Source organism: Pinus tabuliformis, chromosome Q (assembly GCF_031772625.1).
Source record: "Pinus tabuliformis cultivar Carrire ecotype Pingquan chromosome Q, CPIR1, whole genome shotgun sequence".
NCBI lineage: Eukaryota > Viridiplantae > Streptophyta > Pinopsida > Pinales > Pinaceae > Pinus > Pinus tabuliformis.
The window spans coordinates 592,937,281-593,081,459 of NC_142296.1; positions in this window are offsets into that span (position 1 = coordinate 592,937,281).

The window sequence follows — 144,179 nt, forward strand, 5'->3', positions numbered from 1 at the left end:
CACTACTAGGGCTCAAAACATGATTTCTAACTTGTTTTCCCTCTAACAAAGAATTGCATATTTTGTTTGACCTCAAAAATTACCTAATATGAACTCAAATGCATCACCTATTGAGGTGTGATTTTTATAAGAGATTTGTTTCCACGCAATATGTATGCACACTCACAAGTAAAGGAAAATGGTGTAGTAAATATTAACAATGGTTTAATAACCTTTTCCTTAGTTGTATAAGTGATTGCACCAAGTATTTATACTCGAAATTTAAGCGACTTTGCTTCTCTGAATGAATAATTAAAGGCCTTTGAAATAATATATGGACAGTACTTAAACTCATCACTAGCCTAGAGTTTTAGTAAATTCTTGATAGAATAAAGAGGAAACTCAACTAATGGCCATAATTGATTTACATGAGAAAATATTGACGATGGAACAATGAACTCAAAGAGACTTGTGCTAAAACTACATACCCACACTGACAATAATTATGTTCTATTTCAATTAATTAAGAATTGGATGGATTATTCCCATCCAGTTTCCATTTTTCATATGGTTTCTCACAACCTTCATGACTGCTAAACTCAGTATTGGAAAAAGAAGTTAAGTGGTAACTAGTAAACCAAGAATTTTCATCACATAGTCAAACCTAAACAAAATAGGACATGACCAGTAAATTCTCTTATGACTTGCATATATATGTAATTTTGGAAAAAAATAAATTAGAGCACTATTATTATACTAAAATGCAAGTTGTACATATATAATCATTCCTGCAATAGAAAATTATATGAGAATTTTGTGTTCATAGATGGTATCTAGGCTAGATGACTTATCGTGTCAAGTCAAATTTCACTGAGAATATGAGAAGTCTATACATTGGCTTCCCAACCATAGGAAATCATGACAATTTTCTCCATAAATTTCCATCCTTGTTCGAGGTCTAGAGAACAAGAATTTTTAATCCTCAAGAAAAGAATTCCAGGTGAGTCGTTGTAGGTGGTCTATCAACCAAGACAAGCATGATTGTTTATTAGCCTTAGTAAGCACCATGGTTTGTCATCCTTAGTAAGCACCTGTGACGTATCTTGCAAGTGGTTTTCTGCCTAAGATAAGCATGATGGTTTATCATCCTCTGCAATCACCACAGTTTGTCAACCATGACAAGAATTTGGTCATACAATAATAATCTCTGCCTTTTGGGCTTAGTGACATCTAGTGAGGAAACTGGGTAGGAGGAAATTTGTAATCCTCCTCACATATATACATTGTAGATATTTTCCTTTGTGACTGTAACAACCCCTAGTTGATTTTCCATGGAAATAAACTAAGACCAAGGTCATGAGACAGGTATTACAAGTTGAATATTGAGAAAACCATAGTGATGGATATCACTGGTGATTAATTAATGGTTATGGAAATTGGAAAAGGCATTGACAAAGGAAAAGTGGTAATAATTGGCATTTTATTTATGAAATAAAGGAAAATAGGAGAAAAGGGAGATGAAGGATCACAAATTTGCATGTGAGGAAAATTGAAGGAAAAATGAAGGAAAATGGAGAAAATAGAGGCCTCAATGATAAAAAGTATTATGAGGGTCAATTGTTAGCCTTTTAAAGTTTTAGATTAAGCTCTCTTCCATTCTCTCATACTCTTGCACACTTAGAGCATTCTTCAACATGCTTGGAGCACTCTAGTATTCACTTGGATTTGGAGAATAGGTGGATCAACGACTACAATTGGATTGTCTCGTAGGTAATAGGTTGCATGTTTGTTTTCCGTGCTAATTTATGGATACATGGTGTATGCATGTGATTATCTAGTTATGTGTTTTCATTAGCATGGAGGATTGTCTGGCTTGGTTGTGGTTGAGGATTTATACTTTCTAATGACTTCTTCCCTAAGTTCATCTTGGAAATCGGGTTTCACATAGTAACTCTCATCTTGTGTTTACCCCAGTGAGCAGGTTAAAGTGGGTAAATATGGGATGAGGTGGGTACAGGGTAGTATCAAAACTTCCATGTTCAAACACTTAGACTAGATGGGCTAGGTGTGATTGTTATGCATGCATGTTAGTTGTCAATGTGTTTGTTATGTATGCGTTGTGATGGTTATTGTTGTAGTCTCGTGTCATCATGGTGTTGATGTTGAGATGATTGAGAAGTTAATGTTATATATTTATTGTGCTAATCTATACTGATCTATGCAAATGAGATAGCCTCCCTTGAACTTTACTAAGGTATGTTTGATCATGTTTATATTTGGTTTATCTGACATGGTATTTTGTAGCAATAAGATCATAGATGACAATTTGAATGGTGCAGTATAGTCCACATGACTCTGCTTATAGATTAGATGAGAAGAAAGTATATGATTACTCTCTTGATATAGTAGATACGTTGATACGTTTAAAGGCATATATCAGAATTTTTAAGGCTGATAATGACAGGATAATTAAGCCACAGGAAAGGCTTGCCAGGGCACAGGAAAAGAAACTAGAGGTCAATGCAATGATACTTTAGAGCTTATCAAATTTACAGAGATAGAGAGAGCCACGGATCTGTTATGGACAAGAGGAAAGGAAAAATGGGACATATGGTAGCAGGTCTCATGAAGGACACAGGTCGGACGGGGATGAAACAGTCAAAGGTGGTAGATGGATGGATACACCTGACATGAGAGGCAGTGGTTATGGTTTATATTCTAGTTGCTAAACATGGTCATCACTGTTATCATCCTTACTATTAGAAAAAATTTATATATGACAGAGAAATGCAAGACACATAATATGCGGAAAAGCATAAACACATAAAACCAGAGAGACACAGATATACGTGGTTCACCCAGTTTGGGCTACATCCACCCCGAATAGCCAGTCCTTCCTTTCTATTATCTAGCAAAATGAAGAGACACAACCTACAGAAGATGCACTCTAATATCCTTTGTTTTCTCTCACAGTCTCACCTCTCTGTTTCTCACTCGAAGAATACACATCTATTACATAGCCTCAATACAATGCCATCATACAAAGAGAGGGGTCGCCTTCTAGGGAAAAAAACCCTAAACTAAACATAAGTTATACCATCAGATCATCCGCCTAAATGAACGGCCTAGATTGACTAGAAATTACTACACTTTTACAAGGCAATTTTACATCTGTTTTTAGCTTTGGGGGCGCTGCCCCCGAAACCCTCACTGGGGGACTGTTGGCCCCCAGACCCCCGAGCCGGGGGGTATCAGCCCCCCCGAACCCCCGTGGGGGCGACAAGCAACCCCCCCCACACCTCCCCACATGGAGGGGTGTGCAATTTTCCTGGGGTATACATCCAGCTGAAACAAAGACCTCTAAATTAGGATGATAATCATGCTCCACACCCAACACTTACAAGAAGAGTTAGAAGAAGTACTTGTGAGATGAGTTAAAGAAAGCCAAACCTCCTACCTTTGATGGAGAGTTCAAGGAACCGGAAGATAAAGAAGCATGGCTACTTGGGATGAAGGAGTTCTCAAATGGAAATTAAACATATAATGGTAAGACATAAAGTGTGTCAGAGATATCAGGACAGATGAGTTGGGTTGGCATGAATTCAAGATACTCTTCGAAAAGAAGTGCTTGCCAGAGAGATATTATGGTTGTAAGGCTAAGGAATTCTATGACTTGAAAATAGGATCTATGATAGATTATGTGTACATGACTAAGTTCCTAGATTTGTTGAGGTATGTGCCTTATCTCAAGGATGAGAAGAAAAAATTTCAAAGGTTCATCAGTAGACTATCAATAACATTGAAGGATCTGATTGAGTATGACGAGCATTGGTTGTTGGAAGAAGTCATTAGAAATTTGAAGCACTGTTATGAGAAATCAGAGTGTAAGTATGAGTCTAAGCAGGGTTGGAAGGAGAACTTAAAGGCTAAGGGAAAGTGGGAAAAGAAGTGAGGAAGACCTGAGGATGCAGGCAACAAGGAGAATACAACACCGTACAAAACATTCAATGCAATTGACAAAGGATAAGGATTTCAGTCTAAGGAGTAGAACAAGGGTGATGGAAGGAAGGCTTTGTGGTGTTGGAATTGTGGCAAGGATCATCAGAGGAGATATTTTCACAACATTAGGGTGATAGACCTCAAATTTACAGTGCTCGGGAGGCACATATAGTTAGGATTTTGGACATAACATTCCTTAGATTTATGCAACATTGGATAATAAGGAGGTTGATCATTAGGAATCTATTAATGAGATGGAAGGTAAGCTTTGTGATCAAGTTGTTTATATTTTTATTGATCCTAGATCCAATTATATTTATGTTAGTCCTGACTTGGCGGATAAGTGTGGCTTGAATAAAAAAGTGCATGTAGAATCTTAGTTCGTGCACCAGTTGGCTACAGGGAGTAAGAAGAGAGTTCATCCTTGGGTGAGATCTTGTATTTGATTTGAATGGTATGCCTACATCAATGCATTTGAATGTGCTTCCATTGGGATCACAAAACATGCTTTTGGGCATGGATAGGTTGTACCTTCACAAGACTAAAGTGACCTGCTATGATAAGAATATTGAGTTCTTGGATGATGATGGAGAGAGAAGAATATTATAGGGAAATAAAAAGCCTACATCAGTGAGAATGGTTACAACTATGTAGGAAAAACAAAAATGTAGGAAAGGATGTGTATTATTTGAAGTTCAAATTTCCAGTGACAAAGGGAAGGATGTTGCGGATGATGAAGTTTTGAAGAGGTGTCTAGGTTTGTAGCAGTTTCAAGATGTGCTTCCTCTATAGATTTCAGAGTTTCCTCCTCCTAGGGAAACAAATTTTTCTATTGAGTTGATGTTGATATCAACACTAGCATCAAAGGTGCCGTATAGGATGAGCACTCCAAAGTTGGTGGAATTGAAGTTGCAACTTAAGGAAATGCTTGATAAATGATACATAAGGCCAAGTGTGTCGCCTTGGTGTTCACTAGTGTTGTTTGTGAAGAAGAAGGATGGTACCCTCCAGTTGTGCATTGATTACAGGAAGTTGAACAAGGTGACGATCAAGAATGAGTAACCTTTTCCATGGATTGATGATTTTTTTGATCATCTTAAAGGAGAAATGGTGCTCTTAAATATTTACTTGAGATTAGGATGTCACCATGTATGCATCAAAGAAGAGGACATCTACAAAACCAAATTCCGGACCAGATATGGGCATTATGAGCTTGTAGTGATTCCTTTAGGTTTGACTAATGATCTAACTACTTTCATGTGTTTTAATGAATATTTTGTTGCATCCTTATCTGGAAAAGTTTCTGATAGTATTCACTGATGACATATTGATATATTGTAAGAATAAGGAAGATCATGTTGAAAATCTAGCAGTAGTGTAATATTTCTAAGAGAGCATTAGTTATATGCCAAGCTTAGTAAGTGTAGTGTCTTTCAGAAAAAAAAGTTCATTACTTGGGACATGTTATTTCCAAGGAAGGTATAGTAGTGAACTTGGAAAAAATCAAACTATCATGTAGTGGGAAACTTTTAGAAATGTGGATGAGGTTAGATCATTCATGGGATTAACAAGTTACAACATGAGGTTCATCAAGAACTTCTCACAGAATGCTTATCCTATTACATATTTGCATAGGAAAGGAAATAATTTTTACTGGACTGAGGAGTGTAAAACTAGTTTTGAGTAGTTGAATAAGTTGCTTACAAATGCTCGGGTCTTGAAGATTGAGATCCAGATAAAGATTTTGTGGTCTCTACAAATACATTCCAGATGCGACTTGGTCGATTTTTGATGCAGGAAGGATAGGTAGTATGTTATGAGTCAATGAAGTTGAATCAGCATGAGAAGAACTATGTGACACATGATATTGAGTTGGTAGCTATCATTCATGCCTTGAAGGTGTGGGGACACTATCTTCCTGGCAGCAGGTACATTTTTATGAGTGATCATAGCAATTGAGGTACATGTTTTACCAACCTAGTCTAAAGGCTAGCCAAGCTAGGTGGTTGACTACTCTCAGTGAGTTTGACTTTGATATCAAGTACATTAAGGGAAATGGGAATAGAGTTGCATATGCTCTTAGTATAAGAGTACAAGTAAATCAAATTATAGCAGTGAGTTCTTATGGGACATATTTACCTTAGTGGATCTTGCAGGCAAGAAAACAGGATTCTTGGTACTAGCAACTTAATCACAAGTTACAACAACAGGGTACATGCAATATGGATAAGGAATACCACCTCACTGTAGATGTCTTGGTTAGATTCGGGAACCAAATTTATGTTCTAGATGACAATGAGCTCAAGAAGATGGTCTTGAGGGAATTTCATGTTAATCCTTATTTAGGTCACCTAGGATATCAAAATACATTTACAGTTGTGAAGAAGTTCTACTATTGGACGAATTTGAAGAAACAGGTGGCTGAGTTCGTTGCAACGTCTTTGGACTGTCAACATGTAAAAGTAGAATGTAAGAGTCCAAGTGGTTTAGTATAATCAATTCTAATTCTAGAGTGGAAATCGAAGCTAATATCCTTGGATTACATTACAGTTTTCACAGGACATCAAGACAACATGATTCCATCATGGTTATGGTTGATAGATTAAGTAAGGTAGCTCACCTTATTGTAGTGAAGTCTACAAATTTAGTTGGTGACATAGCTCATGTTTTCATTGGGGAGATAGTGAGATTGCATGGTGTTCCTAAGTAGATTGTATTTGATAGAGATGTTAAGTTCATTTCCAGGTTTTAGAAGGAGTTGTTTGTAGGTTTGGGAATAGATTTTTCCTTCAATACAACTTATCATCTAAAAAGAGATGGACATACAGAGATGGTTAACAGGGTTCTTGAGGACATGTTGAAGATGCATATCATGCATTAGTAGTGGAATTGGGAAGAGTATCTTCCACTGGCAGAGTTTTCATATAACAATGGGTATGATGAGTCCATTTGAGGCTCTTTACATGCAGAGTTGTAATACTCCTATCAGTAGGAGTGATCGAGTGAAGATTGTATTCATTGGACTAGATATGTTGGTAGAGATGGAATAATAAATGCATGTTATAAAAAGGAATATAAAGTTAACATAGGACAAGAAGAAGATTTATGCATACTGGCATAGGGTATTTAAGGAGTTTCAGGTTGGGGAACATTTGTACTTTTAATCCCAATGGACCTCCTTAAGGATTGGGTCATGTGCCATGTTGGCACCTTGGTATTGTGGACATTTTGAGACCCTTGAGAGAATAGGATTAGCGGCCTACATACTTGCACTACCTCCAACAGTGAGATTCCATGATGTTTTCAATGTTTCATTTCTTAATAAGTATTTCTATGATGTTAATCATGTGATTGAATAGTCTGTATCATAGGTGGAATCAGAGGGAGAATTCCAGCCAGAACCACAAAGCATATTGCAGCAGGAACACTTCATGCTCTGGAACTGAGCAATGGAGAAAGTTAGTGTAGTGGAAGCACTTTGGGCCTGATGAAGCTACATGGCAGATGGATGAACAGATGTGGGATTTATATCCTTCATTATTTCTTGGCTCAAGAAAATGTGATTTTGGTATGTGTATATGTATATATATGGATGTTGTTGAAGATATCACAATGAGTTGTGTTATAAAGCTCCAATAAGTGGTATGATTGTCATGCTTTTTATGTTGTTCATGGTTTATAGCTGTTGTTCATTTTAAATAGTGAATCAAGCTATGTTATAAAGCTCCATGGGAAGCATGTTTTGTCCTCAACGATTTTCTTGTCATAGGTGTCATAGAACACTGAGGATGGTGTTCCCCCAACAAGGAGGGGTTTGTAACAACCCCTGGTTTATTTTCCATGTAAATAAAATAATACCAAGGTCATGGAACATGTATTCCAAGCTAAATGTTGGGAAAAACATAGTGATGGGTATCAACGGTGACTAATTAATAGTTATGGAAATTGGCAAAGGTATTGGAAAAGGAAAAGTGACAATAATTGGCATTTTATTTATGAAATAGAGGAAAATGTGATAAAGGGAAGATGAAGGGTCACAAATTTGCATGTGAGGAAAATTGAAGGAAAAATGAGAGAAAATAGAGAAAATAGAGGCCTCAATGATAGAAAGGCTTCTCTGTATTAGTTGATAGCCTTTTGACATTTTTGGATTGAGCTCTCTTCCATTCTCTAATTCTCTCATACTCTTGCACACTTAGAGAATTCTTGGAGCATGCATGGAGCACTCTAGTATTTACCTGGATTTGGAGAAAGAAGGGAAAGGAAAACATGAAAGTCCAATGGAATGGGTGGATCAGTGACTACAACTGGATTGTCTTGTATGTAACAGGTCGCAAGTGTACTTTTATTTTTTGTTTATGGATTCATGGTGTATGAATGTGATTATTTGGTTATGTGTTTTCATTGGCATGTAGGATTGCTTTAGATTGACAGTGGTTTTAGCTTTTCCTTTCCATTGACTTGATAACCATGGTGTTGTGGGTTTTTCCACTTGATTTTTTTATGGTTGGTGCTCATAATTCCTTATGGTTGTGCATTGAAACAAACACTCTATAAGCCTTGGAATAGATTAGTTACTAGTCCTAGAGCCTAGGTTGGGACAAATGCTCTTGAGCCCTTGGTGGGTTGAGTTACTAGTCCCTGTAGTTGGGTTGGACAAATTCGCTAAAGCCTTGGAAGGTTGCAGGTTGACTTACTAGTTCCTAGAGCCCGAGACATCTTGAGTAGAGACCGATTTGGTTGGTGTTAGTGAGGTCTAATCATCAAGTGGAATCATAGGTTGAGGGTTGATGTGATGTAGACTATGAAAGTCGTGGTTTGGTTTTCTTAATTTATTCCATGAGATCCCACATTCATGCTTGGAATATGGTACAAGGGTCATTGATCGAAAGAGAGATTTAGTTTAGCCCAATCTATGGTCAAGTGGTACGTGGAAGTTCATGACTTGGTTGGTAATTTCATATGTTAATAAGAGTTATTCTTCTATTCTAATTCATGTATATTTGTAGAGATTATGTTGATGATATTATGGCTAAGTTTCCCTGGCTTATATGCTGGTTATTTTATGGTTATATTTTGGTTATATGATGTGCACCATTTATGGGTCTTGTCATGAATTGTTTAGTTATTGTTTGGTTTATGAATGCACATACTATTAAGTGTTGTTGCAACTATTTGGATAGGGCATAGAGCCTTCTTGATGATTCTCTCATGAGCTTATTGAATTAGTGAGAAAATTGTATTTATAACCTGCAGCTACCATGTACACAAAGTGTTTGGATAAATGAGTAATTTGGGCTTCCAACTTCGTGGGGTTTGACTGTTGGCATACGATCTCCATTTGACTATCATAATACCTCATTTTGAAGATATCCATGATGATAATGAATTAAAATATATGAAACAAATTTGGGCACTTTTATAGACTCCTTGTTGTCCTTGAAAATGGCGTTTATTCTCTCAAAATGACCTCAAAAGTTTAGAACTTGAAAAACTGACAAAAATATAAAGTTATGTTAAATTTAAGGAGACCAAGATTAAAAGAAATAGTGTTGAGTCAAGTTAGGTTGGTAACAATGTAATCATGTGTCACTGGATGGTTGCAGTCAGTTCTAGACATGTGGACCCCATTTTCCCTGTGCATCTTGGAAATCAGGTTTCACATAGTAACTCTCATCTCATGTTCTCCCTGGTGAGAAAGTTAAAGTGGGTAAATATCGGGTGAGGTGGTTACAACAAGTAATAGCCTTCAGAAAATTTTCCCCTCTAGTCAACTCGAATCTCCTTTTTAAGGCAACATTGGTTTCCTCTTGGATGACTGCAAGGGTCCCCTTTCCCTAACTCTCCTCCAAGACGTTAACCTTTCTGTGTGGAGTTAGGTGGTACCTCTAGAAATTTAATTCTTCTTAGACCCTCCTTGACCCGTGTGCCTCTCTTGAAAACAATAATGAAAACATTTGACAATATGGACACATCTAAATATTGGTATTGAATGTGTATATTCAAATTCGTTGGAGGAATATATATATATATATATATATATATATATATATATATATATATATATATATATATATATATATAGATATATATATATATATATAGATATAGATATAGATATAGATATATAAGGGTGTAAGGAGATGTTTTTGCTCTAATGGACCCCACGAAAATACAATTTATATAATATAGTTAAGGTGGGGATGCATTCTCCCCATTGACCCCACTAAGCACTTTGGCTAGGCCATGTTTTCTCCACTAAAAATAATTTGGGGCGTATATGACTTTGTCTTGTATTAGTTAAACGTTATGGCTAAAATATGTCATTAATTAAATTAATGTATAACCTTTAAATTAGGTATTAACAAATGATGATTTTTGTCTTAGTGTTCATTAATCATAAATCATAAATTGCATAATAACATGAAGCACATATTTAAAAATTAATTAAGGTTGAATCCTAGCATAAATAGGGCATCATTCGAATGCTTAATAACATTTACTCTTAAGCATTGTGTAATGCTTATTGGTTCTAAATAGATCAAGAAGATGAAAAGGGCTTCATAGATAGTATCCATTCTAGTAGATTTAATCGATGTGCAAGAGAGGGATATGTGCACCAGAACCCTTATTTCCCCACATCCGCACAGGCTCTCCCTACACACTTTTTCTACACGTCGTAAAACATCAATTTTCATGATATTTGACACATATTTTCCTGTTCCGTGGAAACGTATTGGTGAAATTTCATATAAACTCAATTAACTTCATACATTATGGAGTAATGTGTATTAAAACATTAATTAAGGCTTAAATCCTACCATTAACTAAATTCATAATTTTGAAACTAGTTTCATAACTTGACATTGTAGGATGGAAATATTTTAATTTTCTAGTGTTTGGAATAAAGTATTTATAGAAGAGTCATATGTGTAGGAGAACCTTCGTCCCTCTACTTCTGCACCATTTCACACATTCCCCCTTTTTACACTTCTTTCGCACATTGAAAAATAATTGATTTTCACGTTATTTAACACATATATTTTAACATTATGTAACAACATTTTGGTGAAATGTCACATAAACGCAACCAAAATTTTGCGATGCGGATCACTACATATTCAAAAATTAATTAAGGCTGAATTGTATGATTAACAAAATCTCTCTTATTGGTAAATATAAGTCTCTTTGGCATCTTTTCAGAAAATCAATGCAAAATAGGACATCGTTGAAGTGTTTCATAACATTTACTCGTATTAGATTGAATTGATTTGTAGAATAGGGCTAGGTGTGTGAGAAACTTTATTCCCTCGTGTCCGCATTTCCACACACTTCTTCTACATAATGCGAAACATCAATTTCCACGTTATTTGATACTCATATTTTCCCATTGTGTGGTAATGTTTTGAACAAGTGCTACATAAACTCAATCAACTTCCCACACATAGAACTAGAATATATAAAAAAATTAATTAAGGCTTAATGTTCTAATTATCCAAAGCTCACGTGTCAGTAAATGTAAGCCTTTTCAGAATTTATTCGACAAATTGAATGTCCAATATTTACATGTTTATTTTGATGTTTCTTTCACACACATTCTCACTTTTACACACACATAAGAAGTTTCTTCCCTGAATACTTTTTCCATACATTTCTACTTTACACACTGCTTCTTTCTCATATGCTCTAGTCTAGATGATTGCTTTCTAGCCTTTGTCTTTTTTCACACGTTATAGTACTCAATGCTACCAACTGTTTCTACATTACCTGTTGTCATTACGATGATTTCATGGATAAAATTAATGATTTCTTAATGGCCTTTTACAATTTAAAAGTTGGTTTTGGAACTCCATTCTTTTCATCCATATGGTATGTTTCTTTTTGCATGTTTTAAATTGCATGAAGTTTTGAAAAACCTTTTTTGGCTGGCTTTTCAAATCCTATAATTGGTAAAACAAATTTAGTAATCACTTTATCTCTACACATAGTCACATGCCTTGATTCTTCTGCTGCACAAATAATAAGTTCCTCCAATTATATAATTATGTTGAATTGTGGCTCTATGTTTATGTTGCATGTATGAAACTTATAACATGCATTAATTTTTTCCAACATATAGAATGTTATGATTTTCTATGAATTTTGGTTTTTGATTTATGCAAAATGATTCAATTATTGAGAACAACTTGAGAAAATATTACTAGCCTCACTCACACCAAATTTAATCGATGTTAGGTAACTAAATTATTAGAAAAAAACATTACAATTTTTGAAAAATTGCTTCACTATCCAAAAATAGAAAGGAACATACAACTAGAAAAATTCTAGGATAAATACACATCCATGAGCCATTAACTATCAGGGGTATTTACCAAACATAATTCTTTAATCCTAAACACATAGGGTACATGTTTCTCCATGTGAGCCAATATGCCTTCAAAGCGGTCTAGGTTTTTTTTTCTTATGTAGACAACACTAACCCCTTTGCAGACTTGCTAATCTATCTTGCATCTACCATTGTTTGCATTGGATATCATTCATGAATTAGATTATCATATTCCAATGATTGTGTTTGTCTATTATGAGCTATTCCAAAAACATCATGTGATATCCAAGCTAGTTGCTAAAAAACAATTATTAAGATTGATGATTGATGCTATGTGATTCGTTCTCCACATTTCACTAGTTTCAATCCCACTTCTTCACCCCTGTGAGCATCACCCGATGCAATGAGTGCTAAGTGAACTATTCAAAAATCATGAGAAATTAGTCAGTTACGACTACCTCTCATGGAAATGGTCATACGTTTGAATGACTTACTTAACGCAGTTGAATCCCAAAAATGATATCTAATATAATGCACTGCGTAAATCCCCCATACTTAAATTCAAAAAGAGTCAAGGGATCTCTACTTGAATGGTTCATGAGGCACAATAATTGCTAAGGTTTTGCAAATGGGGTAGCAAGCTAAGTGGGCTTGATTGTGGGGAAAACTCCACAGTTAAGCGCGCTTGAGCCAGAGGAGTTCTGGGATGGGTGACCTCCTGGGAAGTCCTGGTTACCGGGTGCAAGCCCCGGAAGTGATGATTGATGCTATGTGATTCGTTCTCCACATTTCACTAGTTTCAATCCCACTTCTTCACCCCTGTGAGCATCACCCGATGCAATGAGTGCTAAGTGAACTATTCAAAAATCATGAGAAATTAGTCAGTTACGACTACCTCTCATGGAAATGGTCATACGTTTGAATGACTTACTTAACGCAGTTGAATCCCAAAAATGATATCTAACATTAATTCTATTGATAGGGCTAGGATCTATAGCCTCAACTTGACCAATGGTTTCTGGGTGACACTGGCTTGACTCCCCTTATTCACCAGCCCATTGCATTACTCTTCCTCACTGACATGGAATCATGTGATTCACCAGACCTTAACTCAAGCCAAACCTTAAAAACCCAAACAAGAACCTAAATACACAAATAATTATACCACCGATAATAACAGAGAATAGTCAAATGAACCAATTAAAAATATGAAATAAAATAACAATGATCAAATGAAATTGGGCCATAGAAGCATTCCACCTCACCTTAATATTGAATTGGGAATCCAGAAGAGGGTTGTTGCACAGTTATCGACATGTCCTTCGCTGAACAATAGATTTGCTTCTTATTAGACTCACGGAATAAATAAAATGTAATTCCCACACGTAACATGTATTTATATAACTATTTTTAATTCATTGGATATACCCTAAGCCAATGTATATCGAAACTAATTTAGATTTTCCATACTCTAGGTAAAAAAACTTATTTTCCCATATTTCTATAAACCAAAACATATTTCCCTAATTTTAAAATATTTCACTAATTTAATTTTCATATTTATCAGAGTTGCAAAATAATTTTAAAATAGGGTGAAAAGGAATTATCTGATTATTAGCTCTATAGACTCTGACTGTGGCTATGATTATTTTCATTACTAATTTGCAGATATCATCTATCTAATGAGAGAAGCTTTATTTGAAAACGTCCACAGTTCTTGTACATCGTGGCTCGCCACAATTGCAATTATGCTAGCTTCCCGAAACTCTTATCTATAATGCAAATTCTAATGTTAACCATTTTCAATTTGATTAGGACCCACGTTATTTTTCTTCAAAGTAAATGGATCAGTCTTGATGTTAGAAAATTAAACTGTGTTAAGAATTGAGAATGTGTGTCAAAAAAAGAATGTGGAGTGTATGTGCAAGAGAATGGATTTATGAAGGGAAGAAAAAATTTTAAAATAGAATAATGCACAAATAATCAGGAAATCAAAAGATTATCTAACAATTTAACTTATTTTTTCATTTTAAACTTTTACACATTCAATTATGTAGAGTAAAGGACTTGCAAAATAGGGGGTATGCGTAGGAGAAGCAGTGTGTGAGAAGATAGCATACGAGAACATAGCATGCATATCTAAGCATGTGTTCTAGATATATCTATTATCTACTAATCTTGTATAAATAGTAAACGAGCATATGAGATTTTATGGACTTTATAATGTTAGGTAAATGAGATGAAAAGCTAAATTGAATATGTAAAAGTTCTATGTCCACCCTCTGCACACTTCTTCCAAACACCTCCAACTCGCAAAATGCTTCTAAACATTAATTTCCATGTTATTTTACACAGATGTTTCCCAGTTCTATGGGAACATTTTATTGTTAGTTCCAGATCCATATTAACTGAGGATTTAAGTCAAGTATTTTTAATGATATGCAATTATATAGATAAGTTATGTTGTATTATTTAATTTCATGTTTTATTATGTGCAGGAGAAAGGTTATGTGGAAGAAAGCATGTCCGGAAGCCACAATTTTTCTTCTGCACACATGAACGATTTCTATGTTTCATGTTAGCTATGGAGGAAAGCTATTAACAGACCTAGAGGTAGAGCCAATCACGTGTTCCCCTAATCATGGGTGATTCTTATTCAATATTAAGCCCACATTGATTTGAGTTAGATGTAATGGATCATTGCACATGATTTCAACAGTAAAAAATTATCAATTGAGTTACTCATCCATTTATAACCATGAATAGTATCAGTAAACAAAAATAAAAACTATTCAATATTGACATATAGTTCAATATTAATAATTGGATTGATATATTCCTTTTCTTTATAATCCAATCAATAGATTTAGTTATTAAATGAATACGTGCAATAATATAACTATAATTTTTTTGTCAGTTATTTATTTCCAAGACCAAATATGCATGATAAATATACTCGCTTTGCCAATTGCATTTATTTCAATTGTTATTCAAACAATTTCAACAATAAAGGTACAATTAATTCATAATTATTATATTTTTATAATCATTGCAAATTTCAATATTGACATAAATTCAGATAACAAAAATAGTAAACAATAACTAGATTACATGCAATCAAAACAAAGGCCATAATTCATGAAATTTGGGAAAATTATAGTTGATGCTTTATTACTTTCAATGTCATTCTGCCTAAGTCGCTGATGTAGTAGATAGAAATATACCCACATGCATTTTATAGAAGTGTTCCTAAAGTGATCATCATGATTACCTCGATTTATAAACCTTTGTACATATGTATATAACCTACGTAAACATACATCTCAGGTTGACTCCTTTACTTTACAGATATGTATTTCTTTGAAAAAATCCTAGAGTTGTTGTCATTCCATACTCTAATTTCCTACCTTTAACGATAGTTAGTTTTGAGTATTGAATAAACTATAGTCACAATTAGTTACCTCTTTTTGTATTGTTTTACAAAGGTCTCTCAACATCTTCACCTTACTTGTTCACAACAGGATGATAACTAAGCAAATAATACAAAGAGTACCATAAATTCTCTTGCTATAAAGAGTACATATATAAGCTATGAGATTCTCAAAGATTTCAATTGAAATTGTAGCTTCATTCCTTTCCATGTACTAAACTTTGGCCTTTAATCTTGTTAATATTATGGGTTTATTTAGTAATGTATATTGTGCCATGCTGCTTTTGCAATTATGAAACAAGAATACTTAAGCTTCATCTTCCATTTCACTTCTGGATTCTAAAAAAGGTTCCATATTTCATTGCCTTGTGTTCTCTCATTCATTTTGACATGGAAAACCTTTAGATGCTAGGAACCTACTACAATTTCTTATTATTGTAAATAACATAACATTGCAAGAACTTTGTATCACAAACAAACGACAACCAGGAAACAAGAACCACAAGCAAAATTCAGTAGGCTTTCATTTGATTAAGCTATAAAATGATAATTTCACCATCACTCTCATACAAATGCTTATGATTTCGATGGTGCTCATTGTTATGCTCCTATACCAATAGGTGTCATATTTCATGATTGACTGGTTGAAATCCCTGATATATTCATCATTTCCCTGCCGCAAAGGTTTTCCATATTTTGAAAAAAGCAAAAAATAAAAAAATAAAAAGAGGGTATACCCTAAAAGAAAGATCAAAGGGAGAAAAGAATAAAATGGTCAAAAGAAAAAATGAAAGAAATTAACCCCAAATCAAAAGAACCAGGAAAGTGTGCAAGTTCAAAATGCCACTACTATTCTATTTTTGTAAATAAAGTATCATGTGCACTTTGTTGAACTTTATGCTGCAATTGAGGAATGGCCAAATAGCTCAATCTTGGCCAGTTCATGTTTGAATTTCCTGTTTTAGAGATAGAGAATAAAAATCTGTCCAAACTGTTTAAACTTGGCAGATAAGTAGATAGGTAGAGAAGCAAAGGAGCTCAACTGCTAAATCTGAGCCCTTGGAAGAAATAAGTGTAGATTTAGATAGGTTTATCATGTAAAGAAAAGAAAAATTGAAGAAGGGTTTGCTAGTCCAAGTGCACCCAAAGAAAAAGAAGAAAAAATGTTAGGTACTGTAGGCTGGGTAGGTAGTTTTGGTGTTTCAAAAGCATGCTTATGATTAATTTTGTCTCTCAAGATGTTCATCTTATTGTTATCATAAGTACCATGGCAACTGTTTGGTTACAAATCAAGTGAGGAATGACTAACTCCCTTCACACTTCTCCTAAATCACTCACTAATCTCCCCCAGGGTGTTGAGATCTGCTCAATATCCCCAAATCACTCTATCTCATTTCATAAAACCCTAAGTAAAACCCTTTTGCTTAGGACATTGTACAAAATCACATATAAACTCTTTCTTTCCTAAGCCTGAGTTATTAAACTTTATTAACTTAGCTCTTATGTTTATTTCATCAACTCATATTAACTATTGACATTATTATATAACTCCCTATACCTATTCCCCTTTCCCGTATTATGTTAATACATTAAAGGAAACCCAATATTTATTATTCCCACCCCCCGGCTAAACTATAGCCATATATCACTGTACAAAAGGAATTGAAAGGTTTATCCGAAACCTTTTAATAACCTTATCATGCCATTCAAATTAAAGAATTAGTTAACATCCTGTTAATTAATAACTTAACCACAACCCCAATAACCAATAAAATGATCGGGCCCCACACATTAACTGTCTGCCATGTCCCAATGCTGTCAACCATCAGATCTAGTCCCCATTCATCAAACGACCGACACACATATCACGACCCCTTTTTCATCTGACTGTTAACTCCCGGGGCGCCGATGGTATTACTGCCGTACCGGGGACACGCGTCGCCCTCCCGCGGTGCTCGGTGTCTCCCCACCCGAAACCGCTTGACCCGATAAGTGGTGTGGGGGGAAACCACTTACCACCCCCCCCCCCGCATCACGACAAAACGTCCCATCACCGTGACATCAGCATGTAGTAAAAGCCAAAAACCCCCGCCGAAGCCAATTTTCATTAAAATTATCGCGAAACTATTATTTTCACCCATTTTTACTTTGAAACTGTTTTCATGCAAGCTACGTCCAGACAACTGCACAAGCTTCCAATCCACCACCCTACCAAGAAAATCTCAGCTTCCTGCTCTACATCTCGTCGGTCAACCTGCGAAGTACCTGGTTTGCCTCTAAAAACAGGTATTTACCCTAATTCACTTTCCAAACCCGTAATTTTGTCTTTCCTCTATGAATTCTACCCAGGAGAGCCAAGTTCAAGAAATTTAGCTTGTTCCTCTCATATAGACACACCCAGAACTGTTTTTTTCCATTTTTTCACAAAAGCCCGACCTCCAATTTGAAAACACAACAACCAAAGATGGAAGCTCCCATGGCCCTGAACGTCATGCCCCTCAATGCACCTCATAAAGACCTGGATTGGTTACCCTTGGCTGACAGAGATTTTCAAATAAAAGAGTTATCTAGTGATATGAACCATCTCCAGGCATTTTTCCGAATTAGGAATAGTCATCTGAGCAACTCTGATATCTATGGAATATGGGAATCTAATCTCCCCAGGTATTACCTTCCCTTAGTCAATGTGTTCCCAGATATTATTCACCAATGCTATGCCAACTATGACCCTGTCAGTAAAGCAGTTATGACCCCATCCCAAACTATTCTATTTTACATAACTGTTGAATCTATCAATAAGATGTTACACTTCCATCCCACTTAGCCCCTTTCTCCTCTTTCCATGGGATTTTTGCTTGAGCAACGCTCTCAATTGCCCAATTCAGAAATAACCCGGATTTCTCAATTATTCATGAAACCAGATTTCCAGCTCCAAGGCCCACCTCCCTATGTGCATTCCTTGTTCACTGAAACAGGCAAGCTTATTCTTGACATGATATCCTTTATCTTGGGATTCAAAACCAGTGAATTTGTTGATGGGGCCATCTTAGTGATGTTGTCAATGTTTACTCCAGGACAGCCCCCTACTGTCAAATATGATTATGCCTCTTTCATTGCCAATAAAATCAATGAGCAATTCATAAATCTCGACAGAGAAGGAGTCTTCAAGTACACCTCATTCATATACCACCTTCTGTTATATTATCAGCCAGACAGCTTTTCATTTCCCATCAGGAAATTGGATTCCAAAGGAGAGCGAAGATATCTAATCTTTTGGACCTCGGCCTTCCACCATGTTTGTGAATCCCCTTATACCTACTATGAATTCATTGACTTTTTTGTACATCCAATCTCCACCCTGTTGCTAGGAGCTCCTCCTCCTAGAATTTCTGGTGATATGAGGAAAATTTTACAGTTGTCCAAATAGTACAGGATAGGTGACTGGTACCTCTACTAGAATCACACTGAAATCAGAATATATGGATGTGAATTATGCCCATTCAAGCTACCCAAATATGTGCCCATGAGACTATTTGCACTGGAGTATTTCAGGCAGCTTATCAATGCAGATTTAACCCACTTTTGCAATGTAAAGAAAAAGGCTCAGCTAAGAATAAAAAACCAGTTAGGCCCTTTTATCATCCATAAGAGGGAGGCATGGGAAGATGCTGATAAGATATTAGGGGAAGACCTTAAATTGAAGAAAAGTTTCTGGTGGGTGCCATATGACCCAAATAGCTTTATAAGTGACAGAAAAGTAAGAAACAGGTTATCGGCTTATATACATCATAGGATCCCTGAAATTGAACAGTTTTCTAGTTAGGATGAGTGGGTAGAGGGTAAATTAATAGAAGAAGTTACTAAACAAGAAAAGATGGAAAAAGCTACGAAAGATCTTGAAAAGACCCTTGACCTAGACTCTTTTGGACAGGTATCTTTCAAGCTGTCTCAGCAAACAGGAGTGGGTACATCCTCTACTGGAACTTCACAGCAGTCTGTACAAGAAACCAACATACCAGTTATAGGGTCTTCTAAGGGCAAGGAAGTGGCAGACATGGAGCAGCAAGAAATGACTTATCAGTAGGGGCAAATTCCTCAGGTCCAAACCAAAGCAAAAGAGATTACTGCATTACAGACTCCTCTAAATGAGGAAAGAGGTAAGAAAAGAGACAAGGAAGAAGCCACACCTATCAGTGGGCCTGCAGAACAACCAGGGGAAAAAAGGCAAAGACTCAATCCTTTGTCAGAAGAGGAAATCTTTGAAGAAACAACTGAGAGTCTAAGAGGTGAGAGAGTAACCAACCAGCAAACTTCCCCAGTGATAGAGACATCAACTAGCTCACATAGGCAGGAGCTAGAAAGGCATCATAGTGTGGAAGTTTCATCCACTAGGCCATCAGGTAAGCATGCCTCTGACATCAAAAGAACATTCACAGAGACAAAGGTTAGAAATGACCCACTGAGGTTGCAAATTTACAACCAGTATATTAAGATGGCCCCCACAAACCAGAAAAGGTTGATGTATGCTTATGATATTAAGGAGGGAAAAATGATAATGAGTTACTTTAAGCCCAAGGTGCAACAACCACAATCAGCAGTTGATTACATCAGGACAAATCTAGAGGTCTTGGCCAAGGATATTCATCCAATGGACCAGATTGAGCTGCATAAATAGACTGGAGAGATGGTATACTCCAACTGACTAATAAAGCTATGTTAGCTCATAAATTGCAAAACTCCTTCAATAATACCTCTGCTCAGATAGATTTGGAGAAAACTTCTTCTCTAGCAAAGGACAATAGGATCAAATCCTTGGAGGAGATTATCATTCAACTGGGACATGATCCCAAAGATTCCAAAGGCATAAAAGCACTCATGAAGAAGAAATAAGAGGACATTACTGATGAGCCACAAAAATGGATAATTATTTGGGCTCATTCAACCTCCTAATTCGACTTAATCCACCATTCTCATTAGTTTATTGCATGTTTTTTATTATATTTATGCTAATTGAGTGAATTGGGTTAGTCATTATGCCAACAAGTCTAATGGGTGCTTTATGTAGCCTTTTTGGTCAATTTGGAGACAAAATCAAGGGGTTTAATGAGCACTTGGCAGCGAAATTCGTGGGAGAACAAGAGAGAGGATTTGTAGGAAGGTGTCCCCTTCATTTATGGGCCCTTACCATGAATTCTCCACCATCAGCTAGGAGTTCAAGGGCCACCAAATCAATTATCTAAGGGCAGCCAAGCAAGTCAAGTAGGACTGCTGTTAACTGCAAGTTTTGGGCAACCGAGTCCCTAAAGTTTAGGAGGACTGTTGTGGTCCTCAATTTGTATAAATAAGAAGGCTTAGCGCCTCATTTTGGTTAGCCAGTAGTTAGTCACTTTATAGTCATTTTGTAGTCATTTTTTAGTCATCTTGTAGGCAGAAGGTAGCTAGTTTGTAGTTCGATTTTTAGGCAGTAGATTAGCCTTGCCTTCAGCACATTTTCAAGTTCTCCTTGTGGACAGTTTTTGGAATGTAACATTTCTTGCTCAATAAAGATGAATCCAGCTTTGCACCAGCTCTAAATCTCTCTTAGGAGGCTGTAGCTCTTGGGGTTGGGCCCATCTCAAGTGCCCAGTACCTCCTTTGTTTACTTTCATGTGTCTTTGTTGCGTTTTTAGAATAAAATCTGCTATTTAGATTTAAATATTGTTTTATTATTTAGGTTGTTTTTGATGAGTAAAATAAATTTTCATGCTCAAAGTTAGTTGATCGGTGGTTAACAGAAAAGCTTCAAGAAAAGGGCCAACAAACATCTGTGGTTTCACCTTTCCTTCAGTGGGATTAGGAGTTGTGACTAGGATGACTTTGTTGCCCACAAAAACACTGATTTTGCTTTGCCATGCAATCACTAGTGTTTGATCTTCATGTGTAGAAGTTGGTTACAAGTTCATACTTTCATTTGCTTAGGTTGCATGAGTTAAAATACATGGTTTCATTGCAGGTCACACTTCTGTTCATTCTCTTTACTGACAGTTAGCAAATTAGATCAACGTAACTAGGTCTTTCAATTTACAAGTCTTTCTTGGTTCAGATTGGAAAAACGACTTGCAGAGCACCTGTACCACTCCTTCATCTGCTTATTCTCCATCAGCACCATCCACTTCACCCTCTACTTAGAATCATTACCTCACATTTGCCACATTTGCTCACATAAACCTAGTTTTTGTACATCATTGTTTCAGCCTTCTTTGAGCCAACTTAGCTATCTACACCTTCTCACCACTCCATCCACCAGTCCCTGGGACACTTCAGACCCCTATCCTACCTCCATATCCATTCATGCATCTTCCCTCACTCACCCATCCTCCAAAATCCAATTTCTAAACATCCTGTAGAAATTTCTGAACATCCTGTAGAAATTCCTGAAACATCTTGTAGAACCCCTGCAGACTTCTTGTAGAAACTCACAAATGAGGTTTCTTGATAGCCAAACTTTTTGAAACTCTCCGGAAGAGTGTTAGGGACTCCTTAGACCCTCTCTGAACCTTCCCAAACTTTTCCAAGCATTTCTCCTCCTTGATCCACCCCTGCACAACAAAAAGCCAGTTAAAAACACATGCATGATAATTCTAACAACTTATTCAAAAATACAGAAAGATGTTTTCTTCAGATAGTGATAATTTAGACACATGCATTTTACCTTCCTAGAAATCAATGGCATTCCTTTTAGTAGCTTGCATCCTCTTCCTTGCATCAGTAGGACTAGCTGGTAGAATTAGGGTTTGCTAGGGTTTGCATTTCTTTTTGGCTTTCAGTTTCTTTCCACAAGTAGATTAGCTTCCTTTGAGTTAGTTTTCATCCATCAGTTAAAAAGCTTCTTCTAAGAGCTCATAGAAGTTGGCTTAAGCCCCTAGTGGACTTGTGCCAGCTGACCAAGTGAAAGCTGCAGCAAGAGCTAGTACTTGTGCATACAGCACCGTCGCTTCCAAGTTTGTTACGAACTACCGGGTTGATAAAATTAAAGAAGGGAGTTCCAGGAGTTGCATCATTATTGCTGCAATACTGGAGCCCACCATCTTTTTTGCGCCGTTGTCGCGGAAGCGTCAGAGTATTGGTGATTGTTGCTTTTCTTCTATTTTCTACTACAACCTTCTGCTAAGTAGTTTATTTCATTTCCATTATGCAATTTCATTTATGCATTTCCCGCTTTCATAGATTAGCATTTCGATTCCACAATTTCATTTCTGCAAGCATAGATTAGCATTTCAATTCCGCAAGCGTAGCCTAGCATTTCATTCCTGCAATTTCATTTGAGCAAAATAGATTAGTCCTTTCCTGCTTTCATTTTAATTCAACATTTCCATTTCAGCAAGATAGTTAGTTGCAGTTCAATCTATTTTAGTTTTGCAGGTACAAGCAGAAAAAGAAAAATCAACCAAAAATATTTCCTTTCATGCTTTGTAGGAGTAGAGATAATTCAGAAAAATGATTGCACAACACCCCCACTGCTTCACACAACCAACCTTCTCTCTTCTTCGATGGCTGTGATTAAAGAACCCTTAGATGGACCGCAAGACATATTTGAAGAACCTCAAGGGAAGAAGAATAAGAAACGATTCCTCTGGAGCAAATGGCTGCAAGCAGAAATGTTGGGAGTAGTACCTTGTCCAAAAATGAATTTGAAAATCAGATGGAAGGTTTCAAGAGTGATATGAGGCAATTTCTTGCCATGCAACTGGATACCTTACAGATCCAAAGGAAGCAAGAGGAAGCCAAGAGGGATTTGGCCATCTTTTGTCCCAGGTGCACTAGAAAGCATCCTAGGAATGAATGTCCATTGCACTCCATAGAAGTGTGTTTTGTTTGCGAAAGAAACCATCCTACGAATCAGTGCCCTTCCTTGCCTGGATTTAAAGCTGCATATCAGAGAGCCAAAGGAGCCACTGAATCACTTTATTATATGAACCAAAGGAGGCCACATGGACCTAGATCTTACCAACAGGAACTGCAAGGGGCATCTGAGACCTATTATGACCCCTATCAAGCCACTTTCATGCCTTCTTGGGGTCCCCCTGCTCATCCTTCCTGGTTCACACCTCCTCCCTGTTCCTTCACAGATCCATATTATGCCCAACCAGCTGCTCATTCGTTTCACTCTTATGCTCAGCCACAACCTCAGTGGAATGCACCTCATCAGGGGTGGAGGCCCCAATAGAACACTCCTCCCGCTTATTTTCCTCCACCACCTGCTCATCCACAACCATCGCCTCCTGCTCCACCAAGGCCACCCCAAATGCCTGCCCAACTACAACCCCATCCACATCCATCTCAAATATACACCCCCACATTGGAATAGCTCAACCCAATTGCAAAGCTGAGGCACAACATGTCCAAATGACTCCTCTTGAGCTCAATGATCTTCAGCATAGCTCAGGAAGAGTGTTGCAAAGTAGAGATTACATTGAAAACATTGAAGGACCAAAGGCAAAAGAAGATTCAAAAGAGGAGATCAAAGCACAATGGGCTGCACTTGATGAAGAGAAAACATTAGAAGCAGAGATCAAGAAAGCTCCTTCATGGGTACCATCAAATCCTCCATGTAGTCAAGAGAAAAATCAGCACAAAGAGGAAGATGTGAAGGTCATGATAGGAGAAGATATGGAGAATGACATAGATCAGCAAAAGGACCAAGGATATCAGAGCTATATTAAGATATGGTTTCAGATGGTCACTAAGTTGCAGCGGTACTCTCTTCCTCAGCTATGTTTGATCCCTTCAAAGTCAGATCATTTGGTCTCTGAAATCCGGATAGTTGTCAAAGTATGCATCTCAAGACGCCACATCATTTTGTCTCTAATCTCGATGTGCACATGGCTCCATTGGAAGTATTCTTATACTTGAAAAGAATTTTGTTTTTCAAGTATGGTAGGGTAGAAAAAAGAGAAAAAAAAAATTGAAAAAATGAAAAAAATGGAAATAAGAGGAAAAATCTAAGGTGAAAACCTCCTCGGAGGCACCTTAGATTGGCTCATTGATTGAAAACCTCCATGAGGCGGTCAATGGGTTGGAAAGAAGAGAAAATAAAAAGGGAATAAAATCCCTGCGTGAAAACCTCCCTTGGAGGTGCCCAGGGCTGGCAATTAGGGTGAAAACCTCCATGAGGCGCCCTAGTTGTTTTTCAAAAAAACAAAAAGAGAAAAAGTAAAGAAAAATAAAGCTAATTCCCATTGAATAATTGCAGGTTGCAAGAAGGACATTGCAGGTCAAGAGGATCGCTCAAAACAAAGACAAAGGAATTTTTGTGCCTTCTACAGGAAGTTCTGTATTTCTACAGGAAACATCCTGTAGAACCTTCAAGCGAGCCAGATTCGATTTTGGAAGGGAATCTAAAGCTTGGAATCTATTTTTTATGCCTACAAGCATCCATGTTTCCATTCCTCACCCTTTTCCATCATTTTTTCCACCTCATTGTGCTTCTTTTATGAAAACTGTGTTTTCTACAGGAAGTTCTGTGTCTTCTACAGGAAGCTTACAAAAAAGCCAAATTGATCTCCGAAGAGGACCCGAAGGCTGGGAATATGTCCATGAGGCCTGCAAGCATCCATGTTTCCATCCCTCACCCTTTTCCATCATTTTTTCCATGTCATTGTGCTTCTTTCCTCAAAACTGTGTTTTCTACAGGAAGTTCCTGTAGAAATTACAAGAAGTTAAAAATGGATTGAAAAAAGTAGTTTGGCGAACATGGTAGCTTCCTCAAGGGTTCAGAAGTCCTCGTGCAATTTTCAAACTCCTCCTCCATCATCTCCATGCCTGCATCACAGCCCAAGCTCATTCTTTTTCACCATGCAAAAACTTGTAGAATGCTTTGAAGAAAAAATACATAGAACAAAATTTGTTTTTGCCCTAACTTGAAAACCATGCATCCATTTGAAAAACCGTTTTACAAGGAATTGTATAGGGATGATGGCAAGATGCCCGAGCAGTTTCAGCCCATTACGATGCATGGTTTCCAAGAAATAAGCCTCCATCACCTTCAGCCATTTTTGCTTTTTCTCCAATCCGTGGATCCGTTTCAAAACTTGTTTCATGGGGAGATGCATATGGGTGATAGTAGCCTACCCAAGAAGTTTCAGCCAATTCCGATGCACGGTTTCTGAGAAATTGATCTCTAAAATCTTCAGCCATTTTCCATTTTTCTTGAAATCTATGCATCCAGTGATCGCAATTTTGCTCTGGGCGGTGCATCATGATGATAGGAACATGCTCAGCAAGTTTTAGATCGATCCGATCTATCGTTCGGGAGCAATGGCGAAAACAAGTTTCGGTCCTGTGAAAATTTAGTAGCAGCAGCTTGAGGGTGCAGATTTGAACGTGGAAACGAACTCCTACAGCATGCATCCGGCCATAGGACATCTGCACAAGGAAACCAGCCATGAATCAGCAACCAAGCCATCATGCAACCATAGAATCAAATGCATGCAGCAATGACAGGCCACAGCACCTCACGACAGCCATTCGACTTCGAGGTATGTGACTGAAACTCGTTCCTCTATTGCATAAATCTAATTTAAAAACTGCATGAATGAATGGAATGGTGGGATTAAGCCACGAATATAGCAAGGTTAACCTGACATCCAGTTCTCTAGCGCTCAGGGAAAAATCACGCAGCATACGTGTATGGTCATTCACGTGAAATTTGAAAAACACAGGTAGTGGTAGATGTGTTGAACTCCAGTGCACAGGACGTCAAATAATTAACAGATAGAGGAGAACATATAGTTTATAACATCACTGTAGTTCGAATAAAGACAGCACACGTTTTTGCCACCTCACCACAAATCACGCAGTAATTAAAGAAATGCTCGGCTGAAGACTCACGTTAACTGTTGTTCATTTACACTTGCAAACCTCTTCGGCTGAATCCTCTGCCTCTGAATTCTGTTAAACCAATGTCCTTCGCCAAGTTTTTCGGCTTGTTCAAAATTCTCCCGCATACCAAGATCGTTCAAAGGCGCAGAGACATCCTACAGAAGTCGGCCAGCGTTCTACAGGAAGACGTTCTACAGGAAAGTATAGCAAAGCCTTCCAGAGCAGAAAAGCCCGAGTTTCTTCATCAAATTTGGAGCCTGAAGAGAGATATGTAGCACAAGGGAAGAAGATTTTGCAGCCTCATCATTTGTTAGATGGACTAACAGAGGTACTGGGAGAGAATGATGAACTTCAAACGCTCAAAGATGGACTATTTGGAGATGTGTTAAGGTCCACACAGGAGGCCATCATTCTTCCACCATGGAATGTTCTTGCAGTATGGCCAAGGCCTGGTGTGGGGGATTATGTCTGTGTCAATGTTGATGAACTTGCTGTTGAACACCTTTCTGTGGCTGAATATTTGGAATTCAAGGAGCACCTTGTGGATGGAAGTGTCAAGGATAAATATGCATCGAAGCTAGACCTTGAGCCCTTCAATGAATCTTTTCCTCGCCCAACACGACCATCTTCCATTGGTAGTGGAGTTCAATTTCTCAATCAGCATTTTTCCTCAAGATTATCCATGATAGACAAAGCATGCAGCCCTTGCTGGATTTCCTTCAAGCACACAGCTACAGAGGCCAGAAGCTGATGCTGAATGAGAGAACACAAAGTTTGTCCAAGCTACGCTCAGTCTTGGTAAAGGCAGAGGAATATCTTAAAAAGTTCCCGAAGAATACACCACATACAGAGTTTGAATACAAATTACAAGAAATGGGATTGGAAAAAGGATGGCGAGACAATGAAAAACATGTCTTGGATATGATTCATTTGCTCTTGGAGACTCTGCAGGCCCCTGATCCATCAACTTTAGAAACATTTCTAGGAAGGATTCCTATGGTCTTTAATGTTGTGATTCTTCCACCTCAGGGTTATTTTGGCCAAGCAAATGTTTTAGGAATGCCAGATACTTATGGGCAGGTTGTGTATATACTTGATCAAGTTCATGCATTGGAGAATGAAATGTTGCTGAGAATAAAACATCAAGGATTGGACATCAAACCCGAAATTATTGTGGTGACTCGGTTGATTCATAAGGCCTATGGTACAACATGCAATCAACGAATTGAAAAAAGCCACAGGAAAAGCAAGAGGAAAAGCAAGAAAGAAAAAGAAGGAAGAAACAGAGAGGGAAAAAAAACAAGTTTAATCCCTGGAAATTGTTGCAGGTTGTAGGAACACCATGCGAAAAGGGGGCCTCCCAACACAAGCAAAAGGGTCCCTACCAAGTTCCCAGGCATCCTCACATCCATCCCCTCCATGAACACTCATTTTTTCAGGGTTCGGACACAATCTAGTCATGGTTCAACCTTCTACAGGAAGCTACAGGACTTTCTACAGGAAGTTCTGTATTTCCACCAGAAACATCCTGTAGAGCCTTTGGGTAGGCCAGAATCGATTATGGAGAGGGATTTGAAGCTTGAATTCTATTGAGGAGGCATGCAACCACTCTTTTCTTCCATCCTCCACTGGTTTCATCTCCTTTCACCACCATTGCCACCATCTGATTGAATATACTTGCACAATCATACCAAAGCTGAGAATTCTCTAGGAAAAGGAGCAGGCAGTGGGAAGAAGCAAAGAGAAAAGCATGGTTTCATGATCGAGAAGAGGACATCACTTCAGAAATGGCATGACAGGGAGGCCACCAGGGCCATCAAAGATGAGGAGATAGATTAGTTGCTCAGAGGATGAGCAACACTTTCAGTATGGGGGTGATGATGAGCCCCAAAAATGGATAATTATTTGGGCTCATTCAACCTCCTAATTTGACTTAATCCACCATTGTCATTAGTTTATTGCATGTTTTTTATTATATTTATGCTAATTGAGTGAATTGGGTTAGTCATTATGCCAACAAGTCTAATGGGTGCTTTATGTAGCCTTTTTGGTCAATTTGGAGACAAAATCAAGGGGTTTAATGAGCACTTGGCAGCCAAATTTGTGGGAGAACAAGAGAGAGGATTTGTAGGAAGGTGTCCCCTTCATTTATGAGCCCTTACCTCGAATTCTCCACCATCATCTCGGAGTTCAAGGGCCACCAAATCAATTATCCAAGGGTAGCCAAGCAAGTCAAGTAGGACTGTTGTTAACTGCAAGTTTTGGGCAGCAGAGTCCCTAAAGTTTAGGAGGACTGTTAGGGTCCTCAATTTGTATAAATAAGAAGGCTTAGGGCCTCATTTTGGTTAGCCATTAGTTAGTCACTTTATAGTCATTTTGTAGTCATTTTTTAGTCATGTTGTAGGCAGAAGGTAGCTAGTTTGTAGTTCGATTTTTAGGCAGTAGATTAGCCTTGCTTTCAGCACATTTTCAAGTTCTCCTTGTGGACAGTTTTTGGAATGTAACATTTCTTGCTCAATAAAGATGAATCCAGCTTTGCACCAGCTCTAAATCTCTCTTAGTAAGCTGTATCTCTTGGGGTTGGGCCCATCTCAAGTGCCCAGTACCTCCTTTGTTTACTTTCATGTGTCTTTGTTGCATTCTTAGAATAAAATCTGCTATTTAGATTTAAATCTTGTTTTGTTATTTAGGTTGTTTTTGACGAGTAAAATAAAATTTCATGCTCAGAGTTAGTTGATTGGTGGTTAACAGAAAAAGCTTCAAGAAAAGGGCCAACAAACATCTGTGGTTTCACCTCTCCCTCAGTGGGATCAGGAGCTGTGACTAGGATGACTTTGCTGCCCACAAAAACACTGATTTTGCTTTACCATGCAATCACTAGTGTTTGATCTTCATGTGTAGAAGTTGGTTACAAGTTCAGACTTCCATTTGCTTAGTTGCATGAGTTAAAATACATGGCTTCATTGCAGGTCACACTTCTGTTCATTCTCTTTACTGACAGCTAGCAAATTAGGTCAACGTAACTAGGTCTTTGAATTTACAAGTCTTTGTTGGTTCAGATTGGAAAAACGACTTGCAGAGCACTTGTACCACTCCTTCATCTACTTCTTCTCCATAAGCACCATCCACTCCACCCTCTACTTAGAATCCTTACCTCACGTTTGCAACATTTGCTCACATAACCCTAGTTTTTGTACATCATTGTTTCAGCCTTCTTTGAGCCAACTTAGCTATCTACACCTTCTCACCACTCCATCCACCAGTCCCTGGGCCACTTCAGACCCATATCCTACCTCCACATACATTCATGCATCTTCCCTCACTCACCCATCCTCCAAAATCCAATTTCTGAACATCCTGTAGAAATTTCTGAACATCCTGTAGAAATTCCTGAAACATCCTGTAGAACCCCTACAGACTTCCTGTAGAAGCTCACAAATGAGGTTTCTTGATAGCCAAACTTTGTGAAACTATCCGGAAGAGTGTTAGGGACTCCTTAGGCCCTCTCTGAACCTTCCCAACCTTTTCCTAGCATTTCTCCTCCTTGATCCACCCCTGCACAACAAAAAGCCAGTTAAAAACACATGCATGATAATTCTAACAACTTATTCAAAAATACAAAAAGATGTTTTCTTCAGATAGTGATAATTTAGACACATGCATTTTACCTTCCTAGAAGTCAATGGCATTCCTTTCAGTAGCTTGCATCCTCTTCCTTGCATCAGTAGGACTAGTTGGTAGAATTAGGGTTTGCTAGGGTTTGCATTTCTTTTTGGCTTTCAGTTTCTTTCCACAAGTAGATTAGCTTCCTTTGAGTTAGCTTTCATCCATCAGTTAAAAAGCTTCTTCTAAGAGCTCATAGAATTTGGCTTAAGCCCCTAGCAGACTTATGCCAGCTGACCAAGTGACAGCTGCGGCAAGAGCTAATACTTGGGCATACAGCACCGTCACTTCCAAGTTTGTTACGAACTATCGGGTTGATAAAATTAAAGAAGGTAGTTCCAGGAGTTGCAGAATTATTTCTGCAATACTAGAGCCCACCAATTACTGCCCTTAGAAAACAACTAAAACTGCCTCCTTCTATGCATCCACAGACTGCAGAATTTGTACAACAGAAATCTGAAGAGGACATGATGGACCTGCTCATGAGACTGAATGAAAGATTAAGTGAGACAGAGCAGGCATTGGAGAAAGCTCTACAAGAAAAGCAGGGAGAGTCGACCTCCCAGCCACCTAAGGTAGCCCCAACAAGTACTACTACCCCCTCCACACTTATAATAGCATTGCCTCCCAATGTCCTGGCATCAACAACAGAGATCATCACAGGTACCTTAGCAACAACAACAACACCATGCAGTAGTACTACTATGAGTACAGAACAGCTAATAAAAGCCATGGAAGAATTAAAGCTGCAAGTATTAGAATTGAAACTGGTCAAAGAGAAATTGGCAAAGGTGGAAAGAAAATATGATAAATCCAAAATCAATGTGGCAGAGAAAACAAGGGATGCCAAAACATTGGAGAACAAGGTGAGAGAATTAGAAAAGGATCTCTCTCTGGATAAACCTCTAGTAGAAATCAGAGGAATTTTGGGGACCAACATCAATCAATCCCTTAGTGATGTGTGGAGGTATATCCAAATCATTTATGAGCAGATTGACTTAATAAGAGTGGCCCAAATGGAGATTCAAAAACAAGAGCTTTATTGGGACAGATGCCTGAACAAGCTAACTGGCTAATACATTTTTTGAACACCAAGACCAGCGAAGAACTAGAAGCACTAGAAATCAGAGATAGAATAGGCACCATTCTAGACATCAAAAGAGTTCTAACCATGAGAAGTCTAATGCAAAATTTGGAAAGAAGATGCCAAGACATGCAGGTAGATATTAATTCTTTCACAGAAAAGTTTACAGTCTTGCATGAAAAAGGTTTGCCAAGTCCTTTGGGAAGTGTTACACTAAAAAATGTCACCATGACCATTTACAGTTAGGATGACTCTATCAACAGTCATGCTACCCTCTTAGGCAAGTCTTATGCCTCTGCTTTCCATGTCAAACTCCAAAAAAGAGAGAAAGTCTTTCTAAATGTATTTATCTCTGGGGACGCAGGTTCTCTCAACCTTACCTGCGGGGACGCACCCAATGTTCACAAAAACTGCGTCTTTGGACGCTCTGTATGTAAAGGTGCAGGTGCGTCCCCCTGAAAAGGTTAAAATGCGCAAGTTTCATCTTTAAAAAGTCACTTGTGGTTATTTCTAGAGCATTCTAGAAGGTTGTTCGACGTGTATTGAGCGCCTCCAGATGGTTCATGCACTCCTACCGAAGAGGAACTTATCCCATCAATAGGGGAGCTATCCCATCCAAAGAGGGGATAATCCCATTGATGGTGGACCTGATTAACTCCCTCTTGAGCACTATAAGTACAGGCATTGGGCTAGAAGGAGAGGAGGTTGAAAGCTATACATTTCTAAGGGTAAATGCTGCAGGAATTAGGACTCCCATTTAGAAGCTTGTGAGGAGAGATTGCCATCTTTGCTTGTTCTATTTGGAAGTGGGTGAGCTTTGTCAAAGTAAAGGAAGACTCTTGTGGACCCTGGAAGGAGCTTGCACAACACCAAGGCTCAGGTTGTAATGGTTCCTTTTGATTACCTTTAATGCAAATTGGTCAATTCTTCTCAATAACTTGTTGTTTATGAGTTATTTCATGTACTCCTTGGTCTATATGTTGGATATGCTTTGTTTTATGTCATAATCAGGTGCTATTTAATTGTTTGACTGTTGGTGATTGCAGGTTTTGGAGAAAAGGAGGAGCTCATCCAGATCAACAAAGCTTGGACTTCTACAACAGCGTTTGGACAAAGGTAAGAACAAAACACTTGATTTCTCATATTATAATGCATGTTTAGAGAAGGATAGTTCTAGTTTGTCTTGTTTGTCACTAGAGAGTCTTAGGCTCCTAGGGAGGTTGGTTGTGTCCGCACAATCGACTCTTTCCGCCTGACAAATTGGCGACTCCGCTGGGGAATCCATTAATGTGAAAAGTCTTTTCCTTTGTGTGAACTTTGCTCTGAGAAAATTGGTTTATTTTTCTGGTTTTGGCTCTGTGACTTTGTCTGTGGGTGGGTTAGCTTAGGATTAGATTCTTTTTGGTTTTTCTTGAATTTTTCAGTAGGACGCAACCTCTGAGTGTTGCACAGTGCGTCCCTGGGCGCACTGTCGCTGTGTGCACAGAGCGGGCCCGCACCTGTCTTAACGGGTCGCCTGCGTCCCCTGCTAAAATGTGAAAAAATTCCATTTTTTGCATTTTTTCTCTTAGATTTTGCTTTTTCTTAGTTTTTACTGCCCAGATTCATTAGTCTCTTGTCATAGATCTTCACCTGAACTTGTTTTGATAGCATTGAGTGTTTTAGTGGATTTCATAGAAGTTTAAGCCCTAGGGTTTGATTTTTGAGTAGGTCTTGTAGTGACTTTGGCGGTAGAAGTTGTCAAGCCTTAGATATCTCTGGTTTTGTCAGCATTCTTAGAAGTCAGACCTGTCATAAAGTCTACCTGTGTGAGCAACTTACTATTGAGTTGTCTCTTTCGGCAAATTTCGAAGTGCTTGTTGTTTAAGTCTTGAATTCCATTTTACAAAAAGAACAAAAAGATTTGAGTTTTGTTTTGACTAGTCTTTTGATTCTGCATTAGCTGGTCCTTGATTTGATTTCGGTCAAGTAAAACAACCTAGAATCATCTTTGTGAGCTTTTGCCTTGTTAGGTTTGCTTAGAGTAATTTCCTTTTTGATTTTCTTGTGAGTCAAGTTTTCATAGTTTTTATAGCTTTTAAGATTGATTTTCGTTACAATAGATTTATATGCTTTATTAAAAAGAGGAAATACAAAAACATCTCCTTTGAAAAGTTTTGTTTCAAGTAGCTTTGAAAAGTTTTGAAAGAAAAAGAGTTTTTTCGTGCACGTAAGGAGTGGTCATGTTTGTATGCTTGAAAAGAAAAAGAGAATTGTTTCTTTGATTGTCTTTATTAAGAAAGTTGTTTTCTTTAAAATTTGCATTCTCTCAACTCTCTTAGTTAAGAAATTCATTGAAAAAGAAAAAGTAGCGTAAATCATCTTAGGTGCATCTTTGTAGTGGTTTGAGTCGAGTCTACACACCATTGGTTTCACTTCCGCTACCTTTTGTCCTTAAGAAAAACCATAAAATTAACGCTTAAAGTAAAATCGACGTAGTAATTTTTATTTTCTAGGGCTCTGAAACACCAATTTAGATAAGGCTAGTGTCTTGGAGTAGGTGAGTAATTAACTCTCCAAGACAACAAAACCAAACAAGTAGCTTATCTTGTGAAAGAATAAATCCAATTGTCTCATTTGTACTCTGGGAAAGCTCCTCTTAAAGGAGAAGCACGAGCTCGTGTCCGAACCAGTGAGGGGATCAATCCCCCCTCGTTGGGAACGACGCCAGACACGCACGTATTACAAACGGTAAACCTCGGATTAACCATTGTCGACGAGCCAGGGGTCACTTGTTGGTAAACCTTGGATTATTGTCAAGGAGCTGGCAAGGGGATTGAGCTTGATACTCTGCCCTTGCGTGCTGTCAGAGTTTAGACTGTTTCCCCAGGTGCATTTGTTGCGGTTGGTAACCTTAGTGACCATTATCTTTAGGATTCTACCGAGGTGACGGTGGAGGGAAGATCCCACTGTACCTGGAGCAGACGTCGGCTAGACTCACTTGGATTTTCTGGGGGGTTCGCTTCACTCGAGACGGTTAAAGTGGAGGAACTTGGTCCAGTCTATTCATTAAGCAGGTTGTCGGGGTAACTGTTCCACCAGCCACTTCTGTACTGAATCCAGCGATGTTGGGCTTCATCACCAACTAGCGCTTTCGGTCTGGAAGGCTACTGTTTGTGCTTGGTTTGATGCTCTAGATTCTTTAGGCGTGTGATTCAAATTTGTTTGGTTCTTTAGAGACTTTAGGTGGTTTGATTTGAAATTTTTATTTTGTTTTCGTGTGTAGTAGTTAAAAGTTTTTAGCTGTGGCGGAATTACCGAGACAGTCCCGTAGACTTCGGGGCAAGTCACCTGAGATTGTTATCGGAACTGATTTGTTGAGAAAACTCCGTAGATCACGGGGTGGATCTCCTGAAGACGTCCCGGGTCAGTACGAAGGGCTGAAGGTCCTTGTAACTCCTCCTAGTGGCAGTAAAGTAGGTTCACCTGAAGAAGGAGAATCTTCCTTGGTAGTCCATCCAGATTACCAAAGTTTAGAGACAGGTTATAATCCCGAAGCTGTTACGGTTTCTGAGCTTGTTGGTAGTTTTTCGTCTGCTAGCGATACAGGCGAAGAACCAGAAATATCTGAACCTGTTACTCCGACTTCTAGTGTTCCAGATTCACCGAGAATAGAACGAATTATCACCGAAAATCTTCCTACTGGTTTGATTGCTATCGAAGAACTTGCTCCAGAGGAAGAAATAGGCGTTTCTCACCTTGAAGATCAACTTACTATTGAGCTCAGGGAGCGTGAATCTATCTTTTACAGTCCTCCTAGAAGTACTACTTGGTACCTTTCGTTAACTAATTATTTAGACAACTCAGGGATAGGTTTTTCTCCACCTCGTACTCCTTTTCCACCTGGAGGTATTCATACTCCTGTAAATATGTCTGGTCAGTCGTCCATGTTTACTCAAAGTCCTGAATCTTTCTTACACGGCGGTCCTTCTGTTCCCACTGGGTATCAAGCACTTTCTAGTACCTTTGCGGGGGCATCTCCTCAACTCGTTGATCATGGGTTATTAAATGGAAACAGTGGTAATATACCATTGGGTGTAGGAGACATTTACTTGATGTCAGGTTCAGTTCCCGTTTCCCAACCTCAAGGTGGCCAATTACCGCCTGGGGGGCAGCCTCAGTTAATGCCTGGGGGGCAACCTCAAGGTACACAAATCGTGTCTGGGGGGCAACCTCAAGGTCAGTATGCACCTATGGTACAATACATGCCTCAAGGTCAACCCCAGCCTCAATATGTACCCCAAGGTCAACCTCAGTATCAATATCAACCTCAAGGATGGCAACCTCAAGGATGGCAACCCCAAGGGTATCAACCCCAAGGGTATCAACCTCAAGGGTACCAACCTCAAGGTCAAGGTCAACCCCAGTATCAGTATTTACCCCAAGGTTATCAACCTCAAGGTCAATACTCGAGTCAAGGTTATCAACCACCTCAAGGTCAGTCATATGGGCAAGGTGTGGGAACTGCACCTTTCAATTATCAATCCTATCCTCAATCCGGTTATGGACCTCAGTATTCCCAACCTGTTACGGGTCAATACCCTAGAATGTTAGTGTGGGATCCATCACAGGGTCAACAGGTGTTGCAGCCAAGTATACAGTTGGTACCTCAAGCTGGACAACCCGTAGTTTCTGGTTCACCCCAGCAACCGCAACCTGCCCAGTCAAATGTTCAAACTTCTGTAACTTCAGTAGTTACTCAGCCGCCAATTGCACCTAGTACTCCATCTCAAACGGCTGCGGCAACTACCGCTGCATCTACCGCACTTACTTCTGGAGTATCGACAGCTCCGGTTTCTACTGTCTCTGCAACCACTCCTCAGGCATCTTTACCGTTGTCTGGACCTACGATTCAAACCACGGTCCAGATGCCTATGGGTCAGCCTGGTATAAGTACGGTTGTCACTTCTCAACCTCAATTTGTTCAACAACCGTACTAGGGACAGTACCAACAAAGGCAAGCTGTCCAACAGCCAGTTTACCAGTATCAACCGTATCCTGGGTATACTTATCAACAACCTCAACAACCCCAGTACGGTCCGGTTAATCCTGGTTTTCCAGGAGGATATAATATCCCTAATGCGATTCCTGTTCCTAGTTATCCTGGATATCCTCCTCCTGGGGCTGGTGTCATGACTCAAAGTTTTAGAGATCCTAATCGGCAGTTACCATTTATCGCAACTTTGGATTTACCAGATTTGACGTGCCTAACGAATGATCCAATTCAATATCTTCAGTTCTGGCCGCCAATGCCAAATAAGTTGCCCAGTGATATACCCAAGTTCGAACGTAAGCCTGGAGAGGATCCGTCCAATCATGTGATGACTTACCACCTCTGGTGTGCTTCAAATTCTATCTCGGATGATTCGATCCGCTTACGTCTTTTTCAGCGTACACTCATTGGTCTCGCGGCCAAGTGGTACATTGAGTTACCACGGGCCTCTTTTTACAATTTTAGCCAGTTAGCTACCTCGTTCTTAACTCACTTTCAGTTGCCGGTCAGATATGATAACGGCACGGAGTTATTAACTTCACTAAAACAATCGACGTCCACGTATATTTCCGATCACATTCATGAGTGGAGACGTCGAAGAAGGTTGGTGAAAGTTTTTATTCCGGACCAAATCTTAGCTGAATGGTTTGTTAAATCATTGTTACCGAAGATTACTGAAGATGTAGCTAAGGCCGGAGTAGTTACTGAGGAGCAAGTCATTGCTCAGGCGCAGTACCTTGACTTAGTTTATACTCAGTCGGGTACGTTACACGAGAAGATTCCGGATCTTCCAAAATCGAATCAAATCGCTGCTGCTCCTTCGAGATCTCATGCCGCTGATGGTATGATTGGTACGGTGAACACAAAGAGCAAGAAGAAGTCTTCCAAGAATTCTACTACTCCTATAATCACCTTGCCTGATTCCCCGACAGGAGAGTCTTCTCCTGAACTTTCCGCCGATATTCACGCTGTAGAGTCATCTACGGCCAAATCAAAAAACGGTGGAAAGAAGAAAGGAAAGAAGAAGGCTAAAGCAGACAAGGCTCCGAAAGAGAAAACAGAAAAGTCGGAAACCAATGACGAAAAGCGCAAACCTCGATATCCTTGTCTTATTTGTGAAGAGGATCATTTTACAAGAGATTGCCCTCATCGGGCCGAGGTTGTGAAAATAGTCAAAGGTTCTCCCCCTCCTGCTGTGTTGAAAGATCCATTTCCAAAGCAGGAAAGTAAGATGATAGGTTCTTCCTCGACTGCCAGTGAAGAACCCATTTTGATGATGTCTCATGTGAGGATTGCGACTCGATCACAAGATTATGGTAGTAAGAATCCTGTTGATGGTAAGGAAGCAGAATCTTCTCACTCTAACCCATCAACCTCAGCTCCTGGTTCCGATCCACTACAGATCGAAAAACCTAACCCGGACTTAGTAATCAAACCACCTGCCAAGGGTGTACTTCGAAGGTCTGCTTTCAATCCACATGCGAGAGCAGCCCAAAATTACAACATTGTTGAGGACTTAGCTGTTTCACCCTCAGCAATGTCGGCGTTAGAAGTGCTGCAATCATGCCCAGCACAACGAAAATTACTTTTGTCGGCTATCGGATCTGTTGATGTTCAGGACCCGAACCTGATAATCTTCGATCTAGAAAATAGTACACCACGTCTCCCCCATCAAATGGCTTTCCAAATTCCAGTGATAGTCAAAAACAGACCTATTCATAGGACTGTGATTGATGAGGGAGCCTCTACGTGTATTATGTCGATTCAATGTTGGAGATCTCTGGGTTCTCCTTCGTTGAACCAATCCCCCACCATCCTTAAGGCCTTCGATGGCCGTGGGTTCCGTCCGTTTGGTATTCTACAGGAATTGCCTATAGGGGTAGAAGGTAAAACCGTTAGTTTGGATGTGGAGGTGGTTGATGCCCCTCTAGACTACAACCTTCTTTTGGGTCGAAGTTGGTCATATGCTATGACGGCGGTCGTTTCATCGGTCTTCAGAGTAATTAAGTTTCCATATAACGGTAAGATCGTGACTATTGATCAGCTGACATACTTTTCATCCGACCCAGCCTCTTCAGAGAGTATCCAGCATGTCGGTAAGACGACAATCCCTTATAGGGACGTTGGCGTAGGTTTAGTTAAAGATTCCGGTTTACTGGGAACTTTTCCTTTCCCTCCAATCAACGCAGACCCTTCATTTGCATCAATTCATATGATTACATCAGAAAACATTATTTATGATGATCCTTGGATCGTCCCATCTGAATCTGAGATAGACTCATTCGGTGATGCTATGCCTTTGAGTCCATATGAGATTGCTTATGAAGCTGTCGTGTCTTTTACCGACTCGCGTTCAACCCAAATCGACCAAATGAATGTGGTCAGTGAAGAATCACTTTTCACATCATCCTTAGAACGGATAGCGTTTCCCGAAGTCGTGTCATCTGACGAACAACTTCGCGAAATCCTAAGTGTAGACGATCTACCATGGGAAGATCTCCATCACAGATCTTCGTTTTTACCTGAAGATGATGTTCTTGAAAATGATTTTTCATCTATCTTTACCGCTGAATATGTCAAAGATGCTCAGAATCCAATGAAACATCCTGATTCAGAGTTGAATTTAGGGAGTATTTCTCGTACTATTCCCATTGATATTTCAGTGAAGCCCGGAATTGAGGAGAACATTCATATAGGTGCCGCGTGTACAGAAGATGAAATCCAAACTTACAAGGCCCTATTCCAAGAATTCCGTGACGTGTTTGCCTGGTCTTACGAGGAAATGCCGGGAATCGATCCTGCCATTGTTGTTCATGAAATAAAAACCTATCCGGATGCTAAACCCGTCCGGCAACGGTTGCGTCAGATTCACCCTCGAAAAGCGGCTGCGATTAAAGCAGAAGTCGAGAAGCTGTTGAAAGCAGGTTTCATTTATCCGATCCCGTTAACGGATTGGGTATCGAATATTGTTCCGGTTAACAAGAAACAAGGAACAATAAGAATCTGTATCGACTATAGGGATATAAATCGAGCTTGTCCAAAAGACAACTATCCTACGCCTTATATCGATCAAATTATTGATGATTGTGCCGGAAGTGAAATGTTTTCCTTTATGGATGGTTTTTCGGGCTATAATCAAATCAATATTCTACCTGCCGACCAACCAAAAACGGCATTCATTTGTCCATGGGGGACATTTGCTTATTGCAAATTACCTTTTGGGCTTAAGAATGCCGGGGCCACTTTTCAACGGGCGATGTCTTATGCATTTCATGACATCAAGCACATTGTGCAACCGTATCTCGATGATTTGCCTGCTCATTCTTTACATCGAGCTGATCACCTTGTCCACTTACGAGCAATCTTTATGAGGTGTAGGCATTATCGAATTCGGTTGAATCCCCACAAGTGTGTTTTCTGTATAGAAATAGGTCGATTGCTAGGCTTTGTTGTTTCAAAAGTCGGCATTCGCGTCGATCCCTCAAAGGTCGAAGCTATCATCAAATTGCCTCCTCCTTCGAGTTTGCGCCAACTCCAAAGTTTGCAAGGGAAAGCGAACTTTTTACGCCGATTCATCCCAAACTACGCCGAGGTCACTAAAGGTTTTACACGGTTGTTGAAACAGAACGCTCAATTCTTTTGGGACGAGATTGCCCAACAATCTTTTGATGCACTTAAGCACGCGTTAACCCATGCACCGTTGTTGCATCCTCCCAACTACAACCAGGACTACTTCTTATACCTCGCAGCTTCGCATTCCACCATTGGAATGGTGTTAGTTCAAGAAGATGAATTTGGAGCGGAACATGTGATATATTATCTCAGTCGGACCTTAAATCCCACTGAGCTAAAATATTCGCATGTGGAGAAATTGGCCTTGGCAGCCGTTCAAGCTGTCCAGCGTTTTCGTCACTACATTCTTCTCCGTAAAACTACAGTTATTTCGGATTGCAACCCTATGATTTACATTTTGACAAAACAATTGCTAGGGGGCAAGTACTCTAAATGGATCGTTATCCTGCAAGAGTTCGACTTGAAATTCCAGAAGTCCAAGTCTAAGAAATCTTTGGTTTTTGCGGAATTGATGTGTGATTTCCCTTGTGCTGACACAGAGACTGTGGCAGAGGAGTCCATTGCAGACGAATCTTTGTTTCTTATCAGTACTTTAGATCCGTGGTACGGAGATATAATCATCTATCTCCAAACCCAAACCTTTCGGCCTGAAGCTTCAAAGGCGGAACGTCGAAAAATTCGGTTTCAATCCCAGCAATACAAAATTATTGGAGATACACTTTATCGCCGGGGGGCAGACTTAGTTTTTCGACGTTGTTTAACTCACGAAGAGGCTGAGAGGGTTTTGAATGATTGTCACTCTGGAGCATGTGGCGGTCATATGTCTGGGTATGCCACAGCTCAGAAGGTGTTGCGCGCTGGCTATTTCTGGCTGTCTATGTTTAAAGATTGTATCATTGCAGTCCGGAAGTGCCACAACTGTCAAGTGTTTGATCGCAAGATGCGCGCACCACCTGCTCCTCTCCACCCTATAATTTCCGTTGGTCCATTCGCCAAATGGGGTATCGACTTTATTACTTGTAACCCTCACTCGGCCGGGGGGCATGCGTATATCATCCTCGCGGTTGATTATTTTACTAAATGGGCCGAGGCGATGCCTACATTCGACGCAAGCGGCAAAACAGCTGCAGTTTTCATATTCAATCATATTATAACTAGGTTTGGTGTCCCACAAGCAATCATTACTGACCATGGGAGCCATTTTCGAAACATCATGATGACTGAGCTTACAAGCCAGCTTGGTTTGCGCCACGATAGCTCTACTCCTTATTATCCGCAAGCCAATGGTTTGGTTGAGTCTATCAACAAAGTTCTGGTTATCATGATCCGACGAACCATTGGTATTCATCGGTCGAATTGGCACAACATGTTATTTTCAGCGCTATGGGCATATCGAACCTCAGTGAAAACTTCAATAGGGTTCACTCCTTTCCAGCTAGTTTATGGCTTGGAAGCTGTGTTACCCATTGAATGCGAAATCCCATCACTTCAAATGGTTGTCGAATTACTTCCAGCTACTTCCGAAGAGGAGAAACGTTTATTGTACTTAGCTAAATTAGATGAGACTCGACGTGACGCTACATTAGCAATCGAGACTCACGCGAAGCGAATGAAAGCTCAGTATGATAGAAATGTGACCCCTCGAAGTTTTTCAGAGGGAGACCTAGTGCTATTATATGATCAAGCTAACGATAAGCTAGGTGCTGGAAAATTCGTTCCTATGTGGCATGGACCCTACATTGTAAAGCGAAAGCTAGCAAAAGGGGCTTATGAGCTGGTAGATTTTGATGGGGACTCTTTGGGTAAACCCAGAAATGGACTTTACCTAAAGAGGTATTATGCTTAAATGGTGGGTATGGAGAATTTTTTAGTTAGGTTAGGTTTTCTTTCTAGCTAGTATGCTTGTTAGTTAGTCAGTGTGTTTAGCTTAGAGAGTGGGTTTTTCGTCGTTATTCTGGCTTATCTTGGTTTTACTCTTGATATTGCAGATGTCGACGCCTCTCCAAACATACATTGGATTTGCTGATGGTGCTTGTCGTAGTACACGGAATATCTCTTCCGCAGCTTGGGTTATCTATTCACCCTCTGACGAGTTAGTTTCTATGCATGGGGTAAGCCTCGGTCAAACAACGAACAACATTGCAGAATACAGTGCAGTGGTTGAATTATTATCCGAATCTATTTCATTTGGAATTCGGCGTTTGATAGTGAGGTTAGATTCTGAACTTGTTGTATTACAGCTTAATAGAGTTTATGCCATTAGAAATCCTGTGTTATTAAGGTTGTTTTTGAGGGTGCGTCTCTTGGAACGTGAATTTGATTACATTGAATATCAGCATATTCCAAGGTCTTTAAATACATTAGCAGATGCAATTGCTTCTCGAATGTTAGAGAGACATTTACGATAATCATGCAAGTAAATTTAAAAACATTTCATCACATATGTTAAACAAGATAAGCCAGTAATAGTGATATATATATAGATAGGAGTGTGTCAAAAAATATACATCGTCTTCGATCATAGGTTGAAAAACACCTTATGATCGGCAAAAATGATAGAGTACAAAAAAGTCAAAAATGTCACATGTGTCTACAAAGTGACTAGCCAATCACTGGTGGTGCTCCCTGTACGACACCACTGCACGGGCTACCTTGCGCAAAAATCTCCTAAACGGTCCAGGGACCGCGACTACATAGCGCTGAAGCCTGATAGGAATATCATCCATGGTAGTCTCAGGCATATCCGCCGTCAGACGCTCTAGATCATGCTCCAACTCAGCCAGTACCTCTGTAGCCGCCGCGTCCTGTGGGGCCGGTACCGGTGCAACTGGATGTCTCCTCTCAAAAGGCCGGAGGTTGGCTGGGCGCTGTGGACCAACATCTGCATTTTGAAAATTTTTACTGTCAGTTTTGAGACGATATATATAAAAACAAAAAAAGTACATAATTTGAAAACTTGTGAAAAATAAAGTACCTCTGTCATCCCATTGTTCTCCCTGTGGAAGAACCATGTCCGGATCATGTCGAAAATCTACTCCGGCGTACAGAAAGTCCTGGATCGAGAAGACCTGGTCCTCCAACCAGTGAAAGTAACTATCAGAAAATAGAACAACTGCCGCGCCCTCGTCAGGATGTCGGGCCATCACCGCAACCCATCGTACCAGCTTTGGCTCCCGAGGACCCAAGATATCAACAGTGAGTTGCTGAGGGATCAACATCGGAACTCTCTCTAAGGCAAAGCTCACGACTAAAGGCCCATATCCAAAAGTTTTCAGTCGTCCGTTCTTTGCCTTAGTTAGTTGGCTCTTCACATTAGCCGACACAGCATCACACCAGTTGAAAATGGTGCCTTGGTAACAGTCAATTTCCATCCGCATTTGGGACCCAGAAGCAATGTGTAAAGTGGCTGCGCCGCAAATTCTGGTAACCGTGAACACTATAACTTTGAGCTCACGCAGAGAGATGTATTTGATCTCCACGCCTTTCGAATGGTGTGCCCCAGGTGTGCACCAATCTTCCCGGAGACTAACAAGGGATTGGCCACCCGGCCTAGTCCCGGCTAGATTGAGTTGCTCGCCTCTATTTGGCAAGCCAATGAGAAAGTATACATCAGAGGGCTCTATCTCGAGCTGGTGCCCTCCTATGTAAAAGCATTGTTCTTGAACGTTCCATCTCTCAACCAGCCATTCCAAGAATCTTACCTGAGCCCTCATGCCCGGTATGGCCCAGTATTTATATAACCCGCACGCTTTTAGGGCATCCAGGGAAGGTTGATGTTTGATTGCAGCTTCATCAACCTCCTCGTGCTCTCTTTCTCTCCAATCCAACATGGTAAGTGCCCTACACATGAATAAATAGGCATTAGAATTAATTTTGGGAAATTTGAATGGTTGATTTTGGAGTTTGGGGTTTCAAAATCCGCGTTTTGCGGAGGACGCACCCCGCGTTTAGAACACAGGGCGTCGGGACGCAGCTGGCCTGAATGTGGGCTACGTCCCCCGACCTTTTTTCTGTATAGAAAAAAGTCGGGGGACGCAGGTCACCCGAAGGGCACCTGCGTCCACCGTAGAGCACATTTTGAAACCTAAAACCCCCCAAAAATCAAAACTAAAACCTAAAATACAATTTTAATTGGATGAAATTGAAGAGTAGGATGTTGTAAAATACCTGGAAGAGACGGCGTTCGATTCTGACGGTCGGATTTTCCGCAGCAACCACGGGAAGTTTCTTGCCAAAAGCCCTTTTTTCAACCTCAACAGTAAAATGGTAAAAATGATATTGTAAAAAGTCTTTTTATAGGTTTTTTGGATGAATTAGTTCATTTTTCACCATGGAAAGATGTTTTTCGATGTATTTTTGCCTATCTTAAACAGGTATGAGTAATGTGTTGCTTTTGTGCAGGACAAAGGGACTTAGAGGGAAAATTGTCATTTTTCACGAACCAAAATATCAGAGTCATCTTTTAAGCCCTTTTCTGACTCCTAAAAAATGAAAAGATTGCCGAGCGTTTCTTTTACACTCGTTAAAACGGAATTAAAAGACGGTCCCCTTATAGCTCTTTTCTGACCGTAAAATCAGGAAAAGATTGCCGGGTTTTTGTCGTTTCAAACTCGATACGGAAATAAAACGACGTGTCCTTGATCGCTTTTTACTTTTCAGGTCAGTGACACTAATTATGAAAGTACTCCTTGGTCGCAAGATCAAGCGGTTCCCCCAGGTATTATTTTATACTTTTTCGGGCTTGAGGGACACAAATTTACGAAAAAGTTGAACTTGGAGTCTTCTTAAGTTTTTCAGACTCTCTAAAATTGAAAAACGCCGAGTTTCTCCTATACTGGGCTCATTAAACATTTCACAGTAAAGGACCTGTTCAATTACAAACAGGAGCGAACCACTCCTTCCTAGGGTTCGAATCAAAACTAGGTTGGACTCATCCGAAGGATGAGCTTATAATCAAGCATATGTTATCCTCCTCAAGCTTGTTAAAAATAAAGAGGTACTTGCCAGAAATGGTGGGGGAAAAGAGAGAAGAATGAGCCTATTTGTTACCTTTTGTCTCAGAAGAAACTTTATTACCACTCTTGAACACGACACTTTTTCATTCACCTGGGTTGGGAAATCCTTACCTCACAGTTGATCAAACCACTTTGAAAGTCTTTAACCGGGTTCCGGGGATTAACTTTGAATTATTCATCACCAAGCCATCTGTCGTGTCGTTATGTGTTCAAGAGGTCTGCAAGTAAAACTTTCATCTGCAAAATACTTGTCATTCGTTTGACCATCCCTGAGTCAGTCCTTACAGCAACATTTCTTCAACTTGAACAATGATTTCGTGTTGCAGGCTTGCCTGCAACGAGTCGCTTTCTATCGACATCAGCACATTATCTAGAGAGATGACTTAGAGATCGTCAGTACCTTGAAGTCTGCATGCATCAATGGCAGGTTTCTCGCCTTTGACGTCAGTTTACATCATTGACTTTCGATCAAAGGATTCCGTGAAATGTTCGACATCAACTCATTCATTCACATCTCATGGATTGTACTGGGTACTTTGAGAACCATTGACATTACTAGTGGTCTCTCTCACGCTTGTTAACAGTTTACATCATTGACTGGTAATCAAGTGGTTTCTACCATGTTCGACATCAACTCATTTATTCGCATGGCTAGAATCATACCAATTCGAGAAGTAGAAATGAAGACCCTGGATCTAGTTTCTACCATCCAGGCTGCGAGGAGTTTTGTATTCATTATCTAAGTAGACTAATCACAAACAGATGGCTATGCCCATACTGTGTCTACAAAAGTCTATGATTATGATGTATTGCAAGATCATTCCTGTATCAGAGTAGTTAGTCTGTTAGTTAAAGTTTTAAATCTGAGTATGGGAATGCCTACCTCAGTGATGATATAATCTTATACATGTATTTTGTGTTGAAAATTGCAGGTTCTGACCAGGCTCTCCATGAGATAATCCTTGAAATGATAAAGCGCTTCACCCTTCCTAGATAATACAAAACCCTAATCTATTTCAGGCTTCGCACTTTAGGGGGCAATCTGTTACACTAAAAAATGTCACCATGACCATTTACAGTTAGGATGACTCTATCAACAGTCATGCTACCCTCTTAGGCAAGTCTTATGCCTCTGCTTTCCATGTCAAACTCCAAAAAAGAGAGAAAGTCTTTCTAAATGTATTTATCTCTGGGGACGCAGGTTCTCTCAACCTTACCTGCGGGGACGCACCCAATGTTCACAAAAACTGCGTCTTTGGACGCTCTGTATGTAAAGGTGCAGGTGCGTCCCCCTGAAAAGGTTAAAATGCGCAAGTTTCATCTTTAAAAAGTCACTTGTGGTTATTTCTAGAGCATTCTAGAAGGTTGTTCGACGTGTATTGAGCGCCTCCAGATGGTTCATGCACTCCTACCAAAGAGGAACTTATCCCATCAATAGGGGAGCTATCCCATCCAAAGAGGGGATTATCCCATTGATGGTGGACCTGATTAACTTTCTCTTGAGCACTATAAGCACAGGCATTGGGCCAGAAGGAGAGGAGGTTGAAAGCTATACATTTCTAAGGGTAAATGCTGCAGGAATTAGGACTCCCATTTAGAAGCTTGTGAGGAGAGATTGCCATCTTTGCTTGTTCTATTTGGAAGTGGGTGAGCTTTGTCAAAGTAAAGGAAGACTCTTGTGGACCCTGGAAGGAGCTTGCACAACACCAAGGCTCAGGTTGTAATGGTTCCTTTTGATTACCTTTAATTCAAATTGGTCCATTCTTCTCAATAACTTGTTGTTTATGAGTTATTTCATGTACTCCTTGGTCTATATGTTGGATATGCTTTGTTTTATGTCATAATCAGGTGCTATTTAATTGTTTGACTGTTGGTGATTGCAGGTTTTGGAGAAAAGGAGGAGCTCATCCAGATCAACAAAGCTTGGACTTCTACAACAGCGTTTGGACAAAGGTAAGAACAAAACACTTGATTTCTCATATTATAATGCATGTTTAGAGAAGGATAGTTCTAGTTTGTCTTGTTTGTCACTAGAGAGTCTTAGGCTCCTAGGGAGGTTGGTTGTGTCCGCACAATCGACTCTTTCCGCCTGACAGGAAGTAATGATCGTCTGATGAAACACAAAGACTATGTACTTAAATTGAATACATATGCTGTTAATCAAGTTAATACATCATCAAGTACTTCAGGAGAGAAGGCACTTCTATCTGGCCGGGCCCTCTATGGCAGCCTGGAAAATTTATTCTACATTGAGCACGAGGTGAAGCATCTGTTCACCATCCCGCCTAATTTCTTCAGATACAAAGAGACTAACGAAACTTTAAGGAAGCTTCAGAGACATAAATTACCAGGACCGGAGTGGTGGCAAAGTATGTTAGAAATTCTATAAACTTATCTTTTGTATCTTTGGTCAATTGAAAATTTTGGACCATCTACTATAATGCGGAGAACAGAAATGAATCAGAGTCATGCGGGTCAAAGTGCATCACATCAGGGCTAAGGAATATCCAGGCAACTACGGAGCAGCCAGCGCGGAATATCAGTGGATGGCAGCTGCAAACCGACTCACAGCACCTACCTCTGGTACATCTCATAAAGATGGAACAGCCAGCACAACATCAATTTATTGTTCCCATGTTTTCGAGACTGTCTATCTCCATCTCTATAAAAATGCATTATTCATCACCAGATATTATTTCTATCAGATATTTTATAAGATATTTTGACATTTTTGTATAAATACCCCCCCAGACAAAGTATTTGGGGTTGGTTGGTGGATGTTCATAGCTTGTTGACTATAATACTGAAATTTTTCTGGAATAAAAGGCTGTTAGAACCATTTTTGTCTGGCTTACTAGATAAGGGATTGATGCTAAGGACCATGTTACAGAATTCTTGAATCATCTTATGGATCAATAAGTCCCTTCTAACTTGTGTTTTACAGTCCTATGTTTGTTATATCATCTATGTTTCATGATCTAAATAATAAAGAGAAAGAATAACTCGAAATTTGCTTGATTGCACTCTGTGTTCAGTCTTTGTTATTATCAATGTTTTCTTCAGAGTTAGAATAAACAATGAATTCTTAATTGCTCCTATTTCCCCTGATTCTTTCATTTTGAATATTTGATAAAGAATTCTTAATTTCTCCTTGACAGTAATCAGCCATTTTCCCTTTGTCAACATGATGAAGGATTCTTAATTGTCCTTCACCCATTGACTCCATTCCATCTGATTCCGGCCTATAAATTTTTCCATATTTGAGTACCTTGCTCTGTGATACCTCCTTTGTTAAGAAACATAATCAAGGAAGCTATCCTGCTTTGACTCCATCACGGCCAATGGAATGAAACTCTTCAGTCCTACCTCATTGTTCTATTGAATACCCATTTTTCCAACCAAACTCAAAACAAAACCCTTGCACTTCATAACTAGCCTAATACATATCAAAGCAAAGATAAATCATAAAGAGAGAGCCCTCTCTGGATGCAGATTGGCTAGAATCTGTATCTAAAAGATTGGTTTGTGGTTACCTCGGTCGTATTCCCTTTCTTACAACTTTAGGGAACAACCTGAGTGATAACATCATTGGCGACTCCACTGGGGACCTGAATAATTGTTTGTTACTGCTATTTATTTCACAAACTATAGATGGACCCTAAAGTTGGCCAGGTGGCCTTTGAAACTGTTTTTTTTTTGCAATTTCCAGAGTAAATAAACGCTGCTTTAGTCTATCTCCAGTCTAGTTTATGTATTAAACAGTTGTCCCAAATACTTTATCAAATCCTTGTTTCAATAGATCTTTACGAAAGCTCATAATCCCCTCATCTAAAATTTCCTAGAAGATGCTGTTAAAGTTGTATTGTTAAAATATTCCAAGAAAAACCAAAAACATACTCAGAAGTTGGCTCCAAAGAAAAAGATCCGTTACACTAGATCAAATCCTGATCCAAATCCCCCACCTAACTTTGAAAATCCTAATCTGATTCCTAAGATCCTTAGAAGCCAGCAGAGCCAAGAACATTCTGCTAGTTCACCATGTAACAAACATTTGCAGAGCATTATCCAAACTGAGCTTACTTCCGGAAAAACACAAATCCATTCTGCCATTGCTGTAGCTTCTTCAAGCTCACCATCAACACTTCAAACCCTCCATTCCACTCCCCCATCTACAGTACATATTTCCACTGTCATCCCTGCTCTTCTAGCTGTCACACTTATATCTACAAACATGGCAAACCGTTATGCTCCCCTACAATTACCTGTAAATCCAGGGGCTATGCCTCAAGATTACCAAAGCAAAATCACTTATTTTGATGGTACTGTCACTTACACAACTCAACAACATACCAAGAAAATGACAGATTATTTTGAAAACTATGAGATTGATGATGATGATGTCAGAATGAAAGTCTTTGTTCAAAGTTTAACTGGAGATGTCAGAACATGGTTTATAGCCCTCCCTGAAAACACTATCAATGACTGAGAGGCCCTTTATTAGACCTTCTTTAACATATGGGAAAAGAAGAAAGATCCTCTCCACATCTTATCAGAATATGAAAACTTAAAAAGAGGTCCACAAGAAACTGTTCAATATTACTATACCAAATTTAATAATGTATACAATACTATTCCTCAGAATCTCAGACCTCCTCCAGATTTAGCCTTGATCAAATTCCCTGATGCATTTGATTCTGATATGGAAAATCAGCTTAGGGAAAGATTTCCTCGAAGCTTAGAAGACATGCAGAGTATAGCTGTCAGTGTTGAGGCCAACCTGATTTCTAAATGAGCTCGAGCTAGAGCTGAAAGGAGGATACCCATCAAAGAAGAACCTTCTACCTTTGAACAAAAATTAGATGCTATCATTAAAGGAATGGATAGACTTGGTGATAGAGTAGAAACAATTGAGAGGAAATCCCCTTGGGATGGTCAACTGAGAAATACTGGGAGAAATCCAAACTTCAGAAAGAACTAGAATCCTAATACTGGAAAGGCTGGCCCTAACCAAAACATCAGACCTCCATTATAGGAAAACTATGCTAAAGCTTAAACTTCTAGTGAGCCAACAGAAGATACTCAAATTAACTTAATGGGTCTCAATAGTGAACAACAAATTTTCTTGACCCAAGAATACCAAGAAGCTCATACTCTTAATCAATTCCAAATCCAGTCAGGTGAATCATTTGATTTTAGGGAAGGATATGATACAACCATATATGAAGTTCACAAGCAATACAATCTAAGGAGCAGAAGGATAGATGTCCCTGAAAGCAATAAACAAAAGGATACTAAGCAATCTAGCAAAGATAAAATTAGCAACCCTCTTGTACAAGCCCCTCCTAAAACAACTCCTAACCCAGAAAATCTAACAGTTGAAGATGTATCAAATAATCAAAAATATGATAAATAACCTTCAACTTTCACTCCTCCCAAAGGGAAGGTGGAAAAACCTCCAGAAATTGACATAGGAACAACTTTAGCCCATAACAACAATCCTATAAAAGAGAAAGACACAGAAAATACAGTAGAAAAAGAAAATCTCACTGCCCGAAATGCAAAAATTCAAACAGAAAAACCTTTCAACCTTGACACTGAAATAGGAAAATTAAAGATAGCAATTCCATTGTCAGAATTGGCTAAGCATGATGTCTACAGAAATCAAATTAGCATATCACTTCAGATTTCAGAAAACAAAGATGCAGTAAATGTCCTTGATGACCAGCCTGAATTAATTTTTGGCCCTGAGGTAAACGAAAAATCAGTAGATGGAGGGGTCCCTCCTTTCTATGTAAGTCTGAACATTCATGATAAAATACTTCATAATGCCATGTTTGATTCTGGTGCTTCTCATAATTTAATGCCTAAGTCTGTAATGGAAAAATTGGACCTAGATATCACCAGGCCATAGAAAGACTTGTTCTCTTTTGATTCTAGCCAGGTTAGATGTCTAGGATTGATCAAAGATTTATTTGTATCATAAGTTCAATACCCTGCCAAGACAATTTTAATGGATGTAGTGGTTGCTGATATTCCACCAAAATATGGCATGTTGTTGTCTAGATCGTGGGGTGCAAAGCTCCAAGGATCTTTACAATTGGACATGTCCTATGCTACCATTTCAGTATTTGGTCAGCCAAAGAGATTGTACCGAGAAACTTTGATGAAATATGTGGTGAGTAGCCAGGAGAAACCCCAGAATTTTCCCATCTATTCCATGCATTATGACATGGACTCCTTCATCCTATACAATGATAAAATTTATCCCCCAATCGATGTCAAGGCTTTAGCATTAGAACAAGAAAAAATCATAAATGGAAAATCTAGTGTTCAAACTCAAGAAATTTCTGTGAACAATGATATATCAGACACACAAGGGAAACCAGATGAAACTGAAAATCTAGATTTCCCTAGAAAGCAAATTTCCAAGACTCTTGATACTAGCTATGAACATGAAATCCTATGGTACTTAGAATTTGATGGATCCATCAATAAACTAGGAGAAGGAGCAGGAATTTGGGTACATAATCTGGAAAATGATCATGCTGAAGGATATGCTTAGAGGTCGAATTTTAGATGCACTAATAATATGGCTAAATATGAAGCCCTCTTGCTAAGACTCAAATTGATTAAAAGTTTAGGGGCAGTTACGGTATCAGTATTGGGAGACTCTGATTTAATTATTCAACAAATGAAAGGGAACTTCCTCACAAATGATCTCAGATTAAGATCTTACAGAGGGGTAGCAATTGAGATCCTAAATACATTTTTGGAAACACGGCTTGCCAAAATTCCAAGGAAACATAATTTACGTGCTCATAGTTTGGCAACATTTGCCAGCACTTGTAAACTGCCATTCGAACCCAATCATCAGTTTATAGCTGAGATTAAACACAAGCCATCTGTACCTAACAATGTAAAAAACTGGCAAGTGTTTGACAATGATACGCAGATTAACAATTTCCTGACCCTAAAAGAAGAATTTTCCAGCACTAATATAGACACAGATACTGTTTGTGAAGTTGATCAAATAGACAAAATTGAAACAGAAATTTCAGCAGAAACTACAACTCAAATACTTCACCCAACGAAATTTACTAAGGAAAAGTTGCAAGAGCTTAAAGAAATAGACATTGATGAGGCTATTGGAGGAGAACTTGAAATTATTGATTTAAAAGACAATTATTTGCCCACAGGATTAACTCCTCTTGAAGATTTATTTGATTCTAATGATATTCCAAAGAAACCCAAAATGCAGCCTCTAAATGCAGACATAGAAGACTGTAATATAGGAACTGAAGAAAATACTAAAATAATAAAATTATCCAAAACTTTGCCTCCTAACCAAAAGCTTAAATATGTTGAACTGTTCAAGGAATTCCAAGATGTTTTTGCCTAGAGCTATGAAGATCTCAAATCTTACAATACTTTTGTCATTCAACATATAATACCCCTCAAAGAAAATCAGAAACCTTTCAGGCAAAAACTCAGAAGGGTCAACCCTATACTACTCCCTTTAATTGAAAAAGAAGTCAAAAGAATGTATGAAGCTGGGATAATTGCACCTATCAGGTTTTCAGAATGGATCTCTAATTTAGAGGCCACTAGAAAGAAAACAGGAGAAATCAGATTGTGTGTAGATTTAAGGAATGTAAATAAGGTTTCATTGAAAGACCACTACCCCTTACCTAAGATGGACCACATTTTACAACCAGATTCAGGGTTCAACCAGATTCTAGTTCATTCTGATGATCAGGAAAATACCGCTTTTACAACCCCATGGGGAACTTTCAAATATGTAAAAATGCCATTTGGACTCAAGAATGCAGGGGCAACCTTCCAACGAGCAATGGACATAGCTTTTGCTAAAGAAATTCATGATTTTTTAGTCATATATTTAGATGATCTCACTGTGTTTTCCAAATCAAATCAGCAACACCTAGATCATCTGAGAAAATTGTTTTTAACATGCAGAAAGTACGGTATTTCCTTGAATCCTAAAAAATCCTTGTTCGGTCTAGAGGAGGGCAAACTTTTAGGTCATATAATCTCCAAAGACGGCATCAGAATTGATCCTGACAGAATAGAAGCCATTATACAAATACACGATCCTAGAAATGTCAAAGAACTTCAAGCTTTCTTAGGGAAATTTAATTTTTTAAGAAGATTCATACCTAACTTGGTTGAATTAATCAGATTGCTGAACAATATGTTGAAAAAGGATTCCAAGGTTAAATGGACATTAGAAGCCAAACAAGCCTTTGAAGAAATTAAAATAGCTTTGACCAAAACACCAGTCCTTACAAGCCCAAAATTTGACAGAGATTTCATAATCTTCTCATTTGCATCAGAACACACTATTGCTGTTGTTTTACTACAGAAAGATGATCAAGGATGTGAAAAACCCATAGCCTTTTTTAGTAAAGCACTCAGAGATGCACCTCTAAAATACCCAATCATGGAAAAACAGGCTTATGCACTTGTAAAAGCCATCAAAGACTTCAGAGTCTACATATTATACTCTCATATAATAGCTTATGTACCAAGCACTGTTGTCAAAGATATCCTAACCCAAGAGGGGATTGAAGGCAAAAGAGGTAAATGGATTGCTACTATATTAGAGTATGATATTGAAATAAAACCTACAAAGCTTATAAAAGGATAGGGATTGGCTAAACTCATGACTGAAACTAATTGCCAAGCCCTGGATATCAATGAACTGGATAATGAACAGGAGATGGCGACTCCACAAATCAGCCAGGCCTTCCTAGAATCACCTTGGTATGCTGATATATGTTATGTATTATTAAACCTGCAGGCTCCTCCAGGGTTATCCAGAACAAAGAAAAGGTTTTTGAAAATGAAAGCTTCAAAGTTTTGTATTTTAGATGGTGCTCTTTTTTGGAAAAATCATGAAGGTGTTCTATTAAATTGTTTAATAAAAGATGAAGCTGACAAGGTACTTAAAGAATTTCATGCAGGGGACTGTGGTGGACATCTTTACTGGAAATCAACTGCTGACAAAATTCTAAGGGTTGGATTTTACTGGCCAACCTTATTTGCTGATGTCAAAAAGCTTGTCACTGCTTGCCATAAATGTCAAATTTTTGAAGACAAGAGGAAACTTTTACCTCTGCCCCTAAGACCAATTTCCACTAAAAGACCATTTCAAAAATGGGGTTTAGACTTCATTGGGGAAATTCATCCTCCCTCATCTGGTCAGCATAAATGGATCCTGACTGCCACAGATTATTTTACCAAATGGATAGAAGCCATCCCTTGTAGACAAGCCAATGATTCAGTGATCATAAAATTCTTAGAAACCAAAATCTTGTCTAGATTTGGCTGCCCTGAAAATATCATAACTGATAATGCTGCTACTTTCAAATCCAAGAAAATGATAAGTTTTTGTCATAAGTACCACATTACATTAAGCCACTCCACAGCCTATTAGCCTCAAGGTAATGGTCTAGCTGAGTCCTCCAATAAAAGCATGATCAATATTATTAAGAAAGTATTGGAAGAAAACAAGAAAAACTGGCATAAGAAGCTTATAAATGCACTATGGGCAGACAGATTAACTACCAAGAGATTCATTGGAAATAGTCCTTATGAGCTAGTCTATGGCATGGAGGCTATATTTCCTTCATCTCTAGGAGTACCTATAATGAAATTACTGCAAGAAGCTCAAGTGGAACCCAATGACATTAAGAGAAGGATTAATCAAACTATCCATTTACAACAAACCAGAGAAGAGGTATATCAAAGATCTCAAGTGCTATAAGAAAAACTCAAGAAGATATTTGATAGAAGAACTAAGGTAGAAGATTTTTACATAGGAAACGAAGTGTTAAAGTGGGACTCCATAAGAGAAGATAAAGGAAAACATGGGAAGTTTGACTTCCTATGGAAGGGACCTTTTATTATCCAGGCTTCACAAGGAAACAATACTTACTTTCTGAAAAGCCTGGATGGTACAAAAGCAGAAGATGGACCAGTTAATGGTCGGATGCTGAAACATTATTTTGATCCAGTCTGTTGATATATCCTGACTCTAACTTGTACATATGGAAGTTCAGTTTATACAGCTTTCTACACCAATAAGAATAGGAAGGAATGGGCAGAAAGTTTTGACAAACAGTGAAGGAATTTTACTATTTTGTTTTCAGCTCAAGAGAAATGTATATATGTTAGATGGTCCTGTGTACAATTTTGTCTACTTGCAGCAAAGGAATATTTCAGAGTGCAGCAAGAATTGTACACAAGGACATCTGACCTGCTATTCTTGACTTTTCACCAGGAAAAGCCATCCCCAAGTGGAGCTAGTGTTATGCTCCTATACCAATAGGTGTCATATTTCATGATTGACTGGTTGAAATCCCTGATATGTTCATCCTTTCCCTGCTGCAAAGGTTTTCCATATTTTGAAAAAATCAAAAAATAAAAAAATAAAAAGAGGGTATACCCTAAAAGAAAGATCAAAGGGAAAAAAGAATAAAATGGTCAAAAGAAAAAATGAAAGAAATGAACCCCAAATCAAAAGGACCAGGAAAGTGTGCAAGTTCAAAATGCCACTACTATTCTATTTTTGTAAATAAAGTATCATGTGCAATTTGTTGAACTTTATGCTGCAATTGAGGAATGGCTAAATAGCTTAATCTTGGCTAGTTCATGTTTGAATTTCTTGTTTTAGAGATAGAGAATAAAAATCTGTCCAAACTGTTTAAACTTGGTAGATAAGTAGATAGGTAGAGAAGCAAAGGAGCTCAACTGCCAAAACTGAGCCCTTGGAAGAAATAAGTGTAGATTTAGATAGGTTTATCATGTAAAGAAAAGAAAATTTGAAAAAGGGTTTGCTAATCCAAGTGCACCCAAAGAAAAAGAAGAGAAATGTTAGGTACTGTAGGTTGGGTAGGTAGTTTTGGTGTTGCAGAAGCATGTTTATGATTAATTTTGTCTCTCAAGATGTTCATCTTATTGTTATCATAAGTACCATGGCAACTGTTTGGTTACAAATCAAGTGAGGCATGACTAACTCCCTTCACACTTCTCCTAAATCACTCACTAATCTCCCCCAGGGTGTTGAGATCTGCTCAATATCCCCAAATCACTCCATCTCATTTCATAAAACCCTAAGTAAAACCCTTTTGCTTAGGACATTGTACAAAATCACATATAAACTCTTTCTTTCCTAAGCCTGAGTTATTAAACTTTATTAACTTAGCTCTTATGTTTATTTCATCAACTCATATTAACTATTGACATTATTATATAACTCCCTATACTTATTCCACTTTCTCGTATTATGTTAATACATTAAAGGAAACCCAATATTTATTATTCCCATCCCCAGGCTAAACTATAGCCATATATCACTGTACAAAAGGAATTGAAAGGTTTATCCGAAACCTTTTAATAACCTGTTATCACGCCATTCAAATAATTAATTAACATCCGGTTAATTAATAACTTAACCGCAACCCCAATAACCAATAAAATGATTGGGCCCCACACATTAACTGTCTTCCATGTCCTAATGTCGTCAACCTTCAGATCTAGGCCCCATTCATCCGACGGCCGACGCACATATCGCGACCCCATTTTCATCGGATTGTTAACACCCACGGAGCCGGTGGTATTACTGCCATACCGGGGACACGCTTCGCCCTCCCGCGGTGCTCGCTGCCTCCCCACCCGAAACCGCTTGACCCGATAAGTGGTGTGGGGGGAAACCGCTTACCATCCCCCCACGTCACAACAAAATGTCCCATCACCGTGACGTCAACATGCATTAAAAGCCAAAAACCCCTGCTAAAGCCAATTTTCGTTAAAATTATCGTGAAATTATCATTTTTAGCCATTTTTACTGTGACACTGTCTTCATGCAAGCTACGTCTAGACAACTGCACAAGCGTCCAGTCTGCCACCCGACCAAGAAAATCTTAGCTTCCTGCTTTGTAGCTCATCGGTCAACCTGCGAAGTACCTGATTTTCCTCTAAAAACAAGTATTTACCCTAATTCACTTTCTGAACCCGTAATTTTGTCTTTCCTCTGTGAATTCTACCTAGGAGAGTCAATGTGTTCCCAGATATTATTCACCAATGATGTGCCAACTATGACCCTGTCAGTAAAGTAGTTATGACCCCATCCCAAATTGTTCTCTTTTACATAACTGTTGAATCTATCAATGAGATGTTACACTTCCATCCCACTCAGCCCCTTGCTCCTCTTTCCATGGGATTTTTGCTTGAGCAAGGCTCTCAATTGCCCAATTCAGAAATAACCTGGATTGCTCAATTATTCATGAAACCAGATTGCCAGCCCCAAGGCCCACCTCCCTATGTGCATTCCTGGTTCACTGAAACAGGCAAGCTTATTCTTGACATGATATCCTTTATCTTGGGATTCAAAACCAGTGAATTTGTTGATGAGACCATCTTAGTTATGTTGTCAATGTTTACTCCAGGACAGCCCCCTGCTGTCAAATATGATTATGCCTCTTTCATTTCCAATAAAATCAATGAGCAATTCATAAATCTGGACAGAGAAGGAGTCTTCAAGTACACCTCATTCATATACCACCTTCTGCTATATTATCAGCCAGACAGCTTTTCATTTCCCATCAGGAAATTGGATTCCAAAGGAGAGCGAAGGTCTGTGATCTTTTGGACCTCGGTCTTCCACAATGTTTGTGAATCCCCTTATACCTACTGTGAATTCATTGACTTGTTTGTATATCCAACCTCCACCCTGTTGATAGGAGCTCGTCCTCCTAGAATTTCTAGTGATATGAGGAAAATTTTACAGTTGTCCAAACAGTACAGGATAGGTGACTGGTACCTCTACCAGAATTACACTGAAATTAGAATATATGGATGTGAATTATGCCCATTCAAGCTGCCCAAATATGTGCCCATGAGACTATTTGCGCTGGAGTATTTCAGGCAGCTTATCAATGCAAATTTAACCCACTTTTACAATGTAAATAAAAATGCTTAGCTGAGAATAAAAAACCAGTTAGGCCCTTTTATCATCCATAAGAGGGAGGCATGGGAAGATGTTGATAAGATATTAGGGGAAGACCTTAAATTGAAGAAACTTTTCTGGTGGGTGCCATATGACCCAAATAGCTTTATAAGTGACAAAAAAGTAAGAAACAGGCTATCGGCTTATATACATCATAGGATCCCTGAAATTGAATAGTTTGCTAATCAGGATGAGTGGGTAGAGGGTACATTAATAGAAGAAATTACTGAACAAGAAAAGATGGAAAAAGATATGAAAGATCTTGAAAGGACCCTTGACCTAGACTCTTTTGGACAGGTATCTTTGAAGCTGCCTCAGTAAACCGAAGTGGGTACATCCTCTGCTAGAACTTCACAGCAGCCTGTACAAGAAACTAGCACACCATTTACAGGGTCTTCTAAGGGCAAGGAAGTGGCAGACATGGAGTAGCAAGCAATGACTGATCAGTAGGGGCAAATTCCTCTGGTCCAAACCAAAGCAACAGAGATTCCTACATTACAAACTCCCCTAAATGAGGAAAAAGGCAAGAAAAGAGACAGGGAAGAAGCGACACCTATCAGTGGGCCTGTAAAACAACCAGGGGAAAAAAGGAAAGGACTCAATCCTCTATCAAAAGAGGAAATCTTTGAAGAAACAACTGAAAGTCTAAGAGGTGAGAGGGTAACCAGCCAGCAAACTTCCCCAGTGATAGAGACATCAACTAGCTCACATAGGTAGGAGCTAGAAAGGAAGTATAGTGTGGAAGTTTCATCCACTATGCCATCAGGTAAGCAGGCCTTTGACATCGAAAGAACATTCACAGAGATAAAGGCTAGAAATGACCCACTGAGGCTGCAAATTTACAACCAGTATATTAAGATGGCCCCCACAAACCAGCAAAGGTTGATGTCTGCCTATGATATTAAGGAGGGTAAAATGATAATGAGTTACTTTAAGCCCAAGGTGCAACAACCACAATCAGTAGCTGATTACATCAGGACAAATCTGGAGGTCTTGGACAAGGATATTCATCCAATGGACCAGATTGAGCTGCATAAATAGACTGGAGAGATGGTATACTCCACACTGATTGATAAAGCTATGTTAGCTCATAGATTGCAAAACTCCTTGAATAATACCTCTGCTCAGTTAGATTTGGAGAAAGCTTCTTCTCTAGGAAAGGACAATAGGAGCAAATCCTTGGAGGAGATTATCATTGAACTGGGACATGATCCCAAAGATGCCAAAGGTATAAAAGCACTGATGAAGAAGAAAGAAGAGGACATTGCTGCCCTAAAAAAACAGCTAAAACTGCCTCCTTATATGCATCCACAGACTGCAGAAGTTGTACAACAAAAATCTGAAGAGGACATGATGGACCTGCTCATGAGATTGAATGAAAGATTGAGTGAGATAGAGCAGGCATTGGAGAAAGCTCTACAAGAAAAGCAGGGAGAGTCGACCTCCTAGCCACCTGAAGTAGCCTCAACAGGTACTACTGTCCCCTCCACACTTATAACAGCATTGCCTCCCACTGTCCTGGCATCAACAACAGAGATCATCACAGGTACCTCAGCAACAGCAACAGCACCAGGCAACAGTACTACTATGAGTACAGAACAACTGATAAAAGCCATTGATGAATTAAAGCTGCAGGTATCAGAATTGAAACTGGTCAAAGAGAAATTGGCAAAGGTGGAAAGAAATTATGATAAATCCAAAATGAATGTGGCAGAGAAAACAAGGGAGGTCAAAACATTGGAGAAGAAGGTGAGAGCATTATAAAAGGATCTCTCTCGAGAAACCTCTAGCAGAAATCAGAGAAATTTTGTGGACCAACATCAATCTATCCCTTAGTGATGTGTGGAGGCCTGTCCAAATCATTTATGAGCAGATTGACTTAATAAGAGTGGCCCAAATGGAGATTCAAAAAACAAGAGCCTTATTGGGACAGATGCCTAAACAAGCTAACCGGCTAATACATTTTTTGAACACCAAGACCAGCAAAGAACTAGAAGCACTAGAAATCAGAGACAGAACAGGCACCATTCTAGACATCAAGAGAGTTCTAACCATGAGAACTCTAATGCAAAATTTGGAAAGAAGATGCCAGGACATGCAGGTAGAGATTAATTCTTTCACAAAAAAGTTTACAGTCTTGCATGAAAATGGTTTGCCAAGTCCTTTGGGAAGTAATGATCATATGATGAAACACAAAGACTATGTACTTAAACTGAATACATATGTTGTTGATCAAGTTAATACATCATCAAGTACTTCAGGAGAGAAGGCACTTACATCTGGCCGAGCCCTCTATGATAGCCTGGAAAATTTATTCTACATTGAGCACGAGGTGAAGCACCTGTTCACCATCCTGCCTATTTTCTTCAGATACACAGAGACTAACAAAAGTTTAAGGAAGCTTCAAAGAGATAAATTACCAGGACCGGAGTGGTGGCAAAGTATGTTAGAAATTATATAAACTTATCTTTGGTATCTTTGGTCAATTGAAAATTTTGGACCATCTACTATAATGCGGAGAACATAAATGAATCAGAGTCATGCGGGTCAAAGTGCATCACATCACGGCTAAGGAATATCCAGGCAACTACGGAGCAGCCATCGAGGAATATTAGTGGATGGCAGCTGCAAACCGACTCACAGCACCTACCTCCGGTACATCTCATAAAGATGGAACAGCCAGCACAACATCAATTTATTTCATCAATTTATTGTTCCCCTGTTTTCGAGACTGTCTGTCTCTATCTTTGTAAAAACGCATTAATCATCACCAGATATTATTTCTATCAGATATTTTGTAAGATATTTTGACATTTTTATATAAATACCCCCCCAGACGAAGTATTTGGGGTTGGTTGGTGGATGTTCATAGCTTGTTGACTGTAATACTGAAATTTTTCTGGAATAAAGGCTTTTAGAACCATTTTTGTCTGGCTTACTGGATAAGGGATTGATGCTACAGACCATGTTACAGAATTCTTGAATCATCTTATGTATCAATAAGTCCCTTCTAACTTGTGTTTTATAGTTCTATGTTTGTTATATCATCTATGTTTCATGATCTAAATAATAGAGAGAAAGAATAACTTAGAATTTGCTTGATTGCACTCTGTGTTCAGTCTTTGTTATTATCAATGTTTTCTTCAGAGTTAGAATAAACAGTGAATTCTTAATTGCTCCTGTTTCCCCTAATTCTTTCATTTTGAATATTTGCTAAGGAATTCTTAATTGCTCCTTGACAGTAGTCAGCCATTTTCCCTCTGTTAACATGATGAAGGATTCTTAATTGCCCTTCACCCATTGACTCCATTCCATCTGATTCTAGCCTATAAATTTTTCCATATTTGAGTACCTTGCTCTGTGATACCTCCTCTGTTAAGAAACCTAATCCAAGAAGCTATCCTGCTTTGACTCCATCATGCCCAATAGACTGAAACTTTTCAATTCTACCTCACTGTTCTATTGAATATCCATTTTTCCAACCAAACTCAAAACAAAACCCTTGCACTTCATAACCAGCCTAATACATATCAAAGCAAAGCTAAATCATAAAGAGAGAGCCCTCTATGGATGAAGATTGGTTTGTGGTTACCTCGGCCGTATTCCCTTTCTTACAACTTTAGGGAACAACCTGAGTGATAACACTCACCATTAAGATTTGAAAATATATATGTTAGTCATTAGATTAATACTTAATTAAGTTTTTACTATCTTCTAATCCACGTTGTGGGAAGTTGATATGTGAAAAGGGGTAACGTATGTAGAGGTGTGAAAATGAGGGAACGAAGGTTCTCCATACATATCCATCTTCTGCACATCCTGTCAATATGATATGATAAATATTGGATATGGAGAATTCTACATCTTCTTGATTTGTTCAGAACCAGTAAATACTATTGAGTGCTCAGAAGATGTCTTGATTATGCATCTATTTGCCAAATAAATGCCAAATATTCTATTTTATAATATTGATGAACGTCCTTATTGATTTGTTGACAAGTAGTAACCATTACACAATGCATTAGAGTAAATTTTATTAAGCATTTGGATATTTTCCTAATTGCACATTGATTCACTAAACAAATGACTTAAAGGTTTACGTTTACCGAGAAGGGTGTTTTTTTTAATCATAGGATTAAACCTTAATTACTATTTTAATATACTATTAATCACTTGTACAATGTCCTGACTATGTGTCAATTTTCCAAATAAATGTTGAACAAACTTACATTTACTGGCAATGAAGTTTATGTTAATCATAAAATTAAGTCTTAATAAAAATTTCTATATCCGCTACGATGTGTTGCGGGAAGTTGATACAATATATGTAACATTTCACAAAAATGTTTCCACCAAATGGGGGAATTTCCAGAAGAATTTTGTAAAGGAGGTCCAAACATCATTTCAATCTGCTATTATAGATACTAGTAGTGGAGCCCTATGCATCCTCTTTCTTTGTTTACAAGAAGTAAATGTTATTAAGAACTCGAATGATGTGTTGATTATCTGTCGATTCGTCGAATAAATACCAAAAATACTATATTATAGTATGGACATGTACAATCTTCTTGATATGTTTACAACCAGTAATAATTACACAATGTGTTAGAATAAATGTTATTAAGCATTGGAACAATGCCCTGATTATGTGACGATTCTGAGAATAGATGTGAATAATATGACTAAGTCTTGATTAATTTTTTAATACTAGGTGTGGAGTCCTCTACACCATAATCCATATCCATCACTCTGAGTTCCCACACCTCCGCAAACTTTTTCATCTCAACACAGTTTTTCCATATATGTCTGCCCTACGCACTTGTCATTTCTTGCACATTTTGCTACTTAATTTTTTAAATAGTTTGTATGCCCCCTGTTGTCATTACAAATATTTTGTGATATAATTTTTAGATAAACTACATGGATCACTGCTTTGATTACAAGGATTAACATTAATGTTCTATCACAATGGTAAATTGTTCTCATTATAGAAAGAAAAATGTTTACTTTTCATAGTAATTTTTAATTTTAGCGCTATATGGTGAGATTTTTTAGTTGTTAATGTGTACAAATTATATGGATAACATGCTTTCATTTAACCTTAGTAAAAATGACATGTGTTAATAAGATAAAGACCCACACTAAATATTCGATTAAATGACTTAAAGTTCCACATCTAATAGATTTTGTTAGGAAGCACTCTCTGCCATCTCTTAACAATGCACTATGAATTCATGCCAAAAACGAATAACTAAGTCTCACATGGTTAGTGTGTTGTACTTCCATCTATCACTTATTTTGGTCACATAAGCATCTTTCCATGTTTTCCCATTTTGGGCAATATGTCATTACTTTGCACACTGCAAGACACTAATTTTCTCGTCATTTAACATACATTTCTTGAGTCCTTTCAACATTTATTAAGTGAACCAACTCATAATCATTTTATCATTCTAGTGCTCAATATCCCTTATACGTTAATCAACCACCCTTATTTCGCACCTAATATACACAAAACCCAAACTTTTCGTGCCCCAAACTTAGTAAGCCAAAACCACTGATTAAGTTATTAATGTGTAGTGTGTGGGAATGTATGTGGAAGTACAAAACATTGTGTAATAATATTTCTATAATTCCTTGCTCCACACACCCATTCTCCTGCATAACACTTCTTCCTCAGATGAATTAATAAACTTAGATTTATTATTAGTAATGTCAATTCTTATTGTAGTAACATAGAGAGAAGTTGACATCGAATCACCTTCCACATAGGTTAGTTTGAATATGATTGTAATATATTTGTGTGTACGGGGTCAAACAACATTAAAAGGATATGAGAGACAAGAGTGTGTGCGATAGAACCACTATTCCACCACTTTCGCACCTCCGTACACACATTTTTTCAACCTGTTATGATGGATACCAGTTGCAAATCCTTGTGCATCTTCTTGATTTGTTTACAAGCAGTAAATGTTATTAAGCACTCAAACAATGTGTTGATTACATGTTGATTCACTGAATAAATGTTGAAAATACTATTTTATAATATGGATGGATATGATCTTCTTGATATACATTTACATCGAGTAATCATCACACAATGTGTCTGAATAAATGTTATTAAGTGCTTAATAGATGTTAATAGTATGACTAATCCTTAATTAAATTTTTAATATTGGGTACAAAGTCCTCTACACTGCAGTTAATATCTGTCAATGCGGGTTCCCACATTGGTTAATAAAAGATCCAATGAAAAAAACGTAATATACGACAACTTTTATAATTTTTATTATCGAAGCCTTCTAGTTCTATTTACTTTAAAGTTCAAGATATGTTATATGTTTTAATATTTTATTTTTAATTGACTTAATTTCATTATGGATTGTGGATGTGCACAGTAAGTTTTCTGTGTGCTTCCTCCACACTCTACACAATGAAGGTTTCCTCTGCACCTTTGAATTCGACACAATGAAAACTTTCTCTGCACCTCTGCACTTGACACATTGAAATGTCCTCCGCACACCAAAGTGAATTCGGGGCTATTGTTGTAACAATTGCAAAGCATACATATCTCAGGTTTTAACTTTCACTGTGTGAAGAAGTTTTCATTGTGTAGAATACATAGGTACAACTTGTAAAAAAGATAGCAGAAATAGAAAATTCTCAAATAATGACAAAATGTGAACCTCACATTAAAAAGGTAAAGACTATGCTACTATATAATTATTACACTTATTTAATATAAAATCAACTTGTACCAGTAATAGAACTTCATTATTGTTAACATGTAAAGCGAGGGTTCACGTACTATCCAAGGGACAATTAAATAAAAAATTTCTATTTTGGAAATTCTTTTATAGAATTAATATGGATTAGGTCTTTTAAATATTATAATAATTAATAATAATAATAATATTAGAAAACCACATTTATAAAATAGAGATATGGAAAAGAAAAACATTAGAAATTCTTCTAGCAAACGGATAGAGTATTATTTTTTTATATATAAAGAGAGAGTCAACCCTTGTGTAGCGGAGTGAGGTAATGAGAAATGTCATGGCATTGTCATGGAAATGTCATTTAAAATGTCATGGAGTGATACACTAAGCAGCAGTGTGAGATAGCAGTTGAGGAGAAGCTCGTGAACCAACTTTGAATGCATCATGCGATGTTATATTCCTTAAATGTTTATGATTTAATATTTCTGTTTATATTTTATGCATTGGAAAGCATAATGCACATGCGTTCTATTCCTTCATGTTTATATCATAATGTTTTTTTATTTATTTTGTGGTTCTGATTTTATGATTACTTTTCTTCAGGCTTCTTAATGATTCAATACAAATTATTACTTTTATAATTATTTTCAAAAATAAACTAATTTATGTTTAGTGTATTTTTTAGCGTTGAAAATTATTCTTGTAATTTTAGATTATTTAACTTTTAAGTTTATTATTCTTTAATATGAACTTTTTAAAATTTATTATTATATATTTAATATAATATATTTATTTATTTTTTAGAAGAGCGTTTTAGTTTAAAAAATTGTTTTAAAATTGAGATAAATTAACTATAAGTGAAAATATTTTAGTAATAGGTTAATGAATTTTTTTATGATTGGTAATAGTTTGAAATTTATTTGAATTTTAAAGTAGATTTGTTATTGAAAATAAATATATTGAATTGGGCATTTAATTATAAAGTTGTTCCTATAAGGGGTATGGTTAAGTTGTATTTCATTGTTAAGTGGTATTTTATTTTTGGTGAAAATTTAATGCAAGAGTTGAAATCATATTTGATTGTTTATATCATGGTGGTGTGATTTAATGAGTTAGAGTTTAGATGGTATTACTTATTATGTCATTTAATGAGTTAGAGTTTAGATGGTGTTACTTATTATGTGATATGAGAATATAACTTTAGCTTCTAGTCTGTTTTAAGATAAGTTAATAGTTTTCAAATTCATGCAAGCTATGTGTAACTTAAAGAAGTTGTATTCAAAATAACTATATTGTTACAAAGAAATTACATTGTCATTGAAAATGTTATGTTTGGATTTCTTAAGAGAAGTACCTTTTAGAGGGTTACATTGCAAAAAAGTAATAAAAGTATTGGAAGGTTGAAATGTAATGATAGAGAAGAAGTCGAAGCAACTTATAATTCATTTAAAAGGGGATTTTGACACATTTGATATACTTTCTATAGCATGTTGATATTAATAAATCAACCAAGAAAATAATGGGATTATGTTATGAAGTGAAAAGAATTGGGAGGAAATGGGGCCCATGATTGCCAAAATAACTCACCCAACCATATTCAAGAATAATCTAAGTTGCAAATATGCTTTTTATAGAAAATGAGAATGGATTTATTATACAGAGTAATCATGGTGTTGGAATATTGAGTGGCAATGAAAATTCAATGTCATTTATGAATATTTTCATTTCATTCCAAGTTTGTGAATGTTTGGTACCAAATTACGAGAAATGACAACTCAAATTATGGGAAGATATTTTTTGTGGACAAAATTATCTTATTTTGAAAATACCTTTAGAATAAAGTCAAAAAATTTATGAATAGTGATGAGGCATTTACGATGGTTATACAAATTATTTTAAAAATAGTATTCTACCACCCTTACAAGGATAATAAACTCATTATTAGAATGAGAAGATGGAAATCAATTCACTCGGGTTTAGGAGAGGAATATAAATCTATAAGTATGCTATTTAATTTGAATAGTATATATTTGACAAAATTAGCTTATGAATGAAGGGAAAATTTCAGGATGATAACAAATGGTGGCCCTCATGAGTATAACCAACTTGGAGGGATGAGGTAAAAAAAAAACAATAATGGTTAGATACTGGAGGGGAGTGAGTGGAAATTTCACCAACTAGAAAAGAAATCAATGAGAAGTAGGAGCATATCTTACCATACCTGGAAATTTTTAAATTCGAAAACAATTAAGATGAAATAAAGAATTCATGATGTATTATGTGAAGAAATAATTATATGCAAAATGGTTGTGGAATCATAAAAGTATATATATAAAACATGATAAAGATTAATATCAAGTTTAAATAAATATGATGTATATTAGGAAGAGAATATTGGAAGCCAACCAATTAAATTAAATGATATTGATAATGATGAATTTAGGGAGTATGCCAACATTAGATTAAAAAGGTAATAAGCTTAGGTGTGCTTATCATATGGGAACAAAGAAGAGAAATAAAATTGTGAAAATGGGAAAAGAAGAAACATGTTAACATAATGATAATACTATATCCTCATAACGATTGGTGATTGTATCTCACAAGCCCAAAAGTGAAGGGGGAGACACCCTAATATAACATGAAAAGGGTAGATATGTGGTAAAAGAGATTAAGTTACATTGAATTGACAACCTAAAGAGAGAAGACAATCCCTTTCAGGGTGAAAATGGAAATTACTAGGTGATGGATAAATCACTAGGGCTTAACCATGACTTTAAGTAAGTGGATTAAGAATGACAGAAAAGTTAAAAATAATGACCTATTGTTTCTATGCTATTAGGCATATTAGTCCTTAAATTGATAAGAAAAATATGTAAAGTGTTGTAAGAACCATGGATAATGTTCAAAACATTTGCAAGACAGAGAACTTAAATATTGATAATTATGGAATTTAAATCCAATAATAGCTAATGTTGGATTTTTCACCAAATTCCTCTAGGATAGAAACAATTCATGACTACAAACTAAGGATCTAGATGAGGAGGTTTACCTAAAACGTTAATGATGTGCTTCACTAATGAAAATATATGAAAATTGAGCATATTGATAGGATAATTGTACTTACACTATAAATGAGTTACCTTCTTCATGAGAGAAGAGGAAGTAATGAAAAAATGAAACAAGAAACAAAAAATATTTGGTATCTTGATAAGAACATGGAACTTATAGTGTTGATGATCTTACTTGGGTTGACAAACATAATACAAAGCACAACCTAGATGGATGTTCAATGATATGGTTTCATTAAATGTAATAGATGATATTCATTGTTTATACAAGTTAATGCAGTTGATTTTGTTGATAAATCAAGACAAGAAAAATCTTGATGTTTTGTTGCTATACATGTGATATGTGTTTATATGATTATCATTTTTGTGATGTTATGTTAACACGTGGTCCCATTTATTTCGTTGATGTAATGCTATAGATATTTTAAAGATATGTTGATGTTATAATATGGTATTTCATGATATGCTGGAATTTGGTAATTTCATATAGCTTTTACGATGGGATGTTAATGATGGTAGGTGTGAGCATGTGGTGTGTTAGTGTTTAGGATGTTGTGATAATCTTGATGTAGTGTTCTCATGGTGAAATGTAAGAGTTAGAATGTGGACTATTTTATATGAGATGATGATCTTATGATGACAAATAATTCATTGATTGCATGCCATGAGGTGGTAGTTAACATGAAATCTACCATCGGGCAGAGAAGGGTTGATTTATTTGATAATCTCCCGTGAATCCATATACATGAAGGATAATATGTAACATATTTTATTATTAAATAAATAGCAATAACAATATAATTAAAATAATAATAATAATAAAGTAAAGATTATAATAAATAGATAAAAGAAATTATTTTATTAATAATAGTACAAAGTGAAAATAAGTAAAAGTAAATTTATAAAAAGAGAAAAAAAAAATAAGACAAATGCTTAAGATCAAGTTAAAAGTTCCATTATAACACACAAATTGTGTATATGGAGTTTTTTTTCCATTCTTTTAACAAAAGAGTTATATTTAACCAATGAGAATAAGGGAGTGAGGCATATTTTCTCCTTCAGAATTATTGGGAAGTAATGGTTAATCAATGTTATAGGTAGATGATTAAGGGATTGGGGTGGTCAATTGTATAAAGGCACAGTTATTGGGAAGTAATGGTTAATCATTGCTATAGGTAGATGATTAAGGGATTGGGGTGGTCAATTGTATAAAGACACAATATAACTGATTAAGTAATGGTTAATCATTGTTATAGGTAGATGATTAAGGGATTGGGGTGGTCAATTGTATAAAGACACAATATAATTGATTATATGGTTGGGTGGAGAGTCGTTCCCTACATGTTGGTTTTGTTAATTTGAATCACAATAGTGAAACAATTTTAAAAGCTTTCTTCATTCTTTAAGTAAGTCTCTTGCTACTCATTGCTCTTGTGGATTGTGATTAATAATTTTGAACTTTCATAAGTATATATTATATAATTATACTTTAGTTATGTATCATTATGTTTAATGCTTGAAGTCTGAGTTACTAAATATGTTTTCTATTCTTTACATGATTAGTCTATATAAATGTCATGTATTGTATATTGATATAGAAGCAAAGGGGTGAGGGAATATATATATATATATATATATACTTGATTTCTAGTGCTTTCAATTTATTGTATTGTAGTTTTAGTAATTAAATTTAATTTGGATCAATAAATTAAGATTATATATATATATATATATATATATATATAAATATAAATATATATAACATTCATAATGTATACCAATTTAAAAAAAATTATAATAAAAATTTAAATAACATTAAAATTATTTATATTATTTAAAATTATTTAAATAAAATTAAAATATCAACAAATATTAATAAATTATCTCATTTATAAATTAGTTAAAAGCATTATAACATAACATCCATAATATATGCCAAATTGAAATAATTAAATAATTAAATAAATTAAAAATTTATTAAAAACACTTATATCAAATTAAAAAAAAAAAATTATTAAAAATAGATACTAAATTAAATTATAAAAAATAATAAATCTTAATTACAAACTTACACAAAATACTTATACTCAAAAATTCATAATGCTAGTATTGTAAAGGCATGTTAAGTATTATAATAAAAATTGTATTTAAAATTTAATTTTCTTTCATTATATATTAAATTCAAAATACCCATAGAAGATACTCAATATTTGATTTCTTAACATATACATATTTCAAATTTCAATTTAATATTTTCTATGAGGGTTTATTAATATTGATGTATATTTATTTATTGATATTTTTATTTTTATTTTTTTAATAATAATTTATATGCGTTTATTGAAATTAAATTTCTTAACATTTAATTAAAAGAACTTAAATAAAATTTGATTAAAAAATAAATCTTCCATATTTATTATTTGATATTATTTATCACAAAAATGTGTTTGTAATTTCTATATGATTGTTTAGTGTTTCTTACTTCCTAAATTCATGGTTAAAATAGTCAATTTCCAGTTTATCATAAACTAATTTAATATATAAATATATACGCTCATGCGTGATAATACTAATAAATTAAAAATAAAAATTTTGAACGTGTAATAATTTTAAACCAATTTAAATTAATGGATATTAATAATATATTTTATTTTTTAATATTGATAATATTCCGTTTAAAAAATATTTATATATAAAAATAAAAAATTATTGATGATGATAATGGTGGTGGATGTTTACTAAGAAGATTTAAAGAAACAAATTATTTAATTTGATTTAAGATTTTATTCTTATGCTAAAAAATCTTGGAGATAAGCTTTTCGAGCTCACTATAATTTTGACATCGTAAAACGCTAAGAAAGTCAGTGTTGCAACAAATATTATGAAACTGAGATCTAATGTGGTTGTATGCGGGGCACTCTAAAAGAAAGTGATTTTCATCTTAGATGTTCATATTCTCATAGAAATGGCATATCGTTTCCATCCATGATGTTTTGGGAACTATCCAACGACCCCTTTCACTATGGAGCTCATGAAAATTTGTTCTAATCTTAGTCATATTAATTTTCTTCTTTAAACTAGTTAAAACAGAGAGATACTTTTGATTTTCTAATATATAATTAATAATATTGAAAAAATATTTCATTGAAAATTTAAATAATATTAATAAAAATTTGATTGGTAAATTTTTATTAATATTAAAATATTTATAATTAATTAAAACTATATTAATTGATATATTCGCCATGAGAGCCATATACATTAAATAAAAGTGCGAGTTAAAGACATTATCGTGAGTTACATAGAAATTGTCTGTATTGATAACGTTTACCAAAAATAATCGTAGAAAATATTTGATAGGTATCCAATATTAATAAATATTTATCAAAGGGATTATATCAAAATTTTGATGGATGAATGTTTTTATAAATGGAGATACCCAAAATTAATTTAAAAGATTTGATAAATATTGGTTGATATTTTATGTTTTCCAATTCAATTTAACTTGAGTTAATGTTTTTAGAAGAATTATATATATATAGATATATAATTTATATTGGTTAACACTAAATTAGTAATGGTTGACAGATTAGTGTATGTTTGAAAAGAAAAACACACAAAGATATAAAGATGAAGAATGCACAGTATTTGTTGCGAAGACTAGCTGCCCCTTGCGCTAATAAATGTCATTTTATTACATTTTATCTTAAATAGTAAAGAATTGTATTTTACCCTAAATATTAAAGATAAGACGAGATGAATCACTAAATATTAAAGATAGGACCAGATGAATCACTTAACCAGTCAATACATTTCTTAGTTAACAATAACTTTACACGATTAAGGTTTCTATCCAATATTCTTAGAGAACCACCCTCTCAATTTTAATCCTTTTTCATAACCGAAAAAAGCATTAACAACCATTTAGCCATTAGAAGAAGGAAAAGGGTTCATGGCAGTGAGATTCTTTAGAAGAAAAACTAGGAGATTTAATATTGGCTATTGCTCTCACCGTTATATATTATTAGTTCTGGTTGTTTTGTGGGGGAGAATAACATCTGTTTCGCAATCAAGTTGTATTGACTGTGTTATATTTGGTTCTGTTTTTCCAATTTTAATTAAAATTTTGAGAAAATGTTTAATATTTTTATTTTTACATAAATTTAAAGTTAATTTTTGAAGTTTTAGTAAATGTTATTTCTAATTTCCAATTGGTTGAGGAAGCTCTAATGAGACATAATTTTTTTGGTGGAGAGCATTTTACTTTCCAGTGGTTGACAATTTATTTTAAAATTAAAATAAAAATAATTTTTTGATTGGCAATGGCTTTGGTGAGTGCTCTAACAATGACACTGTTATGTTAGCGCTCTACTCAATGATCCGAGAATTGATGCAGTGCATGACACTATTATGTTAGTGCTTTGTTCAATGATGCGAGAATTGATGTGGTTGCAGGTTGTTTGCATATGCCTATGCAGGAATGAACAAATGTCGAATTAATATTATTATGTTTCCTTTTGTGGAGGACAGAGAATGTGTGGGAGAACTAGGGTCCTTTGCATAGTGACTGTTGTGATAGTGATCAATGATGTTGTAATTGGTACGGTTTTGTTTTGCAGAATTTTCACTGTGTGGAGGACAGAGTATGTGTGGGAGAACTGAGGGTCCTTTGCATAGACCGGAGTGCTCGAACATTGACGGAGTTTAGAGAGAGCCAGTATCATTTTTTAACAATGATCATAACCGTTGGACTATAAAAGCTACTCGTGTTATGCAATATTAAATAAATCGTGTTTTCAATTTATGTGGCATGTGGTTACGAGACACTATTATCTTAGTGATATGCTCAATGATACGAGAATTAATGTGGTTGCAGGTTTTCTGCATAGGCCCTGCGAGGGGGTGGGGTGACTAAACAAATCTCCAATTAATATTATTCATATATTATTAAAGAGTATGTGCACGAGAACTGGGGCTCATTTTCATAGACAAGGTCGCTAAATAAATTGTGTTTTCAATCTGTGTGAATAAGAAGTGTTGTGCAGTAAAACAAAGTGAGTAAATTTAATCTTCGCATTGAAAGGAGTTGGTACATGTTAGTTCTTGGTATTAGTTGAGTTCTTGGTTCTCCAAATGTGCAAAAACCTTTGTGCAAGGTTTATTGAAATAATAAATATACAAATCTCATCTTTCATTATTATTTAGGAACATATTTTGTAACTACACAAATATGCCAAAAGTTTTGTACAATGTTTATTAAAATAATAAATATACAAATCTATTTTTTAATTCTTATTGAGGAACACATTTCACAACATATGTTCATTAATTAATATTAGTTTCTAATGTCAATGACTGACCAAAGAGCGTTATTGAGTGTGGAAGTAGTTTTGAGGACGAAGTTGTGCGTAGGTGGTTTTGCTTGTGCGGAGGTTATCCAAATGTTTTGTGAAAAGTATATTAAAATAATGAAAATACAAATCTCTTTTTTAATTCTTATTCAAGAATGTATTTCTTAACATATTCTGATTAATTAATATCAGTTTCAAATGTCAATGATTGACTTAAGGGCATTATTGAGTGCGGAAGTAGTTTGGCGAATGAAATAGTGCGAAGCTGGTTGTGAGTGTGTGGAGGTTATGTGGAGAACAAAGGCATGTGTACAATTTGTACAGGATGAGGAAAGTGTAGAGGGATTATTAATTGTAATGCATTGTGATATTAGTAGATTGTGCACAAGAGAAGTGCTTTTTTTATTATTAATAGATTTTATGGAGTGCAGAGGTTCATGCAATGAAAGCTTGAGAGATTTTTACACACACTGGAGTATGTTGTTCGAAGGAATTGTGTGCAGAGAAAAAATGAATTATGTAGGTATTTCACTATGCCGGAAGCTTTGTCCAACATTTATTAATAGAATAAATATATAAATCTCTACTTTAATTCTTAATTAGGAACATATTTCACAATGAATGCTTCCTTCCCATGATAACTTAGACCCATATTTATTAATATCAGCTTCAAATGTCAATGAATTACCGAAGGGCATTGTTGAGTCTGAAAGTAGTTGTGTTGATGAAGTTGTGCAGAGGTGGGTTTGCATGTGTGGTGGTTATGTGGAGAACAAATGCATATGCAGAATAAGGGATGTGTGGAACTTGAGCGGAATGAGGGAAGTGCAAAGGAATATTTTAATTTATTATCTAGCTTTAGAGTACATATGAATTTGTGTTATTTTGAAAGTATACATTAGTATTAACATTTTAATGTTGTGAAAATCATGTTTGTAATAGATTGTGTGAAGTGTAGAGGTTTGTACAATGAAAGCTTGAGATATTTTTGTACACAAATGGATTTTCTCTGTAGTTCCACACATATGCATTTGTGTTATGTTGAAATTATATGAAAATCATGTTTCTAGATTTGACGTGTTTAGTGATTATGTGGTTTTTTGAATGTGTGGCTAGGTGTGTAGTCATTGAATTAATGTTGACAGGACATGTAATTACATGCAGGGATGTTTTCTATTAATCAGAGGATATACATTGGGTGGATAAAAATTTTGGATGGTGGCTTTATCTTTGTAGCATGTTTCAGACGCAAAATAGTGGCAGGTGGTGATTTATAGGGAAATAAGTTTGCAAAGATTTGAAATAGCTAGTTTAGTGAGGGAAAAACGCGATTTGCATTGATAGAAAAATAACTCACCTCATTTTGATTGCTATATTTGTGAGTTAATAATAATAATAGCAATAATAAATACTAATGACGAGAAAGACATTAGAAAAATAAAGAGATATGGATGCCAGGTTTATCTCATATAAAAATATTTTGTGTCATATAGGAGGTGATTTATAGGGAAACGAGTTGACAAACATTAAAGAAAATACTTTTTGATATCGATAGGAGCCATTTCTAATCGCTTACGTATTTCAAGTAGTGAATCATGTAACATTTTCTCTTTGTAAATTACATTCAAGAGCTAAGATTGCATCATCAATGGTGTCTCAATGGCATTTTTGTTAAATCGTGGATGATAGTAGTAGTGTATAAATGTAGATTCTCTACAATACTACAAGATTTTACACTGATTTACCTTTGTTAGTTTCCTATTCGAATTTGGAAGTTTCTTAGTTGATTATCATGATTACAATTAGTTTGGACCTGTTTTGTATGGTGAATTTTTGTTTCTTAAGACACATATAATGATAATATTAAATGAGCGGATTGTCATTAGCTTTGGTTTATTCAGCTGCTAATTATTCAGCATGTCATGTGTAACAATTTTAATGCAGGTAATAGTATATGCATTTACGTTTTGTTGAAAGTATATGACATAGTGTTAGTTTCCCTTGCTTGTGTATTTTACTCGAAGTCATTGGTTTTTTATTGATTTTTAATTGTTTCGATGTATGTTTTCATATTAACAAAAAACACTCAATTTATCATGTACATATGTGTGCATGTCTTTATTCAATATATTCATATGCACAAGGTATCAATGTTTCCCATCATTGTTTTACGCATATGTTTTATCACAAAGAAGTACTTGCTAGATCTATTAAAAGGACACTTAATCTAATATTGCATAATAGTAATAAGTTTTTAATGGACAAAATATTTGTCACTTCTAGTTTATAAATTGTTTTTTGCAGTTATCTCTATTACATTACGAATTAAAAAAAAATTCAGTAATTAAATTATTTTCATGTCCACAAAAATCAAAGAATTTTAAATTAAATTTATTTGTGTGGAATAAATTTCCCACTACATCAAAACTACGTGTTGAATTTTGTGAAAAATGGGTGTGTTTTGTCATTTGTAAATCAAATTTGATACATTTTTACAAAGTAGTGGGGACCAATTGTCCATTCAATTCATCATAGAAGGTAAATTTATTATTTGTAGCTATTATTGATAGTTTTATGGGTCTTCAAATTTAACCGAAAAAATAATGGAAATTAACTTGAAGTACAGATGTCAACTTTTAGTAGTTAAATTATTTTCACATATGCAAAAATCAAAGAGTTTAAAATTAAATTTGTTTGTGCGGAATAAGGTTCCCATTGCATCGAAACTACATGTCAAATTTTGCGAGAAATAGGTGTGTCAAGTTATTCATAAATCAAATTTGGTTCAATTTTACAAATTAGTGGGGACCAACTGTCAAGTCAATTCATCATAGAAAGTAGTTGAATACAAGTTGGCATAATTTTTATTTGTGAATGTCCTTGCATACTTTAATATTTGTAGTTATTATTGATAATTTTATGAGTCTTCAAATTTGATCGGAAAAACAAAGGAAATCCCGACATGTTCCTGAAAAAATATGGTGAATTGTTTTTGTAACTCGAGGTTACAGTTGTCAACTTTCATGATCTTGGGTGTCAATCAGATGTCAATATTCGTGTTGTCATATTTTTATTGAAGAAAAAAATATGCTTTGCCACAATTTTTATTGGTAGGGAAAATTTTCCGATGGGTTTTTGAATGATGCTGAATCCATTTCCGTTCTCACAAAACATGATTCAAACACTTGTGTTGACGGTTTTTTATTAAAAAAAAAATCTGGATTGTAATGATTTCTCATTGTGTGGGTGTATATACTACCTTGGTAAACAATCTCTATTATTGTATAGCATAAGTTTGTGTTTCTTACGACACATATATCAATGATATTGAAGCAAGAGAAAACTATGAAGTAGATGGACATAATGCTTTTGGAATCTGAATTTTTTCCTATTACTGTCCATAAAAGTCAGTTTTGGTATCTTTAATTTCTATTTATTCAAAGTGCCATGTGTAATGACTTTCACATGAGTAATAGTAATAGTCAGTGTTTGTGAAGAAAATGGAGAAATGTAAAAGTGAAATGGGATTTGAATATTTTATTCGTTGACAAAATACTTTTTTGCTACAAACAAAAAATGGGTAGCAAATGAAGGAAAGAAGTTATTTGAAATGATATGGTTAACTAACTTGCTAAGATCGGTGACCTCTTTGACTGGTTGAGAACATATCAGCGATATGTCAATATGTCAATGGAAAAGAAAATAAGTAACAAGATTTGGGGTACCATATTAGCGAATGCTAGGTGTGTTTTAGAGGTCTTTGATTTTAGAGACATTATTTATCTCTATGAAAATAGTTTTGATTTAAGAAAGAGGGAAATTAAGCTAGGAGTGATAAACATTTCTCTGAATTCTAATGCATTCAGATGGTTATTCAAGTTACTAGAACCAAACAAACATTTATAATTGTTTGTTGTGAATAGTTTCCTGGATCCAAAAGGATGTGGAATTGACATTGTTTGGGAATTCATTTCTCTAACTTATGAGGTTCCTTCCTATCTTTATCTTGTAGATACTTCTTTGTTTAGGCCACTATTTAGGGATTTATGTTGGCTCTTTGGCTATGTATTAGGGCTAGAAAGTACAACACATGTTCCAAAATGTGTTTTCTATGTGCTTTATGAGACATACAAAATAATTGTATTTTCAATTAGGTTGATGTCATTTCAAATGAATTAGATGTTTAGTTACATACATTACCCAAGAACAATGGCTTCTTTATGATTTCATATCTGATAACACTTCTCATGTCAAGGTATGTGTTTCACGGCTTATCCTATAATCCTAGATTCAACTTTTGCAAGGAGCCAATGTAGTTTTGGTATTCTATATTGTGGAAGCATGAAGCTTCTTTAAAATTGTGTTTAATTCAATATGTGTTTGTAAGGAAAGTGTATTGCATGGTAACTGGACAAGATCCTTCTTGAATATCTGCAAAGGTTTAGCCTTTCTTATCTAGCAAAGGTGAATATGAGAGAAGAGAAAATAATCTGGTTATACGAACTTATGGCTTTGAAGATAGGCCATTAGTTTTTCCCATGTTTGTTCTAGATAGATATTTTATTCCTGAAGTTTGCAGGAAATATCATCATTGTCTAGCTATATTTTATCAAAAAGGGAAAAACTATTTATTTCTTTTCCATCTACTATTGGAAAAGTGACTGTAAAGAATACAGCTAATACTAATGTTTTTGCAAAGTCTTTATATGCTTTTAACTTAAGTGAATTTGAAGTTATTGAAGGATTTTATAGAGGAATAATTTTCACAAAACATCTTGATTCTATGACGTATGGGAACTTGTTTCCAAGAAGTAGAGATTAGAGGAAGGAAAGTCATAGTGTAAGAAAAAAACATCAAAAAATTCTAGTAGATGTTGAACACATCATTGAAAAAGAGATCATCGGGACATGTGAAAGCTATAAACAAAGAGGCAGAAATCTTATCGGATAATCTCAATCTTCCACACAGAGTACTGGTGTGACTTCATCTGTGAGAAAAAAAGGCAAAAGAACTACTGGAAGTGAAAAAATGGTTTTTGATAGGCTATCAAGTGGTGGGGATGTCGCAAAGCCTCCTTGTAGAGTAACTCTAGAAAGAACGCACACGACTAAATCATTTATATCCAAGAGTGTGCTTGAAACGAGGAGCAATGAAGAATTCATGGACATTGAAGTTGATGGTGTTGTACTACATGATTAGGTTGGTACTTGTTTGCAAGAAAATTAGAAAATATTAGAGGAAATTATTTTAAATCGCTGCTCTATCACATTGCAGATGAAAATTATGACAAGGGAAATAAGAGATTGAAGATTGGAAGGGTACAAATTTCTATGGAGATCTTCACCATAAAAGTTTAAAAGTTTCCTCCGCACAATGGACTTTCTCCGCACTTCTGCACATATGCCTAATTTCATAAAATTTCCATAAACAAATCTTGTGGTGAAAGATACGAAAATCAATGTAGTTGATAAGAAAGTGGTACCTCTATATTATGAAAAATTATGCAGAGTGATCTTTCAACAAAAGTGAATATGGAGATACACTTTCTTCGATGTTACTGTAAAAAAACAATGCATTATTTAATACTAAAATATGAGCAATAAAATCCTTTAGTGTGAAGTGAAAATATTAGCACAATGAAATCTTCCTTCACAAAATGGACTTCCTCTGCACTTCCACACATGTGCCTAATTATATTATATCAATAATTTTGTTTCTTTCGAAGGATTTAATGCAACCACCTTATTAAACATTTCACAATCTAATGACAACATGGTATCCATTAGTGAAAATGATTATACATTACATTCCACCAAAGGAAGAGAAATAACTACTTGCAACATACTTTGTGAACCATAATCTTCTTGTTGAAATGTAGCGCCAAAGGAATGATATAAAGGAGTACGTCAAATCTTAGGGTGTGTATGTGAGGAAAATATTGATAAAAAATATACAAAATCATTTGAGGGAATTGCTATGTGCTATGGAAAAGGGCATGTCATCTAGTTTGCATAAGGAGGAGGCCCAAGTGATGAGTGTAGGAAGATGGAAATGGAAGAGTAAACCAACGGTCTTGTGGTTGAATCCCCTGCATGGAAGAACCATGCCAAGTGCAACAATGTAGTAGTCATGTCCTTGAGCATGTAGATAGATGAGAAAAGAAAAGAGGATTATCAATGATAGCAAAGATGCAATTGATCAACATGAGTTGGAGATATAGTGGAGGGGAGGACGGGGGGTGAGAGATTATGTAGTTGCACGAATGTGAGAATGTAGATGGAGTTGATGGTGCTAAGTTTTGGTAAATAATATAGCATGTCATGGAGAGCTGTAGTAGTGTATAGACACCCTAAAAGTTTTCAGTTGAAGTTGTAAATCATAGTTATAGGCAGGTTGTATTCCCTAAGGTTGTTGTAAGGCCTACTGTTTAGGCATACCTGTATCACAATATTACATGTTGCTTCAATTTTTGGAATGAACCACTTGAATAGGTACATCGGTGGCAAGTTTACTCCTATGCTAATTTGAGGTTAGTTTCTAGTAATATATATTTTTCATGGACACATGTTGTAGTGCAATGGTGCATGGAGTTATGAATGATCAAGTTGTGGAATGGAAAACTTAAATATGTACTAGGGTGGAAACTGTACTCATATGCTATGTTTAGGGGAGGAATGTGAAACCTCAAGACATGAGATGGTTGATGAACCATGTAAGAGAAAAATTGTCCTAGAAAACTAACAGATACAATGACTTATTACCCATGTATTCTAGTGGAGGGTAGCCTTTTCATATGGTCTTCAACAAAGTTGTTATAACTAGGCTAATATTTGTTAGTCAAGTTTAAGTGGGGGATTTCTATGGTAGTTCAGGTAATGTTGACTAAAAAAACATTGGTAGATTCTTAGTGTGTCAAGCTCAAAAGAAGCAAAGCACAATGACGGGCCTCCAAATTAGACATAAATTAAGGCCCATATGACCATCCTTCAACATATTAAACCTCTCTTTTTGCATTAGATGACATATTTTTAACTTTAATATGTTCATTAGGAAGTTTTATGGACAATTGCATATTTGTCCCTATTATTATTTGTTTTTGTAGAATATTGGGTAGACTATGAAGATTTGGAGGAGTAGATAATCTACGGGCTTTCTCCCCACTACAGGAGGATCCGAATTGGATAATAAATGAAGAAAATATCATGAAATCATTGACAAGTTTTGGAGCTCCAGTGGTTGAAAAAATCTAGGAAGGTGTTCCATGTCATTTAATGTAGATTCCTAGCATTGGGAACTAGATCCACTATTTGAGGCTTCCTAGTCATTTTGTATAAGTACCAATTCTAATTTTCCTCTAGAGGCATTTTTTTCTTAATCTTCTTGTGGAGAAAACTTGTGATTTTGCATCTCCACTTTCATTTCTAGCAGGGATGTACTTAGATGGATTCAAATAATGAAGATTGGTGCCATTTTTAGCTTCTAAAGCTTGGTCTCCTTCATAGGACTCTGAGTATCCTTGGGATTGTCCATCCTAGGAGCCTTAGAGCCCTTTTGTATAATTTACTTTCCTTCTTTTCACTTCTTATTCATATGCATATCTTGCTATTGTTTTTCTTATTTCTCCATTTAGTATTGATGATTTTTTGTTGTAGGGATTGGTTTAAATGGTTGAAGTGAGTTATTTTTCAGGTTATTTACAGAGTCACAATCATTATTGCATCCTATGAATATACTTGTAAGGTAATAGTAATCATTGAGCTACTTGGATTAGTTTACTTATTCACAAATCTAAAATTTCTAAAAGTCCCTTGTAGCAAATAGTAGTAATTTTCTTCTATTTTTTAGAATGTGTTAATGAGCTTAATTTGAATTGATTTCACTTGTATTAGGTCATAAAAACATTAAATTTAATAACAAAATTTACCCCATTGTGTTTGCACTTGATTAGGTTAGTAATTTGATAGATTAACTAGTTCACTAGTTCTCGAATTTCCATATTTTGGACTAGTAATTTTTTGATATTTTTTAGCATGTGTTAACAGGGATATTTTGGAGTGATTCCACTTGTAATGGAGACATAAGACATTCTAATAAATAAAAAAATATGTCTCATCCCATTTTCATTTGTTTTACTTGGTCATTTGATGAGTTATCTCCTCCTGTAGCAATTATGTCTTCTCCTGTAGAAAAGTTGTCTCTTCATGTAGAAAACATGTAACACCACTTTCATTCATTAGTTTTGATCCCCACTGCAACTATGACTTAGTAATAATGTAAAATTTGAAACTAGAACTGACACTGTTACCCGTTTTGTAGAGATAGCAAAAAAGTGATCCGATTTTGAAAATGGGCGATGCAAAACACACATATTTTTCTAAACCATAGTTTTTGGCACTTTAAATTTTTTTTATGTACATTACATTTTAGAATGTTAGTGATTTGCATGCTGATTTTCAAAAGTAGTGATTCTCCATTAGGCCCATTTTTTAAAAGACCTATTTTTTGACTTTAAATTTTCTAATGTATGAAATATAAATAATTATTTTCTAAATTTAACAATTTTTTACACTTCAAATTTTTTAATGTATTGAGTGTGGATTTTTTTTTAAATGTTAAACTTTTTTACACTTTAAAATATTTTATGTCAAAATTTTTTTGACATAACAAAAGCAAATATAAAAATATATATAAAAAAAGAAAAAGAAACAACATAAAAAAATGTTAAAAAAACAAAAATTATCTTGTAAACCATAAAAAAACTTGGTAAAAAAAACAAAAAATAAATTAAAAAACTATAAAATTAAGTAACTAAAAATAGAAAATTTTTGAAAAGCATGAAGAAAAAACTACCAAAAAAAAAACTAAAAACAAACTAGATTAAAAACAAAGATAGAAAATTGAAAAAAAAAAAACCAATAAAAATCTAAAAAACTATTAAAATCAAGATTAAAAAAAAAAAACCCTAAGAAACAAAAATATACTCAAATTAAAAAAAATTAAAAAAAAAAAAAAAAATATATATATATATATATATATATATATATATATATATATATATATATATATTTTAAATTAAAAAAAAAAAAACATATATATATGATTTTCTTAAAAAAACCATTTAAAATTAAAAAAAAAAAAAAACACATATTTTTTATTTTTAAAAAATTAAAAACATTTAAAATGTATGTGTAATAAATAAAAATATATTGAAAAAAAAAGAACATCTATTTTTTCGTTACAAGAAAACATTTAAAATCAAAATATACTTTTGATTAAAAATATATATTTAAAATTTAAATTATATATATATATATATATATATATATATATAAACATTTAAAATTTAATTGTTTTTTTTAATACAATAACCATATTTAACAAAACTTGTTTTTTATTAAAAAAATAAAAACACTTTTATCGTTCATCGCCCAGATCCCAGTGGGGGCGCGGCGATAGGCGGCAGAGCTTCAACCCTATAAGCGACCAGGCAATCGCCATTAAAATTGTTTTTAATAAAAAACAAATTTTGTTAAATATCTTTATTGTAATCTTTTTTTAAATAAATTTTATATGTTTTTTAATTTTATATATATTTGTAAAATATATTTTTTAAATATTTAAAATTTTATTTCAAAAAAATCAAAAATATATTTTGGTTTTTGTAATTTTAAATGTTTTTTTGCTTCTTCTTTTTTAAATTGAAATATTAAATCAATGTCAAATCAAAATTTTCAATTTTCAATTTTAAATTTTAATTTTAAATTTTAAATTTTAATTTTAAATTTTAATGTTAAATTTTAAATTTTAATTTTAAATTTTAATTTTAAATTTTAAATTTTAATTTTAAATTTTAAATTTTAATTTTAGATTTTAAATTATAAATTATAAATTATAAATTTAAATTTAAATTTAAATTCTAAATTTTAAATTCTAAATTTTAAATTTAAATTCTAAATTTTAAATTTTAAATTTTTTAATACAAAATTTTAAATGGTTTTTTTAATCAAAAATACATTGGTTTTATTTTTATTTTAAATGTTTTTTGATTTTTTATTTTTTTTTAAATTTGAAAATATGTATATTTTTTAAATTTTATTTTATTTTATTTATTATTATTATTATTATTATTATTTTCTCTTTAATTTTTTTTTTCTTTTAGCGTATTTTTGTTTTTTTGGGTTTTTTTAAATGTTTTTAATCTTAATTTACTAGTTTAAAAAAAAATTGTTTTTTTCTTGTTAATTTTATATTTTTTTTTAAAATCTAGTTTGTTTTTAGTTTTTAATTTTTAAATTTTTAGTTTTTGTTAATGCTTTGAAAAAAAAATATATATATCTATTTTTACTTACTTAATTTTATCGTGTTTTTAAATTTTGTTTTTTTTTTCATTTTCCAAATTTTTTATGGTTTGCGAGATTAAATTAAAAAAATGTTATTTTTTTTTTAAATATGTTTTTCTTATTATTTGTTTCTTTATATTTTTTAAATTTTTTAAATCTTATATTTTATAAGTTAATTTTTTTTTAATATTTTTACGATTGAAATTTTTTTTGTTATTTTTTTTATGGTTGATTTTTTTTATATTTCATTTTTTTTTTAATATATATTTTTATTTAAGTTTGGCTATCTTTTTTCATTGTTTTTATTTTTAATTTTATGTTTTCATTATTCTTTTGAAATTTTAATACTTTTCGGACTCATGATAACATCTTTTACACTATTATTTTAAAATGAGAAAAAAAAAAGTGTTATTATAGCATTAACAATTTTCGTTTTGATGGTGTTTTTTGCACAATTTTCGCACAATTTTTAAACAAAAAATTGGTTTTCACTACCATTTTTAAAACATGTTGAAAATTTACCCTAGAAAAAAAAAAGTGTTGTTGCAACATGAACACTTTTGGTTTTGAGGCTGTTTTTGCACAATTTTTGCACAAAAAAATTGTTTTCACTACCATTTTTAAAACATGTTCAAAATTTACCCCAGAAAAAAATTGTTATTCTAGCATCAACACTTTTCATTTTAGCACTGTTTTTCATGTTTTTTTAGGGTTTTTTTGGCTAGAGTTCTCGTTTTGAGTTTATAGTTCCCGTTTCAAAGTTTACATTGTTTAGTCTATATAAATAATTACCCCCAGCTATGATTTTATCATCAAGGGAAGCTCCTAAGCCACTCCAACCCTTCCTTTTATTCACTTCAAAAACAGAGTAAACTTAGTTTCTTTATCACAAGTATGGTGCAAGTAGGTCATTGATTTACAAGCAAGTGTGAACTAGGTAGGTAGTTCTGATTGGTAGTTTGATGAATTATGCAAGATAAAATAACTTTCTTTTTGTAAGTAGATTAACCTTTGTCCTTTCATGAATTGATTAGTTAGCATTTACAAGTTGAGCAAGTAGCATTTCCATCTCTTGCACATAGAGTAAAAATTCCATTTTTGCAATTAGTTTAGGCTTTGATTTCATGACATTCACTCCATTACATCAGCTCAACAAAAGGACACATTGTATGTTGCACATATAGTGTCGATACCTCTTAAGTTTATACGTACCTGTTGAAGCCTCAGAATTCTGTTGCAACAACATGGGGGATAACCACCCAATTCAGACCTTGTAAGAAACTCCTTTTTCATTTGATATGGTGGCTCCAACTGGGGATAATGGGACCCATTTCCCAGCAAGAATTGATATCATGATGATTGTGGTCTGAAATAAGGTATAATTGGAAATGACTTAACTAAAATGACCTAATTGAATAACAAACACATGTAGCTATCTATTCTAACATTTATCCTAATATATAACCAGGGAATAACTTAAATCATGCAATCTACAAAGATATCTTAGAGCAGTAGGTAATAAAGATCATTCAATTGCTATAAGAGATGAAATCATTAATGATAATTATTTTGGCTAAATAGTTAGGAAAAATAATTGTGAAACTATATCGCATATATCAATTTCTCATGTACTTAATAAGGAATTACACCTAAAACATTTTACAAAAGTGGTATAATGTCAAACTGTAGCTCATATTTCATACAAAGAGAAGTACCAGATATGAGAGTATCTACTCATGAAGTCAGCAATATTGTTCTACTTCCTTTCAATTGAATATACTCTAAGAGTACAAAAGTGCAAATTTAGTAGAGTATGCTTCAATTTCTTACAAAATCAAGACCTTGTTCAAATTATTTCATCAAGATAGTCACAGAAGTACAGAAATGCAAGCCTTTGCAAAGCGTTCTTGATAAAATTCTGGACCTCTCTCTAAATGCATGAGAGAGATCTAAATAATACAAAATATGCACCAAAACTATATTATTACACAAAACGTTGAGGAGGTTTCAAACAAACTTCCTCAGAATAAGTAAAATAAAAACTAAAATACAAATAAAAATGATGATGAGATTTTCCAACTTGAATGGTTCTAATCAGCCATTCGGTCCTTCAGTTCACAGATATCTATCATCGGCTTCACCTAGCATGGTTGACCGATTCTAGATCTTAATTGCCCTGTAAATACAACATCGGAGAATGATGGCACCATCTTTTGAGTGGAATTTTCTAGACAGCACAGAGTCATCCATTGACTGTGTGGTTTCACCAGAAACAGCAAGTTTCCTAGTCAAGCTTAGACAATTTTTTATTACCTTTTCTTTCGTTTTGGTGGTCTCTTTCAACTGTTTCTCTAACTATTTTAAGTCTGGGAGAACTTTCGTCTTGCATTCTTTGATGAGATTGGCACTATGAAGGTTTTTAATCACAGCTTCATTTATATTATATGTTGTGCTAGCTGCTCTAGCCACTGCCCTTTTTGCTTGCTTCAACTGTATGTCCCAATCTGTGAATAGAATATCCTTGTGGGACTCCTCGATATTTGGAAGATCGAATTTTCTACCTTCTTTAGATTCCTACCAAGAAATAAACTCTGAAATTCTTTTATTGACCTCTTCATATTCTAATCTCTTATCAACCACTTGATTGGTTAATGCATCACTTGTTTCACAATATGGATTGATCAATGAGATTTTCTGGCATAATACTTCTTGTTGTTGTGATAACAGAGAGTTTAGTTCAAGTGCTTCTTTAATAAATTCCTTTGTTTGAGGGCTATCTCTGAGTTTATCTATTACAATTTGCATTTGATTAATCCGTGAATCATTTTCTGCGATGTCTACTTGATGTTGTAATCTCATTTGTTCAAAATATTTCTGTAGTTATGCCATTTGTGTCTCTGCTTGTCTATTAGTGCTCTGTCTCTCCAGGTCAAGTTGTTGTTCCAACAACTGAATTCTTTCTTCATTTTCTTTTGACAAAAGCCAAATTTCGACTGCCTTATCAATTGTTGCAGTTTCATAAGCACATGCATATTTTGATAGCTTAGTAAGGTTTTATGTTGGATTGATGGGGGTGTCTTTCCATACTACCTCCATCGATTCATTTTCAAGAATTGTTGTTGTTGATGTATCCAATTTCATCTTCTTTCTTTACCTCTTCACTACAGCCTTAGTGGGGGTATTTCCTCAATTTTTAGAACAATCTCCGAAGTTGGGTAGGCCAGGATAATTTCAATATCTTTAGTAGTTGTAAACCTTTTTGTTGTTGTCTATGTGCCTATGACCTTCTGAGCCTGTTGAGGAGTCTTAAATCTAAACACTACTTCAAGACTTGTCTATGTTTGTTGTACTTGGAGCTTTTTGTTAAATTGGTCCCATTCTTGATCCAGATCAATGACTTTGGTCTTTTCTACATGAGCTTGTGTGGAGATAGTCTCCATGTGTTCCTCAGTTGAGGATTTTTTGGTCATTTCTTCAACACTTCTCGGTGTCTTCCATATCTTCATATCTGTGTTCAAAATGTTTTGAAATTTGAACTGATTTACCCTGAGATTCCCTATCATAAATATGGTCTGAACATTCCTCCAGGCTTACATTGGGAGTGGGTTCTCTTCGTTTACATGTTTCTTCAATCTGCAATAGGTCCAAAGGGACCTTTGTTAACCTTGTTCCTTTATATATGGAAGCATTTGAGGTCTTCTGGGTTTAGTTTTATGAATGCCAAATGTAAGACCTGGGAAAATCTTTCAACTGACTCGAAGGGATCATCGAAATCATAGTTCTCATGAGTAAATTGTGTAATTTTAACCATAGTAGTGAAGTTCTTGGTGACCTTGTTAGGGTCGTATTATCTACCTATAACAATAGCCAAATTCAGGGATGTGATATTTTTTATCTCCTTTTCCTCATGCCCAAAATCATGTAATGTAAAAGCACCACATTGCACCGAGAAGGTAGGCCAGATAGATTTCTTCATTTCTTTGAGGGTTTTGGTAATACCATCCCACACTATTTGATAGGAAATTTCTCTTGCTAATAATTTATCAGGAACATATAATGGAAGAACATGAGGAGTTGTGATACTCTCAAAAAACTCTGACATAAGTAAATGACTCTTCACCAAACTATCTTTCCACCAGAAAGACGCATGTTTTAGCTTCCTTTGATAGCCTGGAATTCCTGAATGTTCTCTTTGAAATGTTTGCATTGTCGATGATCCACCTTACCATATCATTGTATGGAAATATTGTAGGCCTTGTAGCTATTCTATGCAGGAAAGAACATGCTGCTTCAAAATAATAAGCCTCGGATGAGACCTCTGTATCTGTTGTTGCTTTAGTCACCAGGACCCTTGGGTTTTCTTCCTCCAATAGATTATACATTGCTTCCCTTGAGGTAATTACTCCATCCTTATTGCATGTAGTATCAGAGAGTATTCGAAGCATGTTTGAATCTTCAGATGCAATAACCTCTGCAATCTTCTTTCCTTGCTTAGCCATTCTCCTGAGCATTGTTTCCTTTGGAAATTTCCTAAAATTTCGGCAATGGACAAAACAAAATAAAACACATAGCAGAAATGAAAGAAGAAACACTATAACATAGTAACCTATGAAACGACGTAAAGACGAAGCTTTTATTTCAAGACTGGTAAAAAATATATCAATCTTCTCTAGCCATGAAAAAGAGTAAATGCAGTTAAACCTTATTAACTACTCATTAAGGCCTATGTGTGATTTTCTTTATGCCTCATTAAACCATCGCATCGCAAGTCATAAATGATGTTTCAAATTTGCATGTTTTAAGTGTGATACCGACTTGTGATTCTGATAAATGGCTTTATGGCAATATCGCAAATCGGTGATGTCGAGTTATGTGGAATAGACCAATTCAAAGTCGCTTTGGTATTTTTTGGGATTTGCAATGAGTGGCGTGCTTTTAACTTTTTCAAGCACTTTTCCCTAAATGAATGATTATTCTATTGAAACAGAGCCTTGCGATAGGTTGGACTTGATTTAAGTTATAACATTTTTTCTTATTTCATCGGGTCTGGACCATATCCCAATTCGCACATTTTTATGGTTTGAACGTTTGCGCCTTTGTGAAAGTTGCAATGTGATAAGAACTTTATATTATAAAGAATACTCTAAGCCTTAAGTTTATAAAAGAGTTTAACACTACCTTCGGTCTTCTAAGGGGTTTCTTTTATCGTGTTTTGCAGACTCTGACTCATGAATAACCTTGTTACTTTGAGATCATGTTATTTGCAATAAAGCGAGAGTGCTTAATCATAAAGTGGCCTAGCTTAATATCTTAAGTCCATCTAAGGTTTTATTCTGAATGGATTTAAAGGCAAGCTCTTATTTTCTAAGTTTTTTGAAAAAAAATTGAAGGGTCCCTATTTAAAAATAAAATACTAACTATTATATAATAAATGGGGGGGTTGTTGAAGAGTACAATAATTGGTGATTCACTGGAAGAACCAATTATCTCTAATAATTTTGAAATTTCTAAAACTTTCAAAGTATAGATAGTTCAAGAAATAGGAAATGCATGAAGTTTAAGATAAGTAACATTTCTCTAAATAAAAACAAACTCACCTAATTACAATTCATTTGATATCCTCTTAAAAGTGAAAATTCCTTTGTCTATCTGAGTCTTTACTTAGTTTAAAAGTAAAGTAGGGGGCTTTTGCAGATCGGGATTTTCAAGTGTACTCATTTGTCACAAGTAGAGCCTCTACTTCCAGCAAGTGTCCATAGCCTTGATAGGGTTACCTTTTAACCAGTAATGATTCAATGTCTCATCCATATAAGAGTGAAATTTTTAGAGATAAATCCAAAATCATATACTTATTCTTCTTTTTTCTTTTTTTAAACATATTATTTTTTTGCAAAATTTTTCTTTTTATTACTTAAAAGTCATTTTCTTGGTTTGGTGGCCAAATAGTGACAATGCCATTCACCGGTTGTAATTCAATTGAACATGCTAGCTCATGATGAGACCCCTTGTCTTAATATTAAAATAATCTCAAGCCATTACCCCATTTTGGTATGCAGCATTGGAAATGTCAGTCTATTATTTTCCTACGAACATGGTAAGCATGCTCTTGATGAGACCTCTTATCTTTTAAGTTTTAGTATATTTTAGAATTACACTCTAAAAAGAGAAAAGTTTACTGGATGGGGAGAATCATTGATCTGATAATAACCCTATGAGTGATCTCAGTTGAAGAGTTATTAAACAAAAGGTATTATAGACCCATGTGTTGGTGTGTGTGATCTGTGTTATTGAAACAACGGATCGATCAGATTTCCAATACACAGAAAATAAGTGGAAAGATAGCAGAGAAATACAGTAAGCAACACAAAGACACAAGAAATTTTTAATAAGGAGTTCATCCTATTCTCCAGGGCTACGTCTCCGGTCCAACTTCAGTGGTGGCCATGTTTTATTGTGTCTTTCAGCAGAGAAATTACAATACAGGGACTCAATGTGAGTTCTCCTAAAGCAGATTTTTCTTGGAAGGGTGGTTCTTGGATTCCCTAAGCCACTCGGAGTACATAGACTCTTGTTCTTCCTACCAGCTCTGTGACCCTTGGTCTACAGTGGAAAGAGCCAACTATGGTGCTCAATCCAGATAGATTCCTTTATGGGAAGGCTTCAATCTTCAAGTTCTCTAATGCTCGATGCTACCTATGGTCAGCTTGGCCCTCTGTCTCCTCTGCTTGGCTTTACTGCTCTCTATGCTCAGTCCTCCTCTCAGGGTTCAATGTTCACTGTCTCTCTTGGTCGCTTGGACTCTTCTCTATTCCTCCTCTCTTTGAATCTCCTCTATCTTTGTTCATGGCTTTAGCCATTCGATCTCCATGGTTGTTCAGGTCCTCTCCCTCCTACGTCAATTAGCCTACCACCTGTATGCTTGGAGTTCCTTATTCGGCGTCAGCATGAACGCTCAGGAAGTAGCCATGTGTCTCCATCGGAACAGTGCTAGCCTGCTCATTGATTCATTTCTTTCTCCACTGTGGTGGTCAACGGATTCCAAATCCCCTTAAATCACGGCTTAAGTCCCTGTCGATTCTGCTTCTATCTATCGGGCGCAATCTCAGCCATCTGATCTAGGCTCCTCAAGATCCGATGTCATTCACACGTCAAGCGCGGTTGAATTGATCGACCGATCATGCGTGATCACTGTGGTTTTTCTCTCACCTCCACTGCCACGCGTCGATCGCTGAGTGGGATCCGTTCGCTCTCCTCCAAAACCTCTTACTGTTTAAGGGCGCCCTGATCAAACCACTAGTTTCCAGGTCGTGGGTCCCACCATCATACGTTGGTGCTTTTCATTTCTCCACCCACGGTCCTCTGGCTCCCAACGTGACCGAGTGCTTAAGGCTATTCCATTTTGGCCCTGCTCTGGGGCTCCCAGGGGCTACATCGACCTCCTGCGCAGTCTCCATGGGCCTCGGTCAGCGCACTTTGACCGAGGTCCTTGTCGTTCCACGCCGGCTGCCATGGCCACTGGTTCAGGGTGTTTTTGATTGCTATTTTGGATTCTTCAAGGATTTGTTTCATCCCGATACAGTCAGGGTTCTTTGACAGTCATTTATGGATCCGATTTGGATCACGACCTCCCTACTGAAAAGCTTTTGGACCACCAAAAGTTGGTTTTCTTTAAGCATCGACTAAGTGAGGAAACTGTTGTCTCACTTGTCCAATCTCAATCCACTTCGCACTGCTCGGCTTCGAACCTTTAAGCCCAATCCTGAGGTATTCCACCTATCCACTGCACATCATCCTTACCTTCCTGTCCAGCACTATATCTTCCTGCAACTCATTAAGATATTTAGGTAACAGGTCATCAACAGAAGGTAATTGACTCTGCTCTTCAGGGTCCTCAATCATTGAAGGTTCAAACAACCTCAAGCAATCTATGTTCACGACTGAGTAGATGTGCATGTAAGCTGGCAGATCAAGGCGAAAAGTATTTTCACCAATCTTCTCAAGTATCCTGAAGGGTCCATACCTAATAGGTTTTAGCCTCTTGCCTTCACCTTGCATCCTGTCCTTGCTGATATACAGCCAGACTTGGTCTTCAACTTGAAAACTATGCTCCATCCGATGCTTATCATGCCTAGCCTTGTACTTGGCTTGGCTCTTTTCCAGCTGTTCCTGTACTGCCTAGTGGATCTCCTAGATCTGTTCAATGAACCTAGTTGCCCTGTCCACATCACTGTGTCTATCAACCATGGTATCTTTACCAAAGACAAAATCCAAGGGAGACCTTCGTATGAAACCAAAGCAGGTCTCAAAAGGAGATCTCTGGGTAGAAGAGTGTTTGGCTCTATTGTAAGCATGCTACACATAACACAAGTGTTCATCTCAAAGCTTAGGGTGTTTGCTGCAATATCCTCTCAGTAACTAGATCATTGTCCTGTCAACTACTTCTGTCTAGCCATCTGTTTGTGGATGAAAAGTTGTGCTTTTCTTTAATTTGGTGTCCATTAGCTCCCACAGACTAGACCAAAACTTTCCCACAAATCGGGTGTCTCGATCAGATATAATAGAAGTGGGTAATCCAAAATGAACCCATACATGTTCAAAGAATAATTTTGCAGTTTGTTCAGATGTAATTTGTTTACTACAGGGTATCAAAATACACATTTTGCTGAACCTATCCACAACAACATATAGATAATCATGACCTTTCCTAGATTTAGGCAGTCTCCCACAAAATCCATGGAAATGCTTTCCCAAGGGTGAAAAGGAACTGGAAATGGAGTGTATAAGCCTAGTTTTCTATTACTAGGCTTGCTTTTAGCACACATAGCACATCCCTTTACATATCTAGAAACTGTCTCACTCATTCTTGGCCAATAGCAAAACCTTTGTAGCTGTGCAACTGTTTTACTTACCCCAAAGTGACCTAATATCAGAGAAGTGTGTGCTTCCCTAATTATCTTTTCTCTCTCAGTTTGTGGAATCCAGAGTTTCCCACAATGATATAAGAGTTAGTCCTTTACATGATAGTCCAATTCTTCCACTCTTTTGCCTTGACTCAAAGTTGCATATACATCTTTAAAGTCCATTTCCTGAGCATACTATTCTATGTAGCTTTCATGTAGCACAGAATTATGCTTAAGTATGGTAGATGCATTTATAATAGGTCTAGATATCATGCCTGCAACCTTGTTATGTATGCCCTTTTTATATCTGATGACTAAATGAAGTTGTTGTAGAAAACCCATCCATCAGTAATGTCTTGATTGTTGCAACTTAGTTTTGGAGTGTAGGTATTGAAGTGGCTAATGATCAGTATGTATTACTATTTCTTTGCCCATTAAGTAATGTTTCCACTTTTTCACACTCTGAACTAATGCATACAATTCCTTATCATATGTAGGATAGTTGACTATTGCAGGATTAAAAGTCTCAGAATGATAACATATGGGTTTACCGTGCTGTGTCAACACTGCTCCCATGGCATAGTCACTGGCATCAGTTTGGATCTCAAATGGTCTTTGTAGATCTAGTAGTGCTAGTACAGGTGTTGTACTAATTTTTTCTTTCAAGGTGTCGAAGGCTTTCTGCTGTGTGCCTCCCCACTGAAACACCTTGTTCAATCCTGTCAAAGCATGTAAGGGATCTGCAATTGAGGAGAAATTTGAAATGAACTTCCTCCAATACTGTGCTGCTCCTAAAAAGCTTCTCACTTCTGTAGCAAACATGGGTTTAGGCCAGTTTACAATGACTACCACTTTAGAGGGATCTATTTTCAATTCACATCCCCCTACTATATGACCCAAATAATTTAGAGAGGTTTTTCCAAATTCACATTTGGAGAGTTTAACATAAATTTTTTCTCTTTTCAAAACATCTAACGTCTTCTTAACATGCTTTAAATGTTCTTCCCACATTTTACTAAAAATCAGAATGTCATCCAGATACACAATAACAAAATCATCAAGAAAAGGTCTGAGTACATCATTCATTAATCTCATGAAAGTAGTAGGGGCATTGGTCAAGCCAAAAGGCATAACCAGCCATTCATACAATCCCTGCTTTGTTTTGAAAGCAGTCTTCCATGCATCTTGCTCCGCAACTCTGACCTGATGGTATCCACTGTGCAAATCCATCTTGGTGAAATAAACAGCTTCCTTCAGTTGATCTAAGAGATCATCTATGCAAGGAAGGGGATAACAATTTTTTATTGTTATCTTATTTAGTGCTCGGTAATCAATGCACATTCTCCATGAGCCATCTTTCTTTCTCACCAAAACGATTGGTGACCCACATGGTGATGTGCTAGGCCTGATGAACCCTTTCTTGAGCAACTCCTGCACCTGCTTCTTGATTTCAGCATTCTCTAAAGTAGATAACCTGTACATCCCAATGTTAGGCAAAGGAACATCTTGTTGTAAAATAATATCATGTACTATTCCTTTTTTGGGTGGCAGACCTTGAGGTTCTTAAAACAAGACATCATACTCAGAAACAATCTTTTCTATATCAGCTTGCTATTCAGAATTACAGCCCTCAAATACATTAGTTTTATCAGTTTTCTTTTCCTTTACAACCATCAGTAAGAACTGTTTGCATGAATTTATCATTCTTTTCATCTATCCTGAGTTTATGAGAGTATAATTATTCTTGAGCTTATGAGCTCTCACAAAGTATTCGATTCCATCTTTAACAAGTAGATACTTGTTCTCGGCTCTATACAAAATAGCCTTTCTATCATACAAGTAAGGACTTCCTAAAACAATTCCACATATATCCAAAGGAATTACATCTAACTCAACCTCAGCTACAAATGCTGACCCAAAAGAAAACTTGAGTTTGCACTATCTAGTCACTTGTAGTTGTGCTTTATCATTCAACCATCCTAATGGGTATGGCTTCTTATGAGGTGTAGTTTCTAATCCCAATTTATTTACAATTGCTTCAGAAATCAGATTTACTTGTGAGCCACTATCAAACAAAGTATCAATCTTTTGATTTTTGGAAACAACTAGAATATGGAAAAGCTCATGTATTTTTCTCTCATATTCTTCATCAATAACAAATTGAGCATAATTACTAGTAGATGCTTCAAAATTCTTACCTTTTATACCTATGGCTACAATGATTGTTTCATCTCCCGAGTCTGACCCCAAATCTTTCTGAATAGCTATAGCAGTCTTCTTCTTCTTGCCCTCGGACTTCTTAGGTCTCAACTCTAGATGCAGAGTCCAACAGTGCTCATCATCATGCCCCTCCTTTCTACAGTGAGTGCATGAAGCTTTGCCTTTCTGTGTAGTGTTAGCCTTCCCTGCTTTCCACTTCTGCTTTCTTTTCTCCTTGCTCTTGCTTACAGTGGGTTGGGATGGTCCCCCAACTTCTGGATTTCAATTATTTCCTCTAGCTTCTAGATGAGTAGCTTGTACAGATACCTCATCTATACTAGTGGGATTAAACATGAGGATGGTATGCCTCATATAGCTATGTAGACCACCAATGTACTTCAAAAGAGTTTCTGGTGAGTCTAATGAGATACCCAACATCAATGCTCTCTTTTTGAACTCTTGAGTATACCCTTGTACACTTTGCCCTTTCAACTGCCGAAGAGTTTGCCAACTCATCATGGCTTGTTGCATGTAGATCAATGGATAGAACTGCTTTTTGATTGCAGTAACAAATTCACTCTAGACAGAGATGGTCTTACCATGCTTCCTCATATTAGCTTGGGTTTTGCCTTCCCACCAAACCAAGGCAATGCCTCCTAGGCGTAGGCTTGCCAACTGAATCTAACTCTTTTCTGAGTCTATATTTTGTACACTGCAATACACATCAATTTGTCTAATCCAATTGTCCAACTTTTTAGCATTTAGCTCTCCATCATATATAGGCAAATCAAATTTAACATCTAACTTAATCAAAGATGCTTTCTTATTATGCATAGGGCTACTAGGAGGTGTAGGGAAGCTTTCTTCTTTCCCCTTTCCTTTGGAGTGGTCATGGGAATGAGATTCATCTTCTTCTTTATCTTGCTTAGAGCCTGATGAATCTTCACCCTTATGCTTTCTAAAGTCCCTATACATTTCTTCTACCATAGACTTTATAGCTAGGAAACCTTCTATGAATTGAGGGTCTGGCCCTATAGAACCTTCTTCTGACATTGTCTTCTGAGAATAGACTCTCCCAATTTCAGGATTAGTTTCCACTAACTCTCCTTCTCCTAATTTGAGCTTTGATCTAGTGAGCATTCACAGCTAAACCAACACAAGCTTGTCTAACCTTACAGCCTAGAGCTCTGATACCACTTGATCTGATAATTGCCCTATGAGTTACCTCAATTGAAGATTTATTAAACAAAAGGTATTACAGACCATAGAAAATTTTAGGGGCGAATGTTCGCCCTTTGGCGAAATTAAGGGGTTTTAAATTTTTAGTGGGCGAATATTTTGTATCATAGCACATTTTTACAAATCACCTCAAATAGCCCACCTTATTTTAAGGGAGAGGGTAAAAAAGGTAAATTTAGCCCTTGAAACTAGGAGTTACAACCTTCCATTCGCCCATTTTCAAGAATAGGTTTTATTTAGGTGAATCCATTCGCCCATTTTCAAGAATAGGTTTTATTTGAGTGAATCCTATGGGCCAAATACCATATTTATAAAAGAGGTATGGTAAATTAATAAAAATATAAATAAATGAGAGGTATGGTAAATAAATAAAACATTTTTTATATTTACTCCATAAGTCACCTTATATACATGCAAGGGTGTAAACAAATAAAAATATAAGTAAAGTGGAGGTATGGTAAATAAATAAAACGTCTTTTTATATTTACTCAAAAGGTATGGTAAATTCTGGGTCTACCAAGTGCTCAGAGGGATAAATAGATTTCATCCCCCTAAGAGTGGTAGATGTGGAGTTAAGATGGATATAGGTTGGTTTTTATGATAATGAAGATATTAAATAAACTTAGGAAATTATATTGTAAAAACATCTTAAGGTGAATGGTTAAAGCATAGACATTGGACAAGTATATTTGTATACTTCTATTTTAAGCTGAAACAAATCCAGGGCTAAAAGGAATGGATTGATTGCACTAGTCATCTTTCTATAACTTTCCAACATATGCTGGAGTAAACAGATTGTAATTTGGGTAGTTTTTCTAACTGCAAACAGGAACATACTTTTGTATTGGTAGGGTGGTTACAAGGTCCTTAGAAGTGATGAATTTGAATTTTTCTTGGTTTTATATATAGTATTAGTTTTTTTCTCATGCTTTCTATGAATGACACGGGTGAATTTTATCCTACACCCACTAGGTTATCGATAATTTCAGTAATTTTGATTTCAAAATATATTTTAAAGAAATGCAATGATTTCATTTGTGTATTCAATAAACACAATATTCTAATGGAATTCTGGATTTTTGGTTTACCTATATAGATTCCATGGAGAAGTGTTAGTGGTGTGACATCAATTGTCCTCAAGCAAAGGCTTTAGTTTTACTCTTTTAGGAAGCAAATACTTTCTTCCAACATTTTTGAGTTCCATGAAAAATTTGAAAGTCCTAATAGTATTCAATTATGGGTTCAAGGGAGACATAGTATTCAATTATGGGTTAAAGAGATCCACACTGAATGATCTATCTGCCTTATCTTCACTTAGTTTAAGAATATTCACTTGGAGAGCCTGCATGTGCCCCCACTTCAAGAGCATAGTAAAGTCATGTAGAATTTAGAGAAGCTATCTTTAAGCTTTTAGTGAAGAATGGAAAAATGTCTGGGTTCAATAAAAACCAGTCGAGCACTAAGCTTCCAATAATGCTAGATTTTAACCTGGAGAACTTTTGTGATTTGGAGGAGATGCCCCCTCGTATTTGTGACACATCTTCAGCTATGAATTGGACTATTACTAACTGTCATTTCCTTCGAAAGTTACCTGATGACTTGGGGAACCTCAACTCTTTAAGAATGTTAAGGAAGGAAAGAAAGTACATTATGCTAAGTTCTCTTATGCTTTTCAAGTTTTTCTTGGATATCTACAACGTTTTAGGTAGGAAAGTACATTCTGTTAATGAAAATTTGTCTTGATAGAAAGGCCCAATTTCAAATTCTAATGCTTTCAAAAAACATTGTATAACTGTAATGTTTCTAAAAGGAAAGCATATTTTTTCAATTTAAGTATCATGATCCCATATTCCAACTTATTTTTCAGTAACCCATTAGGCTTTGTAGCTTTGAATAAATCCATGTCTTTTGATAAGATCCTCTTCCAAATTAGAATGCAGTTTCCTTTTGGCGATAACCACATACAATGTCTTGATTTTGTTATTGAGAAAATAGAGGTTGTGAAACAAGCTTGTGCCATACAAGGACTTGATTCATTGATTATGTATCAATTATGGATCTTGATGTAACAATGTCTTGATTTTGTTGCTTGAAAATAGAGGTTACGCTTTACTATTTCACAGAATTTCTTACAATCTTTCCATAAGTATTGATTTGTAATCTCAGTCACTGAGGGATGACAGTAATGACAAAGGTAATATTCCATGGTTTGAATTTACCCTCTTACTAAATATTTAAATATATCACCACAATTTAACTGTTAGTTAAAGGAATTGTATTTGATTTGTAAACAATTCATTGCTTGATCTATAGATTTTGATTTTTTCCCTTTTTTATTTTTTTCTCAAATTTGGTATGAGATATCTTCCAATATTTGGGTTCCCTAGTTTCCCCACCATAGCTATGAGGTTCAGATGCTATCATTAAATATTCTCAGAACGTTACAACTTTTCTAGTAAGTGTACTTTGAAACATTGTTGTTGCTTTTCCATGGTGTTAATGCAAATAAGCACTACAACTAGTGCCATTATTTAGATTAAGTGCCGAAATCTAGGTGGTCTTGTAATGATGGAGTGATTGTTTTCTAGCTACTAAGGCCATATGCATTTTTATCTCTTATGTTGTCCTGAGATATTCAAATTCAGAATAAGAATTGAGGTCTCGTTTCCACTGTAGATTGCAGTCAGTTTCTTGAACATAATATATAGTAGATTATATTTTACTAATCAACTGTGGATGTGATCCCTTGCAGGAAAGGAAATTCAAAGTGACTTTGATTTCACATTGATTTGTCAAAACATCCACACAAGAAAGGAGATTCAAAGTGACACTGATTTCACACTGATTTTTCAAAATGGAGGAAAGAGAAAAGGAAACTTTGTATTCAACAATGCTCTTAATTTCATATGTACATGCACAGACATATTAGTAGAAAATATTGAAGGGTTGCCTAAGTAATATTTTCCATTCCACTACATTCTTTACAGCTTGTAAATAAATAACTCAGAACAATTCATTACACTACTAGTTATTCTTTATTAATCAGTGGTTAAGATTTTGATATTGAACTGGCTAAGATTTTTCTTCCTTCTGTGAAATTGTGTGTTCTATAATGCTTCTTTTCCATTCACTATGTATAGCATATAAAGTGTGTCTAATGGAGTAGGAAGATTGGAAAGTCTTGTGATCCTTGAACTATGTTACAAGGTAGAAACCCAACGAGGCAGGGTAGGTGCATCCCTGCAAAGGGGTCACAAATACCAAAGTTGGTATTGGCTAGTGCCTTGAGCTAGAAAATTTCCTTTACCCTTGTATTAACAGTGAATCCGGAGAGGATTCTAATATTATCTTTATAAGATTTATATTAGTTAAGATTGATGAATAAAATTCATGAGACATGAGCTAGGATGTCCTTGCAAGGTGGTTCTTGATTATTGGAAGCTATGATGGCCATTATGTCAGGCTAGGTGGTCGCACTCCCTTGATCGTGAGCATGATTGTGATCAAGATGGAAGACTTCATAGTCTGGATTGATTGTTTATCAATGATAATTAGTGGGCTCATTCACAAAAGCTTCTATTTCACTAATCCTTTTTATAGAGTTGTCAGATTCAATTTCCAAAGGTTTTAATTACACTATAGAGTTGAGATCTGAGAGAGTTGTGATTCACAGTGTTAAGTATAGCAGCTATGACACTTGAATGAAGACAAGCATAATAGATGTATCAGACTCTGTTATAAGCTTACCTGCATATTATAAGGGACTTGGTTGTCTTTTTTATAATTTTATAAACAAGTTCCATTTCGTCAAAATGTGAAAAAAACAGTGATATTACCACCATGTGGCTCTTGTCATATATGGTTTTATACTTTTTCAAAAAATTCTCTAAGAGTTCACAATGCTAATATTCACTAGGACCTTACAAAGTTTTATTATTTAGTGAAAGACTCACCAAGATCTTACAACATTTTATAATTGAGTAAAATATTCGCCATGCCTAGTGAGAGATTCGCTAAAAAATTATATATACATATTATATTATTGATAAAATCGCCTTCCATTTTTCCTATATACCATGGAGATTTGCCCATTTATTATACATATAAATTTAGGGGGGGTTCTTAAAATTTTCCTTGTTACAGACCCATGTGCTAGTGTGTGTGATTTGTGTTATTGAAACAATGGATCGATCAAATTGCCAATGCACAGAAAATAAGTGGAAAGACAGTAGAGAAATACAGTAAGCAAGACAAAGACATAAGCAATTTTTAATAACGAGTTCACCCTATTCTCCAGGGCTACATCTCCGGTCCAGCTTCAGTGGTGGCCTTCTTTTATTGTCTTTCAATAGAGAAATTACAATACAGGGACTCAATGTGAGTTCTCATAAAGCAGATTTTGCTTGGCAGGGTGGTTCTTGGATTCCCTAAGCCACTCGGAGTACACAGACTCTTGTTCTTCCTACCAGCTCTGTGACCCTTGGTCTACAGTGGAAACAGCCAACTATGGTGCTCAATCTGGACAGATTCCTCTAAGGGAAGGCTTGAATCTTCAAGCTCTCTGGTGCTTGATGCTGCCTATGGTCAACTCGGCCCTCTTTCTCCTCTGCTTGGCTTTACTGCTCTCTGTGCTCAGTCCTCCTCTCAGGGTTCACTGTTCACTGTCTCTCTTGGTCGCTTGGACTCTTCTCTATTCCTCCTCTCTCTGAATCTCCTCTATCTTTGTTCATGGCTTTAGCCATTTGATCTCCACGCCTATTCATTTCCTCTCCCACCTACATCGATTCGCCTACCACCTCTGTGCTTGGAGTTCCCTATTCGGTGTCAGCATGAACGCTCAGGAAGTAGCCACGTGTCTCCATCAGAACAGTGCTAGCCTGCTCGTCGATTCGTTTCTTTCTCTACCGTGGTTGTCAATGGATTCCAAATCCCCTTAAATCGCGGCTTAATTCCCTTTCGATTCCACTTCTATCTATCGGGCGCAATCTCAGCCATCCGATCTGGGCTCCTCAAGATCCGACGTCATTCGCACGTCGAGTGCAGTTGACTTTCTCAATCGATAAGACGCAATCACGGTAGTTTTTCTCTCACCTCCACTACCACGCATCGATCGCTGAGTGGGATCACTCCGCTCTCCTCCAAAACCTCTTACTGTTCAAGGGCACCCCAATCAAACCACCGGTTTCTAGGTCATGGGTCCCACCGTCGTACGTTGGCGCTTTTCGTTTCTCCGCCCACAATCCTCTGGCTCCCAACGTGACCGAGTGCTTAAGGCTCTTCCATTTCGACACTTTTCTGGGGCTCCCAGGGGCTACATCGACCTCCTATGCAGTCTCCATGGGCCTCGGTCAGCGCGCTTTGACCAAGGTCCTCGTCGTTCCACGCTGGCTACCATGGCCACTGGTTAAGGGTGTTTTCGATTGTTGTTTTGGATTCTTCAAGGATTTGTTTCATCCCGATACATTTAGGGTTCTTTGACAATCATTTATGGATCTGATTTGGATCAATCATTGGCTCCTTAAGAGTTATGGATGACAATTATAGAGTTGAAGATGCTTATCTGCTAAGAGTATTTACTTTGTTAAAGATACTTTTCTTGACTGATAGTAGAACAAAAGATTTTTATAAAGTTGGAGGTTTCTCAAAGAATAAATAATTTTGGTGGAAAAAAAGAAAATTTCAGAGAGATAGAACTTAGCTAATTTTCAAATGTTATAATTATTTCCTTAACAATCTCCACTTATAAAAGCAAAAAATCAAAATATTTCCAAAAGATTTATTGTGAGGCCAAAAGTAAATACTTATTCAACATTTACTTTTTCTAGAAAGCATAAAAATGAAAGAAGGTAAATGTGATAGTGTATAGGGGATAGAAGAGGTTGTCTCCTATGAAAAATATTTTTTCAAAATCTGCCCATTCACAGGCAGAGAATCTCTCTTGCCTGATAAATCTTGCAATAGAAACATTGATGGGCCGATTTGTTCTATAATCTGAAATGGTCCAAGCCACATTCTTTGGAATTTGGTATGCTTACCTTTTTCCTCATGTGCTTTATCCCACTTCAATACAAGGTCTCCAAGTTGAAATGATTTTGGGCTAACAGAATTTGGATCAAAGGAAGATTTAACTAACTGCTGATGATGGGCATGTATGATTTTGGCTTATTCTCTTTCTTCTTCGAGTTTGAGGCCTTGTGATTGCCTTAATTGCAAAGAAGAAGGAGTTTCTTCAATAAATTGAACTAGGGCTAGAGAGGGAATAACTATATCTGTAGGAAGGACAACTTATTTCCCATAGACCAGATTAAATGGAGAAGTGCCGATCGAGGCCTTCTGTGTTATCTAATATGCCCATAAAGAAAATGTTAGAGATTTATTCCAGTTTCTTTGACTTTGATCAATAGTTCGTTTAATGATCCTAATGAGGTTTTTATTGGTTGATTATGCTAAACCATTTCCTTGAGAATAATAGTTAGTAGAATACTTGAGTTTGAAACCTCTTTTGAGAGTCAATTTTGTCATAGTGTTGCCTGTGAAGTAAGATGCATTGTCAAACATTAGGGATATCGGTAGGCCAAATCTGGTAATGATAAATTGATCAATAAATTTGATAATGTTCTCAGAATTGGCTACCTTTAGTGGAATTTCTTCCACCCATTCATTAAAGTAATCAGTTGTTGTAAGGATGTATCTATGTTTCTTTGAAGAGTGAGGAACAATCTCACCTATTATGTCCATTTCCCATTACTCAAATGGTTGTTCAATGTTAACTGAATATAGTGGAAATGCAGGTTTCCTTTGACTTCTAGCAGTAGTTTAACAGGTTTTTCACTTCCTTACGTATTCATGTGCATCCTCGAACAAGGTTGGCCAATAATAGACAGCATGTAGGATTTTATGTATTGTTGTGTCTCCTCCAAAATTTCCACTAGCTATTCCATCATGGAGTTCCTGCAAAACATTTTCTTTTCAAGGCACCTTAGCAAAACAGGATCATAATTTTTTCTAAATAAAACATCATTGACGATTTTGTATTGCTTTTCTTTCAATCTCAAAGCCCTTTTTCTTTCTAACTGAGATGCATAAGCGCATATCCATTTTTTAAATAAAAGATGAGATCAACATATTGAGATTCAATATCGTTGAGGCTTACCTCCGATATTTGTATATCATCACCCGAATCTTCTTCTACTGGTAATTTGGATGCTCCAGCTAACATTGTGCAAAAACCTTGATCTCTAACAATTTTAGTTGGTCTGATTTCGACATCATATTCTTGTAACGTGGTTACCCAGTTGGCCATTTTTTCTCCTACTTCCCTCTACACCAGTAATTTCCTTACTACTAAGAATGGAACTATGATTTTGGTGTGATTTTTAAGGATAAATGGTCTCAAATTCTTTATTCACTTAAAAATAGAAAAGCCCTATTTTTCCATAGCGGAGTAATTTAATTCAGCACCTTGTAGATTTGAACTAAAAAATGAGATTGGTGCTTCTATTTGTTGATCATTGAGTTGTGTCAAAACGAAAGCATATGATGTTTCTGACGCAAATGTGTATAAAACAAAATGATTAGAAAAATTTGGAGTTTTCACCGAGGGAGCGTTGATAATAGCTTGTTTGATTAAATCAAATTCTTGTCTTTCATTGTCAGCCCACTTGAAAATTGATTTTTTCTTAATCATAGACTTTAAAGGTAAAACTATTTGTGAAAAGTCAAGGACAAATCTTTTTACAAAATTTATTTGACCAAGGAAATACTGCATTGATTTCTTATTATGGGGTAAGGGGATTTTCTCAATTTCCTTAATCCTTTCTGGATCGATATAAATACCCTTTTTTGATACAACAAATCCTAAAATCTTACCTTCGCTTAAGGAAAAATAAGACTTCTTTGGATTGAGCGAGATCCCATATTTTTTGCATCGTTCAAAGATCTGCTTAAGGTCATTTAAATGACTACTTCTCTTCCTAGAATAGATAGTGATATCATCCAAGTAAATAACAACTGATTTGTTAATGAGTCCTTTAAAGGCTATATCCATAGCTCTTTGAAATGTGGCACCTACATTAATCAAACCAAAAGGAATTTTTTGATAAGCATATGTTCCCCATTTAGTTCTAAATGTGGTTTTCAATCTATCATCTAGATGGACTAGGATTTGGTTATATCCCGAAAATCCATCAAGAAATGACATGAGCTCAGAACTGGCTACTCACTATAGCACTTGTTCCACGGTTGGCAGTAGAAAGTTGTCTTTCTGACATGCTTTATTTAAATTTCTAAAATCTATACATATACGAATGTCTCCATTCTTTTTTCTAATAAGCACTAAATTGGACACCCATTTCGAATTCCTAACAGGAAATATGATTTTGGCCTTAAGGAGTTTATTCAGCTCCAATTTGATTTGACTTTCGAGGTTCGGGTGAATTTTCCTTAGTTTCTGCTGCACTAGTTTATCATTAGAGATCATAGGAATGGTGTGTTGTATGACAGAGGTATCATAATTTTTGAGATTAGAATAATCCCAGGAAAAGATACCTTTGTATGTCTTTAACAATTGAATGAATGATGATCTTTCATCAGAGGATAGACCAAGACCTAGATTAATGTTCTAAGGCTTGTCATCAGTTCCAAGGTTCACTAATTCAAATCTCAGGGTTGAGCTTTGGATTTTGGCATTAGTTACCTTCTTAAATATGTCTTTGAGATCATAAAGATCTTCTAATTTGACTACAAATTTAGGTATTGGATTTTCATCAGCGTTCTGCTTTAACTGAATGTCGTGCTCATTTTCATCTATGATTTGGTCATCGTATGACCCCTCCGATGTTAGAAAATTTACAATATCATAATCATTGTTGAAGACTCGCCAATTAGTGACATTGTCAAGAATGGATGGTCTAAAAACTAATTCAATGGAAAATCTATCAAGACTATAATCCTCAAATGGTATGAGTTTTGATGCAACATTAGCTAATAGATCGGCACTGGAATTTTGCAGTCTAGGTACAAGAGAAATATTAAATGCCAAAAAATGTGATGTAAGATCCTGGACTAATGATTGATAATGCTTAAGATGTCCAGAAAGGCAGTGGATAGTATTTCTTACTTGTTTAATGACAATTTCTGAGTCTCCAAAAACCTGCAGATATTTGATGTTGAGGCCAATTGCTTTGTATAATCCTTGAACCAATGCCTCATATTTTGCAGTATTATTTGTACACTCAAATTCTAGTCTGCAAGCTAACATGGTTTTTTCTCCTTCTGGGTTGATTAAGATGCAACCATCTCCTACACCATCGTTAGATTTGGAACCATCAAAGTATAAAGTCCAAAATAAAGTGTTAACTATGAGTTTATTTACAAATATTTTACACTTGGAAGCATTTGTTTGTGAGAAATTTTCAATCTGTGAGATGACAAAATTATCTAAAAAGGGAGACTCATGTGCTTTAAAGTTACCTAAAAATGACTCAGCCGAATAATTCCCAATAATGTTATTATTGAATGCTACCGGCTCATTATCACCTTCAAAATCAGTCACTATATGTTTCAGGTGTTTCTCTCAGTCAACTTGGATTTGATTTGGCTTTCCATTGTAAGGAAGTGACATGTGAGACCAGTGTGTAGCAAAATATCCATGAGTTTCTCAGACCAGTCACTGCTTAGAATTATACTATAGAATTCAGGAACATCAGTGACCAATATATCAATTATTTGATAGAATTTGGGATTTGAGGAAAGTGGAATGGTAACTAAATTTAATTCCCCTAACACCTCTACTTTGGTTTTGTCAAGTTGTACTATGTGAATAGTCTACTTTTTAGGAGTGATGTTTAACTTAGCATAAACTATTTTCGACATTATATTAGAAGAGGCTCCTGAATCAATCAAACAATTATGAAGGTTCATATTGAAAATTTCATAAGTTAAGAGGAAAGGAGGCTTGTGTGAATTAGATCAATCATCGATTAGGATGACATCTGTAGGGTCTAATTTGTTTGAAGAAGTGGGAGGTTTACCCATGCCTTTAGTAGCCTGAGATACAACAATAGCAGGTACGGGAGAAGTAGAAACTACATTTAGTTCTCTGAGTAGTATTTTCTGTTGTTGCTTCAATTTGCTTCTGGTGCTAACAAACAAAGCTTCTTGCTCTTCTTTGTTTGGAAGGATTAAGTCCCACATCCATTTTAGTTTGACTACTTCTTCTTCTTCGATTTCTTCATCGGCCATTGTGTTTTCTTATCCCTCTTCTTCTAAGTCAGATTCAATGTTAAATATGGTATTTGGTGGCTAAGGACTAGAAGATTGATTCCTCCTAAAAGATCTGAAAGGTTTTTTGGTAAAAGAGGATTCAACAACTTGTTTCTTCATTTCAACCATTTCATTAGACATTGTTTTCAGTACTTTCTAAAGGCTTTCAAGATAAAAAGGATATTTTGAGGCTTTATTTTTAGAGTCATCTTTGAAAGTAACTTTGTTAGATTTTCTATCTTCCTCAGAGGTCTTATTTTCAAGATCAAATATGTGTTTCTCAACAGATAGGGATTCCTTCATGTTCTTGACTAATGTGGCCAAATTCGCTCTATCTACAAAAATGGCTATACTAGAAGGAAGAGAAGATATGTACCACTCAATTTGAACATCAACACCAAGGACTGACGTAGTTTGAATTTTATTGAGTAGTTTGTTGAATTTGGAGTTGAAATATTTGACCTTTTCTTCCATCTTAGCCTTTAGATTAGACAATTCATTGATGAGCGATGTAGTGGTTCTATCATTTCCAAACTTAGCAGGGAATTTTTCTTTGAACATATCCCAGCTAGTTATGGAGCGAGGGGTCAATGAAAAGTATGAGGATCATGTTGATCTTATAAGAGTATATGGAAATAATCTGACTACGCAATCTTCTTCATCGACTTCATTTAAATTGATGGTCATCATATAGCTATGAAGATGTTCCTCAACTGGTAGTTGATGATCAGGATTAAATTTTGGCAACCATCTTTCAGGGTGCTTAGGAAGAGGGTGAATAGGAGCTGACATTACTACAGCACCGAGATTATTCCATGGTTGTACTCACGGTGGTGGTTTTTTTCCTACCATTGGATTTTGAGTAGATGAGATGATAGAAGGGGTTTGAGTGGACGAGGATATGGTTGGAGTTTGAGTTAAAGAAGAAGCAAATTGGGTGCTTGGACTAGAAGAACTGGCTCTAATAGTTGGAATGCAAGTTGTTAGAATGAGTGGTGAGAATGGAGTTTGGGGTTGAGAAATGGATAAAACCTTGCTAGTGGATGTCTGTGATTCAGGTTTATTGGTTTTCTTTCAGAAAGAAGAAATGGGAAATTCAAGAGGAGGAATTCCAGTCTTCTCACTTTGAGCACGAGTCAAGATTCATCTTGGTTGTAGACTAGAGGAAAATCTTCCTTCAGATGACTGAGATTTTGCAGGATTTTCAGCTAAAATAGAGATCTTCTCTAAATTCTCTATCAAATTCTGAACATTTGGGGATTCAAGGTTGTAGTCTGAAGAAGGTATTCTCTGAGATTCACTAGGACATTTTGGAGAGGTTTTCTCAACTTCTGATCTTGGGATTGTAGTTCTATATGGGGATCTAGAAGTTGGAGGTGATCTAGAAGGGGAATGACTCTTAGGATGGATTTTTTATTTATGATCAGTCCTCTTTTCCATTCACAGTCATGGCCCTCCCTCTAGCACCAAAATGTTGAAGCCTTGGAATTATGTTGCAACATGGGGGGTAACCACCCAGTCCGGACCTTGTAAGAAGCTCATTTTCTGTTTGATATGGTGGCTCTGACTGGGATAATGGGAGCAGTTTCCAAAAAAGAATTGATATGATGATGATTGTGGTTTGAAATAAGGTATAATGGGAAATGACTTAACTAAAATGGCCTAATTAAACAACAAACACATGCAGCTATCTATTCTAACATTTATCTTAATATATATCTAGGGAATAACTTAAATCATGAAATCTACAAAGATATCTTAGAGCAACAGGTAATAAAGATCATTCAATTGTTATAAGAGAGGAAATGATTAATGATAATTATTTTGACTAAATAGCTAGGCAAAATAATTGTGAAAACTATATTGCATATATCAATTTCTCATGTACTTAATAAGGAATTACAACTAAAACATTTCACGAAAGTGTTATAATGTCAAACTCTATCTCAGATTTCATACATAATACAATATAAGAAAAGATTACTACTAATTCTGTTATGAAACCAGCTCACAAAAAGATAGAAAAGAGAGATCCACGCCTTAGAATTCAGCCTCTTCGAGGGGGCAACCTCCTTTACATTACATAAATGAGCAATTCTTGTATGATACAAATGAAAAAACCTCCTTTCTATATATAGGAGTCTACGGAGTCATAATATAACCTATTTGACCTAACAATAATAATATAAAGCCACAAAAATATCAATAGAGGGATTCTATGGGGCACAGTAATAACAATATGGGGACAATACGGGCACAACAATATTAATAAGGGATACAACTACAATAGTAATGGGGTAATCACTAGTATTATAGGGACCCAACATGCCCCTCTCCTTCAAAAAAGTGTTGTCCTCAATGCTTCAGTAGTTCTGGATGCTTCTGTATAAAATTCTCATCCTCCCATGTGGAATCTTCAACGGATAAGTTCTTCCACTTGATAAGATACTCCAAAATTGATCGATTTCATAACTGTCGAGTTCTTGTTTCTGTAACTGCTTCTGGTTCCAATATAATTTTTCCTTCCTCGTTAAGTTCTAGCAATATTGTTTGAACTGGGAGCTTGTCGCCTATAACCTTATTTAAACATGAAACATGGAAAACTAGGTGCAATCGAGAAGCTACAAGAAGCTCCAATTTGTATGCCATAGTGCCAATCTTTTGCAACACCTTGTACAGACCATAGTACTTTGGTGATAATTTATTATCCTTCTTAGCTTGCTTGAGGGACATTTGCTTATATGGTTGTAGCCATAGGAATACCCAATCAACTACATCAAAACTTCTTTCACTGCAATGTTGATCTGCCTGTTTTTTCATTCTATTCTGTGCCAACACGAGGTTATCCTTTAAGAGTTGGAGGACATGTTGTTGATGTTCGATGTGATGTTCCACTGCTTGAACCTTAGAATTTTCTCTTAAATATGATGTGATGGATGGTGGCGGATATCCATAAAGTGCCATAAATGGGGTCATTTTTGTTGTTGTATGGAAGGAAGTGTTATACCACCATTCAGCCAGAGGAAACCATTTGACCCATCATGTCTGTTTATCAGATACAAAGCAACAAAGATATCCTTCCAAACATTTGTTTACTATCTCAGTTTGCCCATCAGATTGAGGATGATAAGATGAGCTATGAGCTAACTGAGTACCAAGACAAGAAAATAATTCTATCCAAAAATTTCCAGTGAAAATTGGATCTTTGTCACTTACAATAATCTTTGGGTTTCCATGTAGCTTTTGAATTGTTTCCATAAATGCAGTAGAAGCTGTACTGGCTTGAAATAGATGTGATAATGCAAAAAAGTGTGCATACTTGGTAAGTCTGTCAACTACCACCATGATGACACTCTTTCCCTCAGACTTGGGTAAACCTGTGATAAAATCCATTGAAACCTCCTCCCAACGTTGGCTTGGAATGGATAAAGGTTGTAATAGACCCGGTGTCTTAATTGTTTCAACTTTATTTTGTTGGAAAACCAAACATTCTGCCACAAAATTTTGAATATTTGATTTAAGGCCCTCCCAAAAAAATTCCTTCTTAACCCTGTGGTAAGTTTTTAAAAATCCTGAGTGCCCTCCTAAGGGAGAAGTGTGCAATTCCATAAGAATATTTTGTTTTAGCTGGGAATTATTACACAGGTATAAGCGATCTTTGTACCATAACGAATCATTTTTCCAGCTAAATGTATTAGACGTACTGGAGTCTTGTTGTAACTTTCAAATAAGTGCCCACACTTCTTCGTCATTCTTCCATTCCTCCCTTGCTTCATTTATCCAATCTGGCTGGATAATAGAAATGGCGCACAACAATGCTTCCACATCCTCATCCTTTCTTGAGGGTGCATCTGCCACCACATTTTGCTTCCCTTTTTGTAGATGATTTCAAAGTCATAACCCAACATCTTTGTGACCCACTTTTGTTGCTCTTCAGAGGATAATATTTGTTCTAAAAAGTATTTAAGGCTATCATGATCCGTTTTTACCTTGAAGTGTCTTCCCATTAGGTAGGGTCACCATTTCTTAAGTGCATGGAACATTTCCTTCTCATAAATAGCTTTGTGTAAAAACTTTCCCTTGATTGGACGACTTTCGAAAGCAATGGGTCTTTCATCTTGCATTAAAACAGCACCAATTCCATTTCCTGAAGCATCACATTCCACAATAAAGGTTTTTGTGAAGTCTGGTGTAGCTAAGACTGGTGCTTGGCACATTGCCTCTTTAAGATGCTCGAAGGCCTTTGTTGCTTCTAGAGTCCATGAAAATGCATCTTTCTTCAATAATGTTGTTAGAGGTGCTACTATTCTCCCATAATTCTTAACAAACTTACGATAATACCCTGTCAACCCGAGAAATCCTTGCAGATGCTTTATGGATGTGGGGATTTTCCATTCCTTAATGGCTTTAATTTTGCTAGGGTCTACCTTAACTCCTTCATGAGATACAATATGACCCAGATATTCCACCTCTTGTACTCCAAAGAAACATTTGGATCTTTTTGCATATAATTGTTTCTCCTCCAATAATTGTAGCACCATGTCAACATGTTCAACATGATCCTTCGAAGACTTGCTATAGATTAGTATATCATCAAAAAGTACTAACACAAATTTTCTAAGGAATGGTTTGAAAATGGAATTCATCAAACCTTGAAATGTTTATGGTGCATTGGTAAGGCCAAAAGGCATGACCAAAAATTCATAATGACCCTCATGAGTTCTAAATGTTGTTTTCGGAATGTCTTCAGTCTTCATTCGGATTTGATGATATCCTGAACGAAGATCCAACTTGGTGAAGTAAATTGATCCATGCAATTCATCCAGTAATTCATCAATGACTGGAATGGGAAACTTATCTTTAATAATGAACTTGTTGAGCTCCATATACTTCGGAAACATGCACCATGATCCATCCTTGTTGTGCACCAATACTACTAGAGCAGAGAAAGAACTTTGACTCGGTTGAAATATACCAGCCTCTAGCATTTTTGCAACCATACGTTCAATTTCACTCTTTTGGGCATAGGGATATCTATACACCTTGATGTTTGGAGGAACACTTCCTGGAATCAGATGAATAGCATGATCATGATCACAAATAGGTGGGAGACCTTTATGAGTCTCAAATACCTTGGAATGATTGTCCAAGACTTTTTGGAGATCTGGAGAAATAGATGATTCCAATGTGGAAACATCTAGCGAACATAATTGTGCAATTACACCTCTTTATTCCTTTTTTAGAAGCTTTGTCATACCGTTAGAGCTTATTATCTTTCCCGGATTTCCTGCAATACCCCTTAATTCAACTTCCTCTCCTTCCACAAAAAATTTCATGAAAAGTTCTTGAAAATTAAAAGCTATTGTACCCAAGGATTGTAGCCATTGGACTCCTAGTACAACATCAGCACCTCCCATTGGAATGGAAAGCATTGGGCTAGTCAATACATATTCTCCCATGGATAGCTTGATATTATGACACTTTCCAGAGAAATTTATTGTTCCTCCATTTGCAACCATCACTTGACACTCTGGTGCTAGATATAAGAAGCAATTCAATTCTTTTGCTACCTTACAATGAATAAAATTGTGGGTACTTCTTGAATCAATCAACACTATTACCTTTTTCTTCTTGATTTGTCCTTCTATCTTGATGGTTTGATGAGTGGTAATTCCTGCCAATGCATTACAAGATATGGTCGGATTCATTTCTTATTTATCTAGGCTTTGTTCCTAGGGTATATCCTCTTCTTTTGACCTTTCTTGCTCGTTTTCTTCTTCCTCTTCACAGTATATGTAGAATAATTTCTTCTCAATACACTTATGACCTTTAGTGTATTTGCTATCACAACTGTAACAAAGCCCTTTTTCTCTTTTTTCTTCCAATTGTTGTGGTGCAAACCTTATAGGTTGTGGAAGACTAGGGGCAACAACACTTCCATCTTTATAGTTGTGAGTGGTATGCTTCCTGGTTCCCATAATTTTGCTTTCCATTTTTCTTGCTAACCTAAATGCCTTCTCTAATGAATCAGGTTCCCAAAGGCGAACATCATGTTGGTATTATCCTTTAAAGTCCCTATGAACACATCAATCCTATGCTCCTCTGGAATATTTTTTACCCTTATGTTCAATTTTTGGAACTCCTCAATGTGCTCCATTATTGAACCCATTTGTTTGAGACTTATCAATTGGCTAAAAAAAGTGTTTCTTTTTGTATCCTCATAATGTGCTGTCAATTCTTCCGTAAAAATTGCCCAAGTGATAATTTGTTTACGATAGCAAATCCATTGATACCATACAAACTGATTTGGTTCCAAATATAAAGTTGCAATACGTACCTTTTGTGTGTTTTGCACATTATTGAGATCGAAAAATTGCTCCATCTGTAATATCCATGTTGCGGAATCCTTGCAATCAAACTTCCTCATATCGATTTTTGGAATATGGTGGGTCTTCGATCCAACATTAGAGTCTATGGAACCATGATTAACATTTCTTTTGTTCTCAACATGAGTTTCCTTTACTACCCTTTCACCATTAGTGACCATTTCTTGTAGCAACTTATTCATATTTATCTTCAATTCTTCCATCTTATCATCCATTCCATCAATTTTAGCGTCCATGCCATTCATCTTAGCTTCCATTCCATCCATCTTAGCTTCTATGCCTTTCTTTAAACAATCCATCTTAGCTTCTACACCCTTTTCTAAACCATCCATCTTAGCTTCTACATCTTTCCTTAAACCATCCATCTTAGATTCTGTTGCTTTTTGTGCAAGTGACACTTGTTGCACTTGGTCTCGTAATTTTGATATATCATGTTGCATTTCTTCCTCTTCTTCATAATTCATGCTAGAGCTTTCAGGTTTCTTACTAGATGTTTTCATTTTCATTCCTCAGAGCATCAATTACCGATTCAAACTAATTTTTCAAACCAAGATTATGCAAAAATTTAAAAAAAACTACACACCTTTTTTCACTTTGTAGAAGCTTGATATTGAAGCTGATGTATCTTTACAATTTCAGATCATCCAGTTCTAAAATTGCGACCTGTAGTAGCCCTCTATGTCCTCTTTCCAATGCCACCAGACTGATCGAAGTTGGATTCTCCACGGAAGAGTTATGCACAATCTCCCAAGATGATCTGATTATAGACTAGTTTAGTAGAGCGAACTTGTACGACATGCCACGAGTCACTGTTTCAACCTTTGGATTTGAAAAATATAGACAAGAAACTAGAATCTGTCCTCTTTCTGTACCTTCTTACAAAATTTCAATCCGATGCTCAGAGAGAAAGTTATGACGATTTTCCCCAGGTCACCTGTTTAGAATGTAATTCAGGAGTCTGCAAAAAGACCAACTTCCTCAGATCATATCTCTGCAAATATAGCGCGAAAAGATCTGAAATTTGGACCAAAGATTCAGCGCGATTTCTTCTCAAATGGGTTTTTTTTCTTAGCTTCTGAAACATCGTAGAAAAAAAGTTATAGTGAAAATTCCATGATGACCTGTTTGGAGCAGCGAAACCTTAGAATCCAAAGCTCTGATACCAAATGTTATGAAACCAGCTCACAAAAAGATAGAAAAGAGAGATCCACACCTTAGAATTCAGCCTCTTTGAGGGGGCAACCTCCTTTACATTACATAAATGATAAATTCTTGGATGATACAAATGACAAAACCTCCTTTCTATATATAGGAGTCTAAGGAGTCACAATATAACCCAGCCGATGTAACAATAATAATATAGAGCCACAAAAATAACAATAGAGGGATTCTATGGGGCACAGTAATAACAATATGGGGACAGTAGGGGCACAACAATATTAATAAGGGATACAACTACAATAGTAATGGGGTAATCACTAGTATTATAGGGACCCAACAAATTCATAAGCAAAACTCAACCATAAAGATAGAAGTACCAGATATGAGAGGTTCTACTCATGAAGTCAGCAATATTGATCTGCTTCCTTTCAACTAAATATACTCTAAGAGTACAAAAGTGCAAATTCAGTAGAGTATGCTTCAATTTCTAAGAAAATCAAGACCTTGTTCCAATTATTTCATCAAGACAGTCACAAAAGTACAGAAGTGCAAGCCTTTGCAAAGCATTCTTGATAAAATTCTGGACCTCTCTCTAAATGCATGAGAGAGGTTTAAATAATACAAAATATGTATCAAAAATAGATTATTACACAAAAATATGAGGAGGTTTCAAACAACCTTCCTTAGAATAAGTAAAATAAAAACTAAAATAGAAATAAAAATGATGACGATCTTTTCCAACTTGAATGGTTCTAATCAGCCATTCGGTCCTTCAGTTCGCAGATATCTATCATCGACTTCACCTGGGGTGGTTGGCCGATTCTAGATCTTAATTTCCCCATAAATACAACATCGAAGAGTGGTGGCACCATCTTTTGAGTGGAATTTGTTAAACGGCGCAGAATCATCCATTGAGTATGTGGTTTCACCAGAAACTACAAGTAAGTTTCCGAGTCAATCTTAGATAGTTTTTTTATTACCTTTTCTTTCATTTTGACAATCTCTTTCCACTATTTCTATAATTGTTTGAAGTCTGGGAGAACTTTCGGCTTGCATTATTTGATGAGATTGGCACTCTGAAGGTTTTCAATCACAACTTCAATTATATTATTTGTTGTGCTAGTTGCTCTAGCCGCTGCCCTTTTTGCTTGCTTCAACTGTATGTCCCAATCTGTGAATAAAATATCCTTGTGGGACTCCTCGACCTTTGGCAGATCGGCTTTTCTACCTTCTTCAGATTCCTGCAAGAAATAAGCTCTGAATTTCTTTTATTGACCCCTTCATATTCTAATCTCTTATCAACCACGTGATTGGTTAATGCATCACTTGTTTCACAATATGCATTAATCAATGAGATTTTCTAGAAAAATACTTGTTGTTGTTGTGATAACGGAGAGTTTACTTCAAGTGCTTCTCTAATAAATCTTTTTGTTTGAGGTCTATCTCTGAATTTATCTGTTATAGTCTACATTTGATTAATATGTGAATCTTTTTATGCGATGTCTTCTTGATGTTATAATCTCATATGTTCAAAATATTTCTGTAGCTATGTCATTTGTGTCTCTACTTGTCTGTTAGTGCTCTGTCTCTCTAGGTCAAGTTGTCGTTCCAACAGCTGAATTCTTTCTTCTTTTTCTTTTAACAAAATCTGAACTTCGGTTGTCTTATCAATTGTCGCAGTTGCATAAGCACCTGCAAATTGTGATAGCTTAGTAAGGTTTTATGCTGGATTGATGGGGGTGTCTTTCCATACTACCTCCATTGATTCATTTTCAAGAATTGTTGTTGTTGATGTATCCAATTTCCTCTTCTTTCTTTGCCTCTTCACTACATCCTTATGTGTTGGGTTATAGAATATATCTAGTGGGGGGTATTTTCTCAATTTTTAGAACAATCTCCAAAGTTGGGTAGGCCGGGATAATTTCAATATCTTCAATAGTTGTAACCCTTTGTGTTGTTGTCTCCATGCTTATGACCTTCTGATTCTGTTGAGGAGGTTGAAATCCAAATGCTCCTTCAAGACTTGTCTCAGTTTGCTATACTTGGATCTTTTTGTTAAATTGGTCCCATTCTTGATCCAAATCAATGACTTTGGTCTTTTCTACATGAACTTGTGTGGATTCAGTCTCCACATGTTCCTCAATCGAGGCCTTTTTGGTTGTTTCTTCAGCACTTTTCTCGATGTCTTCCTTATCTTTAGATTGATGTTCAGGATGTTCTGAACTTTGAACCGATTTCCCTTGAGCTTCCCTATCAGAACTATGGTCGGAATTTTCCTCCAGGCTTACGCTGGGAGTGGATTCTCTTCATTTACTTGTTTCTTCAATCTGAAATAGGTTTAAAGGGACCTTTGTTAACATTTTGTTGCTATATATATGGAAACAGTTGAGGTCTTTTGGGTTTAGTTTTATGGATGCCAAATGTAAGACCTGCAAAAATCTTTTAGTTGACTTGAAGAGATCATCGAAATCATCATTCTCATGAGTAAATTGTCTAATTTTAACCATAGAAGTGAATTTTTGGGCGACCTTTCGAGGGTCGTATTGTCTACCTAGCACAGTAGCCAGATTCAGGGATGTGATATTTTGTATCTCCTTTGTTGCATGCCCAAAATCATGTAATGCAAAAGCACCACGTTACATTGGGAAGGTAGGCCAGATAGATTTCTTCATTTCTTTGAGGGTTTTGGTAATACCATCTATTGGGCATGGAATTCCCCCAAGGCATGTTTTGGGGCTTAAAGCCCAAGTTTTGATCAAATCCTTTTGTAAAAGCTCCGCGAATTATGGGTGCGGAGCGCGAAATCATAATAGAGTCACAAGGTTGTCCGCCCTACCTTTTGTAATGTAATGTCAGCTAGATATACCTACCCATGGTCCGCAAACCATGGGATTATAAAAAGAGCGAGGCTCTAAGTGTATAGCATAACTAATAGAAGAAAATCATGAGAATTCTACGTGGTCGAGTCAAAGTGTAAAGTGTGTCTTTAGGTTATAGAGTAGGAGAAGGCTCTGCAGCTGATTGCATAGGGTAGGTCGAGTCTAGAACCATTGCAAGAATCAATAAAGAGAAGTTTTACAATATTTCTATGTATCTTTTCCTATTTTAATGTATGATTTGATATAATTTGCAAGTATACTATTTATCTGTTACGCGAACTCATATGAATGTTTTGTGTAAATAAATATAACATAAGACATCCAAGTATGCGAAGGTAATTAACTAGTATAGGAAAATAAGTAATATCACGGGTAATAGTGCAAAGCGCTGCTCTAGCAGCACAGAAGCTCCACAGCCCTTGGTTAGGGTTGTGCGAAGGCATTATATCAGGGCGTGAGGAACATGGAAGTGCACGAAGTGATCTACGTGCAAGGACGAACAGTTGGACTAGTTGAACCTCTCAGACATCTCAAGGGTCCGGAAACCTAGTTCCAGCACCCTCCCATACTACTTCGAGTGAGACCTCAGTCCGCTCTCTGTGGACTGTTGCCAAAAGGGCCAATAGTATAGGGATTTGTTTGGATAATTAACTTTGAACCTGGGTCAGGCCCCAACAAGCCAACAAATGGTTCCGTTGCCGAGACCATGATCTGCATAGAGATGTCTGATGTCATATCACTGGAATCTGACAAAGAAAAGAATTGAAGATTGGTTGGACATGAAGATTCATGAGATTGCGGTGCAGGAAAATAGGAATCTGTAACTATTAAAGGAAGAGTGGTTAGACTGCTACCTATATACAGAGATCGACGAAATTTTTTTTGCATGCTTCCCCACTGAGTTATACGAGTGGATCGCGAAGCTAGCATATAGGCAAGGAAGATGTAAACTTGACAAACCTATTGTGTGGACTCCAGAATTGGTGCGTAGACGGGAAGCATCAAAAGATAAGATCATGCACATTTTCGATCACTGGCTCGAACAAATCATAGGAGGATTCATCACCAAATTCGCGATAGATACTTCAATCAGTTATAGCAAGGCAAAACGATGCTTCCTCAAAGGACCACGAGCTAAGTACGTTAAATCTTTGAACACTTGGATTAAGATTCTACTGTGTGAAAAATGGGTTATGTGAATAAATTGATGTTTGGGGCTACACGAAGTGGGAGAATCTACAAAAACGAAGGTAGCACAGAACTAGAAACTAGCCCCTTGATTTCACCTCCACGAGGGGGCAAAGAAGAGCTCGTGAAGGTCCCACTAAGAAGTGCGATCAATCTGATAAGGTAGAGAATTCCATGCATATCACCCCCACCCACACCATCGCCAATTTCACCATGTTCACCCCCGTCTTCACCCATGCCACCTTTGCCACCACCGCGAAGTAGTATGGAAAGCGTAATAAAGCTACTAGTGTTCAAGGGAGTAGGGAATGAAGATTCAGACTAGTTTTGGTTTGTGATAAAAACTATATGGGAAGCACAGGGAGTCACGGATGGCAATATAAAGAAGGAAACATTGGTCAGCACTCTGTAGGGTCGCGTGCTGACCTGGTACATTAAGCATTCCAATGACAATCTGAACGCGGGGATCACTGATATCCAAGCTGCGCTAAACAAAGAATTTAGAAGGCCAAAGTCAGAGGCACGGTCGATCATTGGGTTCAAGGAAATCACGATGCTACCAGGTGAGACCCCTTGGGAGTTAGATCAAAGACTGAAGTGCATAATTCGCGAAGCTAACATGACGTTAACAAATGGTCAACATCGCAAATGGTTTGTAGCATCGTTAATGCTGCATCTATGGAACGCATTGTCACAACAGAGGCTAACCACTCAGGCCGAGGCCTTGGAGGTCACAATGAGATTGCACGAGACCCCGATCCAAGATCCCAACCTAGGAGTTCAACAGATTCACGCATAGTTGAAAAACTTATGCCTTGAGATGCAGAGTTTGAAACAAGACATGACAACCCACCCAGAGATGCGCGATGAGGTATGGTGTGTAAAATGCAAGGGTCAAGGGCATGACAAGGACCACTGCCCAGTGTTCACAAATTACCTTACAGGAGGAGGGCCAATGCCATCAAGATCGGAGGCACAAGCAGGACCGAGCGCGACGCTTGCACTATGGTGTGTGATTTGTCAGATAGGAGGAAAGCATGCTACAAATAATTGGCATCTATTACAAAAGTATACATAGAATTCACAATAGTTGTTCTATATTTTTTGTAGGTTAGTGGGACATGATTAGTGCACCTGTAGAAGTTATGAGCTAATGATGGATCGAACTCCTACCTACAGAGTTCAGGATGAAACACGGCCCCTCGATTAAAATGCAGGAATGGCGCACAGCGGATTTCAGGGGCGTGGACGAGGCTGAGGTAGAGGGGGACCAGGAAGAAGTCGCAGACAGCTAATATGTTACCATTTCGGAGGGCCAGAGCATTATGCCCATGATTGTACAAATCCAATGCGACCATCATTCTTGTATTGTACATTGTTTGATCATGAGACGGAGGATTGTCCCACACTGATAGCGAGGTTGCGTGATAAAGGAGCACTACAACCTCCCCCGACTCAAAACCTACAAATGACGAGGTTTGCGCCACGCGAGGAATACCATAATGTAAATATTGTGCTCCAAAGTGGAATTACACAAGGGGATGACAAAGGCAAGTAGCCTGAAGAAAGTATATGGGTTCACAAGGCTCCCACAAAGGAACTAGAATTTGATTTGGAGCGCACTAAGGAGACCTTCATGGAAGCTAAGAGGAGCTTCATTGATGCCTCCACTTTAGGAAGTAAAGACAAAATGGAGTCGAAAATGGACCCATCGATGCTCACTGCGTTCTTGAAGACATGTATGAAGCTGTTGTGTGATAGCAAGGCTATAAAGGGGCTACAAGAACTCATAACTAGATGTGCTGGGACTGCACCAGGAGAACCGCGCTTATTTCAAAAGCTCAGGAAGCACACGACGCAAACAGAAAGGGAGATGAGATTGACCATGCAGATTGGGAAATATGAGATGGATGAAGTAATTTTGGATCTAGGATCAGACGCGAACATCCTTCCAAATCAGACATGGGAGTGCATGGGCAAGCCTATGCTGCAATGGTCTCTTATTCAACTGTGAATGGCGAACCAACAAAATATCCTACCTATGGGGAGATTACAAGGAATCACTGTAGATATCAAAGGAGCAAGTGCGCTAGCAGATTTCGAAGTGATAGAGATTGTTGATGACAGCAATCCCTACCCCGCGATCTTGGGAATTGATTGGGCCACTGACATGAATGAAGGGATAAATCTGAAGAAGCGCAAGATGATTTTTGAGAAAAAGTCTTTGCGCATAGTGGTACCTTTAGACCCTACAGAAGGATCGCGCTACATGGAGCCAGTGCGCGACTATGACAACGATGACGATCTGGACTGCATCTACAAGATAACCGCGTGGGAGCAAGACTGGGTAAATCCAACCATGGATGACCGAATCTCATGGGAGCGTGAAAGCTCCTGCACATCAGATTCTAACAAGGAGATAGAACGATGGTAGAATTGGTTACATGAGGTAACCACACTCAACTGTAACATGATGACGAGATCAGTGCATTGCGTAGAAACAGAGGTAAGAGATCTACCAACGCATGACGGGTTAAGAGAGGTGGATGACTTCCTGAATAGATTTGAAAGAGAAGTGTCGGAATAGCAACGGTTTGAATCTCTGAAATGGGTACTAAGAGCTACACCCATAAGATGGTGGGGTACGCACCAAGGAATTTTTTAGGACTGGCACAATGCAGAAGGATGATGTGCATGCGGTTTGGGAAGCATCAGATGTGGTTAAAAGACAAGTATGACGAACGAGATGATCCACGTGCACACCTCACCAAATGGACAAAGGTCAATGGCGAATAGCCACAACCTGAGTCGGTGCACCTATTATGTCATACCCTGTATATTATAGCCATGAATTGGTATAGAGAGACGAAGCTCCACCATGGCATGAACGAATGGGATATCTTACGTGAAGGATTCCTGTTAACCTTCACATTTGAGGATCGTTGGTGGGATACTGTTGATGATGTGCTACAAGCAGTAAAAGTGGCTATCTTTAAAATACCCTAGGAGCTAATGGAAGTGCTTCAGCCTGAATGGGCAACCCAGCTGAGCTGTGCACTGGAGTGTTACAATGTAAATATTGAAGAAGACAACGAAGATCCAAGAAACATTAACATTCCAAAAACTGAAGGATATCGAGAGGTTCAAGGGCCATTGATTGAAGACCCTAACATAACTGCACTGGTAAAGACAAAGCAGGTAAACATTGGTACAGAGGCTGAACCGAAGTATGCAATGCTCGGTGACTACTGGGATGATGCGACAGTGGATAAGGTCACTAAGTTACTTCGCGAGTACCAATAATTATTCCTGACCAAGAGCATGGACTTAAAGGGGATCGTTGGAGATTTAGGGATGATGACTATCACCCTAAAATCCAACACGAAGCCGGTTAAGCAAAGGCATTACCACTTGAATCCGAAGTACAAGGAAAAGGTCCGCGTAGAACTAGACAAAATGCTCGTAGCTGGAATCATTGAGCCAGTTGAAGGATCTGACTAGGTAAGCCCTATGGTAGTGTAGGAGAAGAAGTAGAAGGGCGAGAAAAGAATATGCGTGGACCTCAAGAAATTGAATGACGCCTGTGTGCACGATCCATTCCTGACTCTGTTCACAGATGAAGTATTGGAAAATGTGGCGGGCAAGAAGCATATTCTTTTACTGATGGGTTCTGAGGGTACCACCAGATCAAAATCGCGCTAGAAGATAGAAGCAAGACCACCTTCATGACTGAGTGGGGCTGCTTTCAATACACTGTTATGTTGTTTGGGTTAAAGAACGTGTCAGCACCATGTAGTGAGCTTACGCTTTATGCTGGATACTTGCCAATGACACCAAATCGCATTGAACCTCAAAAAGTGTACGTTCCTCATTCTCTTTGGGAACCTATAGGGAAATGTGGTCTGCAAATAGGGACTAATGGTAGACCCTATGAATATTGCAGTAATTCTGAATTTGGAAGCACCATGAAGTGTTAAGCAGTTGCATGCTACCCCAGGACATATGGGGTACTATAGGAAGTTCATCAAAAGCTATGCCCAGATCACCGCACCAATGGAGAAACTGTTGGAAAACGATGTCACGTTCTGTTGGAATGATGATTGCATGAAGAGCCTGGAGGTACTAAAAGAGAAATTGGCCTGCGCCCCAATCCTAGTCTTCCCAAAATGGTATGTGGAGTTTCATGTCCATGTTGATGCGTCATGTATAGCACTGGGAGTGGTACTAACACAAGAGGGTGGAGAGGGCTTGGATCACCCTATTGCGTTCGCGAGTTGCAGGTTGTATAAAGCAGAAAATAACTATTCCACAACCGAACGTAAGGGGTTGGCTATGGTGTACGTGCTTCAAAAATACTGGCACTATTTGCTAGGGGGGACATTTCAAGATGTATACAGGCCATTCCACGTTAAAATACTTGGTCAACAAGCCTGTGTTGGGGGGCCGCATATGCAGGTGGCTCTTATTGTTCCAAGAATATGACTTTGAGGTCGTGGTAAAGCCTAGACGCCTGAACGCAGGACCGGATCACTTGTCGCGTATTGAGATGGGAGAGGAACCTACTAGTTTGGAGGAAGGATTACCTAATGCACAGCTCTTTGTTGTGCACATAGCGGATGGACACTTTGAAGATATAATCCACTTTCTGACAATAGGGACTGCGCCGAAGGAATACTCTGTCCAGCAGAAGAAGGAACTGGTGGTGTGTGTAGCTGATTTTTCTGTCATCGCGGGGCACCTATACAAAATGGGCAATGATGAGATACTGCGAAGGTATGTACCTAAATTTGAACAAATTCAGATCCTCATCGAAGCGCATGGGGGCACTGGAGGAGGACATTATGCAGGACAAGTGACTGCATAAAAGATTCTCCGCACAGGGTTGTGGTGGCCAACCCTTCACCAGGATTCAAAGCACACTGTAAGGCCTGTGATATATGTCAAAGGATAGGTAAACCATCGTGGAGGAATGAGATGCCTTTGAATCCACAAATGACACTGCAACCCTTCGAAAAGTGGGCAATCGACTTTGTAGGACCTATCAAACCTCAGGGAGAAATAGGTGCGTGATACATTATCACTACGATAGAGTACCTAACTCATTGGGAGGAAGCACAGCCAGTCAAAGACTGCATGGCCACCACGGTTGCGAAGTTTTTGTTTGAGCACGTGTTGACTCGATTTGGTTGTCCAAAAATCTTAATGAGTGATCATGGTTCCTGAACGAAACCATTAGCACGCTAATAGAAGAGTTCCAAGTGTATAATCAGAAAAGCACACTGTATCACCCACAAGCCAATGGGACCATAGAAGCATTCAACAAAATATGAGAGACTGCGCTAACCAAAGTATGCAACGCATAGCGGAGCGATTGGGACTTGCACGTACCTACAGTACTATGGGCTTATAGGACAACGTGCAAGAAACTGACAGTACAAAAACCTTTCCGGTTGGTCTATGGCGTGGAAGTTGTCATGCCAATGGAGTATATTGTACCTAGTCTGGGCATAACAACGCTCATAGGTATGACAGACTGTGAATCCCTGGAAGAGAGGCTCGTGTAGTTGGAAGAACTTGAGGAGGAACGGTTCCTAGCTGGCTTTCATCAGCAGGTGCAAAAGTAGCGTGAGAAGGCCTGGCACGATCACCATATTAAGTTTTGCACCTTCAAGGTAAATGATTTAGTGCTGTTGTATGACAGTAGGTTTGATAAATTCATGAGAAAGTTCAGAATGCATTGGTTGGGACCATACATTGTTAAGGATGTCACAGATAGAGGTGCACTACAGGTAGTCAAATAAAATGGAGAGCCTTTCCGAGGAAAAGTGAATGGCAGCCAATTGAAGCCCTACATGGGTGGCCCGGCTATCTGACTAGCTGGCAGAAGCACAGTCTTCCCGCTCTGAGGATCCAAACGAAGGTGCAAGACTATAAACAAATGCAAGGGATATAGGCATAGATGCAAAGAAGCAGTTCCAACATCGTGGTCTCAGAACAACATGTACAACAGATCCAGCAGGCAGTAGCTTAGTGCATCCCGACCTTGCAGCAGTTCGAGTAGAGTTGGAAGGACTTCGCGTGAAGATCTCCGCGCTGACAGGGTGACTCGAGGGTGAGTCACGATGTTTGTGTTGGGGGCTTGTTGGGCATGGAATCCCCCCGAGGCATGTTTTGGGGCTTAAAGCCCAAGTTTTGACGAAATCCTTTTGTAAAAGCTCCGCAATTGCGGGCGTAGAGCGCAAAATCATAATAGAGTCATAGGGTTGTCCGCCCTAGTTTTTGTAATGTAATGTCGGCTGGATAGACCTACCCATGGTCCAAAGACCATGGGATTGTATAAATAGAGCGAAGCTCTAAGTGTATAGAACAACTAATAGAATAAAGGCATGAGAAGTCTACGTGGTCAAGTCAAAGTGTAATGTGTGTCTTTGGGTCATAGAGTAGGAGAAGGCTCTGTAGCTAAGTGCGGAGGGCAAGTCGAGTCTGTAACCATTGGAAGAATCAATAAAGAGAATTTTACCATATTTTTGTGTATCTTTTCCTGTTTTAATGTATGATTGGATATAATTTGCAAGTATATTGTTTATTTGTTGTGCAAACTCATATGAATGTTTCGTGTAAGTAAATATAATGTAAGACATCCAAGAACGCTAAGGTAATTAACTGGTATAGGAAGATAAGTAAGATCTCGGGTAATAGTGCAGAGCACTGCTCTAGTAGCGCGGAAGCTCCACAGCCCCTGGTTAGGGCTGCACGAAGGTAGTATATCAGGGCGTGAGGAACAGGGAAGTGCGCGAAGTGACCTGCATGTAAGGATGAATAGTTGGAACAGTCGAACCTCTCAGACATCTCAAGGGTGTGGAAACCTGGTTCCAGCACCCTCCCATACTACTTCGGGTGAGACCTCAGTCTGCGCTCCGTGGACTGTTACCGAAAGGGCTAGCAGTACAGGGACTTGTTTGGCTAATGAACTCCGAACCTGGGTCAGACCCCAACAAGCCAACACCATCCCCCATTGTTTGATAGGAAATTTCTCTTGCCAATAATTTAATAGGACATATAATGGAAGAACATGAGGAGCTATGATACTCCCAAAAAATCTGACATAAGTAAACGACTCTTCGTCAAACCATCTTGCCACTGGAAAGATGTCTCTTTTAGCTTCCCCTGATAGCTTGGAATTCCTTAATGTTCTTTCTAAAATGTACACATTATCGATGATCCATCTTACCATATCAGTGTATGGAAATATTTTAGGCCTTGCAGCTATTCTATGCAAGAAAGAACATGTTGCTTCAAAATAATAAGCCTCGGATGAGACCTCGACATCTGTTATTGCTTTAGTCACCAGGACCCTTGGGTTTTCTTCCTCCAATATATTGTACATTGCTTCCCATGAGGTAGTTCCTCCATCCTTGTTGCATGTAGTATCAGAGAATAGTGGAAGCATGTTTGAATCTTCAGACGCAGTAGCCTCTGCAATCTTCTTTCCTTTCTTAGCCATTCTCCTGAGCATTGTTTCCTTTGGAAATTTCCTGAAATTTTGGCAATGGACAAAATAGAATGAAACGCAGAGTGGAAATGAAAGTGGAAACACTATAACATAGTAACCTCTGAAACGACATAAATATGAAGATTTTATTTCAATATGGGTAAAAACGATATCAATCTTCTCGAGCCATGAAAAAGAGTAAATGCGGTTAAAGCTTATTAACTACTCATTAAGACCTACGTGTGATTTTCTTTATGCCTCATTAAACCATCACATCGTAAGTTATAAATGATATTTCAAATTGGCATGTTTTAAGTGTGATACTAATTTGCGATTTCTATAAATGGCTTTATCACAAATCGGTGACGTCAAGTTATGTGGAATAGACCAATTCAAAGTCTCTTTGTTATTTTTTAGTATTTGCTATGAGCGGCGTGCTTTTAAAATTTTCAAGCGCTTTTCCCTAAATGGATGATTATTCAATTGAAATAGATCCTTGCGATATGTCAGACTTGATTTAAGTTATAACAATTTTTGTTATTTCATCGAGTCTAGACCATATCGCAATTCATAGTTTTTATGGTTTGAACGTTTGCGCCTTTGTGAAAGTTGTGATGCGATAAACACTTTATATTATAAAGAATACTCTAAGACTTAATGTTTATAAAATATTTTAACGCTACCTTCGGTCTTCTAAGGGGTTTCTTTTATTGTGTTTCGCAGACTCCGACTCATGAATAACCTTGTTACTTTGGGATCATGCGATTTGCGATAAAGTGAGAGTGCTTAGTCATAAAGTGACCTGGCTTAATATCTTAAGTCCATCTAAGGTTTTATTCTGAATGGATTTAAAGGCAAGCTCTTATTTTCTAAGTTTTTTTTTTTAATATTTGAAGGGTCCCCATTTAATAATACAATACTAACTATTATATAATAAATGGGAGGGGTTGTTGAACAGTACAATAGAACCCCCAGTTTATAATTAAACTTGGTAGCCTTGGGAGTTGCAGTATTCTTGTTGCAATATTGAGGCTCATCACTTTTTGGTGTCGTTGTCAGGGAGGTGTCAAACTGTGCATTGTTTTCTTCCCTAGTTGATTCATTTCTTTTACTTTCTGCAAAAACAAAAAATATTTTCATTAGGCATATTTCATTTCAAAAACAAAAAATTGCATTGCATTGGCATTCTTATTCAAAAAAAAAAAAAAACTTCTCCAACACTACCCCCCCCCCCCCCCCCCCCCCCCCCCCCCCCCCCCCCCAATTTGATCACGTGATGTAGTAAGAGCCACATCACCATCCATTTTTGTAGGTAGAAGAATAGGAGGTGACAAAGAAGGTCAAAGAAATGGATGTAGATAATGACAATGAAGAATATCCTCTTGGATTTCTCATTCAAGATATTGATGTCAGTGTGCATATGAAGAACATCCCTACGTCTTTCCTTCCCAACTTCCATGGTATGAGGTTAGAGGATCCGAAAACCTTTCTCTTTGAATTTGAAATTATTTTTAGATCCTATGTTTACTTATTAAACACTCAAAAATTGAGATTGTTTCCAGCAACATTGAAGGATAGAGATCCTAAATGGTTCATGAGTTCAGGGACTAATTCAATAAGATCATGGAATGATATGCAAAAGATATTTCTAGAAGACTATAAAGATCATGATATTAAAGAAGAAATATTTAGAATGACTCAAAAATAATATGAGAGCCTTCAGGATTTAATAGAGAGATTCATGTATAATGTTAAGAGGGCAAAATTACATCATTTAGGATCTAACACACTAAAAACCCTCTTACTTAGAACAATTAGGGATGACTGGATATATCTCCTTGAGCTCATGAGTAGAGGTTATGTATACCAATTATCATTTGAAGAAATTTATGAAATGTGCAAACACATATCAAGAGTAAGGGCAAGAGTAAGTAAATCAACATCAACATCGGTAAGTTAAGCTAAACTTGGAAAAAAAATTGATGACTTTAAAAGATAAATTCTTAGCAATCTAAGAAAACAAGTAGAAATGTTAAGAACACAAGGTGAGGAAAAAGAGGATGTTGATATTTGTGTTGTCCATGGAGAATCACATGTTGTTAAATATTTCCCATCATTACCAAGGTTGAAAGAAGTTTACCAAGAGGATAGTGGAGCAAGTCAATCACCAAAGCAGTGATGTTATGTAGCTCTAAGAGGACCATGGTAGCCTAGTCAACCAAGTATAATGCAAGAACCTAATTCATAATTTCAAGGTTATGTGCATTCCTCTCAAAGTAATTGGAACACGCCCTTTCCTTGGTAACTTTGGCCATCTCAACCCGAAAACTAATCTTGGTAATAAGGGTGGAAAGAAACTTATGGGAGCAATCCACAATATCCTTAATATTTCTGCAATATCCTCCATACCCGACTCCATGTTATCCATACCATCCACCCCCACCACAACCGCAACCCCAACCACATCCATCTCAAAGATCCACTCCCACTCAACTAACTATACCATCATTTCCAAACCGACATAAGGAAGTAGCTCATCCCACTTAAAATGATGAGGTACAACACTTCCTAACATCTCCTCTTGATCTTAATGGTATTTATCTTAGCTCAGGAAGAGCATTGGAAAAAGGAGATTCTATTGATGCAATTGAAAGACAACATTTAGAAAAATAAAATTCAAATGAGAAGACAAAAGATTCATGGGTTGCACTTGATGAAGAACATACATCAGAATCAAAGATTGAGAAATTTCCCTCATGTTTACCATCAAATCCTCCATGTGTTCAAGAGAATAATTTGCAAAAAGAGGAATATTTAAATTTCATGGGAGAAGAATACATAAAGAATGATCTAGGTGAGCAAGTGAAATAAGGACATCAAAGCTATATGAGGTTTGGTACCAGAAAATCAATAAGATGGAGCACCATTCTCTTCTTCAATGGTGCTTGATATTGTCAAAGTCAAATCATTGGGTCTCTAAAATTCAGGTACATGTCAAAGCATACAGTCTGAGCCTACACATGAGTTTATCTTTCATCTTGATGTGCACATGGCTCTATTGGAAGTATTCCTATACTTGAAAATGATTTTTTTTTTCAAGTAGAGTAAGATAGAAAAAATATTAAAAAATGAAAAAAAAAGTGGAAAAATAAAATCTAAAGTGAAAACCCCCTTTGAGGGACCTGAGATTGTTTGATTGATTGAAAACCCCCATGAATCGTTGAATGGGTTAGAAAAGGATAAAAAAGAGAAAAAGAAAAGATCTTAAGTGAAAACCTCCTTTGAGGCGCCTAGGCAGACCTACAAGTTGAAAACCTCACTGAGGCTGCTAGTATGCCTAAAAGAAAAAAAATGAAAAATATTTATTTTCTCCATGTATCTCTCTTTGATGAATTCAAGTTCTCTCGAACTTTTGCAAGAAACCAAAACAAGTTAGCACCAAAAGAAATAGTTGGTCAAAAATCTTATCAAAGGAAGTCAAACTTGGAATTTCTCCTCCTTTGCTCAGATGCTACAATAGGACCAAGGCCATGCCAATCCATCACCCTCATCCATTTCCAGCATCCACCCATCATTTCCAAGCTTTTCCCATTGATGTTCCTCACCGTCCTAAAATGCTACAAGGGGGCTCAGTTTTGCTACAGGAGGCCAGAATACACAAAGCAGAAAATTGTTTTTATCATATCCTGAAAACCATGCATCCATTGGACAGCTTATTTCATGGGGATATGCATATGGATGATGGTAACATGTTCAAGAAATTTCAACAAATTCCAATGCACACTTTTCGATAAATTAGTCTTCATCACCTACAACAATTTTCATTTTTTCTCGAAATTCGTGCATCCATTTCCCGAGATTTTTTATGTGGAGGTGCATAAGGATGATGGCTACATGATTAAAAAAATTAAGGTCAATCCAGTGTACCATTTTAGAGAAGTGTATAAAACAATTTCGTTATAGGAGGTTGTCCTAAAATGCTATAGCAGGGACCATAATTGCTACAGGAGGCAGATCTAATTGAAGAAAGAGGCCAAAAGGTCATGTGTTCTTTAGGGAAGGTTGAAAGAGGTCCTCTAATGATTCAATCAACACCTATCCATTCCATTTCACCAAAACTTGCTCAAAATTTCCACTCTGTCATGCCTCTAAAAAAAAGGAGAGAGAGAAAAACCAAAAAATCCATGGTTTTCTATTTTTCCAATGTTTACTCTACTCCCTCATGACTCCATCCTTGTCCTCGTGGATTTTCATCATTTCCATCGACATCATAATGCAATATAAATACTTCAGGGGAGGATTAAAAGGCTGCTACAAGAAGAAAACTCCTCCTATGGCAACCTTGTAGTCACAATATAAATCTCAGAGATCTTTTTTTTCCATCAACATAAGCATGATGAATCCATGTGTCTAATTAGAAAGGGACACATCATCCTTGGGAAGGAATTTCACCACCACTAGCTACCTAGAAATCAAAGAGGCACCTACACACACACAGAAAATCTACCAGTCAAGGTATAATCAAGTTCTGAAGACATGCACCAGGATATCATGATGTATATGGCCCAACAACACCATGCAATCACCTCCAAAAATCTGATCCATATGTAGATACAGGTATGCAATATTCTTTACCTCTTATCTTGATCATGTTACGGTTAGAAATTTTTTGTCAATGCATAAGAGATGAGGTTTTATAGGCTATGGATGAGTCGGCAATCTAGGCCACCCTCAACCAATTAAGTGAAGCTAACCCCCTCACTTATGCAATGAGGGAAAACCAAATTAAGAAGGGTAATGATTGCAAGGAGTGGGGACAATGGTTCAAAGCACTCTGATCCCTTACCACAAAGGGAATATTATGTACTAGGCTCAACTTCATTGGCACCATCGCTCATTTCTAAAAAACCATTTGGAGGAAGGACAAGCTAGTGTTATTACACTGCATAGGGTGTCCCCGAGGTGTTTCAAACTCGATTTGTAGGTGCTACAGGAAGGTCTGAATTGCTATTGGAGAGCTGAGAAGAAGCTACAAGAGGAATTGAAGGGTGAAAGAGGGCCACAGTGACCCAAAATTATCTTCAAACCCTCATGCAAATACAAAGCTATTTTGAAAAATATTAAATGGCTTCCCTCCTCCTTCATTTCCATACAATTGCATGAGAAATTATGCCTGAAGTTGGTAGCCTGTAATAGAAAATTGAGTAATAGGTCTTGTTGGAAATTACTATGTGTAAAGGCAAGATAGGAGCAGAGAAAAATAATTTGTTTGATATAAATTATAGCATCCTTCTCCCTCAATGATAAAAAGGAATTTAATATTGTTTCTACCACTAAGACTACTCTAAGGAAAAAATTAAAAATACACCCAAGTAGCCTCGAGAAGGAGCATTAGGAGAAATAGGGGGAGCTTTCAGCCAAAGGGGAAGCAACTTTTGACATCCATGAGAAGGAAAACCACTAGAGCAGCCCCAGCTAAGTAGCTCAAATCATAAACTACCATGCTGCAGGAGAAAACAGGGATACTACAAGAGAAATAGGACTGCTAAAGGAGAGAGAGTTGGTGCTACAAGAACCAGTCTCCCTACTACAGGATTGTCCCAAGAGGAAACAATGGGCCCTATCTTGATCATTATTTGCCACAAAACTCTAGAACTTTGAAGGAGTCTTCAAGGAAGGGGTAAGTACTTGATCTATCACCTCTTGCAAACAAAAATTCTGTGATTTTTTGCAAAATTCCTCCACTAAACATCATGTAGCATAACCATAAAAAAATTGAATTGTGGAGTTTTCTTGTGAGTATTATAATTATGATAAGAGAATACACTTATTTTGAAATTGGAATACCTCACTCATCAATAGGAAGCACTCCTCCTCCTATTGCCATAAGTTAAAATCGTAAGTGCTCTGAATTTCATAATTGGCAGCAGGGCTCCCTTGCACAAACCTTGAGAACACATGGACAAATTTTGTTGACATGGATAGAGAAGTTTTTCTGGACTTGAAGAGAGTCATGAATGGCTTTGCAGAAGAAGAAGAGGGTGGCAAAGAAAAAGGAAAGGTTGAAACAGAAGAAAAAGTGTCTGGAAAATCAAAACAAAGGATAAAAGGAGAATACGAAGCAAACTAAAGAGATAACCTCCCTCCAATCCAAAATAAAGGAGCTCCAAGCCCCTCAAAAGAAGCCAAGCATGAGAGGAGCCATGACCAAACAACTAAAAGAAGAATATGCCTTGCTACAGGAAGGTGGAAAGCTGCTACAGGAAGGTCGAAAGTTTCTACAGGAAAGCATAAAGTTGCTACAAGAAAGTGTTGGACAACTACAAGAAAGATAAGGTAGACCACCAGGGTCATGAATGAGGCACAATTAAGTCACTAAATTGCTCAGAGGGTTACATTTTCAAGAGACGGGTATGATGGGCCCCCAAACTAGACATAAATTAAGGCCCATTTGACCATCCTTCAACACATTAAACCTCTCTTTTTGCATTAGATGACATATTTTTAACTTTAATATGTTCATTAGGAAGGTTTATGGATAATTGCATATTTGTGCCTAATATTATTTATTTTTGTAGAATATTGTGAGAATATTGGGCACATTATGAAGATTTGGAGGAGGAGATAATCTAGGTACTTTCTCCCTACTACAGGAGGATCAAGATTGGATAATAAATTAATAAAATATAATGAAATCATTGACAAATTCTAGAGCTCCATTGATTGAGAACATCTAGGAAGGTGTTCCCTGTCATTTAATGCAGATTCCTGGTGTTGGGAACTAGATCCACTATTTGACGAATTTTGCAGGGGAAATATTCTTCCTTTCAACAAGAATGCTTCCTCATCATTTTGTATAAGTGCCAATTTGAATTTTCCTTTAAAGGCATTTTTTTCTTAGTCTTCTTGTGGAGAAAACTTGTATTTTTGCAGCCCCACTTTCATTTCTAGTAGGGATGTACTTAGATGGATTCAAATAATGAAGATTGGTGTCAACTTTAGCTTCTAAAGCTTGGTCTCCTTCATATGATTCTGAGTATACTTCACCTTGGCCATCCGAGGAGCCTCAAAGCCCTTTTTTATAATTTACTTTCCTTTTTTTCGCTTCTTATTCACATGCATCTCTTGTTCTTGTTTTTCCTATTTCTGCATTTAGTATTGATGATTTTTTGTTGTAGGATTGGGTTAAATGGTTGAAGTGAGTTATTTTGTAGGTTATTTATAGAGTCACAAGCATGATTTCATCCTTGGAATAGCTTTGGAAGGTCATAGTCATCATTGAGCTACTTGTATTAGTTTACTTATTCACAAATCTAAAATTTCTGGAAGTCCCTTGTAGCAAATAGTAGTAATTTTCTGTTATTTTTTATAATGTGTTAATGAGCTTCATTTGAGTTTATTCCACTTGGATTAGGTCATAAAAACATTCAAGTTAATAAAAAAATCTACCCCATTTCATTTTCACTTGATTAGGTTAGGAATTTGATAGGTTAACTAGCTCATTAGTTCTCGAATTTCCAAATTTTAGACTAGTAATTTTCTGCTATTTTTTAGCACGTGTTAATAGGGATATTTTAGAGTGATTCCACTTGGAATGGAGACCTAATACATCCTATTCAATAAGAAAAAAAAAGATGTCCTATCCCATTTTCATTTGTTTTAATTGGTCATTTGATGAGTTATCTATTCCTATAGCAATTTTCTCTTCTCCTGTAGCAAATTTTTCCCTTCCTGTAGCAAACCTGTAACACCTATTTCCTTCATCAATTTGGATCCCCACTACATCTGTGACTTAGTCTAGATAAGTAATTACCCCCATCTATGATTTTATGATTAGAGTAAGCTCCAAAGCCACTCCAACCCTTCCTTTTATTCACTACAAAAACAGAGTAGACTTAGTTTCTTTATCACAAGTATGATGCAAGTAGGTCATTGATTTACAAGCAAGTGTGAACTAGGTAGATGGTACATGCAATTCTGATTGTTAGTTTGATGAATTATGCAATTTAAAATAATTTTCTTTCTGCAAGTAGATTAACCTTTGTCCTTTCATGAATTCATTACTTAGCATTTACAAGTTGAGCAAGTGGCATTTCCATTTCTTGCAAATAGAGTAAAAATTCCATTTTTGCAATTAGTTTAGGCTTTGATTTCATGACATTCACTCCATTATATCAGCTCAACAAAAGAAAGAAACATTGTATGATGCACATATAGTGTCGATACCTCTTAATTTTTTACAAACCTCGTGTTGATAAATAAAGTTGGCAGCCTTGGAAGTTGCATCATTCTTGTTACAATATTGAGACTCATCACACAACCTAAGAATGGAAAGGGATAGAATCCATGATGATGCTAAAGGTGGAAAAATTGACGTGATATTCTTGTTGAGGGCCATAGTTCTATGATCATCACCCTTATTGGATTTGTCTTGTTAAGCATTTGTGACTCTTTTTTTTGAGCTCAAGATTAATAGTCTTGATGCCAAAAAGGCCAATCCTAGATTGAATATATGGAAACACTGAAAGAAAGACATACTCTATTATCCACTCAATCATAGGTTCACATTGTTGGAGCACAAAGCACTCACAATATTAGAGAATTAGTTGTTGATTAGATCGAGAATTTTGTTTCTTTCGAAGCAACTAATGAAACCACCTTGCTAATGTCACAATCCAATGACGATGTGGTCTCCATTAGCATATGTCTCCTTTATTGTAGATGATTAAACATTGCATTCCACCAAAGGAAGAGTAATAACTAGTTGCAACATACTCTTTGAACCATAATCTCTTTGTCGAAATGTAGCGCCAAACGAATGATATAAAGGATTACATCAAATCTCAGGGGGTGCATGTGAGGCAAATATTGATAAAAAAATATACAAAAGCATTTGAGGGAATTGTTAGGTGTTTTGTAAAAGGGCATGTCATCTAGGTTTCCTAAGGAGGAGGCCCAAGTGATGAGTGTAGCAACATGGAAGTGGAAGAGTAAATCAAAGGTCTTGTGGTTGAATCCCATGCATGGAAGAACCATGCCAAGTGAAACAATGTAGTATTCATGTCCTTGAGGGTGTAGATAGATGAGAAAAGCAAAGAGGATTCTCAATGATAGCAAAAATGTAGTTGGTCAACATGAGTTGTAGATATGATGGGGGAGAGAGAGATTATGTAGCTGCATGGATGCGAGAATGTATATGGAGTCGATGGTGCTAAGCTTTGGTGAATGATATAGCATGTTATGGAGAGTTGTAGTAGTGTATAAACACCCTAAACGTTTTTGGTCAAAGTTGTAAAGCCTAGCTATAAGCAGGTTGTATTCCCAGGGTTGTTGTAAGACCTACTGTTTAGGCATACACATAGCACAATATTACATGATGCTTCGAGTTGTGGAATAAATCACTTGAATAGGTACATAGGTGGCAAGTGTACTCCTATTCTAGCTCAAGGTTAGTTCGTTGTAAGATCTATTATTCACGGACACATGTTGTAGTGCAATTATGCATGGAGTTATGGATGATCAAGTTGTAGAATGGAACACATAAATAGGTACTAGGGTGGCAACTGTACTCATATGCTAGGTTGAGGGGAGAAATGTGAAATCTCAAGACATCAGATGGTTGATGAACCATGTAAGAGAAAACGTATCCTAGAAAACTAACATATACAATGACTTGTTACCCATGTATTCTAGTGGATGGTAACCTTTTCACATCGTCTTCAACAAAGTTGTTATAACTAGGTTAATATTTGTTAGTCAAGTTTAAGTGGAGGATTTTTAGGGTAGTTCATGTAATGTTGACTAGGTCATAGAGTCAATTTATTGTTTGTAATTTTTGGGCTCCAAGTCTTGATAACCCATGGTATTCTAATGTAATGTAGCTTATTTAAAGACCTGAAGAGTCCATTATAATTTTTCTTTGGCCCAAGAACAATAGATATATTATTTAGAGCTGGTTTTCTTGTTCTAGGGTAAAAATATTGTGTCCATGCTTCTTCTTCTTTTTTACTAAAGGAATCAACATAACATTTGGGTCAGTTTCACTCACGTGACGTCAAGTTGATTTCAACCATTAATATTATAACTCATAGATTTTATGCAAAATGAATTTGAACCTTAATTTTTCATCACATTAATTGCCAATTAAACTTCCCTTAAAAATTATGTCCATGCATTATCATTATTATGTGCTATTTTTTATTTATTTTTTACGAACAAAATGCATAATAATTATTTTAAAGACAAAGTTAATACAATAAATTTATTAACTTTGAAATTGAAACTTAAAACAACGTATTCTATCTTAAATATTAATAATAAAACAAGATAAATCACTATACCAATCATTAAAAATGTCACGGGTTTGTGCGTAGTGATGTAATGGAAAATGTCATGGCTTTCTCACTATTCGACTTGTGGAATCATATCTTCAGCTGCGAACTGAGGTAATGGTTGAGACGCTCGTGAACTAGGCTTTTCTGGAATGCATCGTGACTGAGCTGGTGAATTATACTTTTGGAATGCATCATGCATGTGACGTTATATTCCTGTAGGTTTATATTTCAATTTTTATCCTTTTTGGTGGATTTGATTTTCCGGGCATTCTGTTTTTTTTTTTTTTTTTTTTTCTTTTTGTGGAATGCTAAATTTTTAAAACTTTTGTTATGATTGAACAAGTGGAATAACAGCAAAGCTGTTTATCTTTAATTATTTGGATAGCAAGAGAATAATGTACAATGTGACATGTTGTTGACGAGTTCTGTTCATTTGGTTCTAGACGTACAAGTTCCAATCCAGATCCAAAAGCCATTTCTCGATCTGAAAAGAGGCTTGTGTCTTTTGACTTGGGTGTTAGTTGCTAAGTGTTTCGCTTAGTGCTTGCATTTAAGAATTGGAGGATGTATTTTGGTGAACAAAGATGCTTTTTCCTTTTTTCTTTTTCTCTGTTTTTTCTCCAACAACATTCCTAAGCACTTTTCCTTTGCTCTACAAGGCCAGGCCAAAGATGGGCCAAAGTCGAAAGCCTGATATCGGAAATCATCAATACAAGGGGTGTTTTCCATCTCTTGGGTTTATTTAGTGACAATACCACCCACCATTCAATGCTCGTCACAATCCTTAAAACTATACGGGTGGGTAATGGTAATAATCACAGTTGACCAGAATGTTTTCATCTATTGGGGCCATATACAAATTGGACCACTCACTGTGTGTTGGTTATCATCGACTTTGTTATCAAGTGGTCTACTCTGAATGGAATGATTAAAGGGTCCCCGAGAACGATGGCTTGTGAGGCCTCTAATCTTGGCAAATTTTACTACTCGGGGAAGGGGGTGGTGTGAACTAAACCATTGTCAATATCGTTGACATACTTGAATGAGCCTAATTTATTGCAGGCACCCCCTTCCCTCCACCCTTGGGTACCACTCTAGTTTATTCTATTGGAAACTAGATCACTACTGGGGGGGGTGAATCAATGGTGATGCCCCTTTTAAACTTTTTCCCACAAGATCAATTGGCCATGCACATTCACAACATTAGCTTAACTGAATATGAAAGAACCAATAAACTCAAAGCATAATAACCATGAAAAACATTAACACAAGCAGGCACACATAAGAACACAAGTATTTCTAGTGGAAACCCATTCGGGAGAAAACCACCATGTTGTTGTTACACTGCTCAATTATTTTATTATGTGTTGAACAAATTGTACATGGATTAGCTTATACTCATAAGCTCGAAGACTTGGCTTCCTCTACAGTATGTTGACATTTATCAATTTGGAATTATGTTTCTCTCATGGATCTATAGAAATCTATCCGTTGGAAGCTCCCATGATCAATGATCCTCGCCTAACTACCATTGGACCATCCAACTCCTACTGGATACAGAAATATCTTCCTACTATTAAATCTGACAAATCAATGTCTATTTTGAAGCCTCCACACCTTCACTTCCTCCATGTGAACCACGTTCAATATATTTTTAAATTGGGTTCTCAATTCGCTCAACATGAGCAACCCAAGAGATCCATCATTCTGCACATAAAATATAAAACAAAAACTTTTCCCTAGAGAGGTTTATTCTTCTCTTCTACTCACAACAAAAACATTGCTCTCAAACACACCACAGGCCACAAATTCTTCTCCACTCTGCTACACAGAAAGTTATGAAATTCTCCTCAAATCATCTCTGGAATCTACATACACAATTACGATAAAAACATTGCAACAACTATTGGAGCAGCGACTGCAATCTCTTCTCACTCCTAATGCCCTCACAATTACATATTCCCACACACTAAATCAACCAACCAAATAGACTCAAAGTATTCCAATATTTATTATTTTTATGTGTTGAGTAACTTAGTAAATGCTACAGGTTATGGACCACTTGTCAATCATTTTCACATGCTTCATATTTGGTTGAGATGGGCTTCTTGACCAAATCAACCACTAATTCCACTTGTCTTTTGATATCTTCAACCTTGATCAACTTCTAGAAGGCCCACGAACTTTTCCAACCATATGTTGAAAAATTATGATCAATAACATCACCACAATACCAAAATTAGCTGAGGAATGTGGAGAAAAACTCGTGAAAAACCTCGGTCGCACCCACAATATAGGGTCCATGCTACTAGAACCTTCAGTCACTTCCATAGGCCTATCTTCCAATGACTAGAGCCCTTTAGTTGCTCCCGTGGGCTTGGCTCCATGCAACTGTGGCTAAGGATGATCAAAACTCAATCAACTTAGCTCAAATCCTCCTCAATTTTCTTCCAGAGCTTGACAAGCCTTTGTAGGACCTTTGGAAGTCACTAACACCTCTCGAACACTTCGCCAAGTCACTTCCATATCTTCAACATCATAACAGGTCAAACTAGGTTTAATAGGATGCCAACCAACAACCATACTAAGCCTTTGGGTCATCAAAATTCTCCAGAACATCTCTACCATCAATATGTAGCTCCATAACATGTAAGACATTCCGGAACATGATAGACATCCTCCAACACCTGTATGTAGCAGCATGATAAAAATATCATCACCGAAAGGTCTTTAAACCAGTGCAACACACAACCATCCAACTCAACAACAACAACATGATCATGAACACCATGACATCCTCTAATCACACTATATGCAACACCTGCAAGTCACATCTCCATACTAATAGACATACCAAGGACCATCTACATATCATCCATACACAAACCACATTTAACTGCACATACAAATGCATAACTGACTGACCTGCAACCCATGCTACCAGGTTGACATCAATGATAACCAAAAATACATCTGCAGCACACATCAATGCTAACAATCTCCCCCTTTGGCATTGATGGCAACCCCAACTAAAACAATCATCCAAAACTATCCTTTGAAATCTTATCAACATCTTCACATTCTATCCTTTGACATCAATGGAAAATGGCTAAGCATGTCGAGAAAAAATGTTATATGCTACATAAGAAAAAACATATACTTTAGTGAATATCATATGCGGATGATGAATAATGAAGTGCAATATTGAAAGGCAACAACACTCCCCCACATAACTTAAAAATATATGCAATAAAATCTCCCTGGTCATGAGCTATTCCCAATCAACAACAAATTAGAGTAGTAATGTGCACCTCATATCAGCAGCAACAACACACTCTCTCACTCTTATGGAAACATGACAATAAGTAGCACCAATACTTGAAAACACATGCTCTCTCCGCTGAGGCAACAACATCATAAACCATGTCATAATAGTAGCAGTAGATCAAGTCACCGACACATAGTAGCAACAAAATAATATAACCAACTCGCAACAGCAACTCTGATCAACTCCATAGAAACAACAAGATATATCCAACCAACTCTGAAGCAATAACAACAAATACATCCTCTCCACAATGAACTATCCAACAACAGAAAACTCATAGATAAGCAACAACAATGACCATCTGGAAGAAACATCTCTATGAATTAGACATAGTAAACAACAAATCCATGATGACATGTCACAATAGTATGATCAACCATACTCCACTGAATACAAGCATCTCCATGGCTGAATGTAAACTGATGCATATACCTGCCAATACCTCCTTGCCATATGCAAGAGGCTACTCCACATGAACCCATGACTATGACCAAATGATATGCAATAGAGTAGTAGGTCTTATAGGCTTATTACATGGCCATAAAGGTGATAATACATGGATGTACAGTTACATCAATAAGACCATATATGGCTCACATGACTCTCTATCAATGCATACATGACTCAAGAATTTCCCACCATGATAAGTATGAGAGTGTACGAGAATAATACATGAAATATATGGTTGCACCAACACTACTAGCAACCAATGCATAGTTGAACCAACACTCATAACTCATTATACAACACATGTCATTCATTGGTCATGACTCTAAGACCAAGACCAAATGATTTACAATAAGAGTACATGATTTCATGAGCATAATACAAGACTTCATCAATAGAATTTACCACTAAAGAATGACATCAAAGACCTCATACATGACTGAAATAAACACCCACCATAATGCATGCCAACTACCAAGGTTCACCTTTATGCATGACAAAAATAAATACATGGCATATAATATCAATATGAATCACATAAGAGACATGTATCAGCCTCTCAAAAACATAAGCCACAAATCAAGATCCCAGCAGTAAATGCACAATGGCCCAACAATAGTATGTATCAGCAACATCATGAACCAACAACATATATGAGTTTTCTACAACTATACATGGCAGTAACAATAACCATCATATGGAGCATGATCCTCTACAAAATAAGAAAAACTAGGAGCAACAATAAGAATATAATGATGTAATGACAACATCATCACATTAGCACCTATACTTAGAAATATAAGCATCATATACCATCATGGAATGTCATCAACATCTCCATATGGGCAGCAACAACAACATGAAAAACATCCATCATGAACAACTTCTAGATTCTCTCCATATAAGTTGCAATTCTCTAACACATGAATTATGCGAGCAACTATAACCATACACAACCATCATACTAAACTTCATTTCACCATCACATACATGATATCATCAAGCATTTTTCCTCGTACTAATGCAATCCAACTGCATGTCAACTTATGTAGGCAACATATAATCCATGCATAATCAAAACACATACATCTGCAATAGATGAGCACATAGCATGAAATGCATAGCCAACTCCTCCAAGGAGCCATAATTCCATCAAAACCATCAAAATATTGGAAGCATATAAAGTTCTCCCCCTGAACATGTGCCATCATGTTTTGTCAATCTTCCTTCTAGAGATATTTGTGCTCATTCTCTCATCACAAATCTTGATCACAATATCCTTAGCAAATACAATCATTAGTAGCAAAAATAAAATCCATCATCATGAAATCATAAGCTTCATCAAAAACTTCTCAACAAGCAGATATATTCACATATACTTCACTAGCTATGGCAACACCATCAATGATTTTACATGCAAAACAAGATGCACCATAGCTCCCCCTGAGGCCATGCACCATAGCTCCTTCTTGCTCCAAACTTTGAGTGGTTGCTTTCTTGCACATAAATGTCCAATTGTCCTCATGTTTGGCCTACCTTTCATATTATTCATTCTTTGACATGGTGGCCTCGAGTATCTTGGAGTCTTGTTGTCCTTGATCTTATGACCAAGATTATCACATATGTAGTATCTAATGTTCCATAAAAATGGAGGAAATGGCTCATGTCTCATGTTCTTCATTTTACTTCTCTTTGCATACAACCTACATTCAATAGCCTTGTGGCCAAAATCATTGCATGAGTATAAATAACCATAAAAATGAGCATTATACCTGATTTTGGCTTAACTCCAAGAAGTGGGTTGTCTTTCTTTCTTGTTTTCTTGATAGGACCTTCTACACCACTACTTATTTTCTTGCATGGATCTACAATTTGCTGCAATATGTCCTAGTTTCTGGTAGTTTAAGCATCTCACATATGAAAAAGATCTTGAATTTTTTCTTGTCATAACCTTGGGCTTATCTTCCTTGAGCTCCTTCTTTGATTGTTGGTTATGTTTATGGCTCTCCTTCTTACTGCTTTTGCAACTTTTATCATTGGTTATACGTGTGGCTGCAACAAAACTAGTTTCTTCTTTGTGCATGTTGCAATATGATTTGCAAGATGAGGAATTTGGATGCTCTTAAATTGAGTGGTTTTCTTCTCCAAATCATTCCTTAGTGAAACCACTTCTTCTTCCAATCCCTCACATTCATCCTCCTTATCTCTATATTTCTTTCTCATTTCTTACTCAATCTTCACCTCTAAAGCATCCGATAATATGGATTTGGAGCTTTATTGTATGTTATTCCATAGCCAAGATGATTTCATGTGAACTTTAGTTTGCTCAATTGCACACTAGAATAGTATTACTGGTGATTTCCAAGCCTTCTTGATTTGTTTCCTGCTTGATTCACTCAAGAAACTCCCTTATCTCTTGCATGATGAAATCCTTGCTTTTTATCTCTCCAAGTGAACCCCACATGAACCCACAGAAGGCATTTTTTGTTTTTGTGCCAAGGACTCTAAACCACTATTCAATGGAACATATGAAGCAATGGCGTTGGTCACTTGTGCACTAGGTGGGCATAATTCTGAGTATGAAGTCTCAATTGTGCTTTATCCACCTCGACAACTATTATTTCCTTCTTGACCAACATTTTAGGAACATTCGGATAATTGATGCCCCAATCTTGTATCAAGTCTACAACTTTGATTGTTATCTTGAGAAGTTCTTAGGATCTCTCGAGATTTCTTTTGAATTTGAACCATGGGTGTGACCATCTCATGTAAGAGAATCAACTTACTGTACAAATGACTCGTGGTGTCTTCCATTGGTTTCAATTGTTAAGATATGGCTACCCATAGCTTTATCGTGTTGTTGCTAACAGAAGATAGTTGTTGATTCTATATGGTAAGATGATCAACCTATTGTTTTGCAACAGCTAGCTCTTTATGTAATCATGCAACCTCACTCATAAGATATTTTTTATTATCTTGAGTTGTTGTCGTGCAAGCCACATTTTCTTCCATGGCTTCTCTGGGATTTCTCCAGGTGTTAGATGTTATCACCTTCTCTATGGATATTGAAACTAGATGGGCGGGATCATTTGGAAAGTACCTTCACCTTTCTTGTACAATCCTCTTCTTCATGTGGCCAAAGGTGAGGCTGGATACATCCATGACCCTATCTTCTTGTTAGGTCCCTATACTGCTAGTGTAGCCTCTTATTGTTATTAATGCAACCCCCTTATTATATTATTGTGCCCATGTAGTCTCCATGTTGTTATTATTGTACCACATATAAGCCCACTATTGTTATCGTTGTGCCCCTACAATATTATTGTTATGTAGGCTCTGATTATATTGGGACCCCTTAGACTCCTATATATAAAAAGGAGGTCTTGTCATTTATATCATCCAAGAATTGTTCATTTGTGTAATGTAAAAGAGGTTTCCCCTCAAAGAGGATAATTTTGAAGTTGTTGATCTATCTCTTCTTCTATTTTGTGATCTAGTTACATAACATTTGGTATCAAAGCTTTGGATTCTAGGGTTTCCCTGCTTCAAACAGGTCATCGTGGAATTTTAGCTATATCTTTGTTTCTACAAAGTTTCAGAAGCTAAAATTAACGCCCATTTGAGAGGAAATATTTCTAAACCGTGTGTCCGAATTTTAGATCTTGTCTCGCTATATTTTCAGAGATATGAACCGAGGAATTTTGGGTTTTTGCAGGCTCCATAATTCCATCTCAAACAGGCCATTGTGGAATTTTCACTATAACGTTTGGTATATGAAGCTTCAGAATCTAAAATTAAAAATCATTTGAGAAGAAATCTTGCTTCATCTTGAGTACGAATTTCAGAACTTGGTTCGTTATAGTTTTCGAGATATGATCCAAGGAAGTTAGGGTTTTACAGGCTCCCAAATTCCATCTCAAATAGGTGACCTTGGGAAAATCGTCATAACTTTTTCTGGGAGCATTGGATTCAAATTTCATAAAATGGATAAGAACGAGGACAGGTTGTAGTTGGTCAGGTATTGTTTTCAAGACCGAAGATTGAAACAGTGGCATGTGGCACTTCGTACAAGTTCGCTCTACTGAACCAGTCTATAATTAGGTCATCTTATGAGATTGAGCATAACTCTTTCTTGAAGAATCCAATATCAATCAGGTCTATGGGGTTGGAAAGAGGACTCAAAGGGATACCATAGTATGCAACTTTAGAACTTGGAGATCTTAAATTATAGAGTTACAGTCGCTTCAAGATCAAGCTCTTAAAAGCAAGAAAATGAGATATGAGGAAGTTTGATGGCAAGGATCCAGTAACTTGGATACTACAAATGGAGCAGTATCATCTACATGATGTGAAACTATTACAAAAGGTGCATATTGCATCTTTATGTTTAGAAACAAATCATTTTGTATGGTATAGAGGGCTTTGTTCTCGTAAACCACTTTTCATCTAGTCAATTTTCACGGACGAAATGATAGCACATTATGAGGATACAAAGAGCATCACCTTCTTTAGCCAATTGATAAATCTCAAACAAAAGGGTTCAATGGCAGAGCACATTGAGAACTTCCAAAAGTTGAATATAAGGGTAAAAGATATTCCAAAGAAGCATAGGATTGATGTCTTCATAAGGACCTTAAAGGATAACATCCAACACGAGCTTCGCCTTTGGGAACCTGATTCATTGGAGAAGGCATACAGGTTGGCAAGAAAAATTGAAAGAAAATTTATGGCAACAAGGAAGCCTACCACTCATAACTATAAATATGGATGTGTTGTTGCTCCTAGCCTTCTAGTACTTACAAGGTTGACACCGCAACAATTGGAAGAAAAAAGAGCAAAAGGGCTTTGTTACAGTTGTGATAGAAAATACACTAAAGGTCATAAGTGTGCTGAGAA